Below are 116929 nucleotides of genomic sequence, written 5' to 3'. Positions count from 1 at the left end.
CGACACGTATGGAATCGCCCTACAGCCGATAGCCTATCTTGTACTGAGAGTAGTGAAGGATCTTAGTAAGTAAATAACCTTAATCAGGGGCGGATCCAGCTTTAGCCGATAGGGTAGGGGGTCAAAAAAAATTCACCCATATTTTTCCCCGATTGGCAGCTCAAAGTTGATTTCTTTTGGTGGTTTCTTTGAAAGGGAATTCCTTACAGTCACTTCTTAGCTTTATTATTTTATTATTTTTTGAAATTTCATGTATTTTGTCCTGAAAATTGAACATTCTGGGCAATGTTTGGGATCCTGAACAAGATGCGCATGTAACAAGATAATTACTGAAAGTTTTGTTATTCCTATCTGGATACAGGGCATTCAAGCATCTTAGTTGTAACAATGAAAATGATAGTATCTTACTACACAATTGATGTGAGCGTGAAGCCTGAGCTGAAAATGCTTAATATTCCGAAAAATAGAGAGTTAAAGCACATTCCCAATGATGAACAAGATATTCATCTCAATAAACAATAAATGAGATCGCGAGCTAAGTTTGTTTTAGTTAAGACCTAAAAGAAGAACATTTTTTGAACTTGTTTTTATCATGAAATAGATGCATATTTTTCTAAATAAAAGATGCGTGCATGAAGCTCGAGCAGAATTTTTTTAATATTTCAGTCTGAAAAACTGACATTTTAAGCACATTTGGAAATAAAGAACATTCTGTGTATCTAAATGAACAATTAATACAAGCGCTAACTGACATTGTTTGACTGACCCGAGGGGGAACCAGACAAGCATTTTTTAAATTACATTTTTACTTAACATTAACATTTTCGTCACTTTTCTTCCTTCTAGTTTCTTTCCCCATCTCTTTCCTTTACTTAATTTCGTCTCTTCTCTCCCTTTTCTTTCTCTTCCTCTTTTCTCTACTCTTCCTTTCCCTTTTCTTGCCTTTCTCCCATTCCATTCTCTTTCTCTCTTTCTTTTCCCACCCTCTTCTTTCATCTCCCCTTTCCTTCTCTTATTTTCCTTGTTTCCTCTCCCATTGTCTTTGTCCTTGTCTCCTTTCCTTTATTCCCTCTTTTCACCCTTTCTTTTTTTTACTCTCCCTTTTTATTTCCCCCTTCTCCTCACTCCCCTTTCTTCTCTTTTTCCTTCTCTTTCCCTTTATCTCCCTTTCTTTCCATTCCCTCTCTTCCCTCTCTTCTCTTATCTCTCTCCTTCCCTCTTTTCCCCTTCCCTTTCATTTCCTCTCCCTTTCGTCATTTTTTTTCTTAAAAAAAATGTACATGTGTGTGTGAAAGACAGCATGAACGATGAAATGTAGGTGTTGGTGAAAGTGGGTGAGGGTGAAATAGAGCGTAAATTACAATAGTGGGTGAGAGCATAAATTACAATAGTGTCGGTGCAAGAACGCCCATAGCAGCACACATAAGTGCATTGCATAAGTATGCAGGTGCATGAAAATGTTTTGCTACAGGCATCCTTGCACCGAAACAACGATATTGAGAATAAGTATACGGGTGAGAGCAAGGGATATGTGTGGGTGGATAATGGAATAATAGATTACATGCAACAGAAAGAAACTTTAAAAAAACACTTTCATATTTCATAGTATATTTCAATTATTCATTGTTGGGATTCTTCATCTACAGGAAATATACAATCTCATATACAAACATTAACAAAACAAGCTTATTATCAACTAGTCCATTTGTATAGTAAAAAAATAACTGATGTAAGTTACAAGACAACTGTAATATCAAGTTTGATTTGAACTCTTAATTAAGGCAAGTTAAAGTGTTGATGCATAACAAGCATACATGCAGTTTTCATTTCCAAAGTTGTTTAGTTCTACCAGGAAATTATATGAAGATATATTATATACCCTGTCTAAATAAATCATGAGTATATTGTGTCTTTGTCACCACCCCACCCCCCCCACAAATATAAAATTCTATTTAATTGGAGCTACCCATGAGCATATGGGGGGGGGGGGGGCATGTGTACAGCACTGCGAAGATAAGCAAATAAAGTTACCAACAAAATGTTAATTAATGGCAAATTAATATATTTTTATGCACTGTATATTTAATCAATAAGTTAACAAACAGGAAAGGGGTGACAGACTCCATTCTCATCTTGAAATGAAGAAATAGACATTTTTGTATTTTAACTGCATATTCTAAGAGTTCATTATAATGTCATTCAATCATGCAATGCTACATCTTATTCCTATATAAAAATAGACAATCTTGAAATGGTTTAGTACATTGAATTGAGGCCCTATCGGCATGAAATAGAACCCTTGTTTATTGGTACGCACATAGGACAACATTGACAATATTACACAATTGTACAAAAATATTGCAATATAATGGTATTAGAGGCCCTGTATTTGCATACTGTTAGGGTCAACATGTACACATTCACTTAATATTAATAACATGTACATGGCACATACATGAACTGTTATCAACAAAAAGTAAATACAAAAAGAAACAGAGAAAACCTGAGCATAATTTATGTAGAAAATGTGATGCTTCATGATTGGACATAAAATACAAACAAAATAATGAATATCGTAGAAGATATCCTTACAATCTGGGATTACAACATCGTAAACAGCACAATATCATTTCTAGCAATAAACTAAAATATTTCTGTGTGAAAGTGTACCTTATTACCACTTTTGAAAGTCCTTGTACATATGTTTTTGGTGCAAATGTTTCCATGAAACTGGCAGTATTTAGTTTCCCAAAAATGGAGTAAAAGCTTTAAGAAACATCTATTACTGACAAGGTTTCAATTTCATATATTACACTTGTACAAGCAGTGTATACATGTATAATGCAATAAAGAATACTGGTAAATTTCAAGCTTACTCGTGGTTTTGTTTATACTTTGAATTATTCTGATAAATTTATCAATTGATAAAAATCATTGCATGAAGCATTGGAACAATGGTTACCATAACATTCAATCCCTTTCTGACGATTTTTTCATTAGAACATTACTTGTAAGACACCATAACTGAAGTCGGCGACTCTCTTAGTAGGATGCCAACCTTTAACTTCAATCATCCCATTTCATCATAAAAGAAATAGGAACGAGAGGATTCTTGCTGGGAAGGTGCCAAACAATGCACGACCAGCCAGCAATAAAATATGCAGTATAATCATTTAATGTGGCCCGTTTTTCCACGTGGAATGATGGGAGAACCACTGAAAACATGGCCAACTTCTCTCTTAAGAATAGGTGGATGTGCTTTGCATTCATAACTTAATTCAAAAAGTACAAAATAATTACATTTATTGGATACAGAAGATATATAAATAAAAATTCTTTGGTAATCATGATGGATATGGATAACGATAATAACTACCTCAAAATAAATTGGTGTGCATACTATCTTTTCTGTTGTTATAAGACAATTTCAAGTATCTTGAATTCCTATAATACAAATCACTCTAATAGTTTTTATCAAGTTTGATATTCAGGCTAAACTGCAACTTACACAATCATGCAATATTAAAAAATACAGATAATGGCAGAGAGAAGAACTTCAAGGGAATCTTGCTATTTTTTTCCAAACTAACAATAATATTGCAGCATAGCACAGACAAAAGTATTAACTACTGTATAAGTTCATAATTCACTGTGTACCACGACTCAAATAAATTGGTTTCATTAGCGTGACTAAGCATACCAGGACTTAGAAACCTCTGCATCCTTTCCGAGGAGCCTGGTTATTTTAGATGATTAAATCCCTTGTCAAAGTGCACAAGACAATCCACATGGTCTTGAAGCCAGTTCGTGAGGTGACAAAACCCACTCCTATATTGAATGAGCTATCCTTCACAAAGACCAATATCTGTTGTTTTGAAAGCAAATCTATTCACATTCGTAGTGGCTTGATGTTCGTCAAAGAGCAGTATTCCACACGAAAGAATGCTCTCCAGAGCAACTGGAAGAGTGGATACTCACTCCTAGTCCAAGAATGCAACATCATCATCACAGCTATCCTTCACAAAGTCCATTATCTGTCGTTTTGAAAACAAATCTGTTCACATTCCTTGTGGCTTGATGTTTGTCAAAGAGCAGTATTCCACATGAAAGAATGCTCTCCAGAGCAATTGGAAGGGAGAATACAAACTAGTCCCAGAATGCATCATCATCATCATCAGAGAATCGCGTAGATTACTGAATTCTATTATTCCCATGGGCTTTGGAGAGGAACCAGCTGCTTACAGATGGCGACAAGTCCAATTACCAGGTGGGTTGATATTGCAGCTTGGTTTGAGAGAGTAAAGTTCTAATTTGCAATCAACAAAAGCAGAGGTGGATGTCTGTGTTATCTCCTGTTTACTTTCACCGATACAAAGTTGTGCTGTGATAAGAGAAAGAGAGAGAAAGAAAAGTGAAGGTATGCGAACCAACAAAATCAAAGAGGAATACTTTTAAATATGTTCTGGTACAAAAAAAAAAACATGTCGACAAGAATAATTAATTTTCATTAAAACCAAAATACTTCTGAAAATACATTACAATTGTTTCCAGCTTCTACAGATTTTAAGTATTTGTGTTACATGTATATATCTTCATATTTTAGTCAGCAACATCCAAAATGAAATAATCCACATTATCTTTTTTTTATTATGATTTCAAGTGAAAAATGTATGAAAATGTATCTGATATATCATATTAGTTGCAAAACCTTTTAACCCTCTTGCAAAACAGGGAGAATAAATTATACATGGGGGCATTTTCCATACTTTATTTATTCTAAGTCACTTATATCAAGCAAAATAGTTGCCACTATTGCTATTAGATATCTTTTTCTAATTTTCTTTTGCACAAACTGCACATAGAACTAACCTTCACCTTGGCTAAGAGGTCAAAATTTTGGCTGGAAATATTTTTTGCGAGACATTTTTCTTTACAAAGTGCAACCCTTTTCTGCAATTTGGGTGAAATTTTTCCTATTTTACATATATATATATTTTTTTTTTTTGGGGGGGAAGCCCCCTGCCCTTTCCCTTTATTTAGAATTAGGTAGTCATTACCTGTGTTTTTCTTCTGTGTATGAAATCTTCTAGCCTGGTTTTGTGCATGAGGGTGGGGTCGTCTTGGGAAGAGTACGTCTGAGCAAACCAATGGTTCATCAAACATTCTGATGTGGTCTTCCTTTCACTATAAACAAGAAAAAAAGTATATGAGGTTTGATCAAGCAAATGATAGCAGTCCTTCAGTTATATCAACAGAAAATACAAAACATAAAAAATTATCAGAAGGCGAATGGCATTATCAATGCTCTAAACATAGTTCCGTATATTTTTCAACTATTGATAATCACTAAAGATAAGTCAAAAACTCATACAGAATTGCTGGACAGCCATTTCAAACTTGAAATATAAAATAAATGAAGAGAATGCTTAGTAGATAATGAAAGACATGTAGAATCTGGTAATCTCAATATCTCTTCCGGTTTAAGCACATCTTAAACTGCCTTCTATATAAATTCCCTCTTCCCTTCCTCCTCATCCTCCTTCTGATAATCCTCATCATCGTCATCATCATCCAACCATCCATTCAGGAGACTATCATTATGTCTTGATACAATGTGTAATATAAATTTATTTGGTAGTGGGTATTCATTTTTTTAAGAAGAAAAAAAAAGCTGAGTTAATTGATACACATAATTATATTATAGGATGAGATTGGACTCCTACCTAGTTTCTGGTTGGAGCAGTCCCGTGATGAAATGCTTGGCGTTCTGGCTGACATTCTTAAAGTACTCGTCCGGAAAGCTGTAGTCAACTCGGATAATGTTCATATTGGTCTCCTCCAAACTTTCATCAAGAAACGGGGAGATGCCACTCAACCTGTGATAATCAAATAAGTAAAAAGCAAAGATTGAAATGCATTGTTGTGCGTGATTGGGAAAAAAATCACATTAACATACAATAATTCACTTTAATACAATTCATTAACATCAGTGAGACATATCTAGCCATTTTGCATTTATTACCATTACCCCCCCCCCCTTAGTATTCCATCCCATACTATTTGGAGACAGCATTCTAAATACAATTAATTTTGACTTCTTATGGGTACCCATACTTGAAGCATAGTGAAAAATGGAGACAATTTTATTTCAAAGGGATAAAAGTGTTCCCCTATACAGTACATCCCTCAAATTTTTACTGCAAATCAGCCATCTAAGTAGGTACTTCTGTTTGGTTTTGTACTCTTTCAAAATGAAGTTGGGAAGCACATCCCAATTATTTAAAGTAAAATGTACAGTAATACTTCACAAAAGACACAAAATAGATGAGAAATACTGTAAGATTATTAAAGGTCAATTCTCCTCCATGCTTTCATTGGGAAATGACCAGAATTCAGTGACGGCAGAAGAAGTGTATTATTTCATTGTTTGTGATAGCTCTGATTGTGAAATGCAATACAATTCTGCAGTTTCACACAGAAAGAAATCCCTTTGATGTCTGATACTCTCATTTTCCTGATTTCTGTTCTTGACAGTTTATTCTACAGTAATAAGATACTTACATGACATAGGAAAGAGCTCCAATACTCCTAAAGTTGCAAATATAAAAGAGATGAAAATATGATTATTAAAAAATATCAAATAGACTAAGAAATCTAGACAGAAAGTGAAATACTACAATAAAAAAAATTAAAACATTTCCATTAAACAAGTAAAATGAGCATGTACATACATATTTTATCCTAACAAAGTAAACATATTGTATAATGGTACCCAAGCACTTCCCGTTATGTATAATTTTTTCATTCCATGTTATCAGATATGAAACCAATTACAAACTAGTCATTCTTCATAAAGATATTTTGTTTGATGAAAGACAGGGAAATCTTTACCAATTTCATCTTGATGTTTAAAAATAAAAAAATATTTCTAAAAAAATGTAAGTCTGGCTGTCTAGCATTTCATAAAAAAACCGAATAGAGCATTTTTGGAACATGGGGAGGTGGCTAGGAATTCAAGGTCTTTGACTTACCATACATCTGTGCCATAATCAATTTCATTTCCGCTGAGGAGCTCCGGTGCACAGAATTCTGGGTTAGCATTGAGTTCATGGTAGAAAGGCGGTGGGGAAGACCAAAGATCCATTGCATCACCAAAGTCAATCAGCTTTATCTGAGCTCGGCCCAATGCTACCTCAATCAGAACATTCTCAGGCTGTCAAACAAAATAAAAATAATGTTCAGTGTTTTAGATCTTGCTCTTAATCGGCCAAGCCAAGTCTCAAGGTATTTGGTGTAAGATTTCCAAATGACAAACTCTTGCTCATTCCCACATATGAATTAAAGCCTTATGCATAATGCAAGACGGTTTCAGGCAGAATCATGGTTACTTTTCTCAAAGTTTCACACCATTCTGGTGTTGATATTTCATTTAAATGTCACAGGACAGCTTTGGTATATCTATAAAAGACAGTTACATGCCAAAAGGAATTGTGTTCAAGTATGAAGAAAATAAAGAGTATCACAAGACTTGCTCAAAACAATGCAAAGCAACTGTGCTTAGCAATATTTTCGTGTTCAAAGTCACATGAGTCATCAAGAGAAATTATGCATATCCCCAATGAAATCATAATTATGTTATTCAACACAAGTCATAACAATGTCTTGGGCTTGTCCATGTGACCTAGGACAAATTTTTAAGACCTCTCTCATTAACAGGGGTGATTTTTGTCACCTGGGGCATGTTTCATGCAGAGTTTACAACTATGGTAACTTTGCCATTATGGCAACAACCATGGTAAGTCTCAGCAGCCAATCAAAATCAAGATTACCATAATAGTTATGAAGTTACAATAGTTGTATCTCTTGATGAAACAGGCCCCATGTCTGAACACTAAAAGTTGAAGTGCTCTGAATACCAACCTTAATATCGAGATGGACTATTCCATTTGAGTGTAGATAGTTTACTGCCTGTACCAGCTGTCTAATGAAGCCAATGATCTGTCTCTCGGTCACCTGAGACAGGCTCACCAGGTACTCCAAAATTTTACCATCAGGAATTCTACAGACATGATAAAAGCATATAATATTTAAATTGTATCATTTGGAGAAACAGGGGTGTTTTTTTTTTCAATCTGGGGAGCAATTCATCATATTTGTATTAAATCAAAAAAATTGATGGATCAGATAATTCCCTTGACTTAGATCATCTGAGAAGCACTGTATTACTATGGCAAAAGTTCGACAAAATGTCTGACAAGTTCTTTCATAAAATGCTCTTAACTTATTTGCCCATATGCACAATTTTAACAAAGTTGAGTGAAATGATTCCCTCTTATACAATACAAGAGGGAATCATTTCATGTACAATATTAAATTATAATGGCATGTATTGTAATCATTGAATATATATATACTTTGTTGGATATTTACTAATTATTGAATTCACAAGTTTTGTTTTGATTCCATAGGAAGCAATGACAAAAAGTGAAAGTTTAAATTTCCATTGCAATGTTGGATTAGCAAATAAGAACTCATATTAGTTTCAATGTAAGAAACATTAGAGCCTTGAAATGAGCTTCAGAACAACCCACTCCACTGTAATAATAGTCATAGAGTACAGTTCTTGAATGGACTTGTTTCACGAAGCTCTTTGCCAGCGATTGTCATCAACAAATGTGATATGCTACATAAATCTTAGCATCTAATTGGTTGAAAGCACATTTGTCAATGAAATTATCTGACAAGATGCTTCATGAAACACATTCTGAGAGTTCAAATAAAAAAATAATAATAATGGGGGGAGCGGGCCTATGCTCAAGCTGGGCCAACCCTGAGGGAACTCTCCTCCTGAGAGTTTGAAAACCCAGATATCAGGGACCACTGTGGGGTCAACCTGAAGATGTACGACAGACAACCACCTACGTATTAAAAGCTATACTTGAATAACTCGAACCTGCAATGTATTTGATTCCTGTAATTCCTGCAATAAAATCGCCTCAAGCATTTACTTATGATGCATTAAAAAAATTCTATGAATAATTGCTATTATCATAATAAGATACTCACAGATCTAAAACCAAGATGTACTGCCCATGAGTCTCATAGGTAGCATGTAATGAACAGATTAACGGGTGCTGAAGGGGCTGCATCATGGATGCTTCATGCTGAACCTGCTCAAGATCCATCAATCGCTTGCTGATGAACTTTGCTGCTAGTGCCTTATGTTGTTGAGACCGGGTGCAGGCATGTGTGGATGAGAACCTTCCCCTGTAAAGTGGAAAGAGGTTTTTACAAAATGATTTATATCGTGTTTTTACAAAAAGCAGGCGAAAAAATAAAAAACCTACACAAGAATTTGGTATTTATCACAAGCGGCTTCATTTGATTTAAAAAAAATTGAACCACATGTATCAATGTTATACTCTATAATTGGAAGAAAAACTTAAACATGAAATGCACGCACTTTGTTTGTACACTTCTAGAATCATGACAAAGATGGTAGTGGTTGTATTTGTGATTGCTGGGATAAGTATGGTGAATTTGAGGGGTGTAGGGTTGGGGTAATGATGATGGGGCAGGAGGAGGAGGGGAGAATGGTATTGTTGGTAAGTAATGATTATGATGCTGATGGTAATGTGAATATGGGTGTGATGATGAGGATGATGAAGAAGAGGATGTTGATGATGCTGCTGCTGATGAAAGTAAATCATCTTTCATATGAAAAAAAAGAGTATGATACACTTAGATATCATACCTTCCCAACTCTCTTGTAATGTTGAAATCTGTACTCCATGTGTGTTGCCAATACAGGTTGCTTTCTCTCCTTGCAAGGGCTGTGAGAAGAAACATACAAACAACTAAATAAACATGTCCATATCCTGAGAAACTGACATTCTTACAAACCCCTCCCATAAATTCACATTCTTCTGCTGATTTAACGCATAACATACTGGAACCAGACGGTCCTTGCACAATCCAAAACTCAGTAGTGAGGAGGTTAGGTCTGTCTCCTTCAATAAGCCTGAAGAATCTCAACTCATTCTTATTTCTATGTAAATTCATCGTTATTTCAAGAACTTGCTCATAAATTATATACCGGTAATTACTTTGCAGATCTATATAAAACTTATAGACAACACAAATTGTGTGAATGAGATCAAAGGAAACGGTTAAAATTGATTGAAAAAACTTTATTAGATGCAACTAGGTAACGGGTATATTTTATGATATTAGGAATCCCCATACTGATACAAGATCAACTCTATTTTGCTGTACATCATACAAACTGAACGCAAAAACATTCAGTCTGTACATTTAACCTGCTTCATGTGAGGGCAATACAGAAGAAATAATTTCTAGTGGACCATTTAACTAAAATATATTTCCTAAACACTATGAAAGTCCCTAGCATCCACAGTTCATCTTTATACAACAGGAGCTTTCCTTTTCAAAGATTTAAATCCTTATCAACTGCAGAGAATGAATCATCCTTACCAGTATCATCTGGGAGAGTGATGGCAGGTGTGGTCTCGCCCTTATCACTGCATCCAACATCATTCTGAGCTGTGATCCTAAACTTGTAGGATCCCCCTGCCGACAGCCCGTCCACTTTATGAGTAGTGTGAGCGATGTTAGCACAGGAGGTCTGCCAGTGAAGGGTACTGTGGGCTGAAAAATCAAGAAATAACAAAAAAAACTTGAAGTGATAACTTGTCTGGCTTTGTTTAGATGGGTGAAGTCAGGGAGAGGTTGGAGATGTTTGTATCCAAACTGAAACTACCATGAAAAATATAAAAGGGAAAGGTAATAAGGAAAGGAAAAAGAGAGACAGAGGGAGAGATCAGAAGTATAAGGACTGAAAAATGGAATAGTAAAACAGAACAAAAGTTTGAATATAGAGGGAGATAGAATGAAGATGCAATATGAGAATAAAAATGATTGACACTGAGTTAAGGATGAAAATATGAAAACCAAGGTAAATACAATGGTAACATGACTCAGCAGCCAATCACAATCGAGCTTTCTATGCTAGTTGCTATAGTTGTAACTCTTTGTGAAACATGGTCCTAGATTCTTGAATTCCCAGAAATTACCAGAGAAAATCCTTTATAAAAAGAAGCAAATATATTCATCAAAGGTTATAACTGCTTTCTCCCCCCCTAAAAATTAAAACAATTGGTTTTCATCTAGCATGATTCCAGTCTATGATTGCTCTAAAAAGATTCATAATATTAGTATTTACCTGGAGACTGGATTCATAGTTTTTCTGGCAGCCTGTTAGGTGCACACTTGCTAAACCAACCACTATGACGTTTTTTTTATATTGGTACCCAATTACCACCTGGGTGAGAGTGGCAAAGTGTGGATTGATGCCTTGCCAAAGGAAACTAGGCCATGGTGGGATTTGAACACACAACCCTCTGATTACAAGGCGGGGATCAAACTGCTACACGACACTTCAACATGACGAGTGTCCTAATGTCCCATGAATGTTAATATCTATATAATACACTTGTGGGAATGACAAAAAGACATTACTGATCAGTATTAGTACTCACTGATTTGTGCATAGTCAACGTTGTATGTAACACTTTCTGCATTGCCTGTGTTATGTGAGGGTTCCCATTGCAATATCACAGAGTGTGGTCTCCTTTCACATATAATGGGAATGCCTGGTGGGCCTGGGCGATCTGTAAGGTTTGTGAGGAAAAAGATATTTGTAAAAAGACTTCATGCACAAGACAGATGAAACAACATAAGAAACAAAACCTTTGGTATATTGCCACTCCTCTCAAATCAAGACATAGACTAAAAACTATATAACTTTTACTCTCCATTTTCCATTTGGGTCTTAAAATTTGTAAGAAGAGAATGATGACTTTGACAAAACCCTGTGCTTTCCTGCAGGGATAGACTGGAGCAGGGGAATCCTAATGCACATGGGTCGGACTTTGATTAAGGTATCTAAAACAAAATATCCTTGGCGCACTCCACCACAAGTTTACATGACACTTTTTTTAATGTAGAGAAATCATTAATCTGTACCTTCTAACTATCTTCTACCTCTTACTATATAACAAATCAAAATGATTATGTAACTTCAAAGATGGAAACCTATCACTTTTGTCCTGAAATCTATGCAATTAGAACTCACAGATTATCCTGAGAAGAGCTTTACATTCCGTAGAACCTGCATCGTTACTCGCTGTACACGTATAGACACCGTTATCCGTCTTACAGCTCCCCCGGATCTCTAAAAACACCATACCATCGTCCCTCTCCCAGACGTTGGTCCTGGTAGAAGGGGTAATGATGTCACCCTGTGGGTCCCTCCAGGTAATGATGGGGCGTGGCCGACCACACACCTGGCAGGACAGCGTGGCGGTGGTGCCCAAGTGACTGGATTGGTTTATCAAGGGTAGCGTGAAGGCAGGAGCAGCTGTTGAAAATGCAAAGAAATTGATAAATTGGATTTTATTTTGTAGAAAATCATACTGTTCTTAGTTTCAAATGTTAGAGGGGCTGCACTAGATTTGTGGGCAGGCAACTATACAACCATCTTTCAAAAGCTGGACCAGAATCAAATGAACTATTAAACGTGTATATATATATCAGTCTAATGATGATATTGAACTATTTTTCAAATCTTATGAATCTATGAACTACATCCACTTATGTCATATGATATTACAAATACATGTATTAAATCAAAGTATCAAAAAGTCACGTCCTACTGAAGGATTCGTCCTGAGAAATATAGCTTCCTTTCTGGCAAAATAGTATCATACCATGATACTATACAACTAACAATGAATGTGTTAACAACAGAATTTCCTTACTTTTATTGGTTTTGTACAAGGATCACCCATGTTTGGTAGTCAACAGATTGAACACATATAAGTAAGTTGATTGTGAATGACTGTAATAACAATATTGTTAACATATTCCAATAAAATTTCAGTACAGACAACACAAATATATAGACTTACCAGGTTGATACAGTGAAGCATTTACAGGCTGCGAATAAGAATAAAATATATGAAATTTTGTCAAAACATAGATATTTATAATCCAGGGGCCTATTGCAGAAAGAGTTGCAATCAATCGCAACTCTAAAAATCATGCTCAACTTGATTTTCAACCAGCGAGCATTTTGGACACGTGATTGATGCATAACAATAATTACATTCCATTTTAATATACAGCACTTAAAGGGGAGGGGACAAGGAAGTAGAGGAGGAAAAGATGAGGAAAGCAATGATAGGATGATGAGGGTGGAACGATGGGAGTAGGTGAAGTATGGGTGGAGGGGGCAAAAATATTCCTTCTTAATTCTACATTGTACTTCTTTGGCCGATTAACATAATATTAACCATGGTAACATGTCCCTTCAACACATAAATATAATTTTACCTTTCCATGACCTTTAGAGCCTGGTTTCTTCAACTCTCCATCTTCAATACCCCTCCCTGATGCTCGTCGTCTAGGGCGGGGTATCTTACTCTCCTTCTTGCTTCCCGGTGACTTGCCCATTTTACCTTTCAGTCGAAGAGATCCCTGCCATGATTTCCTAGAAACAAACATAATCATTAGAGAATTACTCTCTTATAAAGATATCAATTTTAAGCAGACAAAATACACTTGGATCTAGATTAGGGATTTAAAAAATAGAAAGTTGAAAGGATATCATTTGGTTTGTCCGTCTATTAATACTTGGCATCGATCCGATGCATACAAAATAAACAAGAGGCACAAGCATCCTTTCACAAGAGGTGCATAGAGAACCTGGGCTATTATTTTGAAAATAATCCTGACAAAAAGTTATCCACTGCAAAGGTGTGATTATGATAAATATGGGTAGCATAATTAATTCATATGGACCATATTTTACGTCAAAAGTATGAATGTTGGGTCAATGGGAAACATTCCTTTTAAAACTAATAATAATGAGGTAATCATATTGCATATCTGAGGTGGGTTTCACAAGAGTGACAAAACCATAACCATTGATATCTAATAAGAACAGTTCATAGCACACATTTCTGTGGGATATCAAAGATGACAATTTGTGGAACATGCCCCTGAATCTAATCAGACAATAAATGTCCCATTTCTATCTGTAAGACTTGGGACTAGACTTTAAAATCTCCCCAGAGCAAAAAGTACAATACAATGATAACCATACCTTCCTCTAATCCTGATTGCCTTAATCATTGTGGAAGGAAAATTCACACAACTACACAAGCATGCTACTAAAAACCACATACAATAATGAATATGATTGGATCAACCCTTGACTATTGAACTCTGAATTCTCATAGGCTTTGAACATAGAACAGTTGATTCCAGCTGGAAATTTGGGGGCAATTATGGGTGAAGTAATACAGTGATTTTCAACTTCGGTATTGAAATTTTGGTGCTGGTGTATGGCTAATTGCTATATTAACACAGCATCAAACTTAAAAAGAGGCAGGTCCTTGGACAGTATTAAAACTATCAATATTGTGATTTGAATAATATAGTGAACTTGGATTGAGTGTTGGAGCTGGGGAAGGCAATGTAAAATGTGCTTCCAATACCAACACCAATCTTGAAAATCATCCACTGTCCTCCATATGAAGCAATAAGATAAAGGGTAATGTTGCTATAGAAAATAATACTTCCAGTTACCCAAATAAGTGACAATCGTTATCTTATCTAAGCGAACTAGTAGACTACGATAGAAAAAATGATTTGAGCAAAGTCAAGGAGAGGGACAAGTTTCTTTCAGAGTTCATGCGAAACAGAGTACTAGAATAAACTGACTTAGCACCACACAAATGAGAAGATATTGGTTGACATGCGTGCAAAGGATGCAGCTACAAAGAAAATACCAAAGAAAACAGGAGAGGAAAGATGACCAAGGAAAAAGACAACTGGGATATAAAAGGGGAAGGATGAAGGAAAATATTAGAAGGAAAAAGGCAAAAGAATACACAAGCTTAATCAATCTGATATGTAGGGTGTCTGTAGTAGGAGTAGGAACAGTGTTGCAAGAAGAATTGGGGGGAACAAAAAACCTGACTGCTTTTTGGTAGATTTGAAGTGTAAGATTGTCTGCACACAGACAGCGAGCTATTGATAGAGAATAAACCTTTATTAGGTATCTCCTATAATTGCGCAATGTGAACAAATACATGCTGGATTAAAGAAGAAATGGGGTGATGCTGTAGTTTCAACACAGAGTAAAGAAAGACATAAAAAATATACAAGTTTACATGAGTAAAATGAATAACAAACAGTACTAGTACCAATAGAGAAATGCCAATATTTTCACCAGGGGTAGAAAAATTAATCCATGTTTAAATCGAAGGTTTACCAATGCGCAAGGAAAAATATAAAAAGGGCTAGAAGTCATCCCAAAATGTAAAAAAAATCACTTATTTTTGCAAAAGAGCTCCAATAAATATATATATTGGTGATGAAGAAGGGAAAAACATAAAATACACCTCTTACCAAAAAAGGAAGGGTTTTTGTCTTGAGACATGTGCTGTCAAATTTGACATGAACCTGTGACAGAAGTCTTCTTTTTTTCCCCAAAAATGACATGCAAACAAATTTCCAAAACCATATTTTGATTTCATGCAATTTTTATTCTGACATGGAAAGAAGTTTCAATGCATATGCAGGATGAACGACAAATTTTTTTAACTTAATATACGAATATACGTAACTCTGGGATATGAATTCTACAAGCAAACCCATTGTCTGGACTAAGGCAGAAAATAAATCATGCACAAAGAGAGAGACAGGGAATATGAACCTTTACACAAGTATAAAGAATAAAAACATTTATTTTAAAACCATTTCATAACACTTAGCTTGAATGCAACACGCAGAATTACAACATACATTAAGAGCAAAGCCATCATTACAAATACAACACAAATTTTATTTTCATCCTTTGTGCTTAAGAAAGATTAATGTGAATAAACTATTACTAAACACCAAGCAACTAAGTTTTGACACCAATAAGCATCATAAAAACACGTAAGGAGTCCACAAAATTGATGCGTCATCAGACTGACCTCTGGCAGATAGCTTGAGCGGACTCCATCACATTGAGTTGTAGTGCATGCAACTCACCAAATACTAAGATTGTAGGAGGTTGCGTGAATCAAACTTGATGTTGCATGCAACGTTGCATCCAGGGCATTGATGACATGTAGTCCATTCATTGATGGAATCTGGATTCATGGATGCAATGCTGTCTCTTCAAACAGACATGCTGAACCAAATGCTGCTCTAAGATTGTGGAGTGTGGAGCATTGTGGCCCAGTGGATTAGTCTCTGGACTTTGAAACAGGGGGCCCTGGGTTCAAATCCCAGCCATGGCGTAGTTTGTGCTGCACTCAACCCAGGTGAGGTGAATGGGTACCTGGCAGGAATTTATTCCTTGAAATGCCGAGCGCTGGAAAGGCTGCTTGGGCTACAGCCGCGGTAATAATGTCTTTTGAAAGCACATAGAGACATTATTTATAATGTGTTATGCACTATACAAGAACTGACTATTATTATTATTATTATTGTTGTTGTTGTTGTAAAACTATATACCACAACCCCAACATAAACAATAAGCAATGTTGATTCACCCATCTCCCCCCCCACACACACATACACAATCACAATAAGCAAACTAATTGATAGAAGAGACATTAAAAGGATGGTCCGAGCTGAAAGTATTTATAGCTTAATAAATAAAGTAGAATTCACTGAGCAAAATGCCGGAAATTTCATCAAAATTGGATGACAAATAACAAAGTTATTGAACTTTAAATATTAGCAATATTTTGTGAAAACAGTCATCATGAATATTAATTAGGTGGACTGATGTCACATCTCCACTTGCTCTTTTGTATTTTATTTTATGAAATTAGGTTTATTCAAATTTTTTTCCTCCAAGAACTAGAAAAATTGGATTGACAACTGATTTAGTGCATTAGATATTTATTGCTGCAACTTATTTCATTATAAGAGAGATATATTTTTCACACAATTATAAAATAATGAAAACAATATGAATTTATGTAATACCATAAGAAAACGGAAAGTGGAGATATGAGATCATCAGCCCACCTAATGAATATTTATGACGACTGTTCTCACAAAATATTGCTTAACTTTAAACTTCAATAACTTTATCATTTGTGATCCGATTTTGATGATATTTTCAGCATTTTGCTAAGTGAATTCTACTTTATGTATTTAGATATAAATATTTTCAGCCCGGACCATCCCTTTAAAGTTTAATAGCCAATATTGAAAAGGTTCATGGAGACCTATTCCTTATGTATATCGGAAATTACCTATTTCATAACATGTGCAATTACATATGAATTATAAACTGTCAATAAGTTGCATTTCTCTAGTTCCATGCATGTATTTCATCTTCAATGACCCCCTTGATATTCCAGAATTGTATTTATGATAAATTATTTGGTTGATTTTTAATATTTCTAGCTGAACTCATTGCTCTCAAAAATGTGTTTTTATTTTTGGGGGCTACTTTTCCCAACTTACTAGTTAAAACTGCAACATTGGATAAGCATTAACATTACAATGAATGAGGATTTCAAGGGCTCTTTTCAACATATTTGGGGCTATAATCGTCCCCAGCCCCCTTGCAATTTTTTCTCTGGCTCTCTCATTGTATTTACTTTGCTTTTAAACTACTTTTTAAATCAATAAGGGGAGCCTTTCATGAAAAGACTTGTCAGATACTTTAAATGGTAAGTCCCATCTTATTAGACTAGGCAGTTACCATAGGAAGAGTGCTGAGCCAATCAGAATCACGGAAAGTTTTCAGATGTGACATATCAGACAGAAATGTTGATGAAACACCCCTCGGCTTAGTGAGAATGTGACTATACTACGCCCATTTTATTCTGGATGTTACAAATTGATTTATAACCTTCCAGGGTTATAGTTTCAACCATGTCCCTGTAGAGCAGTCAACAAGAAGTTTTAATCTTGGACGACAGATGCTTCTACAAAGGCTGAGATCTACATCAGTGCCATTTCCCTCTTGCAAATGAATCGTCGTGATACTCAGGAGAGAAATACTCACATGACCACAACTTTGTCATGCTATTATTTTTTTTAGCACAACACAGATTCACCATCAACCTGCAGTAAAGAACTGGAGGACCAACGAAACCTCCAGAGTTGAAGAATGCGAAGATGATTCAACCATCGATTTAATTGTTGTAGAAGCATTCATCATGCAAAACAAAAGAATCTATTATGTCCCTTACATGTATGTGAATTTACGATTCGTTAATTTTAAGAGAGCAAGTTCTTACAATGAGAGAGCTGTTCCTACATAGAAATCAAAGTACAAACAAATTTCATAATCACAACCAATCAGCTCATCATTTTTTTTCCATCTTTATTTTTCCAATAATATTATATTTTTTTGCATCCAGACATTGAATACACAATCTTACGATTGGTGTCAAACTTATAATAACAATAATCATCATAATATGTCTTTCTCTTTGTCACCATCATCTCCACTTTAAATTCATCTACAACTCTGCATGTCTCCATCATTTTTGTATCGTCATAAAGAGAAGAAAAAAAAACACAACAGTTCTGCCATTTCACAGAATAATTAATTAATCTTGAACACACAAGAGAAAAAAAGTTACAATCAATTGAATATAACAAGAGAGATAGCCATAGAAGTATCAATTAAAATTCACATTAATTTTTTTGTACTTATGTTCTTTTACATAGTATTTTTCATTATTGTACACACTTTGTCACAGTATCTTTTTAATCTAGCTTTGTACCTTATTAACATTTTGTACAAGAAAGTCAACAAGAGATTATGTATATAAAGTGATAGAGAGGAAAAATAAAAATGACAATACCTCGTATTTGAGTAACAAACTCTGCAACCTTTGAGATTTTATTTCCTTTTTTTTTGCAATGAAAGTTCCGTTATCTAGTTCTCAATGAGTAGTACTAGCATAAAGGGACTGAAATATTAGCAATGGCCACACACTATGTAACATGCTTACAAATATTTAGCTAATAGTATGATCATATGTATATGCTAGATATAAATAAAGTGTAAAAATAAATCCAGTCTCTCAGTACTCTCATTCTTGCACTACAATATGATATATAATGATTAAGATCCATTCACTCTATAGCGAGTGACTCATGCTGGGCAAATTTCAACTTTTTACAATTGCCAAACAATTTACCAAAAAACAAAAGTATGGTGCAAGAGCTCTTATACCTAAAAAGTATAATATATTCAGTCTGAACGCGATTACCAATCATCACCTTTGATGAAGATGAAATATACAAAAGTGAAAGAATACACAAGATTTATTTTGTTCTGTTTGAAGCTGTGTAGTTCTTGCACCAAGCATCAAGGCTTGGCTTTTTTTCAATAAGAATCTTTAATGGAACAATACCAAAACAAAGAGAGCATGCTCCTTTGTCCATTTGAACGTCTAAAGTATACCTAGTATAAATTGATGAACTCTATTAGTCTGGGAGTGATCACTAACAGCTAAAATCAATTACAAGTGAGATAAAAATCAATTTCCAGAAATTTGATTGGTAAACAGTTTCTTGATAATGATTTAAGCAGTTAGTGAATCTTACACAGCACAAATGCAATGCTTTTCTCCCATAAACGCATTCTCCAAGTACACCAAATATTGTTTGTATAACTGGTAAAAGGGAGTCAATAATCCCAAAATAGTTTGTATACACCAAGGAGTGATGAAATGTTATTATTAAACTGGTTAACAAAAATGAAAAGAAAAATCCGTCAACAGAGGAGAACAACAGATTATTCATGCCATTGGTGCTAATGTGTAGCAACTCACCAATAAAGACAGTGCTTTGATTCAAATTCTGTACAGATTAAAATGTCTTGAAATATGGCCCAGAGTGCGGAACAAATCAATGCTGGCATACCAAATTTCTTCTCTAAACTTCTCTTAAATCACCCGACAGTACGATTAAGAGAAAACCCATCTAGGGATATAAAGAATGTTCTAATCAAATAAAGAGGGTCTGTACATCCTATAATACATATTTTATATCTAGACTAAATTCAATACATCAAAGTATGTACAATCAGATAATCTACAGTGCAGATATATTCATGTTGATACATCACACATAAAAGTTGTTCTTACTTGTTTGAGTGCAACATACATGGTTTGTTTCTAATACGTTTTTGCCATCTTAGACACGTGCCCCGTTTCACAATTTTGGTGAGACCATATTCCACAAAAAAGTTAATCAGTTACATTTCAATCAACACACAATGAGTGGAAACGATTGTAAAAGGTTTGCTTTACTGTTTTTTGAGCAAGAACAATATTCATCAAAGATTATCAATTTAAAGATAGAATTATTCAAATAAAAGGGTATATTTCCTCTGTTATACACACTATAAAATATCACAAGGATTCCTAGATAAAGAAAAACAACAACGGATGAGAGCATATATATTTTGAATGGCTGATTACACAGCAGTGCTTTTCATCAAATCAGTATTTCTTTGAGTGCAAGGAGCATAAGGTAATTTGAATGATGGATGAGATTACTATTTCAGCTACTAGAATTAATTTTGTGACTCTCATTGTAAAAATCCTCAGAAAATGTAATGCTGTTCATCTTCCATATGAAGTTATATGATTGTAAGCGTATCAAATTAAACGATCCATCCATCACCTGATGAAATTGAAATATATTCATTCCTTGTGTCATTTTTTTTTCAGTTTTCCCCATGCTGCGATTTTGTTGATAAATTAGTGATATTTACCAAGGCACCTTTTATGTGAAAAGGTGATGCATGGAGAAGAAAAAAAAATGTTTTGGTTTTGTTCATCTAGGTTTTCCATAGGTATAAGAACATGTTAAAAATGTAATAGAATGGGAGAAAATTTCACTTCAGTTACTATAGACTGAGATATGCTATAATTTGAATTGTTTAACTGATGTTCTAAATAATATCCCTCCACTCGACTTGAATATCCAAACATCATGTAAATAGAGGATGAAATTGTAACCAAATGATCTACCACCACCCAACCATGAACTCTGACAATTCTACAGTGGCCCAAAAAGAAAAATCAATATTTCATGGTTAACTGGGATAAAACATAAGCATGAACATGACCAATAATCTACATTTGTATATTGCAGATCCGGATGGGATAACTGACTGACTTTGATAGACGAAATAAAAACATGACATAATGTAACCAAAAAAGAGAGAAAAAACAAAACAAAATGGAACCAGTGATAGTATATCTCCAATAAGGATGACTTCAAAAATATATCCTCATGAGTAGTCCCACATCACGTTTCAAAATGGAACAATGTGAATTAAAATGGGGCAACATATTTTGAAATGCCCAATACCTATTGAAAGCAAAAGTTTTGCCTTTTCTTAATGCCCAAGCTATTTAGGGGGATATATGAATAACTGTACTATACAGATGGATTACATCACATGAACCATCATACTTTCCAGCAATTTTGTATGTTACCGATGATATAAAATCATAAAATCATAGAAATGTTATATCATATGGTGAACATTGAATACATGTTTGTTCTTCTTCATTAAGGTGAACATAATTCTCATCACCAAATCGATATTCATGAAATATTCAGGTTTGGAATGTCAATCTACCGTATCACATTCCAAAATGCAATGATTTTCTCAATCAATATCAATATTGGATAAAACAACCCTTCCTTGATTATAATTTCTTGAATAGCAAGTCCTTTGGTTCTTGCTCTGAAATGAAAAACTAGTTTGAATTTGTTCTTGAATAATTAAAACTGCTTTATTCTATCTTAGGGTAGTGTGAGATATGAGTGCATAAATTTGCTTCACTATTTGTAGACTCTCTCAATCTATTGGATAAAACAACTTTTCTTAGGTTCTTGGTTTTCAGATATTGAGTCTTCTGGGTCTGTTAGTTTATTAGATAAACAACTTTTCTTGGATTCTTCGGTTTCAGATATTGAGTCTTCTGGGCCTGTTGGTCGATCAGATAAACAACTTTTCTTTGTTTCTTGGTTTTCAGATATTGAGTCCTCTGGTTCTAGATCAAAACCGGTTTTAATTGGTTCCTGGACCGGTATTAGTAGTTCATTTTGGTTGCCACTAGTAAGCAGGAAAGTGGTTTCCTTCCCCATCTCTTCAATACAACTCTTGCCAGTGTTAAATTTGTCTTCACAAGATGATGTCTCTACATCAAAAGAGGAGTACAGATATTCTTTCATATAATTCTGGTACAAATTTCCTATTGGATGGTGATCTACATGATCAGAATATGATTGTCTTTCTACACTTTCTTTAATGCTTTGAGACTCACAACAAAATTTTTCACAAATATCCCTAGTATCCTGTTCATCAAAGTGTCTTTCTTTTGCATTTTCTTCATAGTGAGGAAGCTCCTGACTTTTAGCCCTAGGAAAGTCAAATGCAGGCAACCCCAAACTACGTGAATTCCATTTTTGGTAGAAATCTGGACTGAACAACTCTTCAAAACTGATACTGTGGCCATAGGGTGACAGGGGAGAATATGTATCATGAAGGATGTTGTGATCTTGTGGTGTAACCTCAGAAAAATTTGGCAATGATCCTCTCTTGGCTCTGCTGAGTTGGACCGACCCTACAGGCTTTGACATTACGTCCTCAGTTTGGAATTTATTCAAGAAGTCCGTGATCTCGTGAGAGTATAAACAAGAATATTGGGACTTGGTTACAACATCTTGGTGATTTGTGCAAGAACTCGCCGATTCAGTTTTAATATCTGGGAGATTTGCACAAGAATTCATTAACTCATTTTCAATATCTTGGAGATTTGAGAAAGAACTTGATGACTGAATTTTAATATCTTGAAGTTTTGAGCACGAAGTTAATGTCTCAAGTTCTATCTCTTGGAGATTTGAACAAGAGCTCAGTAGAACAGTATCAATATCTGGTATATGCTGATTTGAACAAGAACCCAATGACTCATTTTCAATATCTTGGTGATTTGAGCAAGAACATGGGGACTCCGTTCTAACATGTATGGAATCTGAGCTAATACTCAATGACTCAATTTCAATACCTTGATGGTTTGAGCAAGAACCTGGGGACTTATTTTTAACATGTTTGGAATCTGAGCAAGAAGTCAATGACTGATTTTCGTCAATATTTTGGAGAATTGAGTGAGAATTTGGCAACTCAGTTCCGATATCATGAGGATCTGAGCATGAACTCAGTGACCTGGTTTCCTCCTCAGAACTGTAAACACAACTACAATTACTATACCATGATAATCCAAAGTAAGCAAAAGCAGAGAAATTGAGGGAAAGAAAATGACAAAACATTATTAATCATGTCTCGTTGTGACAAAGCAAACCATTCTACATAATACTTAAGGGCAAAGGTCAGCCTTAAGAAGAAATAAGAAGAAAATAAATTAGTTAAGTTCACCATTTCTGAGTTACTTTACTCATGGTTCATTGTGGAAAAAACCCAGATATCAAATGCCTAACCTTTATTTAAAAATTACTAATCAATGCATATTCTAATTTTCTCTTTTTATAGTTCCCTCAAGGCCTGGTCCCACTGACTGATGGACACAAAATGGTATTCATACAAGAAAAAATTCAGGGGAGGGGGGCTCCATCCGTTTTTATCCGCTCCAGACAATGGACAAAATGGGCAAACAATAAAATCACTGTGGATGGATGCTCGATGGATATAGAGCGTATGAAAACAAGAATACAAGAGTAAACAACGGATACATAACGTTTTCCAATGGATGGCAAGATTCTTTTTCGTTTCACATCCTCTTAGTATCCTTAAGTGCAGTGGGACTAGGCCTTTACATAGGGAGCATTCCCCCAAGAGGGAAATGTTTTGTTGCCAGAAGAAGTAAACAGAGAGAGAGAGATGCATGTAAATCTTCACACAATGAGGCTTCATGAAATTCTCCATTTAAATCAGTCATGTTTATGAGTACCATTTACCTTGCAAAGAAAGACACAAGTTATGCTCACCAAGAATAATGTTGTAGAGCAAACAGGTCTTAGGTAGAGTATAACAAATTTTGTGGTCAAATGATTGTGAGCAGTAAAATGTGCATATGTAGGATATTCCTTATTACTGAACTTTTGTAATCCCCATGCACGTATACATTTGCACAGGGGTCACCCAGTTCCAGTAGACGATAGGCTAAAGTTGTCAAATCATGTCTCTTGCTAGCTATCGCTTTCATCAAGAATGAAGTTGAAAGTCATAGAGAATGTGAAGAGAAAAAAAACCTGTACTTACCCCCAAAATACAACATCCATTATGCTTCCTTGTATAATTGCTTACCAAATCACCCATGCATAGCTACAGAAAATATTTTCTTCCAAGTTGAAGAAATATTGGCATCAAATCTTTTAACTAAATATTTAAACATAATTTGTATTTTATATACTGCATGTTCCTGTATTTGCCACCCAAAGAATGAAATGCTGAAACAAGACAAATGCTCATTATGTGATAAAACCTGTTGATTGTCATGAAGTAACACAAATTTAAAGGGGCTGTCAAGTTGACATAGCACATGGAATTTAATATGACGTGTAATGACCAAACCTTTGAAATTCAAATTGAAAAGGATAAATCGTCTGTGGAGGGCATCAATTCTGTGTTGGAGTGTGTTTTATCCTAATGACTAGAACAGATGATTCAACAAAACAAAGGGATGGAAAAATGTTTAAATAAAAATAATAAAACTAGATCGTGAAGACTTTAGCTCACCAAATGCATATTTTACAACAAATAATCTCCTGCACCCTGTAACTTTACAGGGATTTAAATGAATGGGCATTTACATTTGGTCCAAAAACATATACCACAATGAAAGAAGTTCCAATGATCTACCATTACACAAATAAGACTACCTATCGTCAAGGTCAGAATGGTTAAGAGTGATGTCCAACTCAACTGCTAAAGGTGTTTTATCGTACTGCAAACAATGGTAAAGATGCAACAAGAAACAAACAGTGAAATAATCCCAAGAAATGTCTCAAGATTTGAAGTCTTCCCACTATGTATGATTGCATCCAACCATATCCCACTTAACGTCAGTGTTCCTGCATGGCTAAGATTCTTATATATCAAGCAGTTTGTCTGAGGATCGTGGGGATGAAAAAAAATAACCCACATATCATCCTGAGTAATGAAGGTTGGTGATATGGTGTTAGTTCCAAAAAGGATTCAAGATAAATGACCATCTCCATGACAAGCCAGTGGGTGATTATAAAAGAATAAAATGAAAGAATAATGTTGATGAGTATGCAGATGTCAATGCATGTAAGTAGTAGAAGTAGTAAATGGTAGTATTTGTAGTAGCAGCAGTAGTTGAAGTAGCAGTGATAGTGTGGTTATGGTGTGGTAGTTTGTGGGGTCTTACTTGCTGGGGCTGTCCTTGGCTGTCGTCGCAGCGACGGCTCCAGGGGAGGGTGAATCCCCTCCCCTGCTCTGGTGTTGGGTGGGGCCGGAGAAGTTGAGGACCTCGCCTGGTATCCATCCTTCCATTGCGGGGGATTGCTTGTCCGCTGCTCGATACACCAGGAACATGTTGTGCTGGTTGGCTGCCAAGATCTGAACAACCTCACCCTTGGAAACACAGATCTCATCCTCCTTCTCTGCTGAGTAGTCCTCTACAATGGGAGCCATGCAGTGATCGCTCTGTTCAAGCATGACACATCAGAAAAGAAAAATAATATTGACGCATTAGTATATTTCTTTATTCCATCTCTCAGTTATACCGTAGCACAATATCTTGTCATTCTGATTTCAGGGAAAAGAGCTTGGAATAAATGTCAAGAAGATGAACATGGACAAACCAGTCATTGAATACAGGATGTGATAAACCATGAATCACATTCATCAGTAACCAGAGGCCCCTGAATGAACCCTACAAGTATGTGAATCACAGAAATCATTAATGAACAAGTTTAATTGTTGAAATCAAAGATACCAATCAACTCTTGATTTGACATTTGTTCGAATCAATCATTTTTTTCAGAAAAGGATCAAGAGAGACGCAAAGAATAGGACAACAAAATTTACAGAATCTTTGTGGCTCATCCTTGGAATATCACACTTGAAATATGTTTCAGATTATTTATCATTGGAACAAAATTGGACTAGCAAGAAACTTGATAAAGACTGAAATAATTGCATTCATATATTCATAGAAGGTGGATGAATAAAGGTGACTATTGCAAGTGAGCAAAAAATGATCAACTCACAAACGTTCCATCGTCGGGTTCTGAACTGGAAACTGATGTATAGCTTGATCGATTGAAGGGTGAGCCTGCCTGATCTCGGTTTATAACCCCATGAGGAATTTGCGAACGCGCAGGAGATGAGGTTTGACCTTCTTTCTTCTGACTGGACGGTGATTCTGTACTGTCCTTTCCATTCATTTCGCTATCTTTCTGTAGCGAACCTGTGGATGCACGTTTTGAGCGTACGGAAACGCCACTGTCTTTAGACGGGCTGGAGGAGCTTATCACATGTAATGGACTCCCTTTGGCTTTGTTATCGATTGTGACCCCACTACCATTGCCGGCTGAAACTGACCCTGGTGACATCTTCTCGTTGCTGATAACAGCAGTTCCAATATTTGCACTTTGCGTCCGCATTAGCGGACTCTTATTAGCTGCGTTAGTCTTCGGACTTTCCGCCGAAGCGTTCTCCGTCGTCGAATTGTTAGTCGTCACTAAATCCAAATGACTTGACACCGGTACTGACTTGTTTCCTTTCTCCACAGTCTCTTTAGGAGTGCTGGGTACTTCTTTGTGCTCTTTGCCCTTCTGCAAACTCTCCTTGCTTCCCATCGGGCTCGTGTCCCTTGACTTGCTTGGACGAAATGAATGAAACAATCCATCAAAAAATTTCCTCCGGATAGATGGCGACCCTGCCTGGTTGTCCTTCTTATCGTCCTTCCCTTTTTCTGCTTTTTCATCATGGGTGGGCGTACCAGACTTTGCGTCATTTTTCTTGGCATTGTTCTTGGTCTCTCTGAGTTCGTTAAGAGATATAGCTGCTGGAGCAGTCTGGTTCTTGCGGCTCTTGAGGCTGCTGAAGAGGTTATGTTGTTTTTGGAGCTGCGTTGGGGCTTCACTGCTTTGAGATACAGCCTTGCGCAGTTTGGTGGATTTGTCCGCACTTGGCGAGGTAGGGGACGGTGCAGGGGATGGACCAGGAGATTTGCCCTCTGGGGCTCCAAAAGGATCCAATCCTAAACTTTGTCCTCCCTCTAGTCCTTTCTGGTAAGCAATTGGTGATTGCAGGGCTGATGAAAAATAAAGGTAATTAAAGAGTTTAACATCTACCATTGTCACCATATTTATGTAAGAACATTAATTTTGACTAAATTTTGTTTGATAATTCACCCTGCCCATCACGAGGCATTGCATTTCTCTATTGACTTTTAGATGTGGAGTCAACTGCAAATTTGACCTGTTGACCACAATTTTACTTCATTATAATACATAAAGAGAGCTATTTCTGGCATAGATCACAATTTGGTAAATCATCAGGATCCTGGAAAATGAAAGGGGAGGGGGGCCAACGGTCATAGAGGAAACAGAAACCCACCTTTGAGGAGGTTTTGCTGCTGATTAACAACTTGGCTGATCTCTTTGACCCAGTTGATCTTGCTCTCTGGGGTAGTTGCCTGGCAGTTGAGCACTAGACCATCCTTGGCCTTGGCTCTTAGTGTAAACTTGATAGGGTCGTCCTCATCGTCCAACACTAGCTGGTTCACCTGGGGTAAGGGAAATGGAAAGAGACAGGCAGACAATAGAAGGGGAAAATGTAGAAACATATAAGGAAAATGTGTCAGAATTGAGAAAATGGGGACAGGATGGAAAGAATTAGTGTAGATTTGATAGAGAACAGTCATATAAATACACAAGATGAATGCAAACACAAAGATAGACATATGGAGAAAGACACATATTCGAAAACCAAAAAGAATGGAGAAAAAGAGAAAGAGAGAGAGGGGGAGGAGAGTGAAACATAGAAAGAGATACCATAAGTAGAAGCAAGAGAGAGAGAGAGAGATACTGTAAATCAAGGTGAACATATTGAATTAACATGAAATCAATAATTTTTTCACGATACTGACAAATACAAACAAAATACATGTATGATAAGATAAAATAAAAATCACCATGAAAAACATGGTTAAAATGACATTTCTTTCAGACATTCCACTTTTTTCCTTTGCATACTTCAAATCTTACCTTGATACTATGTTTGAAGATATAACCTGGATTACTGAATCCCTTCTTTTTCTCTAGTTGGTCAGCAAAGATGATGATCTGTTCAAACATGAACACCCGTCGTTCTTTATATTTCTGGGTTCCTTCATCTGCTATTGCCACTGAGAGTGTATCTTGTAGAAGCAGCTCCCCTTGTGCATTGATCTTTCCCTGAAATGGGCAATCATATCAGCAACAAAATTAGACAATCTGTTACACAAAATACACACCTCATTGCGTGGTATTCCTCTGGCTTTGATCAAGGTTAGCCACATTTCAACCTCAGAAATACAATAAGTGCCAGCTTCTAAATCATTCAAAGAAAATTGCTTTGATCCAACAGTAAAAAGTTATGCAAGAGTTTAATAATGTTACAAAATGATAAAAAAAAGATAATTTGACTATACTATGAATAAGAAAGGGGACTAGATGAATCCTTGAATGTCTGCAGTCAAAATTTATGCCTCCATCTATGCCTGATACACATAAAACATGCAAAGCAACTATTAAGAATCCAAATAAAATTTGAATGGGAACAAATTCAAACATGTATATAACAGCACTTGAAGGAATGCCATTTGGGATATCCACAATGCAGTGCTCACAGTGCTAATTTGTAGAAATTTACCTAGCTAAAGCCCTATGATCATCCTATATCACAAGCATTTCAAGAAATAAACATTGCTGCCAGGTACCCACTCATTACATCTGAGTCAAGTGCAGGTGAGGTAAATGAGTACCTGGCAGGAATTTATTCCTGAAATGCTGAGCAGGTAACAGCAGCTCGTCTAAAGCCAGGGTAATTATCCTGCAATTTGTAATAGTGCTAAAAGACTTCTGATGAAGAGGTGTCAAGCATTATACAAACAAATATTATTATCATTAAAACTTTCACATAATGATAAAAGATTATAAAGGCTTACATCCCATCCTTGCAGTCTGCTTATAGCCATCATGTCATTAGCTTTCTTTGGGACGACTTTCATGATGTTTACAGCTTGTTCAAGCTCTGTAGTATCCATGCCAGCTCGCTGTGACTGTTTTAAGATGTCCTGTTATAAAAAAAAACACCCCAAAATGTATGTTACACATCATCTGTAACTTGATTTGGTTGTTTTGTGGATGAAAGAAATTGTTCAAGTTAGTCAAAACCACTTTAAGCCATAACTTCATGCAGGATTCCTCTCGGAATGTTTCCTCGTTGGCCATCTAATTCTTCATCAACAAAAAAAGAGGAAAATTTCATGTAGGGAAAGTGCCTTGAAAACCTGCATGGGGCAAAACATTCAACAGACGGGATACAATTTTCCTTCCAAATGTCACATCTGGAACTGATTTTACCCTTACCAATTTTCTTCTTTTTTATTTCTTGCTGCAAGTGGATCATCCAAAGAGGAATAAAATACACAAAACAAAACTTGAAATCAAGATTACTCGTCATCTGCAGTTTGATAGCTTAAAATTTGATTTAAATTTGTTTTTCTTCATATGACAGCCGTTTTGTAATCCCACAAGACGAGGCTTATAAAACAGTGAAGAATTACACTGGAGAGTACATGTTATGTAACATCTCCTCCGGCAATCTATTATCCAGGGTACATTTTCTCATCTTCTCAACATCATCTTCAGATTCAAGACAATTATTTCTAGCATAAACAAAAGACCCTCAAGTAAAACTTTGATAAAAACCTGTATTTTTTTTACACCACAAGTCAAGCATTTAATTGGGAGCAACTATCTATTAGTGCAAATTAAAACAAGATGACCCAAATTTCATTTGAATTCAACAAAATTGCATTACATTAATTCAAGTTCAATTGAGTGCTACATGTAGTTATTATTTTGAGAGGCTTTGCAGCTATATTTTCAATTGCACATAGCAAGGAGGTCATAAACTTAACTGCACATGTATACAATTTTCAATTGTTTTTTTCCCTATAAAAACCCATGTTATATCAAACATTCATAGAAATAAATTTTATGATTTCTTTTTTCCCCTGTTGCCCTTTTCTTCTCACAAAATATTTTTATTTTTCTAAGTAAATGGAACAAAGAATTAAGAATGATGAAACTGCTTTGCTGACTCCTACCTTTAGTAGTAACTGGTATTTCATGATCCTCTGGACAGGTTTGATTAGTAGATCAGGGAGGGCCAATTTGTGACCAAGTTTTACTCTTAACTCCTGTAGAAATGCAATAAAAAGGACAAATTTGAAGGACAACGGAAGGGGGGGACCATTTTAATGTAATACATGTATCCACATGCTTTGTGCAGTTTTCAGAAAGATGGAACTAATCAGTACACGCAATTCCTTGAATGCTTTTTTCCCCCAAATCTGTAAAATGACATCATCAACATTCATCTTTAATCAAATGAATTTTACGATGAAACAATGCTTTCAACAAGCTTTCATTAAGAGTGAAAATCGTCTTGAAGAAGAACTGACAAATTTCTTCACTTAGATGGATCAACAGATAAATCTACAGTTGAAGGAATAATAGAAATCTATTACCAAATATGATTCAAAATATTGGTAGAAATAATTATAAACTAATGATAGAATTATACGCTTCACAGCAACTTGTTTAAAACCATCTAGCCACAAATAAGCTAAAGACAAAGTAAATGCATTGAATCATATCTGAAGTATTACCAGGGCCATTTTGTACAAAGAGTTATGATTGATCCAATCAATCGTAACTGTATGGAAATCCATCAGTGTCAGAATTTTTTCTACAAAAATTTTGCACTATGTCCTTTTTATGCAAAGAGAAGCGCTGTGAATTTTCAAGAAAACAATGAATGCATGAATATACATCACAGCTAGAAAATATTTTGAACGAACATGCATAATAGATGTTGATGTTGCTGGCTGTCCATAATTGCGATTGATCAGATCAATCGTAACTGTTTGTAGAACAGAGCCCAGAACTACACTTGTTGTTTATTGAAAAAGAAAAATGTGGTTTGGAAAAAATGAGCATGTCAAACATAGCAAACTCTGCTATGATAAAAACACATTAAAAGCGAAGGAAGGTGTGGACTTACCTCAAAGAATGTTTCAAACTCGTTGACGATGTACTCAGATTTGGGTTTGTTCTGACAGTATACCACATACATACGTAATCTCCGCTCCTGTAAATCAACAAAACCCCACAATGATGCATGAAAGAAGTAAATACCAACTATCAATTATTTTTACCAATTATCTGCTGATTCAGGAATTGTCTTTCACGTTGAGTCTCCAAGAAGACACTACAGTTCTAAAATTATTTTTCCCATTTCCTTTGTGATTCACTTATCACCCTCTTTTTTTTTTGGGGGGGGGGGGGGAGGGGGCATTTAAGATCATAGAAAGTAATAGCTTGAACTGAAAGTATTAATGTTAATATTCAATTACCATTCTGGTAAACAACAAGAAACCACAATTAAACTTTAATCCAGAAAACAATCATCTGCCACATTGAAGTATCTTATTTTCGGTTTATAATCTTTCAAAAGAAACCATAGTCTTAAAATGAACTTATATATATATATATATATATATTTATTATTTTTTCTTTCTTTCTTTTTTGAGATGCCATTTAGACAACAAGAAACCCTAGTTAAACCTAAATCAAGGGAAACCCCATTTTTCTTGTTTTTTTAAAGCATTTCTATACATGTCTATCATCTATTTTAAGATATCATAGTCTTGTTTCATCTTACTCAATTACACATACACACCAATATATTTCTTTTCTAAGATAGTTAGAAATAAGTGTGAGATGGTAAACTTTTGCAAGTTATATTTTAATATCTACTTGTCTCCACCTTTTTCTCTTCTCACTCTTCTTTTTTTAATATGCTGCAAGAAGTTTCTGTGAAGACAGCAGATGACATCAAAGAAGTTGGTACTTACATATCTTTTGAAGAGTGGGCCTAGTTTCTCTGGTTCCTCTTTGACCTTGGCTATCTCCTTGGAGAATGTGCTGAAGGAAGACATGGAGAAATAAATCACTATTTCACATCTGTTTTTTTTTTTTTTTTTTGGGGGGGAGAGGGGGTTGACAAGGAGCAAAGAGTAACTTGAAGTCATGCATAAGCACTAACACCCACATGATATTGAACATATTGAACATAAGGTGGGGCCTATACATTGATGAATATGCAGAAGCATACATCCCAACCAATATGGTGATAGATTACCGTAAGTAATGGTGTATTAACCGCACCCGTGTATTAACCGCACCCCCAACTTTGGACTAAAAAAAAAAAAAATCTACATTTACATGCATATTTGAGGTACGAAGAAACAAAATCAAAGTTTTTAATATTTCAAAGTATCCAAAGAGATCACCGGTATGCGGAAATCTGCTGTTCTTGATCAATTCATCTACAATGTTAGAAAGAAAGAACGTCCCGCCAATATTGGCAACTTACACACTCACCTCACAGTCACAGTGTACACGCACACACATAGCACTGCCATTACATTGCAAACTACGATACAGTACCAGTCATGCCAGTACATCAAATTATGATCTGTGTCTTTCCCAGCGTAAGAGGAAGAAACGATACAGTACCAGTCATGCCAGTACATCAAATTATGATCTGTGTCTTTCCCAGCGTAAGAGGAAGAAACATTCACATTCTTGCATCACAACCTCACAATCACTTTCGAAAATTTGATGTCTTAGCATGAATTTTGGATACGGGATTACAGGAAGATTCAAGAAACAAAGAAATTGACATTTTGTCCAGTTGTTTTTTCGGCTTCGTGCCGTCTCTCTCGTGCATGGTTTACATGGTATCTTATGAAAAGCAAACAGGAAGGCAAAATAAAGCTGGCGCGAAACGGGACTTTGAATAGCGCCAGCTTAAGTCGCATTATAACCACATTCCAACGCAATCTATTAAGCAAGCTCACTCAACTCTCGCTCATCGGTGACAAAAATATTACCGAGTATGCTTGGCGTCCCTTTTAAATTAGCCAGGGAACTTCACTACTTTGAATCGAGAATAAAGTCAAAATTAGTGTCATGAAGGTGGGTGCGTTTGTTATGGACATCATTTAATTAAGATCGTTCGCTTCCCATTACCCGCGGCTCATACCCTCTAAACGACATTGCCTGGGCTGCTTCGCCCGGCCACTCGACGTGTTGTGAACTGGCAGACGTACATGTACGGGAGGGGTTACGGGGGCTGGCTCGGACCCGTCACCGTGTATAAACCGCACCCCGACTTTTGCTTCTATCCCGCCGAGAAAAAGGTGCGGTTAATACACCGTTACTTACGGTACATATTGAATGAAGCTGGGAATTTAAAAGTGATTTCAAGTCAAGTAACCCCCTGATTGAATTTCATTTTTAAGTGAAGAACTGACCAGATCAATATAGGTAAGTCATTAATTGCAAATTAACAAATCTGGCTGTTGCATCATTTTTTTTTTGGGGGGGTGTGTTTGGTTTATACCCACACCAGGGATGTCCTCCGTGATATCAATCAGAAGTTTTGGAATCCACAGAAAATATGTGAATAACTGCGTAATGTGAATTTTGAGTTGTAAAACTTGAGATCAATTGTACAGTTGAGTTTTATGATAATCATTGTAATCAAGAGTTAAAAATTGGAACCATGGTCTTTTGTTAAGGATTGTGCTCCGTCTTACAAGGGAAAAGATAATTAACATTGCATCAATTAATAATAATAATAGCCAATTTTCATAAAGCGCTTTTCCCAGAATGGTCCAAAGCGCGTTACAGCATATTATTACCCCAGTCATTGGATTCATTTCAATCAAGCAAGAATAGTGCACAATTTCCACTCCCTGGGGAGCATTCCTTGCATTCATCGCAGCCACATTATGGCGCTGGAAAAATCAAACATACAATATCTTTCGCATCCTACTGGGTACCCATTTAGCACCTGGGTAGAGAGTGGCAAAGTGTGGATGAGCGCCTTGCCAAAAGACGCTAGACCTCGGTGGGATTCGAACACACAACCCTCTGTTTACAAGGCGAGAGTCAGAACCACTACACCACAGCTCTTCCACTGGAAGTATTTCCATTGGAAATTTGTGATTGATAATTGCCAATGATTGCATATTAGTTTCTTGCAGTTACATCATTTATCTTAATCAATGGGAAAACTCTACTAATTTAGTTCATACTCACTCTCTATGCCATTCATAGATCTGATGAATGTTTCCAAAGATAATCTTTACTTTTCCAAGCTCCATTTGATGGCAATTCCGTTTCATCTTTCTTCATCTCTTCTCGATAGCCCTGCGAACATAGAGCAAAAGATGAGAAAAATTGTCATGTTTTACAGAAATGGAGAGAGAGAGAGGGGAAACAGCGAGACAGTGAGTCAAAGAGGAGAGATTTAAAAGAGAAGTCATAGATTTCTTGATATGCACATGTGCAATGTGTATACATGTATGTATACACTATTTGATCGAGTCATGATCGAGTTATGATTACAATCATTACAATAATTACAACAAAACACAGCAGAACATGAAATGACATTTGTTCTTCAAATATACCAAACATCAAACATGTACATTTATAAGTCTTTGATATTTGTTTAGCATTGAACCATAGACCTCCAGTTTGTGGAACAATAAGTCCACAAACACTGCGATGTTAATAACCGTCAAACTTGATGGCTTTAATATTTCCAAATGGGATCATATATCCAAAAATTGAATTCAACAGAAAAATGATAACTGAACATTGACTTTGGTATGCTAAAAGAAGGTAATCAAATGCATAGTTACATGTACATCAACACATGTATATTCACATTATATATTTTGCTTGCCAGGTAAACTGTATGTTTTTATGTATACTTTCAACGCATATGCATATTTAATATCAAGATGGACCCCCCAAAAATATAAAAAACTTACATCTACTACTTTAGCCAGATCTGCAACATAGTCTCCCTCTGTGACAACCATCTCTTCAAGAACAAATCTGTTTACAATGAAATGAAAATTTTGCATAAATAAGCAAGCTATTATCAAAACATGAGTAAAAATAATGCACATCAAGATCAAACAATTCATTAAATCTCTCAACAATTTGTTTTCATTTGTGATATTCTTTCACTCTATTCATTTATCTTTGCACATCTTTCCTGTCATCTCTTTCTATTGACCAATGTCTGTGCAATGCAATATTGATTTCTTTCAGGTCTTGATTTCTATCTCACTCTCTAATCTCCCCTCTCTCTCCGTTTCTCTCATACACTCTCTCACAACATTCAAGCAAGCCACCCTCCCACTCTCCCTCCCTACCTCTCTCCCTCTGGTTTATCCTTCTTCATTACATCCATCTTTCAATCCTCCCTTCTCTTCCTCTCATTCTTCTTTTCTGGTCTCACCACCCTTTCTTCCTTCAATCCACCCACTCTCCCTCCCATTAAGTCTAAAGGATTCTGCACACTGAATGCAGTTCCGATGACAGCACGTAGAAATATATTTATTGAAAAGTGGACATGGAAATATTCGCCTATACTATTTTTGAAGACTATTCACACCTATCATTCACTGTCTGGTAAGCATAAGGATTACCTGAACATTATTATGCACTTATTTGGCGAGTGGTTTGATACAGTTATGGACACGGTTTGTCCATCCTATTTGGCATGTGTGTCTTAACTTACGATAGTTTGTGTTTAGCTTCCTCTCTCTTCTTTGCTGCCTTCTCTTCATCGGTAAGCTCACAGACCGGTTCTGGTTCTGGCTCTGGCTCGGGTTCTGCCGGCGTCTCTTCTTCTGCACCTTCTCCTTCTAATTGAGAGATAAAGATATGGAGAGAGATTAATTTTTTTGGATTCATTCATTCAATCATCCATTTCTTCCCCAACCTTCTTCTCCATCTCACTGCTCCATATAATCTATCCACACTCCATTCATTCGTTCGTTCATCCGCCGGTCCGTCCATCCATCCATAAATTGAAATTAAACATTTCCGTAAGAATAAAGTGTCAGCTAAATTACATGGAATATGAGGTGTCAATTCATCCACTCATGTAATAACACATAACCCCCATCCATAGATACATACAATCATTCATTCATTCATTAATTTTTTAATTCTTATGAGCTCCAATCTGCTGTGTACCCCTACAAGGCTTTATCATGATCCGTGGAATCACCTCTCTATTCATTCATTTACGCAACTTTTCTTTTATCTACCGTACCTTGATTCTCTGGCTTCTCCACCTCATTCTCATCCTCTTCTTTGATGGTAGCCGGTTGGCCCGTTGTCATGGTTACACCTTCCTCATCTGTCTTCCCATCAGCACATTCTTCACCACCCTTTTCCGTTTCCTTTTCACTATCCTATGAGGCCAAAGAGATAAAAAAGAGGACATCTATTAGCACACTATAATTGAGTTAACGCTTGAATTCATATAATGAATATTCTAGGAACATATCCAATACAATTTGAACTGGAGTAATAAGAAATTTTGCAATTTATTACATAAAATAAATGCACATAAAATGATACAGGACATAAAAAAACACAATGCGTGTAATGATATACAGAAGAGGAAATGAAAAAGCTACAGAAAAGAAAATAAAAAATTATGGAGAATAATGTCATTATATAGATTAAAGCAGAGAGTGGAAGTGAGTGGAGTGAGCTGGAATAAAATAAGTGGAAGGAAAGACAAAGAAAAAGAAGATGGCAAGGAATAAGAAGATCAAGGAGGGAGGGGGAGGGGCAGCAGCAGCAGCAGGGGTGGGGGAGGCGGACAAAGAGGAGGAGGATAGGGAGGATGAGGAGGTGGAAGAGGAGAGAGAGAGAGGGAGAGAGGAGGAGGAGGAGGAGGAAGAAGAGGCAAGGGAAGAGGAGGAGGAAAAGAGAGAGGTAGTGGAGGTAAAGAAAGGAGAGAGTGAGAGTAGAAATAGGCAAAGAGGGTTTAGGTGGTAGCTAGAGTATCAACAAGGAAGGTGTTACAGTGGTTAAAGCGGTGGATGCCAAGGAGAAGGAGCAGTGAGGTTAAAGAGGATTAGGAGATGGTGATGGAAGGAATGAACAGTAGGGGAATAATAGGCAGAAGAGGTAGTGGGATGAGGATAGGATGAGAAAAGGAGAGGGGAGAAGAAAATAAGAAAGAAAGACTCGATGATCAGGAAGAAGAGATGAAGAAACACCAAGGACATCTCATGAACACACTCCACATAAAATCCCTGGTTATTGAACCCCTCTTTAACCCAATGCATTGTCATCTTTCAAACATTCATGGATAGAGCTGGTATGTGGCATGTTGTGATGACATCAACTATAATTTGTCACTCGAACAATAACAAAGGAAAAGACATGATGACAAACAGACAAACAAACTAACCCTGTCATATGTAATGCTGCACACGATCTCTTGGCATGTACATCAAGTATCTTATGTGCAGACGATCAAAGGGTTGGGTATATCTTACTCAGAAGCTCATACAACAAAGCTTTACTAGGTTAAGCTACAGCTACAATCAGTACCCAAATGTAGCCATAAAAATAAAATAAATAAAGAGCAGATATTTGATTTTTTTGTACTAAAAATTTAAAGACTGGAAATTGTAAGGACATGTACAGATGCTGAATATGAACCCTTTCGCTCTTGAATTTGGAAGGTCCCTGTAAAAAGCCTTTGGGAATAAGAGAATTTAGATGTCAGAATATCAAATCAAGGGACCAGGAGCTGCCTCACAAAGATTATTTAAAGAGTGAATTCAACTTGCTCTATCTTCTATTGCAGTACCCATACTATATCACTGCGTATTTCAGATTATGCTCAATGAATACATGGTGATAGTCATCTATGACGTTTCATGTAAAATGCATTGGCATTGCTATTTAAAGGACAAGTCCACCCCAACAAAAACTTGATTTGAATAAAAAGAGAAAAATTCAACAAGCATATCACTGAAAATTTCATCAAAATCGGATGTAAAATAAGAAAGTTCTGGCATTTTAAAGTTTTGCTTCATTTCACAAAACAGTTATATGCACATCTCAGTCGGTATGCAAATGAGGAACTGATGACATTACTCACTCACTCACTATTTCTTTTGTATTTTATTATATGAAATATGAAATATTTTTATTTTCTTGTCATTGTCATGTGAAATGAAGTTTCATTCCTCCCTGAACACGTCGAATTCCATTATTTTAACATTTTGTGCTTCAGGCAAGGAGGTCCTAGGCTCCGTAACACAAAGATTAGCGATCAATCGCTAAATGAACTGACCAATAAAGATCAATGTTACATGCACATTTGGCGCAAAGTACTGACTAGGAACCAATCGGAAGTATTCTTTCATATTTGCTGTTCATCGCAAAACTTTGTGTTACGGTGCCCTAATCGTCAAATTCGTAAAAATTGAAATATTGTATAATTCGAACAATAAAACAAAAAAGAAATAGTGAGTGAGTGACATCATCGACTCTCTCATTTGGATATAACTGGCTCGTTCATATAACTATTTTGTTAAAAATAAGCGAAACTTAGAAATGTCATAACTTTCTTATTTGACATCCGATTTTGATGAAATTTTCAGCATTGTGCTTGTCTGATTTTTCTCTATTGATTCAAATCAACATTTTTCTGAAGTGGACTTGACCTTTTAGTATGACTTTAAGTCTCACCCAGCTCTTTGTAAAAGAATAGTCCAGTAAATATGAGGAACAATAACAATGCAGATAAGAGATGCATCATGTGGCTACCTCCAATCAAAATGAAAAAAAATATATATTTTAACTTTCTTCACTTACATGTATGTGAATGAGGGAAAACAAATCATAAGTTGGAAAAAAGAATTAAGCAAATAGATTTAGCACTAACATAATAATAAAATAACATCAACCAAATTTGTAATTCTATCCCTGCACACTATATTCATCATGTATGTATTTTTTCCAGTGCAATAATAAGTCCTTATTTCTCATTTTTTTCAGGAACATCCACCTGGCTCACAGCTTTCTATCTCATACATGAATCCATTGACATGTCAATGGAAAGACTACCCATCGGATACAGTGCTATGGCAGCCATGTATATTCACTCTCTCCTTTGGATTACCCAGAATTTTGCTGCCCCTCCATTGTGCCTGTTTATTTTTTGTGCTTGTATAAAATTTTTCGCCTTGCTACAAAAGAACCAACCCATTTTTTTTTATGGGGGTGTAGAACTCCGCCTGTTGAAAGAGGACCTAGTTGTACCTCCAACTATGTCACAGTATTTCCTGACATTTTAAAGAAGATGGAGTGCATGATCTGGTTCCAACGTTCCATTGGATGAGGTTCAATGGCTTGTTGTACAAATCAGAGTGGTATGATAACACCATTGTTTTAAAGAAACTCAAAGATTGGGGGAAGGGGGTCTGCATGACCCCTTCCTAACCCCCCTGATGAAAATGAGATGATCCTGTTTGAATGAGGGTAAAGGGCCTTGTTGTACCGCTAGGAATGGTATAATGACACATGCTTGTATGCCAGGAATGCTGGTATTCCGACTGGGGTCTTTAAAGACAGATGAAACTGAGAGGTGGAGGGGTGGATACATTTTTATTTCTCAGAATTAAAGGGGTTGTTTAATCATTTGAATAACCACTGGAAACATAAAGGCCCGAATTCACAAAGGTGGTTGTGAAAACCCACGGTTGACTGTGGGTTTTCAAAACCAACTTTGTGAATCCGGGCCAAAAAGAAAACTGTAGATTTTGGTTACATTTTATTTAAATTAGTAGGCCTACATAACATATCCAACCATCTGGGTAATAGTCATTTCAGATATAATCTGATTTCTCTATGGGAATTAAAAGCTTGCATCCCCCTCCCCAAATAGGAGAAAGAACATAAAGAAACAGGAATATCATCTATCTAAATCACTCATAAAAAAGATTGCATTCCTTTTCCAAAACATATTTTTTGTGTCTTTTCATGATGTACTGTATTCAGATAAGGAAATAAAGAAAAAAGGTTGAAATAGAAATTAAAAAAGTTCATGTGTAATAAATCGTGCACTTTTTATTGTACATGTACAACAAGAGAAGATGATAAATAGTTACCATAGATAAAAACTAATTCAACCATTTAACGACTTGTGATACCGTAACAAATACTTAATACTTGTAATTTACTGCTTCAGAGTGTAAATGTTGAAAGTCTGACATCTATAAAATGGACTTCCAGTACAAATTGCATGCATAATAGAGCAACAAGTACATTAGGATACAGACTATACAGCATTATATATATATAATTTATAATGCATAGAATCTTCCAGATTCGCAGAAATATACACAAATACAAGTATTTCACAATTTCTATTTTCATATTATTGCGAACATGGTACAACCATGCTTCAATTAACACAATTCACTTGGTATTTTACTTCTTACAATAATATACATGTATGTTTACAAGTATTCACACAAATTATTGAGAAACAAAAAACAACATAAAGCTTAATATTTATTTATTTCATTTTTTGGTCAAAACTTACCATGCAACATGCCACATAGATCATACTAATTCATTGCTGACATCAAAATGCTGATATTTTACAACTGTATAGTTTTATGTTTGACTTTCCATTTTCTTTTCTATTTTGCAAATGTACATTTACATGCAAAGTGTGGTCCCACACATACCATTTTTTGTGGTGTTTTGTTATCTCCTTCAGAGGCCAACTCTCTGCCCGAGCCAGTGATATTTGCAACTGGCTCAAGAGTGGATAGAAGGGACTGTTACCATGAGGTAAGCGATGGGTGAGGAAAAATGACACAATAAGTGTGAATCACAGAAATAAAAAACAATTTAGGTACTTTACTATATTCCGCACCACGGTTGAGAAAGTCAACATTGATAAGGTGCCTAATTAAGAATGCATTATGTGGGGGATTTATAGCAGGAAGATTCCCGAAAATCGACATCATACCATGGCTCAAATCAAGCCCTCTAAAATCTTAAATTGTAGGATGTTCTTTCAAAATATGAATATTTCATCATGAATATCGATCCAAAATAAACCTAAAGAACATATATAGATTTCTTTTACAGTTGCAATTGATGTGGTAGTAAATATTCATCCAATGTAGGCAAATCTAATCTCTCAGTGTTTCAATTTCGCAAATCAGCTTAAACTTCTTCCATTTTTGCTAAAACCAAACAATGTCAGGGTCCCATTCTTTAGTGGGAGTGTGTGAATGGTAAAAGGCCATTTTTCATTATTTCACTGGATGTAACAACTTTGGCTAATCCAATTTAATCCATCTTACTTGGCTAAATCTCTATGTCGATGAGAATACAGACCTAATAGGTATTAAACCAAGTGATGTTAGCACAAGGCGTCACTAGACCTGATGGCAAATAGTTAGATTCAATCAATTTTGGACAAAAAGGGTCTAGATTGGAACAAAGAAATCTCATCTGGAAATTCGAAGATGGTATTTGACAATTTTAGCTATAAAACGGTGGGGTAAGGGTGGAAGGCTGTGGGCACGCTTTACCTCTCTCTTGTCATGGGCAGCACCTGAGGGGGGTCCAATCAGGGAAGAATGATTCTGGAGCTCCATGGGTGGGGGAAGGGGCACTGCCTCTGCCTCCCCCTCTTCTTCGTCAATGGGGAGGTCTGTCACGCGGACAGTCGGCTTCAGGTCGATGGTCTCTCCACAAGCCTACATTTGTCAACAAAAGAACAAAAACAAAACAAGCTGAATGAAATAACTTGCACAAATTTGAATATTTTACAAGGGATAGGTCACAGATTCAGGCCAGATTTTGCAAAACTTAAACCGAAGATCCAGCCTTAACAAACTGAATTATATTGTATATAAAACTTAACCTCAGACAAAGCCAAAGACTATGAGGCATGAAATGATCCAACTTCAAATATTCCCAACCACACCCCTTCACCAAATAATCAATTTAAATAATGCTATAAATGGTTCGAACAATACAAAATTTCAAATATCATTATTCATTCGCTGAAAACCAATTTCTCTAATTCGCATGTAGGCTATGCACAAACAGCTTTCAGGTCCATATTCAGCAAACAAGTTTAACTATCATCCTGTATTTACTATTCATCACATAGAACTGTCACTGATTCATCACTGTCATTCTTTGACATATTTCAGATGCTCCCTTTAAATTCTACATTCTCATTATGAGAATTATACCCCCTTCACATTTTCCTCAAAATTTTGGAAGACTAAAAGATACTTGGCATACATGTTCTTCACATTACTAGAACTTGGGCCAGCCAAAATCTTCTCAAAAGTCATCCAGTCAAGAGCCCAATTTTCTATCCAATCTGACTTAGGTGTGCCAAGGTCAAGCCTTGAATGTCACTTTGCCAAGCCAAAATTTTGGCCAACTACAATATTTTTGCCAAGCCAAAAGACTCTACAGATGGAAAACCGGTATTAGATGACCTTCAAATGACATCATTTTTAGACCGAATAAATTCCCTTCAGAACTTCAATGTTTAGAATTCTTGCAAATTAGTCATGAAATCCATGGTAAATCGCTAAATCCACATCCTATTTCCTTCACTTCTGTAATCTGAAACTATTGATATGCTATGAATACTATTTTGGACTTTAACAGGAAGTCTTACACAGGACATACAGGGGAAGGATCAAAGTAACTGCTGTCGTACCCATCCCATCACAAAATAATACCTGGTATTCATTTACTGATCACAAATTCTATCTAAATCCAAAATTACCAGGTAATTTGCCAATGTGGGGTAAAGTAGTAATTAATTATAATGCAAATAGTAAACACAAGGAAGTTGGTAAATGAAATTTGAAATTTTAAAAGAAATCTTTAAAGGGACTTTTCAGTGTGAAAGCAAATTCAAAAGATCTTCAGACATGAGAAATGACATCCAATATCATGATGCAAGAGTTTTGATGCTGGCTCCTAACTACAGGTACTTTATCTGGTTCAGACCCATTGTGAATGCAAAACAAAAATTATCAGGTATTTTAGTGCTTAGGGTATTTTTATGATTGGGTGGGTTTGAAAGCGTATGGTAAGACTAAAAAGTCAAGGAAACAGATGGATATTTCATCCATGAACATCTATTAGCTAAATAAACTTAAAGGATTTATTATTTATAAATAAAAAAAAATCGGAAATGTCATGCAGTATGCTCAACCAGAACATTTTAAGTTAGGCCTATATTTTGGCAATTTATTGCTGGTCAGATATGATTTACATTGTTGCGAATTCTTAATATGGCTGACTAAGTGATCCTATCTGTTTCAGGTAGGCCTAATATAACACGCTGCCTATCAGTTGAATGATTAAAGAAGTAGTGAAGGTGTGCCTTGATACTATGATCGCTGTTCTACAGTATCCTGCCTCATGAAATACATTACCAGCACCAGCAAAATGTGAAATTCCTGCAGAACTGCATCTGTCGGCCATATCATTTGTCATTGATTATTTGATGTACATTTTTGGTTCTTAAAACAATAAGATTCCATGTATCATAATAAGAAATAACTAAAGGTGACTTAATGATCATCAATATTCAATATTGTCAATGTTTATCATGATCTATTGGGACCTTTAGATTTGCAACACAACTTATATTTATTTGGAAAATCATGTTGATATGCACATACATCGCGTACATGATTCAGCCTCTTTATCGACTCAATATATGACTCTTTCCACTGGTTTGCTCTTCTTTTTCATCTGTATGAATTTGTAATGTATCTAATATTCATTTTAAAAAAATGTTTACTATATATTTTGTTATGTTTCTATTTGTACATGTTGTATTTTGATAGTTTTTTATTTGCCATAAATCCAATATACAATTAGCGCATCCTGTATGGTTGTGTAATGTCATTGGGTGTGTATTACGTACATGTAACAAAGTGGTTACACACTGGCTCCCTCCAGTGTAAAGGCAATCACACACGAATCTAACATAATGGTAACGCGCTGGCTCTCTCCCGAAGACCTGCATTTTGGGCATGCTTTCTGAAAATCGCTATCTTCACAAAAAAATCTGTGTTTGCAAAGAGGACATACGCTAAGAAGATGCATGTCAAATGGGGGAAGAAATATGTAAAAGAGAAAAGGTTGACAAAATGTTGCTTGCATATCTAAAGCTGCCTGACATTACCGTCACGGTCATATCTCACCTCATGAACTACGTTATCGATTCCAGCAAGCTCTTCCCTTTCTACTCCTTCTTGACTAGCTTCTTCAATGAATGGCTCCTGAAATGAAACAAATACAACTTGATTAGCTGGTGAAAACTGACCTACAATATATGCGGAGAATCAGATATGTTACTTAATGACAATTTATGTAAAGATTCACAGGCTCATTAGCAGCAATATATGTTTGGCAGCTTTTATACTAATTATATTGAAGAATAGAAAATGGTTAGATAGTGGAAGAAAATATCAGATAAGAATGACAGAGAGAGAAAGAGGGAAAGAGTTTAGAAAGGGAGAGCAATGGGGGAGAAATGTAAGACATACAGACTGACAAACAGAAATATAACAACAGAAGGGACACATGTCCATTCTCATTAACTTGTTTACTGTATTGACTTACTGAAAACTGTAAAGTAAAAGACACCTCCTCGCATGAAATGAATATCAATGCTCTCCAAAAACACTCCCCGTTTCTCTTGTCCCTTTCTCTCCCAGGTATAAACAACATCATCACTTCAAACAGAATAATAAAGACAATCAGGAATACCGCCCAAACACACACAGTCTTAAAGGTGGTTAATAACTTTGTCCAGGAATCAAAATTAAAATCACCTTTCCAGCTACAGTCGTAATTAATAACGAAAACCTTAAGGTCAGACAGGAACCACCCAAGCTTCACAGACTAACTGGTCATCCATATTATCAAGACATTTTACAATAGAAAATTCTCATCTCAATAGTGCACTTCTGAATACTACTGAATAATAGTTTCATAGCTCTCTGTGTGCTGTGTGCCTCTACTCAACCCACAAAGGCTCTCTGCCTTCAAGGCAATATAAGTCTCAGACAGAGTGTTCACCAAACCTCAATTGTTAGTCGCTTTCTTAAAAAAGATATTTTAGTGACTTCCATTTCGACTATAACTTCACGTATTGTTGATTATACACTAGGAATACAGTACATGGTATACTTCTTATTCTGTCTTAAGTATTAGAATGTTCATCCTTTATCACACAATGTTCATGCACTCCTTTAAAGATCTATACATCAAGTAATTTGTCAGATAATATGTGATGCTCACATTAACCATGATGTGATAGATTTAGTAGTTTTCTCACATTAAAGTCCAGATTAAATAATCTTCATAAATTTTTTCCTTCTTTTACTTTCACATCATATAGGCCCATACATACTCACTGTCACCATTACTTCTGCCTTGGGCAGCTGATCGGGGGAGGGGGGGGGGGGCACTTCCGTTGACGAGTGGTCGGTACCCTTGACAAGTGTTCCCTGAATTGACCCCCTAAACAAGTACTATGATATCTTAATTAGTATGTCATGGACGTGATCATGGATGTCGGCTTTACCTTTATTTTCATTGGGTTTGGTACCACTCCACTTACCTCCTAAAAACAGATCCTAAACACGAAGTGTTGTGGCAAAAAGTACCTCCTTTATAAAGTATTTTAGTCTTTTTATGCCCTTGCAAACTGGACTGCAAACACATAGTTTTCCTAACAAAATATATACCCTTTCTTCATCATTTTAGTGTTTTTGACACCCTTAAAGGGGAAGTTCACCCTGACAAAAAGTTTATTGTAAAAATAGCAGAAAAAATAATTTAAAAAATATTGCCGAAGGTTTGAGAAAAATTTATCAAATAATTAAAAAGTTATTAGAATTTCAATTATTTGATTTGTGACGTCATACGCGAGCAGCATTCCTACATAGTGAATGGTAAAAAATCAACGGAAATGTCATTTTCTCAGAAAATTGAAAATGGTTTTCACTGTAACTTTTGTATATCAATAGACAAATCGTTTCACACCCGATCATGAAAAGAAAACAAAATTAAGTCATCAGGAACCATACAAAATTTGAAATTCATACATTTTATATTACATAACACATGGGGCAGCTGCTCGTTTATGACGTCACAAATCCAAAATTTTGAACTCTAATAACTTTCTTACTCTTCAACGGATTTTCCTCAAACCTTCACCAATATTTTTTACTATTTTTTCTGCTATTTTTAGAACAAAGTTTTCTTCAGGGTAAACTTCCCCTTTAAATTGCGTTACGTACGTAACATGCCCTATCTTGAAAAAGAGATTCTTTTTACATGTTTTTTGGGGGTCATGCATGGTATCCACTCATCAATGGCATTGCCCCTCCCCCCCCCCCCCCCGGGGCAGCTGATGATATATCAGTTAGGGGGCATCAAATTCATGATTGTCAAAAGTGATAAGCATTCACACATTATTTCACCCCTTTTTGTTTATCATTCATCTTCATGAAAATAAAACTTCATAATCCCCTCCTAAAATATAGGCCTATATTCTATTTATACCAAACCAGTGGGCATTGCATAAGGCGTGTTACTACGAAGTAGTTCACAAGAATATTTCAAAGGTCACTAGTTAAATCATTCCCTATTCTCAAGACATGTGAATGTCAGGAGAGGGAACTACTCAACACAGAAATTCTCTTTTCTGGCTCCTCTTATTACATTTCTTTCATATCATTTTGTTTGCCTTCTGATTATCATACCATGACATTTTATGACATTTCAGCTCTAAGCCTTAAAATTAATAATATTGTCAATGGGTACGAAACATGTATCGTCAATCTGAATGGCATGGGGAAGGTGAAAAGATGCACTAATGTATACAGCGGGATGGTATTTCTTCTTTTGGCAGCTAACAAATACCCGTTCCAGGCCCCAACACCAATCATTTGAACTAAGTTATGTCACATTTTCTCAAAAATGTACCGAGTACAGCCACTACAGTGACTAGACTCAGTCCAATTCAAAGGTCTAATACAACTATAACTGCTATCCTTAATTTCTTAATGCTTCATTTTGACTTTGCAATCTTCGTACATCCACTTTCTGACTCTTGTTCTATATCTTCTCTTTCACCATTATAATCTTCCTACTCCTCCCCTTCTCTCCCTTCTCTTCTCTTCTCCCCATTCCCCCCTCCCCTCCTCCTCCCCTCCTCCTCCTCTCCCCCTTGTTCTTTTCTTCTTCCATTTCTTTAGATGGTTTCAGACCACCTCGAAGTTCGTCAGTTCCAGGTATTCTCTGACTGGAAAATTTACCCCGATCAGAAGGTATTTTGGTAATGTGAAAGCAAACTATGTGAAATTTCCTCGAAAGAAAATACCCGCTAAATAGTAAGTACTTGGCAAAATTATGAGAACTTTTGCGGGGATTTTTCCAAGGTCGCAGGTATTTTGGCAATGTGAAAGCAATTTACAGGAACTTTAAGCCCAGCGTGTCGTTTGGTGCGGGTGTCGTGGGTGGCTGCTGGGCTAGTGATTTTGAATCTCGCGCCTTGCCTGCTTCTGCATGCTTGTAACTTCAGGAACTTATCCCCGAAAGGATATGTTTCAGGGCGGTGTGAATGCAGGAATAATTAATGGGTATTTTTTAGCCTCAAAGAGTTCTCGTAATTTAACAGGGATCCTTATGATCGAGGCGGTTTGAAACCACCTTTTAAGACTTTCTACTGATCAACAAGTTACTAGCCATTGGTGTATTGTATATACTACCATGCTTGTGTTGGCATGTCAGTTCAAGAACACCTTTAGCAGCACCCATAAGGGCATTGCATATGTAAGGCTATTTCTGTACTGATGGGGTGCGCAAAAAATATTTTGCTGAGAGCGTTATTGCACTGACACGACAATACACTTTTAAGAGAAATATAGCCAGTCTATAGAACTACTGTAACATTTACATGTAATTGCCAGTTACCCTAACTGAGCAGTAATTAAAATGACATTACATTTATAGGCCTATATAACTTGTATCAGATATGCTGAACATATCAGCATCTGAAAAGACCCCGCAATAACGCAAAATAGAAGATTTAATTTATCAAAATATTCCCTACTTAATTTACTGTTGAATATGGGGGAACTCAATCCTGTAAAAATTTAATTTTAAATTTTGGAGATGGTTGTTTTAACACAAAATAAAAGACACTTTAGCATCTATGCAGGCTGTTCACTCTAATAGGTCAACACAAAGACAAGTAATGATGATGTGAATTGCTGCAAGGCACCGGTAAAACAAAAAAGGAAAAAACTGTTTTCGACAAAACCTAGCTCATGTATATGTTCTTTTAAGTTAGCGTATCCTAGAACTTTGCATTGGGTATATATTTAGCCATAAAAAACCCCAAGGACAATTGCTTTTTGGTTGAAATGTCAAAAAATACTAAATACGTCACTAAGCTCAACTATATTTGGACTCATTGCCCAGTCTCTAATACCATTGGTGGTAAAGTGTAGAACGTATCACGTGAGATGGAATGATGTCAAATTGAAGTGAATAGGGCTCGCAGGCTTCTTCTACTTGGGATGGTATTAATGGTGCAGTGAAGGAGAGAGAGCGATACAGGAAGATACAGAGAAAGGGTAAAGGATGGATAGGTGGATTACAGAGAGGGGAGAGAGGTGGTTTAATGGAAGGGATGATTGGGAGAGGTGGATTGAGGAGATGAAGAAAGATGATATGAGGAAGAGAAGAGATGAAAAGAACAGATGAATAGGAGAGAGGAAGAAACAAGGGACAATAGAAAAGGGGAAGGTTGGTATAGATTGAAAGATAAAGTGGGATAAAAGGAGATTACAAGAGTGCAGGAGACGGGGGGGGGGGGGGGGTGGGGGGAAGGAAGAAGTGACGGTGAAAGAGAAAGAAGTGTGGAAGATGGAGCAAGGGATCGAGAGAGCAGAAACAGGAGAAAGGGAGGAATAGTAGAGAGGAAATTGAGAGAATGATGGAGCAACAGTAAAGTAGTTTGAAATAATGAGTGATAAGAGAAAAAGGAAAACTTACTTTAAAAAAAAACAACTTACAACAGATTGAAATTAGAGATAAGAAGAACCTTTATCTAAAAAAATAATGAAATACAGGCATTTAAAATTTCATATATGAGTGAGACTACGCCCAGATCATGAGCACTTTATCTGATTTCCAAAGATAAAATTCAAGATTATGTTCTTCAAAGGATACAAAACAGAGAGAACATGATACTAATAAAAAAAAATCAATATTCATTGAAGGACATAATTCTTTACAGGGGGATAGGTTTTGAGTGATGCAATGTATAATGTGAATTTGGATAAAAGATAGACAATAGGACGTACATTATGATTGAATTCAATGGTATATGTGAAAGTTTTTACATGTATCTTTTTTATTAAAAGAACATCAGACCCCATCCCTCCCACTCAAATTAATCAATAAGTATTATCCTGGAAAGAATCTAATGAAAAGAAAACAAAATTCATGCAAAACATAAAAATATATAACCATAAAATCTCTCCATTGTACTTTGACTTTCAACATAATAAGCCAAAATAGCAAATTTCTCATTGTAAACAATCAGTAACCAACAACAAATTCAGCTTTGAAATATTCCCCATTTCCGCATCATCTTTACCCATATAATTTGTTACAAGCAGAGAGGATCTATCGGGTGAACTCAAGTACATTTTTACTTTGGAAAGAGTAAAATTAATAAGAATTTGCAATCATATACAAGTGAAACAGGTGGTGAATTGCCCTTGATGGTACGAGTTGAGAGCTTGCTCTCTCCCTCTCGCGTGATTGGCTCCCTTTAATGCTTATTGCTGATGTACTCCCTTCGACTGCGTACAGAAATCTGGCCATGACGTCAATGGGCGCCTTTAGCTCGCTTGCATCACTCTCAGTCCTTTTACTTTATTCTTTGTCTGTCCTTGCAAAAGGTCCTCTTCTTTCCTCTCTCAACTTTTCTTTTTATTATCCCATTCCTTGATATCTTTCCCATTCCTTCAATTCTCTATAACTCTCTCTTTCGGATGTTTGTTTTCTTGCTTTGTAATGCATCATTGAATGCAAAGCATTGAGGTATGTTATTCATTAATTCTTCAGCTTTTTCCTGCATTGGTTAACGCCTCTTCTGCATCTTGTCCTAATCGTCTCCTGAATGTGTCTCCTTGACAGCTAATTTCCCACTCAAACAGTGCCTCTGTAATTGCGACAACTTTCTGAATGCATTTTCTTTCATATAATTGTATATTTCCTTCCTTGTCTGTCAAGCTGGTATCTGTTCCTTTAATAAAACTTCAATAAAATACCCTCCAATACACAGTTATAAATGTCAATAATTTATCAAGATCATCAGTTCAAATAAATTCTGTTCAAATGATAATTTGAACAGATCAAACCTACTGCTGGTGATGGGGTCCTCGTGCACACATTTAATGTAAATGGTAAGATATATTGGCACCACATGTGTAGAACCTGCACATTCCAAAATACCCCTTTTTACTATTTTTCTTGATAATTATGACTATGACTTCATTGTTAAATGCAGACATGACTCATGGAAACCATACAAAATCAGCATTCTAATGATATGAATAATTATATATATTCAAAACTCTATACATAAAAGGCAAGGACAAACAATCTATGCCTAAGGCAATGATGATATGCTTGCCAATTGCTTGACTGATTTTCATTGATTAGTGTGTTTTTAATTTGTTTACAAATTTTCGGCATTACTCCTATTTGTTTAAGATCAGTAAGCTCGATCTTTAATGAAAATCATAAGTCAGAAAAAAATTGGAACCAGTGGGATTCAAACCTGCCATCTACTGCTTTCCGGGCAGCGACTTAACCACCAGGCTATTCTGGTTCACTGCTTGGACACGATGAACTGGACTTCAAATACCCTCGATCCCGAGTGCATTTTTGTTTGTATGTATCAGGAAATATGTGACGTTTATCTGACAGAATCCCTTAGTGGTACCAGCACACTAACTACAATCAGTGTAACCATGTCCAAATCAAATCACAAGCAACTGCATTGCAACTGTTCTCTAAAAGACATCATAAATTCATTGGAGACGTATATAATGTTAAGGCAAAATCATTCAGTCCTCAACAGGTTAATAAATGGTGTGAACAGTCTCTTTTGAACAGTAGGGGAAGGCGGGGTAAGTTGTGACAGTTTTTGCTTTTTGCATGTTAGAATTGATATGATTAATAATCTTGTTGAAATAAGTACCTTGCCTTGAAATTTAATTCTTCTGAAATATTTTCCACCTTTATATAACTTTCTATCCCCACACTGAAAGTCATTGTGACCTTTGAAAAAAACGATGTCAAATGGCTCAACTTGCCCCATATATGGGGTAAGTTTGAGCCACCTTCTGGGGTAAGTTGAGCCACAAAAACTATGTACAAAATGTATGAGGGGAGAACCAGCATGTCAATTTTTTGTTTAAAGTCTTTTCACTTGCTAATTCTCTATAAATACTAACATCCTTTAAAAGGAAAAGAGCAGTCATGTAAATTTGCTCCTTTCAGCCAGCATTTCAATCGATTTTTATGGTTTGTTTGTTTTTTAAGATACATTACCATAGGAATTACCATGGCTCAACTTGCCCCATGCTGTTTGGCTCAACTTACCCCAGTCCGAACTTAGTGCGATAATTTTATATCCACACATTTATTATGCATCCGTCATATAAAAGACTATACAAGAATGAAGATCCATACCTTGACTAATAATGTTGTTATCATGTCTTTATTATATTTAAAGACATGTGTGTTTATAAAGCACTTACCTATTTCACACTCTTTTTTACTTTTTTGGCTGAAATTCATATTTTTCCCTCTAAAAAAATACTTTTTGTTTCAAAGTTGAAAACAATGTGGTGGGGTTAGGGGTTATGCTATGGGTCATCAATACATGACACCACCACAATGTCTGACTCATTCATTATTGGCCTGAGGCTGGTGGCTCAACTTGCCCCTATGCTCAACTTACCCCGCCTTCCTCTATTTAAAAAGAAATTGATAATGATAGTTTCAATTTTTTTTTTAATATTTTTTTTTCTACTGTCCTAGCCGATTCGGTCCAGAGCATTACCTTCGCTATTTCTGCTGCTTCTACTCCCAACTTAAATCATCATGTTCTTAATCATAAGTCAGATGCACTTTGCTATGATAATATTACAATCAATCGAGCAAAGTACAGGCATGAAAATTCACTTGTCATTAATAAATGGAGAGTTGCTTTAAAAAAAATGTTCCAAAACATAATATTTGATATATCATCTGATAGAATGGTGATTTCGTGCGTGACATCATCAGCTCTCTCATTGCATACTGATGTCATGCATATCACTGTTTAACAGATTTGTCACTATTTCCTTGTATTACATTTGAATTTGACAAACTTTTTAAATGTAAACTTAATTGATTTTTCTTAATTTATTGAAGTCGATTTCATGTTGGAGTGAACTGGGTCTTTAAAGAAAAGAAAACAAAATTCTGTAATGATGTCCAGCACTCACCAAGTAATCAAATGATGAATTAATTAATATTTGAAATTGATGATAAATTTACCTGTCCTCTTTGATCTTGTCTCCTACCCCTTCCTGAGCCACTATTTGCTGTTCTGTTAGGTGTCTCTATTCTTTCTGCACCCTTCCCACTGGGTTTTCGGATCGGACTCGTAAGCCACTTCCTGGGAATGGGAAAATAAAGAAAATACTAAGTAAATAATCACATTATTGGTGTATATAAACTTAATTTTTGTAGAAACAAATCATGCAAAAGGAAAGGGGATAATGAACCACCATTGCAATCTGCAGTGAAATACATTGCTATCCACCCAAAAGATAGTGACAACAAAGTACTAGTTCACTAGAATGTTCATTTAATTCAGATGAATCCAATTTACAAACAAATACATGTATATTGTGTCAGTACAAGAACACCCTTAGTAAAACATGTTTGCGTTGCCCACTGGTGCAGAAACACCCTTACGAATGCCCTTATGCATCATGATGCAGCTAAGGGCATTTTTGCACACATGCGCGTGAAAGTGTGGTGTTAAGGGCGTTCTTGTACTGACACAATATGTGGACAATGACCTTATTAACCATTTAGCTCTTAGTCTCCCAGCACCATACAGACCAAAATACACTGGACTTTCTACAGAGTTTCCTGAAAAGTTTGTCAGTTTGTGAGATATTGCATTCACATTTTAAAACCAACAGACAATCTCAAAACATGACATCATAGAATCCCTTTGGCTGAAGGAATATAAAAGTTATATTTTTCTAAGAAACAAGAATGAAACCATTCAATTACATGTACACTTACAACATTATCAAGCAGAAAGACTCACGAAGCTATAATTTAGAAATCCCTGATGTCTGACTAAACAAAAGTATTCCTTGCCATCCGACTGAATAAAATGATAGCTTGCATGATGTGTAGGCCTACCATAAGCTGCTCCACTGTATCATGAAATCTAAGAATGTCATAACCCACAACAGATTTTAACCACATCCTACCATCAGTTTTCTTGTAAAGGAAAGACAGGAAAGTCAAAGAGTCAATTCATTTAAATATTGAACAGATTACTAATAGGCACCAATTGATATGACATGTTCACAACAAATAAATGACAGTAGAAACTAAAAGATAATGCCATCTATAAGCTCTTGTCTCCTCAAAAGAAGATTTATTCTAAAGACTGGAAGTGAAAGCTATAACTCAGTCTATAGGAGAGTCATTTACTGAAATTGGGGAAACTTGATTCAGTATCCTTCCTTAAACCAATATTTGAGATTAACATAAATCCCAGCTCTAGTTAAAACCTGCTAAACTGATTCGAAAAATGTATCTTAGTTTAAATTAATGATAATCAATTCAGGTGACTAATCCATTTCTTAATATATTTCTTTCATTTTCAAGGAATGCTTCATGCTATATTGCCTTTCAAAAAAAAAAAACTTACAAGATGACCCACTTTCATATTTCTGTATGTATTTTTCCCCCTGAAAAGCTGAAAACTGTATAACCTCTTAATTAATATTTTTCTGATATTTTAAAAGAATGCTACACGGGATGTTGCCTAAAAACAAAATATTATCTCACAAGAGAGACTAGAACTTAAGTCTTGAAAATAAAATAATTTTCCATGTTTTTTAATATTCTGGATTTTACCCCTTGAAAAGCTAACATATTTGTACCTTTTATCAAGGAATTAGGGTCAAGTAGGCCCGGTTTGAAAGTCCATTTTTGATGCACGTGTACACGGCGTATTTTTCGGTCGTGTTCACGTTGTAAACACTGAGAGCGAGTTACGGTATGTTTTCAGTGTCTCCTACATGTCGACATTCACAGACCCACATCTTCTCTGTGAAACACCTCACTGGTGTTGAGGAGACATCCATTAGCGGAATAATAACGACAAGTGACTTTTACATGGTAGTCATATCTTTTTAGTGTGACCTTACCAATGTGTTGATGTATAACATACCACATAAAACAGAAAACAGTGAATCTCGAAGAGTGATTTTGTGATTTCAAGTTATAACTAAGTCTGTGAAACGACTCACTGGTGTTAAGGAGACATCCATCAGCGGAATAATAACGACAAGTGACTTGTCATCATTCAAGACAGGTCAGTGTGTCATCAGGGTACCTTATCGGACAGCATTCCTCAGCACTCAAGACTTTCAGCTTCTGCTGAGTGCTATGTAGTGTTAGCGCCCTGATAACAGTAGGAGGTGACGTCCCTCTCACCAGGTGCTTTCACACCTGGGCCCCCGTTTCATACAGACTTTTTATCACAAGAAATGCACAATATCTTTGACAAATTTAGTGCCAGGCAATAAAGTTAAATGATTTCAGTAGCTTTCAACTGTTATTGTTATAACAAATTTCAGGAAAGAGGTCCTTGGGCTGGAACATTTTTTAATGGAAAAAATACCCATAGGTTAGAAGGCACACAAACAAACAGGAACATTATCAATATGCCTATTTTTCCTTGATCACCGGAATATTTGCTGTGTGAAATGAAATCATCAAAACCTTTTGACGTGAGACAAGAAGAATACATCATTTGCTGTAAGAATGCAAGTGTTGTTACAGGTTCCTAACTACAAGAACCTTTATAGCTGGTTCAGACAGGTGTGAAAGTGAAAAATCTATCATAATGCATTTTTTTGGGGGAGGGGGATGATACATTCTATTAAATCTATGGAAATTTTCAGGGCAGGTGGGAAAGAATACACCAACATACCCTCCATGAAATTATGAAATACAGCGATGCCAAGTTCATCGAAGACCAGCTATGGGTGAGACTTATCGTGATTCGGGATATTGTGTATAATGGGATAGGCTGGGATACATGCGTGTGAATGAGATTTGAGGGGACGCGTAAGAGTCCCTAATGCGGGAGTCTAACGCATAATGCATGATAAATGGTGTATTTGAAAATATCTGGACGCATGTATCCATTGGTTCCAAAAGGCTGCAGGCTCAGAGAAAACTTTGAAGAGAATAATGAATTTTAGATGAATCACAATGGCTACCTTCTTAGTAAAAGCCTTGTCTATGGTCTCACTGGCCGATGGACCCAAATCATATTCCTAAAGGACATCATGGACGAAAAAAATTTTGTGGTCGCTCAACACGTTTTCATCCTCTCCAGAAACGGAAGTTGGTAGTATTTAGCAGGGATGTTAAACGGATGTTCATCTGAAGCCTAGCGGATGGAAGTGGATGGCAGCACCGAAGAGGTTGCCAGGGGTTTGAATACTTTATATACTAGATGCATACGCTTATATCCTTTCAATTTCCGCACTACTTATGATGTACGGACGTTCCACATAACTTATCTTTCATCTGCAGTGGATACGAGTTGCGAGGATGTGCAGAGGATGCAGAAAGGATAAAGCGTACATTTAATGGATGTAACGGACATGGAATGCTTGTTGCTCGTTTATGTTGCCGAATAACATCACACACGGCCCAAAGTTTATCCGTTCTAAAACTTTTGTGCAGCTCAAAACTCTTTGCATGGATAAAATCACAATGGACAGATACTTGATAGAACGTATGTAATATGTTTGCAATGAGTACGCAACAGAGGCATAGCGTTTTCCAATGGATGGCAAGATTTTTGTACATTTTACATCCACTTTGCAGGGGAACCAGGCAGGGGAACCAGGCCTTTAAAAGCTCGAAACCCAGCCCACATGCATGAACAATCCACAGTGCTAGATTAACACTGACTACATGTATGTAGAAATCAAACAAGTGGACACAGTTGCTGAAAGCCGCATGTATTCTGTGCTGTAAGGAATTCAAGAATGACTAGAAATCATAATTCTTTGTGAGACAACCCCATGATCCCCACATATATTAATAATAACCAGCAATACGGAAGATGCAACAGAGGTTTTATAACAAGTGGAATGCCTCTGGCCGTCTCACCTGCATCACGCGATTCAACATAGCAGCAGTGCTGACTTTGAAAACTACTATAACTCGCACAAGATGTTCAGTGATACTTGGTTACTCTTATTTCCACGTTTTATGAACTAGACCAATACACTTTACAGAGATAGGATGGTAATTCAACAAATATCCCCAATGTGGCCAAAGTTCATTGACCTCACATGACCTTTGACCTTGATCATGTGACCTGAAACTTGCACAGGATATTCAGTGATACTTGATTACTCTTATGTCCAAGTTTCAAAAGTCAGATCAATAAACTTGCGAAGTTATGTTGGTAATTCAACAGATACCCCCATTATGGCCACAGTTCATTGACCTTTGACCTTGGTCATGTGACCTAAAATGCGCACAGGATGTTCAGTGATACTTGATTACTCTTATGTCCAAGTTTTATGAACTAGATCAACATACTTTTAAAGTTATGATGGTAATTCAACAAATACCCCCCAATTCGGCCAAAGTTCATTGACCCTAAATGACCTTTGACCTTGATCATGTGACCTGAAACTTGCACAGGATGTTCAGTGATACTTGATTACTATAATGTCCAAGTTTCATGAATCAGATCCAAAAACTTTTAAAGTTTTGATTGTAATTCAACAGATACCCCCAAATCAGCCAAAGTTCATTGACCCTAAATGACCTTTGACCTTGGTCATGTGACATGAAACTCTTATAGGATGTTCAGTAATACTTGATTAACCTTATGACCAAGTTTCATGAACTAGGTCCATATACTTTCTAAGTTATGATGTCATTTCAAAAACTTAACCTCAGGTTAAGATTTGATGTTGACGTCGCCGTCGCCGCCGGAAAAGCGGCGCATATAGTCTCACTCTGCTATGCAGGTGAGACAAAAATTGATACAATAACCTGAGAGTGAGTCTAACCAACTGCATAGCTACATGTCATCAGTGCGGGAAGAATGACATACTCCATCTATCTTCCAGGCATACATAAACCATAGGGCGGCTCTTGATGGCAAACAATTTATAATCAATGTCACTAGAAATTCCTCTTGATGATGAGGACTCTATTTTAAACTTTGCTGTATTGGGTGGGGTGGTAAGGAGGGAATGTAAAGCTGTTCATAGAGTTACTCAGGTCTTTACAAATGTGTTTAACATAGCAAGCTATACAGGAGTGTCAATCATTTTGAACTGCAAGAGCTACATGTAAACATGACTTACATGTATCAGTGCTTAGGATGACAACACCTCAATATCCTAAATTATCACTTACAGAAGTTTAAGCGTGGTGCAAACTAGTATTAACTAGCGAACGACTAGCTGGTGGCGAACTTAATAAGTGATTACAAGGTGGCAAAGAGTAGGCCTACATGCTCACCTCAAAGATCACTTGATAATTATCTGCATGCCTATAACAAGCATATTAAGCTATCCACTAGCTACATGTAGTTAATAGCTGGCTGCTCGCTTAAAATTTCTCTGAGAGATGGAGGAAATCTGCTTTTACTTTCAATCACTAGATAATCTATCAATAATCCTGTCGAAAGTCCCAACTCCTTATCTACAAAATGTAGTCACCGTTGTTCAACGTAATAAATATTCATTCTGATACAGTATTATGACAGTATTGCTTTTTTTTCACCTTGCTTTATCAACTACAATATTTTGTCCTATCAGTAGCAATATACAAACAATCTATCATTTATTCTTTAAAAAAATAATTTTCCCCTCCACAGGGATTATATTGGCAATAAAAAAGCAACAGTTATTCTTCCTGGAATTCGGAGCCTTGGGTTCAGCAGTCAGTATAATAATGAATGCCAAGACACAGAAATTTTTTCCTGACATTCAAACACAATGCAAACATTTTGTACATGAATATGACTTTTTAAGATCTTTTTTTAAATGCCATAAAATGATCGGACGTACACCCAAGTAGAGCAACCCCTTTTCAATAACAGATGAATGAAACCCTTTAAAAACAGATTTGAAGCAAAATGGACTTACTTTATACTGCCCTTTCTTTTCGGTCCTTGTAAGTCATTGTTGTTGATTGGTCCCAGTCCTCCTCCGCTACCTCCCTCAAGTTCTATCAATGAAAAAGAAAGAAAAAGAATACAAAATACATGAATATACCAGTGTTTATCTAAACAGTCATCATGAATGCTGTTTGTGAGGTGGAAGATTCAGGGGGAAGGCCAGGCAAGGGGCACATGCCTACACCCCTACACCCTTTGAACAGCAACTTTGTCAAGGTAGAAAACCCTGGCTATATTTATCACTTGAAAGAAAATATTCAGATATTTGAGTTTCCAATCATTTTCGACATCCAGGATCTGCCTTAGTGATTTAAGATTGGTTTTTCCTTGCTGTAAAGGACAGACAACATAATGGCTTCGAGGAAAACAATTTGCAGCATACCTCCAAACAACTAAAGCACATCAAAAAAAGTCTCATGCTGACACCCTGCATACAAGGGGAATTTCATTATTTTATTTTTTTTTTTGGGGGGGGGGGGGGGGGGGGGGGGGGGGACTGCATGGGGGGGGGGGGGGGGGGGGGGGGATTGGCGATATTGGGGGATGGGGGATAATCTGTCTTTTCACAGTGATGAACATGGATGATACATGAGGATATGATACATGGGTTGTGATAGCAAATTTAGAAAAAAAAAACAACACAAAACACACACACAGTATGTATGATATACACACAGTTACATTGGAAATTTACAAAGATGGAATTTGAAGGTATATACAGGCATACATTTATACTGATTAATCTATGTAATAATCAAACTTCACACAATCAAATTATTTAAACAAGAGCAACCAAAATATGCTTTGCATTTCATTGCAACTATTTTGGCTTCGCACTTCACAGTAGGTACTGCATAATTATGCATAAACCCCCAAAACTGACATGTTTCATTAATGTGATATGTTGGACATTGTATAATTATATGCACAATAAAGACGTACCATGCACCAATGAATGAGTCCAGTTACGAAGTATATTTAGCTATTAAAATATATGTTTTCACCATGTTGTTTAAACATGTTTGTTCGTGTAACAGTTGGCATAAGGGCCCATATCAGAAAGATTTACAATCAATTTCAAATTTCAAGAAGTTATTCCTATTGCTCAAGATTTGGTATTGAATTTTGTGTGTGCGCAACAAGGGGGTTGATTGACCATTGTCTATTTGCAAAATTGATTGCAAACCTTTGTTTCATGGAGCTCCAGAAACATGATAATGATCTCTATTTCTCTCCATACCTCTCTCCATGCATTATCATAAAGTCTACAGGATCTTGCACTTGAATAGATATATGATAATTAAAAGAACTGATGAATATGTAAGAGTATAATCTAACATTTGCTGTACATTTGCATATGCTGGTTAAATCAATATGGAAATATCTATCAGGGCATTGTGGCTGTTTACAGTGCTTATCAAGTCAAGGAGATTAATGATACAATCTTGTATACCTCGATGCTGTATTGTACAAAACCTAAGCTAAAACATCAATTTGAAACTTCATCAATGATTCAATTCACCTAAAATGTACACACCTAATATAACACCTAGAATTTGTGCTATTGAATGAAAGGTAAAGAAATGGATGAAATGAAGATATAGACAAAAATGGAAGTAAAAACTTGAGCAGAAGCAGACATAGCGATAAATTGGGCAAAGATGTAGAAGTAAAAATACACGTAAACATAGACATAGATTTAGACACACAAGCAGACAGTGGCAGAAGCAGAAGTAGACTTCACATAGATGTAGACATATACAGAGAAGGAGATATAGACTTATAAAGAGACACACATGTGTAAGAAGTAGACATGTTGATGAAGATGTATCATGTAGGTGTGTATAGAAGTAGACATGCAGTTTGAGGTAGACATGTAGAAAAATACTACATCTAGAAGTAGAAGTAGAAGACTAGGAGTGGAGTGGGAGAGGGAATGGGAGTGGGAGTTGGACTAGGAGTATGAGTAGAACTAGAAGTAGAAGAGTAGGAGTGGGATTGGGAGTAGGACTAGGAGTGGGAGTAGAACTAGAAGTAGAAGAGTAGGAGTAGGAGTGGGAGTAGGAATAGGAGTAGAACTAGAAGTAGAAGTAGGAGAATAAAAGTAGCAGTAGAAGTAGGTATAGAAGACGATGTAGGCGTAGAAGTTGATGTGGAAGTATATGTAGAACTAGTAGAAGTAGTAGTAGTAGTAGTAGTAATTAGAAGAGTAAAAGTAGATGTAGAAGGAAAGTAGACATAGAAGCTAAAGTAGAAGTAGACGTAGATGTAGAAGGAGTAGGAGTAGGAGTAGTAATATATGTTTCAGTAAAAGTAGAAGTATATGAAGAAGTGAAATTCAAAGTACAATTAGGAGTAGGAGTATGACAATAGCCATTTGCTTTAAAAGTGACGGCAGCAGCATGACCTACAAAATTATGATACAGATTGTCATATCATAATATCTTTAATGATTGTAAGTGCTGAACCAGAAAATATAGCTTATCAAGACAACAGATAAATATGTGAATGAAATATACAGATATTTTGTATGGTGTACCCAATTACAAGAGTTAGTGCCTTGGTGCGATTTTATGTAATATGATCATTACCAGAGAATATCTTTGACATGTGACAATACCAGTGAATAGTACCAGTGAATAAGTACCAGAGTATAGAACCGGAAAATAATACCTGGATAACAAACTTCCCCAATTAGGGGTGATTCCTCCTTCAGCCTAAACAAGCAACAGCTTCGTAGCATCCCCTGCATGATGAAACGATCACCTCTTCTTCGTCACACATGCAACCGTGAATACTAACAAACTGCTAAAAGCTATCAGGCCACCAAATATGCAGTTGCTGATGCAAAAGGTTGAATATAAAAATGAATGGAAAGAAAAAGGAAAGTAGCATCTGCTAAGCAAGAAGCAGAAGTTAAAATGCAGATGAGAAGGTGAGACGATGGTCTTTATCCGCAGCAAGGTCTACACAGCGGGTGATATATGAGATGAATCTCAATCCTATCCACAGTGGCAGAGATAAAAAGCATAAAGCAGAATCCCTATATGGAATCTTATGTAAGATGTTATCAAGAAAAAGTCTCTGTCAAAGGAAAGAAAAATAGTGCCTGTTGCACAACGTGCAGCAGCGAAGCAATACAGGGCCAAGCCAGAATGAACATATTATCATCGCATAGCTGCTCTATTGTCTCATGACCAACCAGCACTTGATAAAAGATTTCCATTAATATGGTAATTTAGAGAAAGAAGCTGGTTACCATGGCGATTCTTTTCTACCCAAGCCAAACCAAAAAGCTGTAATTTTACTTCAGGGACTGAAATATTGCATAAATGATTCCCTTAATTGATGGCATACAGCTTTCCTTTAGAGATATGTCCAGTATTGTAGTGAGAGATATTTGATTAGCGCTTCTCTCCAGACAATTAACGCAATTAATAGGTCTGAAGACAGAGCCTTGCTTTTGTTCAGGCTAGCATGATATATAACAAAATATCTGAATTCATTATGCAAATATAAGTGAAATCAGTAAGGCATGTTTGATTGGAGATGGTCACAATATTGTTGACATGTTGACTATATACAAATAGAGAATAGGCATAAGTGCGATGGTGCAAGATTTCGCAGGAGGCTCAGCCGAGTTGAATAGAGTATCTCTTTCTTTCACCGAATGCGAAATGTCACGCCATTGCACAAATAAGAATACAATTTGCTATTTGTGTTGTACAACCCCTCGAAAGTTAGCAAAAATACGAACAATTTTCAATTTTCCCTTAATTTTCCATTAATCTATGAAAATAAGAAATACTGAAAGTCACAAAATCACTCAAACGGGCATCTGATCTGCAGCAGCAATTTGCATTTAACCAGTAAGGCCAATGTGTTAATAGTACTAAGCACAATGCATTCAATCCTAATTTTTATAGTGACGTCATCTTGTTCCTGACCGTGCAACGGTAGCCTAAATTATGGATGGTACAATTTGGACGGTATGTGTGCAATAGTATGTTAGACATTCAGTCTTCCATTTGCTCGCGTACAACAAGCTAAGTAGGCGTTGTACAATAAATTCTGAAATTCCTTGGGCTTTGTCTTAGAAGAAGCCACCCAGTTCCAGTGGCCGATGGTTTAATTCGTAGAGGGTAGGTACAGATATATCAGATAACAAACGGGACTTCATTCATTCATTCATTCACATAAATTCATATTAGCCAAATTCACTCAAATTTAATTCACTATTTATTTCTAACTTTAGATAATATTACAACAGGCATGATTTTAAGCAGCTGCGCTTGGGTAAGACCTTCTTTATTACTGAATTCTTTGAAGGAAAGAAAATTATTTAACTTTATAACTTAGTAGCTAAGTATCTATCACCCCCCCCCCCCCTTTAACTAACTTTGTACCCTAGTAACTAAGTAACTTTATAACTAAGGAAGTATCTTTCAGTCCCCAGAAATTACATCTTTATGAATGAAATGGCAATAATTTCATGCCTTGCATTAATCTAACATGCAGACAGACATGATGGCCATACCTATACAAGTCACACAATTACACAACATAATGCATCTGACACCATTTGGAGGGTATAGGTCTATATGTTGTTCACCTAAGTCAGCAAAAAAAATGGTCCTACATGCCAATATTTCCTTTACACTTACTGAAATGGTCTTGCTTCTACAAGCAGAAATATATTTCAAAATACAGGTATACAAGAAGTCCAGAGTGTTTATTCCAATAAAAACTCCTCAGAAGTCCAACAAAATGTAATCAGCTGATGATATCAAAACCACTTTATATTTCCTGACCAGGAAATAGTTGACTTTACAACAAATCCAATGACCAACCAACAGGAAAATTACATAAAAAATGGATTTAATTAGCAACCTCCTTCACACATGCTGAAAGAATCATCAGAAGGGTAAATATACAATTTGAAGGTAAGATCAGAAGAAAAGTCTCCAGGAGTAATATATATGATACGTGCAGATCACAATACTCATGACAGAGTCAGTGAAGTTGGAAGGATTCACTGGGTATTGTCAGTCCTGCAATGCCACTAAACATCAATTGTGGAGAGGGCTGTGTAATTTTCATTGGGCTTTGCACATTCCTGGCATTCTTCTGATTTGGGACAGGTCAACAAATAAATCAAACACTTATTATGTAAGCTAGAAAAGACCATTCTCCTTGTTAAGTCTCATGCAAATGACTTTTAAGAGTTCTAAATGCAGTTTTAAGTAGAAAGGCAACATATTCTGAACTCTAGCTCAACTTCTGCCACTGCCTATGTTATGATAATATCCTGCATAACCTAGAATGATAAAAATCTTATGGCACTTGTGAGTTTCTAATGTTAACCTTTTTTTTTAATCTGAAAAAAACTATTCAAATTATCATTTCTAGACAGATATCAATTAGTTTGAATGCCACATATGCTAGCATATAGGTAGGTACGCATGTGTGTCATATTTAGCTATCCAGGTTTAAAGCACAGACTTAGAAAGAAATAAAAACTGACTCCACACTTATCCTACTTACATTAAATTATAAACCTTGTCCGCCAATAAAATGTTACGTCTTTAACTCATAGCAGGCCGTTGTTGCCAATCTGCATCAAATTTCAGACTTACTATTCAGAAATGCATTTTCACAGACTGTTGTCAACACTGTATGATGCTATCTGCACGTCTTGCGTACATAAATTAAAATTTCATAACAGATAATGTAGTGTTCAGAGCAAAATCTGATGAATATAGATATTGAAATAAAAACAAAGATTAGAATTTGCGAATCAATTACTACAATATTTGGTCTTATATAAAAAAAACAACTACTAATTTTGAAATAAATACAATTTTGGTTTTATTGTCCATTATAGAACATTGGTATATTGTTGTACTAGGATATTTGTTTGTAGTTGCATCTTTTTATTGCAATACACAATTCAGTCTCAAAACAGTATTACATTATGTGAACCTGAAGCAGGATGCTCAAATGTATTTACAACAACTGAACAAAATTTGACATGTTCTGTTGCCAAAGCTCAACTTTTAAAAGATTTTTTCTGTTCATCACAAAATAAATGTTTGCAAACAGGATTACCAATTATCAAGTACTAACACACTTATCTTTCGTATAAAAAAGAAACATGCAAAAGACAAGATAATCACAGGGCATTGTATACATAATGTATATGGTACATTGCTGGAGAAAAGGGAAGATGAATTTCAGACTTGGTAGTCAGACCAAAGTCACAAACTGCAGGATAAGATAGGTTTCTCATAGAAGAACAAGGCAAGGGGCTCGTTGCAGGAAGACTTGAAATCATAAGCAATTTTTTTTAACAATCTATCACAAGTCATCACAATTGATTCAATAAACCAAGTTGAGTTTGATTCATCACTTTCTTGTAATTTCAATTTTGTCTGCAACTCATTCTGTGATACCAGCAATGTATTATCTTGAGACTGGTTACGAGTCCAGAGTATCATTTCAAATCAGATTATTTTGCATAAAAAGACAAAAAAAAGAGAGAGCGAGAGAGAGAGAGAGAGAAACTAATGTGAAAGGAAGGGAAGAGAAGGAATGAGAAAAAATAAAAAGGGAAAGAGAATAGCACAGAGGGGGAGAGGGTAAACAAGAGAAGAGAAAACAAGGAGAGAATAGAGAACAGGGGAGCAAAGAGAAGAGAGAGAGAGAGAGAAATAAGCTTAGAAAGGAACATAAAAAAGAGGGCAAAATGGCCTGTGGTGACTGCTTTTGATGGTAAAGTGAAAAAGAAACAGAGCAATAAACACCTATTCAAAAAGCTGTCTATTATCAAAGTACACCCATTGTTCAGCTAACAGTTTACCTAGATTTCTAAACAGGCCAACGCTTAGACCTCCAGGAAAAGAGATGGCTTTTCAAGTCATCTCTAGGAAATAGTTGTTACACTACATTCTCAAATAGAGAAACCACATAGATCTTTCTTCTTACCTGATTCAATGCCTCCTGTCCTCCAAAATTTGAAATTGGAGGGTAGCGACAAAGAACGTTTCTTTAATTTTATCATCTCAACAGTTTCAGTCTCTTAGAATATAAGCAAGGCAGCTGTCTGATACCACTCCAGAAGTCTTAATCTAAGTCCATCACAGTTCTCCAATATATTCTTGAAAATCATAATGCAATTTTTCATCAAAATATCCTCCAGGTGAAAACACTCTCATCTCAGACACAAAAATCTTTGGAAAAATTTGCTCGAAGACGACAACATTTTCTTTCCATCCATCGTTACTTCTCGCGAACTGCGATCTTAATCAGTTCCAAAATTCTAAAAGGGAACAAACTGCATCCTGCCCAGATCTTTCTAAGATGATGCAGTCTGTAGTTTTTCCAGAGTTTTGAAGGAGACAAGAACCTCATGAAATCTAACAGATAAATTAAAGTAAGATACAAAATTGCTGTTGTCCATTGCACAACCCTTCATTCTTATCTAAAGATTAACAAAAAAAATCTCTTTGGCCTTTTGACCATTGACTGGAAAGGTTAATGCACTTCCTGTTCTATTAAAGGGAGCACAAAAATGCTCTATGATGGTTGAGTGAGTGTCAAATGGGTACATCCATACGTTCACTGTCCTTACATGGCTGTTCTCATGTACTATCGGTAACAGGTACACACCCAATTTTCGTAAAACATGCATAATTCAAATTTTACAAAACATGGTTCAATTACATTTAAGATGATCGGTATTGAACCTCAACATTCACAACAGGAGTCCTGCAGAGGATCTTGCAGTGGCATCTCTACATCCCCCATTATTAAGTTTAATGATACTATTAATAATAATGATTATAATATCAATAAAACATATTTTACCCAGTGATTTTTTCTTTTTAGTTACCTAGGTTCATCAAGCAGGCCCTGCTTAAAATGATCATGTTATCATATCCACAGCTTTAGCTGGGCTGCCTAGGGGCATTGAGAAATTTCTTCTGTCAAGGTGACCATTTACTCTACCTGGATGGATAGAGGCAAATTCAGATAAACACCTTGGCAATAGAAAAATATAAAAATAAAAATATATATATTCTTAGAAGGAAAAAAGTATTTTTTGACAAAAAAAGAGTATTTAAAAAAAAAGAGTATTCTTGAAAATTTGTCTCAACGTAACAATCGCCAGCCTGTTGTAGTGAGATCGGTGAAAATTACATGAAACGTCTCTACTTGATAATTCATCATTTTTAACATGTGCTCGTAGGCAAGAATTTACTTGTTCTTTTCATGCAACAAGTTTCTGGCCTGACAGCAATTTTTACCAGTCTGGGACTGTCAGACCGGCGCTAGTGTCGCGCGCTGTGTATTGCTCCATGATCAAAAATCTAAAAAAAAGTAACATCATGCAAAAAATATTGGCATATTCATAGCAAAAAAGAGGAACAAATACTCTAAAATGGGAAAAGTTGGCATGTCTGTAATAATCGTGTAGATTTGACTGGAGCAGTGTCCAAAAATGCTCATGGTGCTCAAATGGAAGGATTAACATGGTATGGATACTAAGTGGGATTCCTGCAAAAAGACTTTTCTGAAGGTGGCTAAATTAAAGTGCTTAACATTGCATGTAGCTCTATGGTAAAACAAGATATGAAAAATTATTTCCAAATGGAAATCAAGAAAAGTTTCAATATTACTATGCTTAGATATCAAACCTTTCATAACCTTTCTTTTAGCACATTGAGATTTCAGATATAGAACCTGATTATGCCAGTTCTGAAACTACAGCATTTATTTCTATGTTAAATAACTTTTGAAATATATAACCCTTATTATAGCACTTTACTATTACCCTTTACTATTGCCTTTTGCTAAATACAACCTTCTAAGAACTCCTTGTAGCAGTCTACATTTCTCTAAAATGGCATTACTCTATGGATTAAATGGATTAAAATCGAATTAAAGTAAAGAGACTAAAGGACTCTGGAACAATGAAAAGGAATTCGGATTGTTGGTATAATTGAGCATTTAAGAATACTTAGGATTAAAGGGTAGTGGGTATACTGAATGGGGGAGTAAAATTGATTTTTGGATGAGGTTATTTGGGGTTGGAACAGTGGGACTGTTTAACCACAACTAAGGTTTTCTGTCATGATGCATGTATAAGTAACTGTTAAATGTGCTTTGATGGATCATGCCCATTCAGGCCTAATTAATTTTCAATAGTTTATTTTGGGTATGTATTCAAGAGGAAAACAAGTCTTGATATAGATGGATAAGGGGTTATTAGCATAGGTCAAAACACTGATATTGATCCTTAAACAATTTGATTGATTTTCGTTTTCGTTTTTTTTTCCAACTTCTTCCACTTTCATTTCCTCACCATCTTCAACTTTTGTTTCTCCCCAAAATAAAATAGCTCAGACAAAATTAAAAGCTAAAATTACTTTTCAACAAGTGGAATGCCTCTGGCCGTCTCACCTGCATCACACGATTCAACATAGCAGCATTGCTGGCTTTGAAAACTACTATAACTCGCACAAGATGTTCAGTGATACTTGGTTACTTTTATTTCCACGTTTTATGAACTACTAGTAGACCAATACACTTACAGAGATAGGATGGTAATTCAGCAAATACCCCCAATGTGGCCAAAATTCATTGACCTCACATGACCTTTGACCTTGATCATGTGACATGAAGCTTGCACGTGACATTCAGTGATACTTGATTACTCTTATGTCCAAGTTTCAAAAGTCAGATCAATAAACTTGCAAAGTTATGATGGTAAGTCAACAGATACCCCCATTATGGCCAAAATTCATTGACCTTTGACCTTGGTCATGTGACCTAAAATGCGCAAAGGATGTTCAGTGATACTTGATTACTCTTATGTCCAAGTTTTATGAACTAGACCAACACACTTTCAAAGTTATGATGGTAATTCAACAAATACCCCCAATTCGGCCAAAGTTCATTGACCCTAAAAGACCTTTGACCTTGATCATGTGACCTGAAACTTGCACAGGATGGTTCAGTAATACTTGATTAATATCATGTCCAAGTTTCATGAATCAGATCCAAAAACTTTAAAGTTTTTATTGTAATTCAACAGAAAACTTCTAAATCGGCCCTAAATGACCTTTGACCTTGGTCATGTGACGTGAAACTCATGCAGGATGTTTGGTGATACATGATTGAGCTTATGTCCAAGTTTAATGAACTAGGTCCATATATTTTCTAAGTTATGATGTCATTTCAAAAACTTAACCTCAGGTTAAGATTTGATGTTGACGCCGCCGCTGCCACCGCCGCCGGAAAAGCGGCGCCTATAGTCTCACTCTGCTATGCAGGTGAGACAAAAATGAGATGTGAAGTTCATTTTCCCTCCCTTTTCTAAAGATGAAATATAAGTTATCCATTTTACTTTTAATGCCATGGTTCATCCAAATGATGATATAATTCCATTTGGTTATGGATAATATTCAGTTAAATCTATGCATACATTATTGTTCTTTAGTTATGATTTATACAGTCTTACTAGACCATTTTCTGCCATGGATTTTCCACATTTCTATACTTCTTGGCATTACCTCTTTACTTAAGCATTGCTAATACGATATGAATATAAGCTAGTTCACTTATAACATTGTTTAATTAGTTAATATATAGATCATTTGCAAATAAGCAAAACTACCATCCCATTGCTACCCAAAAACCATATTCATATCCAACATTGCATGGCAGTAGAACAAGAAAGATAGACAGAAAAGGAGACCAAAAGAGAGAATAGGCAATATTCACAATAGAAATCATAAGCTTGTGAAATACACAAACAAATAAACAGTGGGTTTTCCCACCCACTAGCTTTTCAATACCTGGGAATAAAGCGCAAGCCCTTATAATCAAAACAAGCTTAATTTATGCGCTGCATGTATAGCACCAGCACTGCTGCAATGCATTGCACCAACAATAATAATGGCAGCATACACTGATGCAGTGCAAGCATGGCATTGTGTACACGCAGGAGAAAGTGTACCAGTGCATAATGTCACCAGTTTCTCATCTCTGGGTATCGAACAAGCAGAGAGAATTATTTTGCCTGTCTTCTCATCCCTGCACACTGCCTAAGATTCCCAGCATCAATATTCCTACCATACACACATGGCCATCTCAACTGCACAGTCCCATACACACTTACTCACACACAAATAACACACACTCACTTGTATACAGCTTTGGAAGCACCCACACCCACACAAAAATAATACACACATGATTACTTACCTTGCACAGGGCAAGGCATCATACACTCAATAATAACAGGCAAGCATGCATGTCTGTCTCCACAAATCTAAAGCTAAAGGATAGCTAAGGTGGAATAAATTTGTATATATTCATCTTGCAAAGAGCTCTTCTAACCTTACACAAAACAGTCCAATGTAATACTCAAAATCTCAATGCATTCAGCAGTTGTACAAGGCATTGTACATACCAAGAGGTGGAATCAAAATACATCAATGTGGCACCAAAAAGTGACATTATTGAAGAAAAAAAGAAAGATTTAGTAAATGATGAGAAAGATAGTCTCATACAGTTTACTTTTAAACATGTTTCATAACTAATCTGAACAAAATATGATTCAGGAAGTACTATCCTATAATTACCTTTATTCAAAAAAAAAATCCACCAAAATAAAAATGAAACTTGTTGAATATGGGACTATCAACATATGAAATCATCTGAAGATATGAACATATTCATGTTCTTATTAATTGTGTTTATTCTGCTTCCATTCATAAATTCACTATTTATTACTAGCTTTGTTTAATTCCTTCATAGTTTTACAAATTACAAATGAAAATCAGTAATCATCTGACAATATGAACAAGTTTGTAAATGTAATGTCCGATTATCATACTGCAAAAGAGATTCTGTAACATAAATAGATTGAAATAGTATAACTAAATCCCCCCCAAAAAAGCCTACATAAATATTTATTCACTGTGCAGCATGAAGGTATTAATTGTCATTATACCCCAACATTATCCTGTCTGCCATCATGGGCAGATGAATTTGAAGAAATTAAGTTTTCTGCTACACTGTGAGCCCCCATTCACTACACTTTGGTTGAGCGCAGCAAAATGTAAATGTTTTTCATTGTAGTGCAATATCAATGAGTGCTTTGAACCCAGGATCCTCACCAGGAAGGTCAAAACCAGTAGACCATGCTGCTTCAAGAATGGTGCAATGTATGGATGAAAATTAACCCTATGAATACCAGCTGATTCCCATTGACTTTGCAACAGGTTAAATACATGTTCTTGCTATGTACACCATATGGCAAACACAGAGTCTACATTACCAGAATTATAAGTCAGTTGGTCCCTGTTGAGCTTTGTAAATACCATGTGATCATGAATCATAGCATTGCGTAATTGCTATTTGATGGTTTTCCAGATGCTCCTAACCACTACGGATTTGTCAACGATTGCACATCTGAAGTCATCACTGCCTACTGTTAACCCTTGACCTATAAGAAGACTGGTCATGACGAACGCCAAGTACCAACTTCAAACATTTGCATTTAGCTTACAGTCCATCTAAAGCAATAATATATGAATGCCACTGACATGTCACTCTGATATTCACATTCTATATATTTGTTATATCATTATTCCTTAAATGATTCTTTATAAGAATCATAGTGTTTACTACTTTTGTCCACTCTTTCTCTCGCTCTCTCTCTCTCTGGGGGGAGCAATTTGGGCACTTTAAATATAAATTCAACCGATTGGTATGTATAATAAATAGTACACCTTTTCATCCAATTTGAGAATGGATTAAAGTATTGTAAAAGCCCCCCCCCCCCAAAAAAAAAAAAAAAAAAAACTCTCTCAAATCACTTGCTTTAAACCATTTATTCATTTCTTGAATAGATTCTGATTGAGGTCATCTACAGCAGTGCTTCTCAAACGATGGGATGGGATGCTCTCCCAGTTGGGCTGAGATGAGCTTCCGAGGAAAAAAAATGGGGGAAGGGGGAACTATAGTATATTTCGCAGACCTGAACCTGTGCCTGAATATGTTGTTTGATTGATCTACATGGGTCAAACAAAACTAGAACATGCTATATGCATGTTGCAATAACCATACAGATTCAACGGTTTTGATCTAACTTTGATGTGAACCTCATTATGTATGCATATTGTGTAGAATTTAGTTAATTGTCGCCCATTTACTGGACCTTTGCAAATTATGCATTAAGTTCTTGAACTATTTGTTTCAAACGTGCTTCAGGACTTTGTGTTCAAATTTCACGAAAACATACTTTCATCAAAATTGACCTTGTTTGAAGCGATTTAAAAAGGGCGAGGAAGGAAACAAATTGAAAAGTCTCTGAAGGAAACGGTTAGAAAATAAGAACTTGAATACATGAAATTTGGATTCATCATAAATGGCAGAGATGCAAATTCATAAGCAATGTGTGCCGAATGTTGAAGGTGTTATGTTGTCAGCCATGGATGTATACGTTTGGAGGAGGGGCTCAATGGCCAGGCTACTGAAAGTTGTACGCACTAATATGCCCATTATCATCTTTGAGTCGAGACAAGTAGTCGTATCGCTTCCTCAAAATTTTGGTAGGTGGGCCTCGAAAAACATTTGAGAGTCAAAGTGATCTTCAAGTAAAAAATTGTTGAGAAGTGCTGATCTACAGTGTATAATTCAGTGTGTTGCCAAATGTAAGGGAAAATATGAATATCACATGCATGATCATGTAAAGTAATGAAATGTTTTGTTTGCTGATGCCGTTCATCCTCAATCTTTGTGAAATATGCTATTGTGGTTGTGGTTAAAAATCATATTTAAGTTTGAACCAATGCAGTGTTACATGAAACTATAATGACTCATCAAATTCAGACTATCATTATTAACTTAAATCACAGGTGATAAATCAGAGACTCTCCCTAAAAAAAGAAGACAATAAATACAAGGTACAGCCAAGGAAACATTTACATTCACCTGGTTGTACATTGTATAAAAATATTCTTACATAGGATTGTTTAAAAGGTTGTCCGAAAAAAAATTGAACCCATCTTGTTTAACAACTGAAAATGTGCAACAGGTTGTTCAGTTTAACAACTGTTTGCAAAATTCAGACAGTGTTTTCTCTGAGAAATTTACCTACATGCATTGGACATGAAGTAAAGAAAATGAACTTTACATTCTTTCATCCTAATGACCTTTAAAGCTATGGCAGTTGACCTTTTCATTTTCAAGAAGCAATCTACCCATCTCCTATAGATGGCAACATGAGTTTGTTAGAAAAGTCAACTTCCTGGAAGCTAAATAAACCTCCATTATCCCTTTAACGCTAATCAAATCAAAGGGGAAAATGATCAGACATACAGTTTTTCTGTTCAGACACCGAAGAATACTGACCAAGTGTTGAATGCAATATCCAGAAAACTGGCAACACAAAAAAATGAAACAAAGTGTACAGGTTCATTCTTCTGGTAATAATAAACTGTATCACAAAGTTGTATATATCCAATGGACAGATTTATGTTTCCAATTATATATAATCTAGTCTGAGAATCTAAATGATAAAGCAGTCTCAAAATACTGTGTCTAAGTTCTTACTCTATTTGTTACAACAATTGTATTATCTAAAAGTACTCTAAAAAATGTCTCATTGCCCTCATTTCTCTTTTTCATTTACCAAAGCCATGTTGATATATCTAGGTAAAATTCCATCTTCTGCATGTCTGCATGATGTATCCTTACTTGTATTAGTCAAGAAAATCAAGACTAGATATGCATTAAAAAAACCTACATGGCGGCATATCATGGGACAAATAGGGTCTTTGTGAAAAAGTGGTCTATATGGACAGATTCATTCCTATGAGGATACATAATAAACATAATTCTGGACAAGGGTTGAGCTGGTTTAACTGCAATCAGGGTCATTTTTTAGTGCTCTCTGAAAACAACGCAGTCAGATGAGTGTTAACTATTTGTTTGTTTAAAATCCAGAGCAAAATTTGTTCTTTCATTTTACACTTAAGCAGGGGCAGTCCCTCATAAAAGTCATAATGGGGACAGTCGGCAAGTACAATGCCTCTGATAAAATGGAAAAGGTAGTATTACAAGAACATTTTCAAAAGCATTCATGGAAACTGATACCGCGACTTGGTGATTATCCAAGACACAATGACTCGCCTACATAGGATCAGAGACAATAAGGAAAAACAAAGAATAGCTTCAGGATATTTTTCCAAAGAAAGTAATTCCTAGAAAATTAGAAGATAACTTTTTTCATTGCATAGGTGTCTTGAATCCTAAATATGAGTCTATCAATTTACAATAAGGCAAATAACATATTTTCCCCCTTTATTGATTGTAAAATAAAATGGTACAGAAGAAAGGAAGAACCATAAGCTACCAAGAAAATTTTCCTGACACTCACAAAACCCAACCAATCACTTGGTGGTTCCAACCAGATAGTTCCTGTTTAAATACTACAAGCATTGCAGAACTCAGTGGTCACCCAGTTTAAGTTTTGATTGTAATGAGAAGATAAATGAGAACAAAGCTTTATTGAAATGTTTAAACTCCATCAGATAAAAGAAAAGAAATATAGGTGGCATTTACAACTGAAGTATATTGACATTGGTGTCAATTAGTGAAAGTAAGTTCAACTTCAACCATATAGTTGCAAAAGTTAGAAAAATTATGATTTTTTTTACTACCACGCACTGAATTTATCAGATCCAGTTCTAAATTACTTAAAAAGTCTCAGACTTAAACATAAACACTGTATATGATCAATATCAAACTGATTACAATTTGTTTTCTAATATCCCATTTTAAAATATATCTGGATAGTCTAAATTTAAATTTCATGACGTGAAAGGATTGGGTTCTTATAGGGATTCTTCATTTGGTCATCACTACTGCAATGAAAAATCACAAGTTCTCATTAAAACTTAGTATTTATGACCAACGTAAGAATTGAAACTATGGAATGTAATCAAAGAGCAAACTTTGCCACAGTTTTTTTGTATCTTCAATACGTCAATTCGTGCAAACTACAAACCAATTCCTGGTGTGGCATAACAGTATTCCTAAGACCCATACAACCTACAAAGATGAAAAATAATAATAACAGTACATTTACATTTAAAATCTTTTTAACATTTGAAAAGCGAGAAATACCTCTCAAGTTCTTAATTATGAAGTAGCCTTAGACACCACTGCTAAAGGCTTAAAAAAGAACACAAAAAATTCAATCAAGATCACTGGCATTACGACAGAATTGAAATGAGGGGCACCTCTGGGCTAATGCAATGGAGTGTTCCACAGCCTGACTGGCCTCCTTGATGAAAATCTGATACTCTTTGTCCAGGTAGCCATAGCTGGCAAGTTTATCAGTGTCAATCTACTTTGATAAAAATGACTGGCGATGCTCTGGTTCTCTCCTCAAATATTTCAGTGATATTTTCTGTGATCTGACACGAGATCATATGGAACGTGTATAGTATATATGAGGATAGGCTGTGATACAGCACAAGGGCACCAGGCCCAACCAGGATGTAGCTGCAAATTTCAGTGGTGATGATGCAGGCCTGTACTTGTAGGGATTCAAGATTTCTTTGATAATTTTTTCTATATTTTGTAGTTGTTTATACATATGCATAAAATGTATTTATCATAATAAACTGTTGTTGCACTAGTGCCATGAGCATCTCTGGACGGTGTGTGCGCTCAATAATATATCACTATTATTCTCATTGTTATACATGAGTGAGAAAAAGATTTGAGGGGATGAGTTAGAGCCCCTGAAGTAAGCGTCTCACAAGCCTTGGCATGTCTGAGGGTATGTCAAACGCAAAGGCCTGGGTTTTTACAAGGCAGTTGAACACAGTTCAGGTTCAAAATTACAGTGGATACACATAACCCCTGCAGAAATTTAAGCGTGCCGCTTGCTAGTAACTAGCATGCGACTAGCAGGGTGCTCGCTTAATAAGCGAGTGCATGCTAGCGAACAGTCCCTGCTCGCTAAAAGATCGCTTAACTATTACTCTGCACGCATATCACACGCTTATTAAGCTAGCCGCATGCTAGTTACTAGCATGCCGCAAGCTTGCGCAAGCTAGTCGCACGCTTCCCGCAAGCTTGGAAATTTCTGTAGGGGAAATTGGCTAAGTTTAGATGCTCTCATTTACTATCATTTGCATATAAGTTAACTAGTTGGTAGGGTACAAGTGGGGTGGGTGAACCATATCTTTCAACTTCTAGAGGATTCACGCAAAAGAATTCACACATCATCTTAAAATGTTCAAGAAGCAAGGTTCAATGATCTAGTGGCTGATAGCCAGCCTTAATGCAATCAGTCATCGACCAAGTCTGAAGGTACTAGACACCCCTTAGGATGGGGTCAAGTCAAATACTTAGAATACATCAAGGTCTAATATCATAATTACATTATCATCCCACCTTTTAATCAGCAACTGACCATCCTCCCTGTTCTTTTCTTCGTTTTCTTTCCCACATTACCAAGTCAGTCTGAGTTCTCGCAGCAAGCCCTCGCAGATATTTTTCTTAAAAATTGGCATTCCCCTTACTCATCCTATGCATGAATATGAAGATACATGTAGTTGTGTCCAAAGTTATTGGGAAGAGTTACACTTAAAGGAATCCATGGCATTTGCTCCAGAAACAAATTTCCTACGGAAAATATGCACATCATTTGGCAAAATGTAAACTTTATCCTCAGATCTAACTCATGCCTAACCATAACGGCATAACCTAATCCTAATTGTCACAGTATTCTCATCCAAAAATCTTTCACGATCTTGACTATGACCCTCTATCTTAAGAAAAATTGTGCATAATCAAATGTAATACCATTAACTAGACATCTTTATTATATATCTGATGTCAAGTATCAATTTGTGGATGTGTTTAAAGTTAAAATCAGGATGCAAAAATTTAAATTCCTAAAGGAAAAATCATGGATACCATAAATACTTTGATCCTATCAAAAATTATAATTCTATTTCAGACAACCCTATACTTTATTTGAAGGAAACCATTCTGAATTATATTTGCAAACATTGGCAGAAAGTTTCAGAAACAAAAGCATAGAGCAATAAAAATAAATGTTGGGCAATGGGTACTTTCATACCAACCCAATTAAAAAAATGTTTGATCTCTGCTAGAGTTATACACAGAACCCAAAAATAAGCAGGTACATGCATTTTGTCATAAGAGCAAAGAATATATGATATAAAAAAGGAGGATATAAACTAATTAATTGTAAACCTGGACATACCACCCAAGCGTTGTTGGAGCAGTCGTGAAGCGGTAGGAGGGTCGAATTTCGCTCACAAAATTTGGTAAAAAATCGAAGAAAAAAAAATCGAAATCGAAGAAAAAAAAATAAAAACCGAAAATGGTGAACAGTAGCGAGCGGTGATGATATTATCTCTCCGCTCCACGACCGCTCCAACATCGCTCGGGCGGTGTGATCAGGCCTTTAGTCTGAAAGAAAACTTTATTAAGAATGTTTGCAGGGATTTTCATAGTGTGGAAGCAAATGACAAGAACTGCTAATTTGAGGCAGAAAGTAGGTGCATTATTACTGGCTCATAAGTACAAGAATTCTATCTGGTTCACATGGATATCAATGCATAGAATGAATGAGTTTTTTAATGCAGTTATTTTTGTGTGATCTGACGGGTATGAAGGCATCTATTGTTTACGTTTGTCCAGACAGATGGACTGGCAGACAGTCAAATGACCATTTAAAGAAGGATGGGCCTAATTAAGGAGAGGTGTGGAGTGACTGCATAGGAATGGGTAACTCAGTACGAATTGCCTAACTCTCAATACCTAGCAGTATCCAATAACAAGGAATAAGGCATTTCTAAGTGTCAATTCTAAGTGTCAATTTGGGTAGTACAGAAATAATATAGTAACAATTCTAGTTGATAAATCACAACATGCAGCTTGTTTTTATAATGGCTGCTCTAAAGTAAAGGACAAGTTTTTTCTTTAACTGCCATTACATAGAAAAAAATATTAAGTTTGAGAGAACATGCTTAGGTAGGACATGGAGCTTTTAAGTGTGACTTAAGTCACACTTAACTCTTATCTTATTTAAGTGCACATTGGTGCTTCAGCGTACTTAAACTCCTAATCATGTTGAAACAGTCCCCAAGTAACTTGAATGCTATAGAAAGGTCCCAATGATAAGGTATGATACAATGGTAAGGTATCACTAAGAATATTGACTTACAAAGTAGGGCATGTTGATGGTGAAGGTTATCATTGATTGGTAGTAGGTGAAAAACACAGCTGGTTGGTAATGAAAATTGTCACCTTAATTACACTTCTCTATGCACAGTGATATTCATTGACCAATGGTATTATTCATTACTTCAATGAATTTCCTGCAAGTAGAATGAATGCATTGAAATGATTACAAAAATGTTTTTCTTATTTTTGATTGGAACGAGTTGTAAATATTTAGTGAATTTATCATATGTGTCTGAATATAATAATCGAGTTATAATTTAACCTACCCAATTACTCAAACATTTCGAAGACTTACTGCTCGTGTTAGCCATGTGTATACTATATTCTCATCATATTCCCAGGGGGGGGGGGGGCCACTTCCATTCACGAGTGGATACCATGCGCGACCATGGGGTCTCAAAAAGCACCCTAAACACGTAATTTCCATATTCTGAAAATGCACCCCTTAATAAGTATTGGCGTGTGAAACCCTACCCTTAACAAGTATTAGAAACAAAACGAAACTCTTGGCAAATATTCCCTGAAATGAACCCCTAAACAAGTACAGGAATGTTTTATTTTTACGGGTCCTTCAGTCGTTGGCTTTACCTTATTTGGTTTAGTACGACCCCACCTTCTACACCTCGCGCAAATCGGACTCTAAACACGAAGTGTTGGGGCAAAAAGGACATCCTTTATAAAACATTTTAATTTTGTTTTATCATCCCCGCAAAGTCGACCCTAAACACGTAATTTTCCTAGCGAAATAGATACCCTTTTTTCTTAATTTTTTGTTTTTTTGACACCCTTATCACGTTACGTACTTAACGTGCCCTATCATGAAAAAGACATCCTTTTTACGTGTTTTTTTGGTCGCGCATGGTATCCACTCGTCAATGTAAGTGGCCCCCCCCGGATCATATTACATCACAGCAACTAATACCTTGGTCACATTTGATCTACGGTGGCCGTACGGTGAGTCGACAACAGCCGTTTTATTAACTTTATTTCAAACCACCTATATAGTTGGTACAAAAAATGTTGAAACGGCTGTTTTCGACTCGCCGTACGGCCGCCTTAGAGCAAATGTGACCATGGTATTATTCAATTAGTAGCTACATAATTCTTGTAACTGATGGCAATTACAGCTTATTCAAAATGAACTATGGAATCCCTAACATTGAAGTTACTTTTACTAGTTTTAAGAAATTTCCCTATGAACATACTACTAGACATTGTCCTATCATTCATTATTATCTGGATAGTACTTGTGTTAATCCTAATTTAATATAAGACAAGGTTCATTTAACTTAGGGTAATTTAAAGAAGTTCTAGTATACTACCTTGCCTCATTTCTCATTGACTTTATCCATACCACTTTTGTCCATGAAGACATCAAAGGACCGAAGGGGGGGGGGGCTCAGCAGGATTCCTAACAGCCACACTGTTTGGACTTTCACTGAGGTGTCTTACAAATCCTAACTTTAACTTTTGTACAAATTTTAATAATTCATTTACTTAGTCACTTTTTTTTACTTGCCTATGGTGTTAACTATTTTAGTAATTTACTTACCTAATATGCTCTGTATGAGTACTTGGTAGGTACTAACACTGGACATGTATTAACTACTGTATGATAAGCAAATATTTATATATTTTCAGCTGTTACCTATTTTAGTTACCATTTCCTTAAACTAATTTCTTCCTCAGTTCTAGCTACATATTATAGGGGGGGGGGGGGTATCATCTTCCTATGTTTGGTAGTTATAGTGATGTGTGTAAACCCATATCCAGAAATGAATAACAAAGGAAGTTCAAGAGAACTGCCATGTCATAACTGATGTTATCTAGCAAGATAAAAGACATTGGCAAATGTACAGAAGAAATGAAAATGCAATATATGTTTCCTGTTCTGTGGACAAGTTTTATATGAAGGAAGTCTGTCTTTGTTGCACAGTTCTGATTATAAAAAATGGTCATGACTTCTTTTAAATCATGAATACTCCTTATGTTGTAAATCTATGCCTCAAGTTTTAAAACCACTCTGTTCACTGAGTGTTTCAATAATATGACCTAACTTTTCTGATGCCCCCATTTCCCATTCACTCTGGTACAGGCAGCATTTGCTTTCTGTAAAATTGGTCTTTTTACCAAATATTCATTACCGTCTAAATGCATTTTCTATTATAGAAGCTTGTTAAATTCCATTCAGTGACTGGTGGTTATATTATTGAATACTCATCAAGCATAATGGTGCCAAAGCAACTATGTTAAATGAATATGAATGCAAAAAATGACAAGTTCTTTGATACATAATTAACAAACTTCTAAAACCTGTTGGAAACAGGTTCCTCCACAATTTAAACTAAAAATCGGAACTATATTTTATTTTTGATTAGCTCAGTATCTTCCTAATAGTGGAATTGCAATTGTAATTTTACCAAATCCTAGAAATTCAAACTGTGAACAGCTCATAAAGGGTGTTTGCAGAGTGTGTTCATTATTTCTGCCTTTAGAATATCATGAGGGGAAACAAGTAACAATGAAAATAGGTATGTCTTGTTGTATGAAAAACATTCTGAATTACAAAGGCTGGAACGAAATGCTTCCCCAATGGACATGAACATGACAGAAGTCAGTACATCTGTCATTCGTATCCATCAACAGAACTGGTGAATTTGTATTCTATCAGTCCATAGCCTAAGGGAGCATTCCTTTCTATTCTCCTTCTTCATAATATGCATTCAAATTCAAGTACCTTGTCATGCACCGGTTCATAGCATCATCTATTCAATGGATCATATAGTCCTTTATTATCATTATGGAATCTAGTCTAGTTATATTCATATACTGACCTAAAACTACTGAATGTAGCCTAGTTAAATAACTCTAAAACAAACAAGGATGGAAACGATAAACAAAATATAAATGCCAGTTGTTTTAGTGATTTCAAAATTAGTTCATACAGAATCAAATCAAATTACCATCCAAGTGTCTACAGGTTTGTATGAACAAAAATATATGCCAAAGGATACAGGGATATCATTAAAGGATAAGTCCACCCCAATAAAAACTTGATTTGAATAAAAAGATAAAAATTCAACAAGCATAACATTAGAAATTTCATCAAAATCGGATGTAAAATAAGAAAGTTATGGAATTTTAAAGTTTCGCTTATTATCAACAAAATAGTTCTATGAACGAGCCAGTTACATCCAAATGAGAGAGTTGATGACATCACTCACTCACTATTTCTTCTGTATTATATAAAATATGAAATACTTTTATTTTCTCATCATTGTTGTGTGAAATGAAGTTTCATTCCTCCCTAAACACGTGGAATTCCATTTTTAAAACATTTTGTGCTTCAGGCAAAGATGTCCTAATCGTCAAATTCATAAAAATTGAAATATTGTATAATTCAAACAATAAAAAAAAAGAAGAAATAGTGAGTGAGTGACATCATCGACTCTCTCATTTGGATGTAACTGGTTCGTTCATGCAACTTTTTTGTTGAAAATAAGCGAAACTTTGAAATGTCATAGCTTTCTTATTTTACATCCGATTTTGATGAAATTTTCAGCATTGTGCTTGTCTGATTTTTCTCTATTGATACAAATCAACATTTTTCTGAGGTGGACTTGACCTTTAAGCACAAGAAATGGTCACCAGTTGTGCGCAAAGTCATTCATAACTTACAAACAGCTTTATGAAACGGGCCCCAGATCTAGATCTACGATGTAACAATTTAACTTGACTTTACAGATTTCTCATGAAATCACCGTTTAGTTAATCAGTGATGGTCATCAGTGTTTTCAACTATTTTCATTTTATTTCTAAGCACACATTACCTTTAAAAGTGAGAAGAGTTGACCGTTTTCAGAGCCAAATTAAACATAGGGCATCTTCGAGTTCACATGCCAAATTCATGACACCGCCTAAAACTCACAAAGGAAGCTCTAAAACAAAACATCACCTCACATTCAATTCAAAGTCACATCCTGTTGATATTTTTAATCCTTACAGGTATATAATTCATAAAGTAATTATTATATCTTTAATCTACTGTCTTATAGTGGAGCGTTGTGGCCCAGTGGATTAGTCTCCAGACTTTGAAACAGAGAGTCGTGGGTTCGAATCCCAGCCATGGCGTAATTTCCTTCAGCAAGAAACTGATCCACAATGTGCTGCACTCAACCCAGGTGAGGTAAATGGGTACCGGTAGGAAGCAATTCCTTAAGAAGCTGTGTGTGCTCTGAACGCCTAGCTTAGCCGGGTGATATAGGAGTGCCTTGAGCACCTAACAAGGTGGATTTGTGCGCAATATAAATACCCTATATTATCATTATCATAGAAATGACAAGTGTGTAGGATTAAAAGAACCTGACTCTCTTCATATTAACATTGATCTATTGTAAGATTTCAGATTGTTAATCATCTCAATTGACTTTACTACAAATTACAAGAAGTCCTGGATGTTGGACATAAATCAGAGAATGGATGACAAGAAAACCTTACTTGAAGTTAAATGTTCTTCCAAAATTTACAATGAAATCTGCTAAATTTTATATCAACAAATCAAATTTAACATATAAATAATTGAATAAAAAGATTGTGTCTGAAAAGAAATGGTAATCCGCACTTTTCGCACGATAACGCAAACAGACGTTTACCATGCTAGTTCATGTTGGAAGAGTCGTAAAAAACTGTTCTGCAATGTAATTTGTTCAATGTGAAAATTTTGACTTTTGCAACCACAACGGGGGACATTAGATCTGTAGTCTGTGTGCAAAATTCTTGTTGCTACTATGGTAACAATGTCATCTCCGATTCGCGACAAGTTTTTAGAGCCACATTTAAGTCGTCATAGAGCTCGAGAGCGCCTCTAAAATATGGAAGCAACAATCAATCAGTGCGCCTCTAGATACATTCTTCTATTATTGTACTCTATAGCACTTCTCATGACATCTCAAACCCAGCGGAGTTACGGGGTCAGGCAGGCATGCTGTGACGAGCAGTTGTAAACTTGTACGTGAAAGCACAGGATTTTCTCACCTCACAACTTGCCAATGGCATGTATCGATCTCGACATATCGCTGTATAACATATATATAGTATTTACCAGAAATTTGCACACACACCTCAGATCTAATATTGCCGTACTCAAGGTTGCGAAAATTGGCTAATGACAGATAATAACAGAATGGCAAATGCTAGTAGCAACAAAAGTAAACACAAAATATTCTTTAAATGAATTTGGGATATGTAACAACAGATTTTGTGATGATATATCAAGTGAGTTTGAAAAATGTTAAACTTTAATTCTTATCCCGGTGTGTTTACTCATTTGCTAGAGTGTCCGGCTCACAACCGGGAGGTCAGGAGTTCAAATCCCGACCTTGTCAGACTAAAAGATAGGAGTTGCTACGACCCTGTTTAGCATTCAATGATTAAACCGATTGGGCAATGTTGATCCGGAGCTGCTCAGCGGCTGCTGGTCCTACGATCAATTGGGCAAGATGAATTTCCATAGGATTTCTATTTCGAACAATGTAAGAAGGATTATTATTGGATTATCATTATACAATGGGGTAATTGTGAAGTGTCCAATCAAGAGTTGACAAATCCATAAACAGGTCCAAAGAGCAATAAATAAACTTTGGAGAATCCCTGTCTAGAATCTACAGAAAATGTAATCTCCCAAAAAACTGGAGCAAACATCTTTTCATCATCTGCCAATTAAAAAAAATATATAAGATAATTATTTTCACCTTTTTTGCCCATAAACCGACGGAAAGATCTCCTCATACGATCTCGCCTACCACCTCCTGCACTCCCCCCTATGGGTAAACTGCTATCGTCCTTAGACATTGTTATTTCAGCCTGTATATTGAGTCTTCAGAGATTAATTTGTAGAACCAAGTCGGGTCCAACAGTCTAGATAGAGTTATCAAGGTTCATATACAATCCTGCATAGATCTATACTCCTGCAAGGACATGAAAGATGTCTCTGTCTGTTGGTCTGGTATATTCCCCAAGTATAGCTCATGTCCAAAGTATAGATTATTTTAATTGCACACTGTGATGGAATGCTGCGAATAATTGATAATTTAAAACAAACATTGTTCAGCTGGGGCTTCTGCTTATTTCAACACATTTGACTTCAAACTATGGCAGATCGTACCATCTTGCTCAGAATATGACTTCTATCTCCACTCATTATAATATCATAAACAAATATTCTTCTTCAATAACTTGCTAGGCTCACTTATGTTTCAGCCAATCAAGCCTTGCCTTGGTAATTGATGATATTGTTTTGATATAACGCATAATAGATTTTGGTGAATTGTCATCCTCAGGCACATGCGAATGATATTAAGAAAATATCAGGTATCCATGATTCCAGACAAAGATGAAAGAAGTGGATGGCAAATACAGGAGATGATGTTGGTGATGACAATGATGAAGGGGAGGAGGGTAAGTAGGGGATCCCAACCGCACACTAGTTATCTACTGAAGATCACGATATAGTAACCACCTCCAAGTCATAAAATCCACACTCAGTATTTCAATGCTCATGGACGAATTATCCCAATTTTGTCTTTGTCCACACATCAATGACATCCATACCCATAGCATTGGCAGTGTCTCATCATTTATCACCATGAATTAAAGTTGACCCAGAGAAGTGGGAGAGACAGAGAGAAAGAGAGAGGGAGTGAGGATGAGAGACACCCAACTCAGACCCCCACACCATCCGATGACAAACACCATCTGCTTTTTGGTGGTAGCAAAGCAAACTTCCAGCATGGGATTCCCGGTCTTGGTCCACTCTTTGTATCATCAATCCACAATGTCAGTTTAAAGGTTTAACTCAGAGTCATCTGTAGTTTTGGGCCAATAAAGACTTGATCCATGATAGTTGATTAACAGACATGTTTAAAGGTGCTTCTCTATCAGCTAAGCCTTCCTCCATGTGCCTGATATATCACGCACACACACACACAGAGACACTCACTCGCGCTTCCCCATGTGTGGGTGAGAGTGTGTATATGCTTGTGCGAGCACTGGCATATTGGCACGCTTATGCATGTATTGCTATGCAGCCAAGGTAGGATACACAATCAGAGCCTGCTTATAGCTTACACACTCATACACACTCACATCTTCCTCATGCTCACACACTCTCTCTCTTTCTCTCCCTTAATTTCTTTCCTTTCCTCTGTCTGTGTCTCTCACTCTTTCTCTCTCTCTCTCAAACACTTGCTCAAATACACACCCTATCATAGGTTCGGTCAGCTGGACATGAACATGACTATACCATGGCATAAATAGTGTACATCCTGGTATTCTCTCATCTCTATGGATATGCATGGAGAGGTAGGGGGCCCTTCCTCTCTTTCTCCACCTCTCGCACTAACTCTCCCTCTCTCCACTTTGCTCACTTTCTCTACCTCCTACCCTTCTGTATAATTTGCCCGCTTTGGCAGGGAGGGACGGAGCGTAGCTGAACTTCAGGCCTAATATATGTGGCTGCCCCAAACGGTGCGGCAACCGCTACTGCTGGTCTGTGTACGAACATGTCATGCATGCATGCTGCTTGTGGAGAGGTATCTGGTAGTCAGATACACAGGCCGGCACATGAACGTACCCCCAACACGCACCATCGTTATCAGCCCTGTAGACTTGAGATTGGGTTATTCCACCCATTGAATCTACTCCCTCACTTAAGTACCCTTGTCATTAGCAGCCGAAATGTTTCTTAAGAAATGTGAATGGCATAAATCATTTCATGGTTTCATTTGAAATGTGGACTTAGGCAATACAATCATTGTATCAATCCACATGCACAAAATACCTAATCATCTAGACTAAAAAAGACAGCTGGCTTTTATGTATAAATTACCAATTTGGAATAGTCTATTATTCATCTCGCATTGACCTTCGATATCGTGTTATGAAGTGCAAGCTCTTATTTTTTTATTATGTTATCATTTTTTTGTAGAGGGAACAAAGAATTGACTTATCATGGATCAAGTTCAAAGTACAAGGAAAAAAAATCTATTATAAGTACAAAAGAATACAAAGTAGAGCCAGAGGGTTCCATATCTGGGATTGAAATATCACAAAATACCATTTCCAATTTTCCAGCTGCAGTTCAATAGAAATACATGTGCAATTCATGCAAACTAGAGAGATTCAGGTTAGTATGATTCTTCACATTTTTGTGCACTCATGAAACACTGTACTAAGAAAGAGAGAGACAGAAAGAGAGAGACAGACAGACAGACAGAACAATGGTTCCTTTTAGCACCAATCTCTACTTTATATCCTACAAATATGCATCATTTCAAAAATATATCTTGCAAAAAATTTTGAACTTTACCAAAAGGTGGGAACTGGGCAAATATTTCGACAGGTTTTTTTTTTCTGAATCCAGTATGAACTACAAACTTACTGTAAAGCAGAGCATCTTAGAAGTAAATCATTGTACTTCATAATACAAGATATCCCCTGATGTAAATAGTATTCTCTTGTATTTCAGCTTCATAGTATACCCTGTGTATCTTCCTAAAAAGTACTTATGATCTGTTTCAGTGGTGAGAGTTCATCTCATCAGAATCATACTTTAACTGAAGGCTTATCCTACTGTGAGACAAAAAAGCAAGCTCCACTAACTAAAACAAAAAAGGAAATATACTCATTTCTTTGAAGAACATAAATGTTTGCATGCAATCTAATTCAAGAATATTGCAAGTTATTTTATGTATATTCTAGAACTGTAAGACAAAGAAAAACTGTCTCAATATCACATGAACAAAGGCAATTCCATATCTAAAGGGAGTTGGAAAACGAGTCATGAATTTGATAACTCCATACTATTTGATTATAAATTGAATATCTAAACCTTCATGTTCAACATTGTATTCTATAGGCTTAAATGAAATATGCAATTCCAGAATCCAAGAGTTACATTGAGTTTGATGCACAATATGAGTGTGCAGTATGATGAATAAAGCAGTATGCAAATCTTGGTGGAGGATTTTCTTCAATAATGATACACTGCAAATGATGTGGTGATTTATATATGTACATATGACCAAATGAAAATATAGACCAAACAAAACATTTACATCTGTGTTAAATGGCAACTATCATTTACACCAAAATTTTACAGTGTTTATTTTCTGTGGCAAAAAACCAAACACTTTGGTAGTGTAATCAAACATTTAAATAAATGAATCTGAGACCTTCCACCCACTTTAATCTTATGAATACTCTATTCATCTGCCTCATTTTGAGATCCTAGTTACATATATGTGTTCAATCCTTTTCATGATGATAAAAATTGGAATAACAATATTTTTTATTGAGACAAAATCCACAAAGTACTACTATCTATACAACCAGTCTGTTTTCAACAAAGTAAATTCTATATAAACCATAGGATAGCTTGGTAAGTATGATATAGGTAACCTGAATAGAAGGAATTATTGAGTACAAAAATGTCATGCTCCTTTGCATATAACTATGTAATGAGCTTCTAGAATAACATCTCCATTTAAAGCACATAGTGTTAACCAGAAAATGCTACTCTCAATAAAAATAGGTAGACTCTCCATAAGTCCACCCTCCCATTAGTCAAATGATCATCTTACCCAAACCCAAAGCTTTATTTCAGACCAGGGTCCCATTGAATAAAACCTGTTTGATAATCAAAAATTTACCATAACAGCTAAAAGTTACAGAAATCACTCTGATTGGCTGATAGTAATTTTTCTTATAGAAATCTTCCATTTGTTATTAAAATCTTTATAAAATAGAACTGAGAATATGCAAAACATGTTAATAACATGACACCTAGATAGATCCTTGGCATTTGATTGGTTGTTTGATATCGCTCATTTGGACCATTTTACGATGACGTCATCAACCGTGCAATTTTGGATCCATACAATTTGTCCATTGCACGAGCGCATTGTACACGACACAAGCGACAACAGACCGAGCTCGCACTGCGTGATCATATTTTGCATCGAAATTGATAATTTTTCTAGTTTTAAGTGTCATATAAACCAAATAATGAATGTTCCTTCATCCTGCAATGGACAGAATACTTCATTCAGTGAAAGATGAAATGAATGATCCATTCAACTCAGCAATGCCTCGTTGAATGGATCTTTTCATCTTTCACCTCATGAAGTATTCTGTCCATTGCACTCACAAACATTCATTACATGCATACTACAATAAATTTCACCCGAGTTGAAGATTTCTTAGTTGATTGTCATTCTGACTACGGTCTTGATTTACATAAGTTGTCATCATGAATGCATGCTATCTAAAAAAAATGTTGCCAACATCAAATGAGATGCTACAATTTCCTTACTTTTAACCAAAATACCAACAAAAACCAAAATACAGCATTGCTGGTTTTTAGCAGTATTCTGTTCTCAGCATCTTCAACAAAATTTGCTTGCTTTATCGATTGTTTGTCTATTTTGAAATCAGAAGATTAGAAGTGAAAGATGCTGAAAGAAATTGCCAAGACTTTTACTATGGTGGCTCACTTTCAACCAAGCATTAATGTTATTTGTAAACTTTATCATTCTCTTTGAACTTCTGTAACTTGATTTTTTTTAAATCTAAAATAGATATGAACATATTATGAATGATAGTTTACAGAGTCCTATTTAAATGTATCTGTGAAATTATGTTTTTAAAGTTTTAATGCCAATCTGATTATGCATTCTTGAGACAGCCATTTAAAAATTCTTTCCTAATAATTGAAGTTACAATTCTCTGTCACACTTTTATTTATTTATTTTTTTTTTTGGGGGGGGGGTGTTCTTTATACGGTTATTTGTAAACACACAAACAACATAATCTAGACCCAGTAATTTTCTTTATTACATCAGAAAACTGTTCAGCTTCTGAAAATAAAGCCTGGCTCACACCTTTGCGTGTTGGGCTTGCACTGTCAGCGTTCAGGCAATTCGCAGTTGAACGCAGACAGTGCGCATGGCTAGCGAGTAACGAACGAGGTATGCACGTAGTGTGGTGAGCTTACATCGTAATGAATCATACTGCTCCTAGCAGATGCGAGCTAGAGCGAGGTAAAAGGCAACTATATGCAGCTGCACGCAACCATAGGCCGTCATTTTATTTATTAAAAAAAACGTTCGAGCTCCAATGAGCTCGTAGGCAAAAGTGTGATTGCTAAAGAACATTTAGCTGCGTATACCTATTGCTGCAATAGACTGCATTCGGCTAACGCAGTGATACTACGCAGCCCAGAATGCAAAGGTGTGAGGCAAGATTAACATACTGAAAACTGATTAGTACCACGTGATAAACATCAATCCCACTAACACCGGATCATTTAAAGAGTTACAATGGATTTCAATCAAACTCAAATTGAGATTGATCTTAATTCATATTTTTAACTATACAACTTAACATCGATATCAGTTAGAATTTAATGTAAACTCCTATAGAATCACTTTGTAAGATGGGCCCCTAAAAATCATTTTTGCATGCATTTTAACCCATTACCTACTAGGACTGTACAATTTCTGTACAAAACGTACAGGAACCCCAGAAGCTATAGTCAACAGGCTAATAATACATAATTAATTTAGGAACGAGCTAAGCAGCATGTAAACATAAGCCGAGTGAGTCATGCATCATGTGAACAGTCACCAAGTCTATGAATGTTGTTGAAAATATATATATCATGTAGATCGGGATATCCAGTAGAATACAATTACATGTATTTCCATCCAACCTTGGGTAGTATTAGACTAATCATCCAATTCCTGTACAATGTTTGTGGGTGTTAGTTTTGAGATCATATTCTCTTGTTTTATTGATGGCTTTCAAGGTATCCTCTTGGCATCATCATTTCCTGGACATGGTCTTGGAAGCAACACAAGCTGATCTCTAAAACACAAGCTGATCTCTAAACAATTTCCTTTAATTTCCTAATCAATTGCCATTACATTCTTATATGGTTTCTAATGTTTAAGCAATCAGAATGGTTGAGGTAATTGGGCCTATGACAAATATATAACAAAAATATGGGGGTAATTTCAGTTTTGGGAGTTAATTTATGACACATTCGGTGACCATTATGAAACAAGAATTCATTATGGATATTATAGTTTTAAGAAGCTACTTGTAATTTCTTTTCATGCTGCTTCCACAAAATATCATAAAGTGATTGTTTCTTCACAAGGCAGTGTCCAAGTAGCAAAATCTACACTATGTCTTTTAAAAGGGCTTCTGCTACAATGTAAACTGTTAACTGACCATGGGTATGGTGCCAAAGGGTGACACATCTTTTAGTTTCAAAGAAGTGTGGCAGGTTAAGACCTTGATCAACTATTACATAACTTAACAAGAGAACATTACACATGCTACATGAGAGCTGTGCATTGGCCCCGTAATGAATGGAACATTACTTAATTTAGATGATTAATATCAATTTCTTAATCCAAACCAATTTTTTTTTCTATCTTCCCTATTTAGGAACTTCATATTTATGATCCTCAAAACTTTGACTTAGTTTCATGAGTGTGGTGACAGCTGGGAGCTATAAGAACTTCATGAAAGAACTTGAACATCTGGCAATACATGGAAAATCAATTCCTGGTCATGGGCTTTCTTCAAATGAAGGCGTAAAACTATTCAAGTTCAGACCAAACTCATATATCCTAAAAAACTCCATGAAATATTACAAAAAAAAGTTTATCAAGACTGCTGGGTTTTTCTTTACATAGTGAAAAATACAAATATGTAGGCCTATATCATACCCTTAATGTACACTGTATCAGAAAAGAGAGTTGGATGACGCTTGGATTTTTAAATGCAAAGAGCAATATTCTCAGCATTTTCAAGAGGAAAAGATTACTAGATTTAGGGGATTCGTTTTGAAGGCAATAATAGGATTAATGTGGTCTATGGTTGGAGCAATCTGTGACAAGGTCACATAATTGTAAAAACTGCAAGAAATCCAAACAATCGATTATCCTCTTTTTAACCAGAGCTAATACAATAATCATAAATATAACCATTATGAATATTGCACAGCACTAGAATATAAGTATAACAAACCATTGTAAACTTCAATTAAATATGTTGTATTCATACACTTCAATGATTATGCGGGAAGAATTATCATGCTATATGGTAATTAATTTCATATAAAGATTGCTTGAATTCTTGTATCATCTGTATTTTGTAAGATGATTTCTTGCTAAAAAGCAAGGTAAAAGGAAAGTACAGACTATACAAAAATTAACTTTATATGTTTGCTTGTCCTTATATAAGAAACATCTAATTGAATTATTCTTTATCCACTCACCACTTCTGGTTCTATAATTTACCAATTTATGCATTTGCACTTGTTATTAAACAAATATTATACAAAAGAGATTTGACAAACAACGTAAGATAAGTAACCCGAGAACATAAATTTTCTTTATTCTGCGAAGATGGTCTTAGAAGTTCAATTCAAATGTCATATCAAGCTACAATATCTGAATATGATGCTTATATTAGAAATCCATTAAGGGTATGGTTTTAAACAATATAAAACACAGATTTTTTTTTTTAGTTTCAGCATTTGCTTGAAGATGTTAACAAGGACATCATTATGATAAGCATCCATAAACTCATTCCGTCATGGTCTTTGGGAGTGCAGGCTACGTACGATGCAGAGATTCTGCCATTTCACATCTTGCGCATAAAAGCATGGGCGATACCCAAGTCTGCAAGAACTCTCCGCATACACTTATGCGAGGAGAGAAAGAGAGAAAGAGAGTGGAATAAGTCTTCACTCTTTCTTCCCTAGCTTGCACTGGGCTGGCTAATGCATAATTCCTAACCAATACAGGCTCTTCTCATCACCGTGCATACTCCCCACCAAGGAGGTGATGATGGATGTAGCTGGGGCTTGCAGAGGCAGGAGTTTAATGAAAAGGTGAGTAGGATAGGTTAAGTCTACATCAGGTAATCAACGGATCCAACCACTTCTTCTCTTCGTTTCATGACTAATCCAGTGCAAATTATTTACTCTTATTAACCTACTGTCTCTGGGGAAAAGGAAAATTCCTATACAAGCCTACAGAGATCCCAGGATTATGTAAGCAATGAGTTAAACCCAGGCCTCATAAGAAAAAGTGTAAAAAGTCATAGGGATATTGAGGCATAAAAAGAGTTTCAGCAGGATATTTTTTGCCCCCTGGCTTAAAAAATGGTTTGAAGTTCAGAGTTTTAAAAGTGCAATTCTTGTAATGTAAGTCCAAAAAATAACATCAAGCATACAATTTGACCCCCTGCCCCTAAAAAACCCACTCTTATAGAGTTGATATTTATTATGCATATTTTTTCTCAAGATCAGGGTTTGGATTCTGTGCCTCATCTTAGGAAGTTTAGTTATAAAGCCTGATCCCACCATAATGCCCATGTAACATATTAATCAAGGAATATTTGGTGTGGCATACATCTGAACACTAAAAATGTTGGAAGATATTGTTGTGGTATGACTGTTACGGATACATGAAAGAATTGAACAATCATGTCCCGGTGATGACTCACTAATGATGCAATACATGTAGAACTACTGAATAGTATTAGCATGTCACGTATATACAAATTATACACAACTTTCATGTTAAGTACTAACATGTTATTAGAGCATAGAGTTAGGACCATAATTCACAATCAATTTTAAATTTTAGATTGGATAAGAAATAATGTCCTTCCTTTGAATATTCTCAACTATTTCTTTTAAGTTTACCACAGCATTAAACCTTTAAAATTTGAAACATGCAACAATGAATAAAATGCTAAATTCTCAATCTATGAATTATATACATATCAGATTGATAGATGATTTTACAAAAGTAGAAAGATATAGGGTTAAAAAGGGGGATATAAAATAAATCTAACCACTACCAGAAAAATATAAGGCAAAAGGAATTTGGAAATGAATATCCTCATGGAAAAATTGAACAATAACAGATAGACAAGATGACATTGAGATATTACAAAACGTAATTATTGCCATACATTGCAGGAGATCAAAACATGGCACTCTTGATAAAGAATATAACAGATAACTACTCAGAGAAACACTAAAGGATACTTCAAGCAAGCAATAACATAAGATATTCAGAGAAGGAAGAGTGTGAGAGTAAGGGAAAGATGTTAAGAGGGGGATAAAGGGAACAGAGAGAAAGGGAAAATGAGTAAGGACTAAGAAAGGGAGAGAGAAAAAGGACTGATAGCTAGGACATGATAAAAGATAAAACAAATCTCAAATTTGCCTATTCATATGGCACTGATGACATGAACAGTGTATCACATCACGTTACAACCCTCACAAAAGCTATCAGCAAAATTTAAACCCATAAACTCGCTTCATGAAATATGGAAATCACAGTCCTTCTGTGTTAGGGTGGGGATGGAATACAAAGTATTAAATGACGCCACCCAGCCTTACCATTTCTGACCAATAGGTGGCAGTATACATGAATTGTGAAAGGGAGTGTCTGTCTTCAGAAGATGTCAACATAGCATTGGTCCTGTCAGTCTCAAAGAATCTTGGCCCCAAAAGTAATTGAGAAATCACATTTCTTACATATTTACTTGGGACTCTCTCTCTCAAAAAAAGATCATAAAGGACATTTTCCCAAGGTAGTTCTTAAAACTGAGGCTGTAACTTTTTGTTCAAAGTCGGTGCACTATTTGTATAATGTCCTGATGTTGATGACTAACATTTCAACAACATTTTGATACCTTTATAAACTGAGTTTATCATCTGGAGAGATATTCTTATGATAATAATCGATGTTTCAATCAGAGTAGCAAATCTTAGAATCACTCCCCTGTCTGCTAAACACATTGGCAGGCCTCTGACTGGATTTCACTGAGTTAAAGCAGGGGTCAAGTTCAACCAGTCCAATGGTTTGCTATGTTGTATGAGAGAATAATTATGTGAAAGTGAAACCAGAAATTTGACAGAAAATGGCCTGCAAAACATATGTTAAATCAATATAAGATTTACAGATAGCTGGTGGAAACAACTCCATCTGCGCTATTATGACCCCTACGAGAGCAGATACAGCTCTAGTCATCCTTGTGTACATGCAAGTTCCAGAATTTCTTTGTCATGACCCTATATAGTTTGAAATGATTCATATGCATCAACCTTTTTCAAAAGGAAAATAAAAGGCAGTCTGGGGATTCTAAGTCCACAATTTCATGATAAAAACTAACATCTTAAATGAGCAAATGAAAGACTGGATGAATGGCAGCCTTTTCCAAATATTGCATTTGTCACTAAAATTGGTGGATTCAGATTTATGCAACATTGGATAGTATTTGGAAAAAAATTGTCCCAACTGCGACCTTTCATTTGCTCATTTAATATTTCAGTTTTGGCAAGTTCAAGCTTTATGCAATGTGGAATATGTACAATTTGGAAAAGGTTTTTATTCCTTGAACCTTTTGATTGCTCATTTAACATTTTAGTTTTAGCAAGTTCAAGTTTCATGCAATGTTGAATATATAAAATTTTAGAAAAGATTTGTGTTCCTCGAACCTTTCAATAGCTCATTTAATATTTCAGTTTTAGCAAGTTCATGCTATCTAATTAAGAAATTTGGTATTCAGTGTCTTTTCCTTGTCAGAACAAATGACTGCATAACACCATCCACATGACTAGGCTACTAATACTGGTGTGTTGGCTCAGTTGGTAGAGCATCTGTCTCACAACCGGGAGGTTGGGGGTTCAAACTCCGGCCGCGTCAGACCAAAAGACGTTAAAAGATGGGAGTTGCTGCTACCCTGTTTGGCGTTCAATGATTAAAGGGACAGAGCCTCGTCGATCTGGCGCTGCCGGGCCCACGATCAATTGGGCAAAACAAATTTTTGAAGTATTTCATTTCTGGTGTCTATTTCGAACAATGAAATACAGATTTTTTTTAATACCACAATTAATGACTTATCCAAAATATGAGAAACTTGTACTTGGTGATTATATCATGGACAACTAAGTGCAAAATATTAATCAATGATTGTTATAAAGAACTTTTTCATCATAAAAAAGGTTATTCAACGACTTTTTAATGTTACTGTAATAAAAGTTATATAAGAGCCTGGCAAATTGCTACCAGATTCAATACAAAGTGTAATTCACAATTAACAACAGAAAAATAGGAACCATGATGAAAACATATCTTTTTTTAAACAAGCAAAAAGGCTAAAAAGAGGCAATATGAATTAGATTACATCTAGCTTGACACAATTGCAAGGGTCATTTTTTACCATTTCAATTTATTGTGTAATCATAAATATTTATCAATGCAGCATAGAAAACTAAAGCTATTTTGTTCATTGAATAATTAAGAACCAAATATACATGATTGCAATGTAGGATCTGCATTAATTAAAAATATAGTGCATAGAACCTGGGTTTAAAGATAACATACAGGCGATGTATTAGAAAGAGAATTTAAGAAAATCACAAACACACAAAAAAAACAGATTGCCTGAATTAATTTTTCATGATTATTATGCTATTGTTTACTTACAGATATAATGAAATATAAAGAGAGGGGGGGGGGGCAGGGAGACAGACATACAGAGGAAGGGGATAAAAGTAAAACAAGACAATCAAAAATGTAAAAAGAGGAATATCTGATAATTAAGATTTTAATCATTAAGAATTAAGAAAAAAAAATACAAAAATAAATAAATACCACAGAGATAAACAGAGATGTATTACTTTCCCATTTGTGGGGGCTGAAGTAAGAGGCCTGGATAAAGATATAATTATATGAATTAATCAGAGCACTGCGACTGAACATAATAAGGGAACACACACAGAAAACCATTGAAAGTTACTGCACAAATACACAACTTATCTAATTAATCCACCCCATATTTCTGATGTTCTAAAATACAAGATGAATGTAAAAAAGTGTTACCTTCTTCTCCTGTATAACAGGTTTGCCAGAACCATTCCATACATCCAGACATGGTTCGTGTCTAATTCACACACACTCCACTATTCAACCACTACTAAACGTCTCTTGATGAGGTAGCCGTAGAAGCAGCTACAAAGCTTGTGAGTCAAAATCCAGAAAGAAAAATCCACCTTTTCACGGCAAACAAAATGAAAGATGAGATTTTGCTCTGCTTTGCCAGCCTTGCTTTACTCTGACCTCACAGTAATGGAGGCAGATAGATTTAAAAGAGATATGACGGATGGAATTTTAAATTACCCCGCATAAACATGCAGCATATGATCCCTATCTATATATCTACGCACAACTGAATTGAGAGTTTGCAAGTGGAAAAGAGGGAAAGAGAAAGAGGGAAAAAAGGGGTTTGTGTTAAAGGAATTAAGGAATAAACACAAGACAAGATGGGGGAGAAGAAGCAATGCACAAGAAAGGAAAAAAAATGCATAGAAATAGTGATGCGGTTTAATTCTATGCATACACTTAATATGAATTATGCTCTTGACAAGTAGTTGAGATAGAAAAAGACCTGGAGAATATGGTTATAGACTTAAGGAGTGGGTAAGTGATGAAGGAGCAAGGTACAGGAGTGAACCATCAATAAAAGTCATTATCAGTCAGAATGAAGACAAATTGATGAAAAATCTGGAGAAAATGATTTTGTTACAGTACAGAACTTTTTAATTATGCAATGCGCAATGGTGGCACTACAGCATCACAATCAAAAGCGAAAAAGAAAGAAAAAAAATTAGTAATGAAGAAATCAAAATTCATGACCATGTGACATGTATATTAGAGTTCTACCATTTTCTTAAAGGCAATGTAAAATTTCACAAACATCTATCTCAGAGGGGGGGGTGGGGGTGCTGGGATTGAAAATTTGGACAAGGATAATTACATTGAAAGATGATTAAGGATGGTATTTCATGATCATATACATCAATATGTTACTACTGTAATAATTTATTATGTAACAATGACTGGACCCTTTAATCACCATGATCATCATTATAGTTTATTTTTTTAATGTACAGTTAAAGTTTTGACCTTGATAACCCACAGAGATATTATAACCAAAGGTCTGCCAGAGCACTGACATGCATGACAGCCCTTACTGGCTGCGTAGCTATTCCTCCTATATTACTTGTACCATGACTTCCCGGACAGCAAGGTTAATATTGACTATGATCTGTGTTATCATTGGCCAATTAATCAAGTTTGGAGATCTTCGGATCGCATTACTCCAATTCTGGGAAGGTAACATACCCTAAATGAACAGTTATTGCAGGTTCCTTCGGTTGTCAGGAAGGAAAATTGAATGGCTCTGCAGTGGATTCATAAAGTGAGCCCTCTGTTGATCAACTAGTATAGAGGGAGTGGTTATTTGACTGCATTTCATGGTAATAGTTGATTTCCATGAATAGGTATGCTCGAAGAATGACAAAATATCAACATCCCAATACTAAATAGGTTGAAGCACATTTGATTCATAATTACTGAGAGATAACAAAGTCCAAACCTGGCTCTCTATTCCCTAAAACCATCAAAGGTTATATAGATAGAAACCTTGATTCAAGTAGTTATATGAAAAAGGGGCATGGGGCCAAACCAATTCCTGCAGATTGAACGTTTGGAGATACAGAGGCTAGTACAAAAGAATCAGCTGAAGACCGCTCTGCCTGGTGCACCATGGTTAGAGCTGGTGTGTCAGGCTACTAGTCAAGGAGTGTGGACAACCAATAAAGAAACGCCAACATCAAATAGGCAGAGCAAGCGCCATTGCCATGCCTGCCCCTCCCCCCTTGCCGGGTTTTGATTGTCCACACTGCACCAGACTTTTTCGGGCGAAGATTGGACTATGCAGCCATATTCGTACCCACAAGAATTTGCAAAGTTGTGGACATCTTTGCAAGCAAAGGACGGATATCATCATCATCACCGATCTTTGAATATGAAAAGGCAAACTCGTATTCCAAAATTAAAAATGGAGTGAATCAGCAATTGACACAATGTGAACCCATTCCACTCATAACCAGTCAAAGCCTTTGTCTCAAAATAAAGAAAGTCAGCAGCAGCAGCAGCAAAGTCTGCTCTTAATTTACTTTCACCTTGTACGAAAATGGAACATGTACCTCACCCACGTGGCACACACTAGTCCAAGTTCTGAAAAAATCTCAAAGTTGAAAGAAAGTATATTTACATTAGAGAGAGACATAAAATATGACTTTGACAATTTACAACTTGAAATTGATTATTAAAGTACTATGAATCAATACTGACCAGTTTCTCTTCGCACTTTTTTTCAAAGTAGTTGCACAAGAATGAATGTGCATGGTCAAAAATTGAAGTAAGAAATTCATTCTTTGATTTTTTTCCCTCAATAATAACACATACCTGCATTACTTTGTGTAAGCAGCAAACTCATCTATCAAAACCCATAGCACTTTGGGGCAGATAAAATTTAGAATTACACGGAAAAAATAGACAGATCTTGAGAAAAAAGACGGCGCTGGATATGTCTTAGAAGGGGTGCTAAGAGCTTCATCTCCTTAATGAAGTGATTTTCATGTTACACCCCTTCATGTAATTGCAGCCACGAATGGATAATGATTTTTCTCTACGATGCACTTGGAGGATATTGACGGCTCAGGGAGCTAGCTTCATACGACCATCGCACAATAAAATGATATATAGTTACATCAGTTACAAAGTACAGGTGCTCGTACAGTTACCTTGGTGGAGGAACCCTTTACAGACATTTATGCCCTCTTATTAAACTACATTCTATTTGCCGATTTGGAATGTAAGGATTACATCTATGACAACTATCACTCAACTACGTTTTGTAAGATGATTTCTCTGGCTCTTTAATGAATTAGTCTTTAGATAAATAAACTTTTATTTACTTGGTTTGTTTCATTACTTTTTTAATTTGTTCTTTCATAAGCCTGTATCTTAGGTATGTTAGTTGTCTATCCATGATTATATGAATATGAAGAAATACAGAGAAATTATCAGTTGGATGCCCGATTTGGATAATCTAACAATTAATTATTGACAGAAATCACACATACATGAATGACTTTCCACAAAGTTTTCCCATTACTTCATGCTGGTCATATTTAAGGGTTTGTTTTGTGAGAGCGGAGCAATAATGTTTCCCTAAACATTTCAACATTGAAGAATAATCTACAAAGCCTAAAATATAATATTATAATAAACACATAATTTATTCATTGCCATTTCATAGCACTGAATACATCAGAAAATCATTAAATGCTTCCATTGCAAATAAAAAATAGTGACGAAAAAAAAAATCATTTTCAGGCTATCTCTCTGGAGGACCACCACTGCCAATACCCTTTCTTCAACTGCCCCCCCCCCCCTCTTCCACCCTCCCTCCTTTCTCATTTGAGAATGAATCTCACATCCCTGGGCAGGGAAATTAATTTCTGTTTGGATCATGGGAATGCTTACTAAAAAGGTATGCCCTGGAAACCTGCCGACACTCGAGAAGAATGTTCTATCCAATTCTATTAAAAGAAATCCATCTTGCAGGCTTATGTTTCCACTTTTTCTAGTTTCGCCTCAATGCCATTTCCCTAAATGGTCACATACAAAAGAATTATTCACATAAATAGATTCTTCTAAGTTTCAATGAATGATATTCAGTTTCCATCATTGAGGAATTGATAATATTAATGTTTGCTACTATAATTATTACTAAAATAACAGGTACACATGGTGTTGATGTCATACATGTATTGATGGGATTTCTGGTATTTAATGGCATTAAAAAAATAATGGCCGAAACCAATCATGCAAAGGTGATACTAATGCTAACCAAGACTCTTGTTAATCTCATTAAACACATGTACAGATACTGGAAAATATTGACATGTTACTAATATTAATATTTGATGGACACTGTGTTATTGCATCAATGACCAAATTTCACAAATTATTTTTTCAAAGAATATTTACTATGAAAAACATCATGATTGAAGGGCAATGAATAATGCACCATGGGCCAGTTCAATAATGTGAAGGCATCAAAATTAATAATGCAATTCTTCTCTAGATGTATCATGCTATTCCTTGACTTTTTTTTCTTCTTTTCTTTAACTTTGCATACTTTATTTTTACCCAACTAAAGGCCTGGTCACACCGCCCGAGCGTTGTTGGAGCTGCCGTCGAGTGGTAGGGAGAGAGGGTCGAATTTCTCTCACAAAATTGCGGAAAAAATCGAAAACAAAACAAAAAAACAATTAAAATTGAAAATGGTGAACGGTAGTGAGCGGTGATGATTTTTTTCTCTCCGCTCCACGACCGCTCCAACAATGCTCGGGCAGTGTGACCAGGCCTTAAAGCTATTCATGTCAAATCTCTGACAAGCCTCTACATTGCTAAAAACAACCTTTGTTGAAATTTGACAGATAAATACCGGTAAACAAAAGTTAATTCATTGCAGAAAAAAAACACTTTGAATTGCTAAATCAACTTCACAAGCCTGCAAAAAGTACAATGCTTTTGGAGAGTAAGAAACATGCCTTCCTGGTATGCTTGTGCATAGGGTTTTATCCTGTAAGATGACCTTTTTAACATGTGGATGAGGGGCACAATATATTTCTTGTCAAGCTGTTGGGAATTTTTTAAAATTCTACAGAGAGGTAGGAAGCTCTAAAAGAAGACTCCTGACCTTGGCATTTGAGAAACATGGTCCAGTGAACATCTGAGCAATCTTGAGTGATTTAACCGAATAATTCTGTGTTTCTTGATAAAAAAAAGCTCCCCGCTTTAAGGATTGCTTCATGACTTAATGTAGATACATCGATTTCCATGATGTAGCTCAAGGGGTTAAGTTCACTGCAATTTGGAATGTGATAATAGCAATTCTTACTCCTCATTGTTATCACATGTAATTAACAAACAGTCAAATTTAGCTTTTGCAATGTTGCATTCTTAAAAAATGCTACACTTTTAAACCTTCTGCTACCATTTTCTATTAATTCAATTTCTTATGTTGCAAATCTACACATTTCCTAAACTATTTAATATCAATTTAATTCTTTACTATGATTTAATACTCTAATTCCTTTTTTTTATTGTGATGACTTGTAATGGATTTAAATCTACTAATCTTACTATGGAAAGCAAGCAAAGTCATAGTCGAATATCAAGGCTTATAAATGCACTGTCTCTTTATAAAATGAAAAGAGCAGGTTGATTGGTCAAATCAAAGATCCAAATATGAGCACACATGACAGTATATATTATAGATAATAAAATATGTCAATGATTTTGAATAGAATTAATCACCCCATTCCCCAATCTTTCTCTCTCCTCCAAAAACTTTCCTGCTGGGCAGCAACTGTCCTTGCTTTTAAGTCACAAACCATAGATGGCTTTTCAAAAAAAAAAAAGACAATTACTGCATTATTTCGAAATGACATCACTTCCTTCCCATCGTTGATCTTATTTCAAATCAATCACACCACTTCCCAAACTTTCTCTTGACCCAAATGACCATCATTGATGTTATTTTACAGACCCTTGATGGCTAACTATTCAACGAGCTGCCATTACCTACTCCCACATTGTTTGTTCAAATGCACATGGTTGGCCTACATGCCATCGTGGCGGCGCTGAAGGATACCGTGCCTAATCACAACTTGTCACCCATCCATTGCCTCATTTTGTGTATTTAACGCTGATTACAGGCACGCCACTGTGCTAACTAGCAACCGGAATCATGCCAAATGACCTTGCAGGTTGTGTTTTTTTAACAGACTGTTAGTCTTGATGTTAACTCAGTCTCTGGTAAATTTCCCTTCAGTCTTTGTGAAAGACATTGGACCAGCAATAAATATCCATCCCTTTGCTGATGTAAAGAATCTCCCTTGGATAAGTGTTATCATTCATTTATGAAATTTTAAAGATGTTAAGTTAAATGACAGATTTTAAACCAATGGAGACCAAGCTCAGAGATTCAAATGGGTAATTTAAATCATATAATTCAGATAAAGGTCAGAAGGAACTCACATCCCCCCCCTAACAAAAATAATCTTGGTGGAGATCAACTATACTCATACCAGGGAAGTACACTTCCCTGCTCATACTACCTACCATCTACGACTAGGGATAGCTACAATATGTGATCTGAATTGACCTTCACATCACCTTCATCCAGTCTTTTCCCAACCACTCCCTCCAGCTGATCAGGTTTTGCAAACTCCAAGTTAAAGTGACTGGTTAACATTGGTTTGACTTTTAAAAAATCTGAGCTGGAAGGTCACACTTGTCACCTGTGTCTGTGATATGTTACAAAAATGAAGCCCAGAAAAAATTGCGTTCGAAAATGATTATTTAGTGCTTCAAAAATTGAAATATAAAGTGACCGGAAACTCCATCTTAATTTCATCCCATACACTTATGTGTACTATTTAGGTGTCTATAAGATGCCTATTTACAAAATTGGGGTTTGCCTTGTAGTTTAGCTTTTCATTCTCAATAATGGTTTTTTCAGGGTTTATTAGTTCTAATACATGCACCTGTACACATGTTTCATCTTGGTTTGAGAATTTTTTAAAATCAGCTGCTCACAAAGTTAAACAATACCTTTAAGTGATTCCACCAAATATCAACCACCTTGTTTGAAACCGACCACCTTGTGCGCATTAAGATGATTTTGTATTACACATGCTACACAAGGGAGAGTAGGCACAGTGTCCATAAGAACGATAAAAATTGATTTTATGAGAGAAAATGAAGAACAAAAAGGTAGCAAATTTGTAGAATATATCAAAATGTATTGACTAGAACTGAACCCCACTGCAAAATAGCTGTTCATACCAAGAAATCAGATAAGAAATGGCTTTCGAACAATATCTGTAGTCAGTCATCAAATGACGTGCCCTTGGAAGTAGCAAGACAATCAACCAGCATGATGATATTAAAGAACTGACTTGGCAGAGTCAAAATATTTTGCCAGCATGACAAGAATGGGCCACAAAATTAGTGAAAGGTGGGTGGTCCCGGTATAGTAAAAAGGTGTGCAAATGAGCACAATTTGAAATAGTTGCATTCGTTGGTTGATGATATCCATGTGTACAGAATGTGAGTCGTCGATCTAAAAAAATGGGATTCTGATCTGCTTAAGTTTCTGCCCAAATGAGATTTTAAAAAACTAGGTAAAACTGTTCAATATTTTCCCAGATACCGTGCTGAGAAAATTGGGTGGTCAATAAGGGGTAGGTCCAACTATACATGTTTATTAGTGGCACCTAGACCAGCTTAGCAACTGTAATTTGTCACATTTAGGGTTTACACTCTCATGTGTATCATATATAAAGCTGCAATCAAAGGCTGCCATCTCATCATTTGAATGTTGTTCCAAACCTCTTTATCAATTACTGCAATAAAGAAAAAAGACATCTAATGTTAAGAGAAAAGGGACCCATAAACCTCGTTTAACGAAGAGATCATTTACCAGCAGCAGGTCCTGTTATTTGAGATCTTAAATTGATCAAAGAATAGGAAATGTGTGCAAATCGAAGAAGACTGTCATCTAATTGTTTTTGGTCAGTCGGCAAACTCTTCATCCGATTACAATGTTAAACCCATGTGTCAGTATAATGGTATCTTTGATGCAATGATAATTAAAAGCATGGAAATATTTCTTTTTTTTTCTTATTTGCTGCAGAGTCCTTTTACTATGCATGGTAGTAGTCATATTAACAAAGTTACCATAATCCTATGGTTTTCTATATCATTAGACCCATGTAGAAATTAGTGATGAATTGATAATAATTACACAGGATCAAGGGGCCATTTCATAAAGCTGTTCGTAAATTAAGAGTGACTTTAAGAACGACTGGTGATCCTTTCTTGTGGTGAATGATATTCACCATTTAGTGTTCATTCTTAAAGTTGCTTGTATTTTACCAACAGCTTTATGAAACACCCACCAGGTCATGCTGGAAAGCATTACTTATCATAAAGAGAAAGCAAGGTAATCAAAAGAACACTGAGGAGAATACAGTAGTGATTGAAAATAAGAATTTTCAAAGATCTTAATAATGTGATCGAACCCCCCCCCCAAAAAAAAAAAAATACTTCCTCTTACTCACAATTTTCTTCATGTTTTTTCAATTGCAATCAGTGATCTCCTCTCATTGAAACAAGTTATTCCCGGAGTGACCTTCCCTTTAAATGAGGACTATACCCTGGGATGCATAGCATCCTTTACACATTATGACAGCAAACAAGTATTTCTGTACAGGACTCTCAAATTCCATCACCATTTTGATAACTTCCCTCTATTTACAAACCAACCATTTGATTGGAGCAATAAAGACTCTGCCTCAGTTTTTAGCATGATTCAACTGCCTTTTAGCTGCAATCAAGAAAAGAGGAGGAAATATAGCTTAGACTTCTCTTTTTTTACCACCGCTCGATGTGTAAAACAAACGACAAGATATTAGGCGACAAAGACACCCGACTCCACCTTTCTATCTCTCTCCATCTCTCCATGACATCTAATTACATAGGCTTTGACAGGATCTAATATATTCCAATCTTTCTACTCTCTTTCTTTTAGTTTGTTTGCATGTCAGGATTGGAACTGAACACTGAGTAAATATGCATTGCTGTCGAGGGATGAATGCAAATATGCTGATGACTTTATAATATTCGCCATACTTGACATCGAGGTACGAGAGATCACTGGGCGGGCAGTAAACTGGTGATGATCGTAAGGATGATGACAAGATTCTTTCCAAATATCTCTTTTTATTGCATCACCTGTTTAACTGTCATAACCAATAAAATACAAAATCATTATCAATAAACCCATCACTAAAATACAATCACAATACCTTATTGATTTACATTCAATTTAAAAAAAAATAACGCAAAAAGATTAGAAACAAGCTGCTTGAGGTAACTATAATGAAAAATAAAGGATGAATACCAAAAAAGTCCATATTTTATTGTTCCAAATAGACATGAATGAAATACTCTAAAAACTTGCTATGTCCAATTGACCGTGGGCCCAGCAGCCACTGTACAGCACCAGATAAACAGGGTAGCAGCAACTCCCATCTGTTAACATCTTTCGGTTTTGACATGGCCGGGGTTTGAACTCCTGATCTACCAAGTCAGCAAACATACCAGTTGGCTCAGATATTTTTAAAACTTCGTGCAGTGAAAACTGCAAAACAACTTTTGAAATTCCTAATTTTAAATAAACAAGAAAACATTCCTACTGATTAAGAGCTACTAATTCTACATTACTTAATCCTTTCTAGATTTTTATTTTAATCTTGAAAAAGTAGAATGCAGGAAAATAGGAGTGTATTCATATCTACTGTAGATTTGTATCTATCTCTCTCCACCTCTTACTTTCTTTTATCTTTCTGTCCCTCTATTAGTCACTACATCCAACTCTTTGTCTTCCCTTTTTATACTTAGGTCTGTCCTTCTTCCTTTCATCCTGTTAATTCTTTTGCTCCCTCTTTCCATCTTCAAATCGACTTCAGCTACGCCACTTCTTACTTCCGTTCACATCCCATTCAAGCTATGATCATCAAATAACATTTCCCAATCCATAAATGACATTCTCTGCACTACTGCTCTCTCTATTGCTCTATTCTAATGCCCCCAGGTCAGTCTCTACCAAAAAACAACACATTTCTTAACATCTCTCTCTCAAGAGTATAATCACAACCCTGACTGCAGACCTGACTCGTGGCCATACAGTAATATATCATTGCAAGGCCAATTTGAATTTGAATTAATAGCAACTTAGGTAGATGAAGAAACGGAATATGTGATATTTTTCAAAGTGAGAATAAAAGCAAGAGGAAGGGAAGCTTGCTTGAGTTTCGCCGTAAATCAGACGAATGTTTATAGAGTGCCTCAGGCAAGAGAAACGGGAAGAGGAATGAATTCCTGGATCCTGGGACTTGTTTTTGCAACCGAAATCACACTTTAAAGATTAATCATTCTGAAGTCTCCTCATTGATATCTCTCTAGCCACAAGCAATTTCTAAAGGTCCAATATTTTTTCTAAAGACCGATGAGGTCCCCTCTCTGTGTGTGAATATAATTAAGCTTGCCTTTCAAAGAAGATTTGCACTGTGCTTTGTTGAAAACATACACATAACTTTATATGCCAATAAATTAACTCTTTGTTTACATTATTTAAATAATTCCTGGTCTTCTGTGGTTGAATCCTATCCTATTTTGTTTCATTAAATTCAGCATTTAGATATTATAACACAGAAAGGAATGTTGCTGTATTTTTTTTTAATTTATCTATCAGATACTATGGCTGAAACAAAAATGGTATCCAAGCATTGTGACATTAAGAGATTCATATTCATAATAAATGATAGCAAATACTTAGTCTAGTACATACTTACATTTATCCTACAACTAATTGTAAAATAAACTGTACGCTTTAAGTTAAACAGCCTTGATGCTCTAAGATGACCAAAGCAAGGATAAATTCAAAACTAACTTTGAAGTTATCCACATCATTAATAAATGTAGACTTAATGCACATACACCAGCTTGCATGTCAAAACATGCATAGCAGTCATTAATCTTCTCAATCATAAAAAAACAGAAATAGAATATGACAGCTTTTCTATTCATAGATGAAGAATTGCAAGGCTAAGAAGAATTCTTTTTATCATTCAACAGAAATGCCATGAGTGGGAGTAATAATAAATGAATATAATTTTTAAGCCAAAAGGGATTTATTCTCTCTTCATTGCAACTTCATTTCATTTGAAAACTGATAAAATCATATCATTCATATCACACTTTAGACCATGAGTGATATGTTTTCATTTTGTGCTTTCAGTGACAATCCCAAAATAAAAGCAAAACCAAATGTGATCCACCAGAACCAAATGTTATCCATGAGAATTTGTCATTCAAATTCACATAACTTTAATAGGACAATATGAAGACATGTTTACTGAAGATATCTTCTCACTTTGCTAATCATTACATTTTTTTCTTCATTCCACTGGTAAAGTAAGAGGATCCTCTGCAACTATAAACATCTCAAGCCCCCCCCCTGCCACCTCTTCATATTTCATCTGCTTCTTATTATTGCCACCATTCTATTTCTATTTTCCATTACGAAAAATAAAAAAAATGCTGAATCCTGTCTATGTCAATCAACTGAAATATAGTACACTCTCTATAATCATAATTTCCCTTTCTGTGGACTAATTTGCTTCCGTTCTTGATGCCTTCCTTCTTGCCATGCCCCATTTCTAATATATCATAAATGCTGAACCCTATATATGTAAATCAATTCAAAATAAACTTCTCACTGAATCTTCCCACAAAATGGAAACGAGCTGTATACTTCAGGCCCCTACCTATTCTTATCTCCTGCTCAGCTCCCCTGTGTGAGTTAAGGCTGCACAACAAGCGAGCAATAATCAGTTTCAATTATCAGGACACTCTACATTTCTGGCGTTATTTCCATTAAAATAATAATCATTTCCACAGCACCCGCATCTATGACACAGAGCCTACAGTCGATTAACTTTTCAATGAGGAATCGGGGGCACACCTATCACCTTTATACAGAAATCCGACAAATAACATGGAACTTTATCTAGCGTGATTGTCGTCTTGGATGTAGCTATCTATGGTATTCTGGATATGTCTTGCTTATCAACTGACATGTTCTAAAGATAAGTGAATGAGGTAGAATACATTCCAGTATATGATCAGGTATGATTCACAATACATTACTCACTGGGCAAGGTGTCTGGTAATACATAAGAAATGATGTTATTCTAAAACCTGTTGTTAAAAATAACTGGGACCAATGTAGTAATTTCAATGTTACAAGCCATTTCTTGTCACTGTATTTTTGCCATTTGCAGATTTTCAATCCAAAATGTGTAATGATTGTAAGGAAAACACAATGAATCAATTGACAAATAAATAAAACTAAGACAGATAATAAAAATATGGAGGAAAGCTGAAGAAATATTTATAAATAAAATGATTATAGATATATAAATGAAAGAAAAAAAAAGAAGATATATACTAAAAAGATTGAGGTAAATAAGGATGACTATACATATCAATGTTCAAATTATTTGCATATATTGATAATTAAAATCTATTAAACAGTCTAATTTCACTAACCTTGAATAATTCAATCAATGTGCAAAATCATTACATGAAAGTATTTAAAGAATTTTTTATTGAGATTTATATTAAAGTAAACCAACTACATATAGTTCTAAACATGACATAATAAACTTCAACTGACAAAAAATAGATTACCAACAGAGTTTATCCATTCTGCTATGAATAAGGAGAACTTTCGCTAAATTAAACAAGCTGCAGCGAAACTAATATAATTTATTTGATGATTTGTTTATGTCAAACACTGATTGATTATGACATATTACCCTTGGGATAATTCACGCACAGTCAAAATTACAAGTACAATGTAAGACATTTTAAGCAGAGTCATATGGGGAAGTCTTCAAGGGGTTTCAAGCCATGTATGCACAAGAGATTGAAAATACAGCCATCTCGAAATGGTTTTAATTTGTTCTTTCAGACTCATAGTATTTTCACAGTTGATCTATTAATATCTTGCACTCCTTTCATATAGATGCATGCTGAACCAATTTAATGTTCATAGTAAGGAAAGATCTCAAATTTCATATATGCATAACAAAATACAGAGGAAAAATGTATAATGTACATAAAAACATTAATCTTTAATACTTGTTTTATTTGTCAGTTTTGGAGAAATATTAAATGCCAAGTCCACCCACACAACCTATGGATTCAAATTTACATAGCAAATGCAACAAGCTCAAAGTCATTAAAATGGATGTAACTACGAGTCTTTTTTTAATTAAAAAAATATATACATCAGCAGAACAAAACATGGCACGTAGAAAGACTGATTTTCGTCAGCGAAATTAATAAATAATAAAGGTATTTCTCCATCTCAAATATCTGACATTCTTTGAATCTTCTGAAATTTTTATTCTTTTCATGAAGCCAGGGAATGGAAAATACATTCCTGGGAATTATGAAAGAAAAAAATTGAAGGATCTTTGCTGTCACCAAACCTCAATTCCACTGATCTATCCTGTATATTTGCTTACACTCCAAACTCTGAAATGATGATGGAATCTTGGCTGAGATTTGGCAGAAGATAGGCTGTGTTCCATTGACTCTCCTTTACCCAAGAAACTCAACTTTCAGAGACGTTCATTTCAGAGATTGCTGTGGTTGGATTTGTCTTAAATATCTTTAGTTACTAATGGCATGGATTGCAATGGGAGAATCTCCTTGAATGCTTTACATTTACATTTGTTCATTTAGCTTCAGAAAACAATATGAACTTGAAACCCAATAATAAAAAGTCTAGGCACTTTCCTAGAGAGAGAATGAGAAGGGGGGGGGGTGACTGTAAAAGTACATGGTCTGTAGTCCACTGACAAAAAATAGTAGTACATCTAAATAGTAAAGCTTACTGATAAATAATCCAAATAGAGAAAAGAGAAAGGGTTATTGAAAAGTCTTAAAGAGCATGCTAATGTCTTGCTACTTCGTGCATGTCGGATTAAAGAAAAGGAGAGAGAAGATTTCTTATCCCAAATATCAAGATGGGAGGGACCTATTGGCAGTTCATACATGTATCTCATAGCAACCTTCTACCACTAAAGGTGAAGACACTGGAACTGAAGAACGGCGAAAAGAACGTTTCCAATGAGATATGTAAATGAGGATGAAAAGGATAGGGTATAGAAGTTGATTGGATATGATATAGACCAGTCAGGCAGGTGCAGCTGCTCCTCAAAGCAGGTGCTTACGGTCTAGATTTGCATTCATTTATGTGCATCATCCTAAAAACTTCCACTAATCTTTAATGTTAAAGGGTGAAAAACAACTCCGAGTCTCCTATGCTATGGTCATGCTCTTTTTTGTATTTCTAGATACAGATGATATAATTAAGGATTCTTTTAAAATAGAAATATTTCATCGATAGTAGGAGAATATAACCAACCTGTTGCCCACTGGACTTTAAGGTGACTGAAAGCCTATGGTGATTACAGAAGTCGATATGCAAGAGGTTGAGAAATCAAAATTAACATGGGGGAGGGTGAGAAAATGCTTCTAGATCTTATGTATCTCATAAAAATTCTGTAGTCACTAGTCATATTCCATTCAAGTCATTCTATTTATATTCTATTCTTACATTATATTCTATTTATATAAGTTGGGGATATTAATTATTAACAATATTATGGTGTACATGTTGAAAGCAAAAAAAACTTTGTGAAAGTGACCAAAGTCTTATGGGAGTGGCAGGGGCAACTCTGATTGTTGTGTGAGAATTCCATAATAACATACTGGCATCTGTCAATTGTGTTTTGAAATAAAAAGGTTTTAAAAAAGGAATGAAATAAAGCACAGGAAAGTAGATTCAACACAATTATAGAAAAAAACCCAAATCAATACCATCCCTCAAATAATGTGTCAAATGAGAAATACTTTCTAGAATAATAAAAGTAAATTGGATACAGCAATAATAACAACTACATTATCCCCGTTATAACGGTTGTGTCAGAAAAAAAATGCTTGCAAAAAAAAAAGTAGGTTAGTAAACAAATTGACATATTTGTTATAGATGAGTAAGACAGGTACAAAATCAAGAAAAAGAAAAGCATAACCAAACGCACACAGAACAAAATTCTTTCTTGAAATAGTAGCAGTTTGAGGGGGAGAATATATGTATGCCCTAGAGAATTTGCCTGTTGCAGTTTATAGTGTACACGATATAGGTCAGTCACACGGCAACCCACGTTAGACACCCACAAAGCGCTTTGTAAGGGATTCAGATATTGTAATAACTATCTGGAAAAATATATTCAACATCTGAAGCGATATGAAAATTAATCACATCGACTGCATTGCATGTTGTGGTACCAGCAAATGTTTTCAGAATTTGTTAATTCTAATGAAATTCTAGAAGCTTGTTGTAATAATATTACATGCTCAGCATGATAAATTTATGTCAATGATCATGTATACTATCAAGGAAGTAAACATCCCTTGCAATATATTAATTTTCATATCAATAAATGATACATAAGTGTGATAAATTGCTGTCAGTAGTGATTCATTGGTCACATAATCTTGAATTTTATTGGTTAGAGTTGTATTCTAAGTTTGAAAAAAAAATACTTGGGATGATAAAAACATAAAATGTCATAACGACAGAAACTGAATAGGACAATTTGCTGTAAAGATAAAACATACTCTTGAGTTTTAGACACTTATGTAAATATGCATGTACCTTTAATATCTAATGTTATTATAGAATAGGGAAATTTGAGGAACTGAATAGAAAGACTGATTGTTACAATATAGGTCGTATATTATTGATTCATATTGATTAGAAAAGATTCCTGTTCCTGAACAAAGTATCCATGAATAAAACAACATGTAATAGCATGAAAGTATACATAACTTCTGATGGTGATAAAAATGAATTGATTTTTCTTTCTCTTATATTTAATGAACTTTGGATAACTAAGCTCCTTTAAGAATATTTCTATAAGAATGTTAAAATGCTAAGACAAATAATCATTAATTCATTTATTTCTATAATGATCTGTCTTTTTTTCACTTACTTGTCAAATTAAAAAAGAAAAAAGTAAAGCAGAAAATATCAAGTAGAAATAATGATCAAAAATTGCATTTATAAGTACATTTGCTTTACAAAAATAGGTACAGCACACCATTAAAAAAACAAAATATTAGCAGTGTGGAAATTTAATCCCAATTCCCCCCCCCCCCCCCTGGAAAAAATGCAGCATGGAAGCAGACACATTAAACACAATATGTATTCTTAAATGAAGTCATCTTCAATGCTTGTGGATCTTTACACAGTAGTAATAAAGCATTAATAACCCAGAAATTTCTTCTTTTTTTATAGTAACTAACAATGACCAGATATTTAAAGAAAATGATAATAATGAAATATATTAAACATAAATATCTGAATGGATAAAAGAAGGGGGTTTCCATTGAAACTTGAAACAATAGTACATGCTGTCTAATCCTAATACAATGTGAAAAACTTGTATTCTAATTAATGATGAAAAAATCAAATTGAAATCGTTTAGTATGCAAATATCATGCAATATTATTCTATTACACCCTTACTGCACATTCTTTTTGTAATGGCGAGTTTCAGAATATCAAAATACAGCCACGATTTACACATAATTGGTAATTTTAATCCTACAGTATGGATTAAACACAATAATGCTTGTATTTTTTCTTTTATTTGTGATTGAGGGTCATAATAATATAATAAAAATATTAGGAAAAATGTCATTGAAATACTATGGGTACATGATATAGTAATATGAGTTCTGCTGGTAAACGCGACTGTGTGCTTTTCCAGCCATTGAATCCAGTCTAGATATGAACTGATCCTAACCTCTCTTCATCATTCCACATCACATCACCCCCTGTGAAGACATATTTCATTCCGGCATTCCTTTCCTACCGTTTCTCATCCCTGTTTGTCTTTTCAATCCATTTCTTTTCAGAGCTTCACAAAAGCCTTAGTACAGGAGAGAATTATTTCAAGCATGCACTGCAGAAGATGAGAATATTCCTGCTTCCCTTCCCCTAACCTCGATGTATCATCAAGTCTCCTCTATGAAGTATCATGTATCAACACAGTTTTTCCCGAAGAATAAAGAGAAAAAAATGTTTCCAAGGCCTCCAAATTTCATTTTCAGGATTGAGAAACAAGTTTGACTAACCAAAATTTTCATCCATTTTTTCCATACACATGGGATTTCTCATTTATTGAGGATAAGTGACAAGGCAAAAAAAATATTTGAAGTACTTTTTCATTCTTTACTAAACCATAACTGCACACATTTCTACACTGAAAGTTATCAAAACATGGCTAGAACAATTAAGAACTACACTTGGCATGTTGCCTGCTGGAGTACCGGTGGCCGTTTCATAAAGCTGTTCGTAAGTTAAGAGTGACTTCAAAAATGACTGGTGATCCTTTCTTACACGCTAAACCATTGCGAATATATATATCATTTACCACATAAGAAGGGATCACCAGTTATTCTTAAAGTCACTCTTAACTTACAAACAGCTTTATGAAACACCCACCAGGACTCCTCAAGTACTGGAGCTGGGTGGTCCCTCTACACAGCCAATATAATGAGCAGAGTTGTAAAACTTGTGCAACCCCAAAAAAGGGGATCATAATGACCAAAAAATAAAGGAATTCCAACAAACAAAATGGATTTGTAAACGACTAATATTTGTAAACGTAATCTAAGAACCCAACCTGCTAATCTCTGGGAATGAGAAAACTGTATTCAGTGATCCTCCAAATCTGTATTTCGAAATATTGACCCCAAATGACCTGTAATGGTTTGACCTTGGTCTTAGTAACCTAAAATTAATTTCATCCAATTGCCTATTCATGGTGTAAGATAAAAATAAAGTAGAAATACAGAGATGGCCCTTTTCAATAAAATACTAGGGTATTCTTTTTTTTGTTAATAAAATCATAGCTTCAGAGGGAGAAAAAAAAAGCTTATTTACGGCAAAAACATATTGGATGGTAGCTATTAGAGAATTCAATTGTCAATGGGATGACCAGTTTCATATTAATCTTCTTTCAATTAATATCATGTTCATGACCTTAACCTTTACAATGCTGCAGTTTGTGTTATGAGCATTTTACTCACGTCCTGAATGATTTCAATTTCTCCTCCCAGAAATCTGTGAGCTACTTGTTTTTTTAGCAATATATACATTTGAAGGATTTATGAAATAAGTATCGATCTCTGTTTTGAAGTGCTACAGATGCCGGTTTCATAAAGAACTTAAAACTGTTGTAACTTTGCCATTATGGCAACTATCACGGTAAACTTGATTCTGATTGGCTGCTCAGCCTGGTTATCATGGTAGTTGCCATAGTGGCAAAGTTAAAACAGTTGTAACTCTCTATAAAATGGACCCCTGATCATCCTTGTGGAAAATGATCTCCCCACTTTCAAACAATTTTCTTGAACTGTACAAATATCTGGAGAATGTTTTGTTTTTCAGTACAAAAATTTAAAGTCTGTTAGCAAAATAACATCTTGGATAGAACTACTTTCAAGAATTAGAGCATATAACCAAAAATGTCCAGAAGAGAAAACTTTTTATGGTTCTACCTACCTCATCTTTTTTATTGATTATTATCCAAATCATACATGAAAATAACATCAATATTCATTAACACCAATCACATCAAATTCTTAAAAGGTAAACCAATCAAATTATAAAATGAATAAAAATATACCTTTAAATGGATATTCTTTTGGAAGTAGTCCTACAGTATTCCAAAACTGCTTTGAATATCACTTTAATCGGCCTCAAGTGAAGGACTTTTAAATATCCAGTTGAACCCTTACTCCACACTGTAAAGAATACAATCTGCCCTGACAGAAATCACTTGGTCACACCTTAAACACCTAGATTGCCTTTAGGATGGGAAAGTAATTACAATGGCTGCACTTTTCGTCTCTCGTAAAATCCTCTTGCAAGACCTCTTGACCATTTGAAATCACCAAGCAATCAAATCGTCGTAAATCCTAGTAAACGTCTCCTGAAATTACTGCCGACAGAGCTTTTGTCACGCAGATGAAAAAGAAAACAGTTTCTTTTTTTCTGTTTAAATTTTGGGTAGCAACGCTGGTATTGTGGTGAAGGGTATTATAAGAAAGATGCTGGAAAAGTAGAGTCAAAGAATATGTTGTGATCTGTTGGGGCAAAGATCCGTTTCAAAGAGAAACAAATTTAAGGCTCGACTCGAAACACGCCACACACCCAACGAGGAGCTGTAGAAAGTGGAACTGTCCAATGTGACAGCACACACACAACTGAACAGGAATTGAGGATGATAATGCGTGAGAGAAACAGAGTGAGGATTGGTGCTGATCACAGGCAGATGAAGAGATGGCAGAGAGGGAGAGAAAGAATGGAGATAAAAGGATCATGGAGATTTGGTGTTGAAGTGACAGAGAGTGAGAGAGAGAAAGAAGGGGGAGACTAACATAAGCAAGTGATTTAAATTAATAATAAATGCAAAATAAGTATCAAGAGGACTCAATATAAAATAAGTATCTCAAAGGGAGAAAAGAGTTTGAGGTAGAACTTTGTAGAAGATATAAGGAAGAGAAAAGCAAGGGAGATTGATGAAAGTGTCAAATCATATTAAAGAAACTTGTCTTTAGAAGAAAAAAAATGTGTTGAAGGGATAAGAGGAATGTTGGAAATATTACAATTAAATACAGTATAAATTTCATACAGTATCAACCAAAATTATTACAAAATTGTGTAAAATAGTGGTGATAATGATGATTAAGCTACTGCTAATAGATGGAGAGATTGATCATAATCAGACAGACAAACAGATAGATAGATAGATAGATAGAAGAGAAAATTGACCTCGAATGAAAAATTTGAAAGGAAGATAGAGACACCAAGAGAGGCACAGTATAGAAGAGAAAAGACAAAGCGATTTGATAAGGGCATGCATGATTGCAAAGGAAGAAACCATTTATATATACTGTCAGAGGAATAAAAAAAGGAAATTAATGAGAAGAAATTAATAAGAGGATAGGGAGAGAGGGTAGAGGTAAAATGAGAACGGTGACCAATTGCAGATGCAGAGCAAAGGGGCAGGAATACTGAAATAGATAGATTACGGGAGAGGGAGAGAGAGGGAATGAGTGTAAATGAGAAGAGAGAGGGGCCACACTAAAGTGTAAATAATATTTCAAATTTGGAAGAGAGTATTAATTTTTTGATCCAAATATGATACATGATGTAACAAAATTACTTTTTTCAATGAATTTGCCTGTCTGCTTTTGAATGTTTTTTTTTCCTTTTCTCAAGATTTATAGTCTTTTAACTATATTTTCATTCATGATGCAGTTTGAAAATAGGATTTATATCATATTTTTTCCGTTGGTATGATCATTACTTTTTTTACCCACATCAATTGCTTAACAGATTGATCAAAATTTGTGCTTTATAGAAAATGAGTATTGTCATTAACATCATCATATCTTGACTCTCTTTTTATTTCTTAAAATTATCATTATCTATATAGCAATTTCCAGCAATTATATTACAATCTATTACAAATGATGATCAATTCATAGATGTGACCTGTCTCTTTGAACATCAATCTCATGTCACACCCTCGACAAAATCTATTTAGCTTTAATGATATGCAGGGACCTGGCTAATGCATTTGACAAAACTCATGAATCGGATTGAAGCAACACGTCCATAAGTGGTGGGGAAAGACAGGAAAAGGAAAAAGGGCCCCTCATTTACATACCGTGCAAGGCCAGAGAGTCAAAGAGAGAGAAAGAGAGAGAGAGTGAGATTGAAACATGGAGATTGAAAATCAGACTGACAAACATTAATGGTAGGTGGTGCATGAAAGAGAGAGACAGAGAGAGAGGGGGGGAGGGTGATAAACAGAAAAGATGGTTAGGAGTGTTATAATAGGGGGGGGGGGGTGAAGATCTACCAGAGGATATTCACAGGGATATTATACAGGCAATCAAATCAAATTTTAAAGGATAGATATAGACAAGAAATCTTCCAATCATTATATACA

At 35.6% G+C, this 116929-nt stretch overlaps 2 protein-coding genes across 2 annotated transcripts; both read right to left on the bottom strand.

Moving 5' to 3' along the window:
- Nucleotides 1-1596: 1596 nt before the first annotated feature.
- LOC121424356 (triple functional domain protein-like) lies at nucleotides 1597-85345 on the bottom strand. The gene is given in 32 exon segments (XM_041620014.1): nucleotides 1597-4381; nucleotides 5058-5184; nucleotides 5724-5876; nucleotides 6562-6588; nucleotides 7032-7213; nucleotides 7921-8059; nucleotides 9067-9267; nucleotides 9755-9833; nucleotides 10495-10668; nucleotides 11559-11690; nucleotides 12155-12439; nucleotides 12990-13017; nucleotides 13414-13570; nucleotides 25488-25765; nucleotides 26332-27380; nucleotides 27686-27854; nucleotides 28336-28524; nucleotides 29277-29405; nucleotides 30444-30536; nucleotides 31403-31489; nucleotides 32256-32325; nucleotides 34510-34575; nucleotides 34577-34620; nucleotides 35250-35316; nucleotides 36008-36134; nucleotides 36548-36689; nucleotides 41001-41093; nucleotides 41859-42026; nucleotides 44517-44594; nucleotides 52954-53074; nucleotides 58845-58926; nucleotides 83932-85345. Coding segments are annotated over 32 exon segments (4872 nt in total). The 5' UTR covers nucleotides 84032-85345; the 3' UTR covers nucleotides 1597-4345.
- On the bottom strand, nucleotides 17684-25481 carry LOC121424363. Its single transcript, XM_041620026.1, has one exon. It carries the CDS (start codon nucleotides 23404-23406, stop codon nucleotides 21940-21942), a length of 1467 nt encoding a protein of 488 aa, XP_041475960.1. The 5' UTR covers nucleotides 23407-25481; the 3' UTR covers nucleotides 17684-21939.
- Nucleotides 85346-116929: the final 31584 nt, after the last annotated feature.

The sequence above is a fragment of the Lytechinus variegatus genome, chromosome 1 (genome assembly GCF_018143015.1).
Source record: "Lytechinus variegatus isolate NC3 chromosome 1, Lvar_3.0, whole genome shotgun sequence".
NCBI classification, from domain to species: domain Eukaryota; kingdom Metazoa; phylum Echinodermata; class Echinoidea; order Temnopleuroida; family Toxopneustidae; genus Lytechinus; species Lytechinus variegatus.
This window is presented reverse-complemented; position numbering and strand designations above follow the sequence as displayed.

Coding starts and splice junctions, on each gene's coding strand:
- LOC121424363 (XM_041620026.1), bottom strand. CDS start 23,406: ATGTTTTGTCATTTTCTTTCCCTCAATTTCTCTGCTTTTGCTTACTTT.